General features: G+C 36.3%; 7 protein-coding genes and 4 pseudogenes across 24 annotated transcripts; 8 read left to right on the plus strand and 3 right to left on the minus strand.

The window, feature by feature from the left end:
- The first annotated feature begins 899 nt into the window (after positions 1-899).
- LOC147277199 (zein-binding protein (Protein of unknown function, DUF593)) lies at positions 900-2,506 on the plus strand. Its single transcript, XM_086254815.1, has 2 exons — positions 900-2,089; positions 2,129-2,506. Exons 1-2 carry the CDS (start codon positions 1,156-1,158, stop codon positions 2,137-2,139), a joined length of 945 nt encoding a protein of 314 aa, XP_086110941.1. The 5' UTR covers positions 900-1,155; the 3' UTR covers positions 2,140-2,506.
- An 8,253-nt stretch (positions 2,507-10,759) lies between these two features.
- On the plus strand, positions 10,760-24,570 carry LOC147277200 (methylmalonate-semialdehyde dehydrogenase [acylating], mitochondrial-like). 5 transcript variants are annotated; one of them, XM_086253577.1, is made up of 21 exons: positions 10,760-10,921; positions 12,547-12,588; positions 12,856-13,428; positions 15,415-15,503; positions 15,683-15,757; positions 15,836-15,997; positions 16,094-16,172; positions 16,263-16,417; positions 17,726-17,789; positions 18,871-18,950; positions 19,269-19,334; positions 20,408-20,458; positions 20,582-20,733; positions 21,464-21,554; positions 21,783-21,863; positions 23,296-23,373; positions 23,525-23,560; positions 23,653-23,696; positions 23,812-23,890; positions 24,100-24,190; positions 24,334-24,569. In XM_086253577.1, the coding sequence occupies exons 3-21, from the start codon at positions 12,879-12,881 to the stop codon at positions 24,432-24,434; spliced, it is 2,124 nt and encodes a 707-aa protein (XP_086109703.1). In that variant the 5' UTR covers positions 10,760-10,921; positions 12,547-12,588; positions 12,856-12,878; the 3' UTR covers positions 24,435-24,569. The 5 variants fall into 5 exon arrangements, with proteins under 5 accessions (XP_086109703.1, XP_086109704.1, XP_086109705.1 ...); XM_086253578.1 differs by having other exon boundaries at positions 15,686-15,757; XM_086253579.1 differs by lacking the exon at positions 15,836-15,997.
- A 16,960-nt stretch (positions 24,571-41,530) lies between these two features.
- Positions 41,531-48,501, plus strand: ALDH6B2 (aldehyde dehydrogenase 6B2). The gene is made up of 19 exons (XM_086254416.1): positions 41,531-41,682; positions 41,772-41,872; positions 42,297-42,368; positions 42,457-42,618; positions 42,710-42,788; positions 42,888-43,042; positions 43,438-43,501; positions 44,121-44,200; positions 45,049-45,114; positions 45,898-45,948; positions 46,062-46,213; positions 46,477-46,567; positions 46,752-46,832; positions 46,990-47,067; positions 47,351-47,386; positions 47,486-47,529; positions 47,621-47,699; positions 48,059-48,149; positions 48,308-48,501. Exons 1-19 carry the CDS (start codon positions 41,658-41,660, stop codon positions 48,418-48,420), a joined length of 1,620 nt encoding a protein of 539 aa, XP_086110542.1. The 5' UTR covers positions 41,531-41,657; the 3' UTR covers positions 48,421-48,501.
- Positions 48,502-49,080: 579 nt separating this feature from the next.
- On the minus strand, positions 49,081-53,188 carry LOC147277202 (uncharacterized; annotated as a pseudogene). Its single transcript, XR_015123762.1, has 7 exons — positions 52,996-53,188; positions 52,859-52,885; positions 52,357-52,479; positions 51,129-51,375; positions 50,795-50,863; positions 50,412-50,462; positions 49,081-50,133 (listed from the first exon to the last, which is right to left on the minus strand). The product of XR_015123762.1 is annotated as an uncharacterized LOC147277202 (transcript).
- Positions 53,189-53,998: 810 nt separating this feature from the next.
- Positions 53,999-58,939, minus strand: LOC147277203 (uncharacterized). Its single transcript, XM_086253087.1, has 8 exons — positions 58,789-58,939; positions 58,662-58,688; positions 58,219-58,341; positions 56,945-57,191; positions 56,599-56,667; positions 56,444-56,494; positions 55,901-56,053; positions 53,999-55,508 (listed from the first exon to the last, which is right to left on the minus strand). Exons 1-8 carry the CDS (start codon positions 58,842-58,844, stop codon positions 54,264-54,266), a joined length of 1,971 nt encoding a protein of 656 aa, XP_086109213.1. The 5' UTR covers positions 58,845-58,939; the 3' UTR covers positions 53,999-54,263.
- A 3,344-nt stretch (positions 58,940-62,283) lies between these two features.
- LOC147277204 (uncharacterized) lies at positions 62,284-67,442 on the minus strand. The gene is made up of 6 exons (XM_086253088.1): positions 67,317-67,442; positions 67,191-67,217; positions 66,774-66,896; positions 64,024-64,270; positions 63,699-63,767; positions 62,284-63,186 (listed from the first exon to the last, which is right to left on the minus strand). The coding sequence occupies exons 1-6, from the start codon at positions 67,370-67,372 to the stop codon at positions 62,308-62,310; spliced, it is 1,401 nt and encodes a 466-aa protein (XP_086109214.1). The 5' UTR covers positions 67,373-67,442; the 3' UTR covers positions 62,284-62,307.
- A 1,827-nt stretch (positions 67,443-69,269) lies between these two features.
- LOC147277205 (auxin-responsive protein SAUR19-like) lies at positions 69,270-69,632 on the plus strand. The gene has a single exon (XM_086255607.1). It carries the CDS (start codon positions 69,270-69,272, stop codon positions 69,630-69,632), a length of 363 nt encoding a protein of 120 aa, XP_086111733.1.
- A 5,582-nt stretch (positions 69,633-75,214) lies between these two features.
- Positions 75,215-76,713, plus strand: LOC147277206 (anthocyanidin 3-O-glucosyltransferase UFGT pseudogene; annotated as a pseudogene).
- Positions 76,714-79,324: 2,611 nt separating this feature from the next.
- Positions 79,325-83,645, plus strand: LOC147277207 (anthocyanidin 3-O-glucosyltransferase 7 pseudogene; annotated as a pseudogene). 10 transcript variants are annotated; one of them, XR_015124078.1, is made up of 5 exons: positions 79,325-79,689; positions 79,822-79,919; positions 80,336-80,396; positions 80,741-80,807; positions 81,967-83,645. The product of XR_015124078.1 is annotated as an anthocyanidin 3-O-glucosyltransferase 7 pseudogene, transcript variant X5 (transcript). The 10 variants fall into 10 exon arrangements; XR_015124082.1 differs by having other exon boundaries at positions 79,325-79,595; positions 80,741-80,818; XR_015124075.1 differs by having other exon boundaries at positions 79,325-79,595.
- Positions 83,646-86,829: 3,184 nt separating this feature from the next.
- On the plus strand, positions 86,830-94,792 carry LOC147277208 (anthocyanidin 3-O-glucosyltransferase 7 pseudogene; annotated as a pseudogene). Of its 2 annotated transcripts, none has more exons than XR_015124073.1 (2): positions 86,830-87,019; positions 93,096-94,792. The product of XR_015124073.1 is annotated as an anthocyanidin 3-O-glucosyltransferase 7 pseudogene, transcript variant X2 (transcript). The 2 variants fall into 2 exon arrangements; XR_015124072.1 differs by lacking the exon at positions 86,830-87,019 and adding an exon at positions 90,957-91,308.
- A 17,205-nt stretch (positions 94,793-111,997) lies between these two features.
- LOC147277209 (gamma-glutamyl peptidase 5-like) lies at positions 111,998-117,106 on the plus strand. Its single transcript, XM_086254605.1, has 4 exons — positions 111,998-112,538; positions 116,127-116,279; positions 116,365-116,532; positions 116,752-117,106. Exons 1-4 carry the CDS (start codon positions 112,230-112,232, stop codon positions 116,851-116,853), a joined length of 732 nt encoding a protein of 243 aa, XP_086110731.1. The 5' UTR covers positions 111,998-112,229; the 3' UTR covers positions 116,854-117,106.
- The last annotated feature ends 27,073 nt before the right edge of the window (positions 117,107-144,179 follow it).

Raw genomic sequence — 144,179 nt, forward strand, 5'->3', positions numbered from 1 at the left:
TTATTTTCATAAAAAAAAAAACACTGCATGTTATATTAGTTATATTTCGAAATTCGAATGTAGCATTGCCGCTGCATTACTCATCAATCATAGTAGTTTAATATAATTAGAATTCATTAATTTGTTACCACTTCATTTGAGTTATATCAAATAGCATTACTCTATAAATTACGAAAATATTTCATGATATATACAATTTTCCTAAAATTTAGGTAAGGTTTACAATTTTCCTTAGATATCATCTTAACAGTTTTAGACCATTCAGTCTTTATTCTAAACATGAAAAGGTAAATAACACAACTTCCCTTACAAATAGGATTTCTTTTGAACTTTTGGAAGTCCTAAACCGAATTCTTAAACAAACCACTTTATACATAAACCCTAAAACTTAATCTTAAACTCGAAACTCGAAACTGCAAACCCTAAAAAAGAAATAATAATCATAAACACAGTAATCCATGAGTTTTATACCACATCCCCCATTATACACACGCTAAAGAGTTAAGGCACCTTGATTTTAACAATAAATGCTTAATAATTTACAAGATCACAATGGAGCTAGAACTCTGCCCTGTTATTCACATCTCACTCAAAACGGCTGTGATTAATTGGTGTGTTTGACCATTCTGCAGGTTTTAGACAACCGTTGGGCAGATACTGGACCACACACAATACAACAGAAACGCCCCTGATTTTCTCCTTATTTACGAGACTGCCACAAGATCGTAACGCACCAACGGTCTCTTCTGTAATAGATGAAAACGTACCAGTATATATTAATATTATTGTGGCATGTGACATATAGAGACAGCCCCATATTGGTCTCATCTGTCACCCTCTCTATAAACTATATATAGCCCCTGCCTTTGATTACTCGCCTCCTAGTTTTCTGTTTAATTCTCAATTCCCAATTTTCTCAACTCTAGCTCTCTTTCTCAGTGCTAGTGTCACATACTCTGTAAGTCTCTTTCTTGCTTACTCTACTATGGAAGGTTAATTAATGGTTCTAAACTTTCAATGTTATCTTTGTATATGGAAAGTAAAGGCAAAAACCCAATTGGATTATTGGAAGGTCCTTGTTTTGCATATATTGGAGGTATGAGTGTATAAGGGTTAGATTGAATTGGAGAGTGTTGGGATCGGTGATAGACCCAGATGCAGATTTTGGGTCGTTCTGGCTTGTTGGGTGTTCATTGCTCTGTTCTTGAGTCGTTCGAGTGGGTTCTGCAGATTTTTCTGGGGTTTTTGGGCATGGATTTTGCGCCATGTATCAAGTCTTTGAGTTATAAAAGTGAGTTTGGATGCCGGTTCTTGGTATTTGGCTGGTTCTCACCATATTTTCTATTGGGGTTGCTTTTTGTGTTTGGTTTGGGGTTGAAGGTTTTGCAAGTACGTTTTTATTCCAAGTGTTTGATGGAATTTTTGTGCGATTTTAGAGGGAAAGCAAGTGAATTGAGAAATGGGTTTTGTTCAAAATGTGGTTTTGGTGAGGTATGTGCTCCAAAGGTGAAATCTTTGGAGAATATACAATCACCAAATGCAGATGGTTTAATGTTGAGCAAGAATGTGAAGGCAAATGTTGCAGAAGAAAAAAATGATGGTAATGATGATGGTGATGATGATGATAATAGTGATGATGATGGAAGTGTTTGTTACAATGAGGATGAAGAATTTGATGTTCTGGCATTGAGGAAATTGGTAAAGAAGGAGCGGCGATGGGCGAGCCAGGCTCGTGCAGAGCTCGAGAAGGAGAGGATGGCTGCTGCATCTGCAGCAGAGGAAGCAATGGCCATGATCTTGAGGCTTCAGAATGAGAAGAGTTCTATTGAAATCCAAGCCAATCAGTACCGTCGAATGGCCGAGCAGAAGAACCAATATGATGAAGCAGTGATTCAATCAATGCAGTGGCTTGTAATTAAACATGAATCTGAGAGGGATCTATTGGAAGAGCAACTGAGACTGTGCAGGAAAAAGTTGCAGCATCTCAATGGTATTGAAAGGGGTCAATCTGAAGAAGGTGATGCAAGTATGAACCTATTCAACTCCTCCATCGAAGATGGCCTAGGTGATGTGCTTGATGTGGATCCCTGGGTATTATAAGTTCTTTTTTTTTTTTTTTTGGCCATGAGGGTATTATAAGTTCTTGAACATATATATAAATTGAATAATGCATTCTCATAGCTTAGCTAACTTTTCTATTCATTTAGGTTGAGCAAAATACAGCCAGTCATTCATGGATTTGAGTTTGAGATAAGAAATTGCAGGGCAGCCTCATTTCATTTAGGTTGAGCAAAATACAGCCAGTCATTCATGGATTTGAGTTTGAGATAAGAAATTGCAGGGCAGCCTCATATTTGTTTCTTTGTTTTATTCCATGTGTTCAAGAACATATTGCATCTTTTATGAACATAATATAATGCAGCTTGTTCTTTATGAATAATGGTAGAGGGATCATATTTTCAACCCAATTAACTGACTGTATGACGTGGTTGTTGTTGAATTCATTAGCAGCTGACTATAATAATTAATGTAATAAGTGTACATGTTATCAGTCACGACATATGATCGATTAACGTTGTCAAATTAAAAATTAGTATTTCTCTATCTTTATTCATGTAACCCTAAGTGGCTAAAAAAAAAAAAAAATTTCATGTAACCCTAGAAATTTTTTTTGGTACAAACATATTTTAAATTTTTGAATTGAGATGGATTCACTTTTTCATATAAAGATATAGATTTGGGCCTAGTTAAAAAAAATTGAGAATTGTTAGATCTGTGTGTATATCATACGATCTCCGTACTATAAATGAACTCATCGTCCTTAATCCTGCAAATTGATGTAGGTGCTATATATGCAATGCACTCTTTCTTATGTAGATTTGTCTTGATTATTTGGGAGATTATGTATTCACATCCAGTTCTAATGATGAATCCTCTTAAGAATGCTGTGCATTAATCATTCTTAATTCTATGTTTTGGTTCTGTCTGCTGTTGTAATGGTCCTAATGGATAATGGGACCACATTTAAGGGTCTCAATTTAGGATCCCTAATTTTACTATACATGTATGAGTCTTTTGGTTTTGTGCTTTAATCAAGGAAATTAAGGAAGCTCTATCATGGTTATTGTTATTAATTCTGTGTGTTGTTGTTGAATGCCATATTCTCCAATATGAGGCACAATTTCCATTTGCAAATGCACATCGAATTCTGGTTGTGTTATGAAGTATTAAGTATATATCCACCTATAATTATGCATAAGTGAATAATCTGGACTCTGGAGTACTAATTAAAACACAATTTTAATTATTAGTGATTAATGGTAAAAAAAAAAAAAAGGATCTTTCTAATTTATTGGTTTTTACTTTTTATTCTCATGGAAATGAAATGCCTTTTAAGAACAAATGCCAAAGAAAAAGGAGAGTTGAAATAAGTTCTCCCTCCCCCACTCTATGGCCTGAGAATATCTCAATAGTCAATAATGGTTACCTTTTATTTGATTATTTATGGCAAGTTGTATTTAGATTCAGCCTTTCATTTTACAGGACTAGCATATATACCTGCATGCGCGGTCGTGCGTGCGTTTATTTGTTGAAGCTTATTTGATCATGTATGCATATATTGATAATATTTTTTACAATAGAAATGGTTAGTAACGTTTTTCTATCTAATTAACTTTTCACAATATAAATTGGTGTGCATATAGTACTAATTAAGTTCTTAATTATCATAGTTTGTTTTCAAATGCATATATATCGCCTATCTTGACACTATTACATTACACTATAAAATGCTTATATGTAATACAGGGAAAATAAAGTCAGACTATTGTATCACATTTACACTTTTAATATATATTGTTGAGAAAAATGAAAAAATGAAGACACATATGTATCTTGATAATTTTAACAATTTTGATAAAAGTTTTTGGGAATTTGAAAGTGATAAAATTTCAAATTTTAAAACTTTGTCTGTGATTTGATTTGAAAGAGACAATATTGGTATTCATTGTTGTTAACTATGAAAATAATAAAATAGAGACATATATCTTAATAAATTGGAGAGGTTGTGGTCAGGGAGAGAGTCGTCCACAGAGTGGGTGAGGCTGACGGGAAGAGATGAGGGAGGAAGGGAGAGGTAGAGGCAACAGAAAGAGACGAGGAAGGGGTGGGGAAGATTGATGTGGATGAAGGATTTGTTTTGTTTTTTTTTAATTCTAGACTAGAGATTTTGATTTTTTTTAGAGTGCTGTTATTTGTATACTTTTTTTTTTTCGCATACTATTTTCTCACTTTTTCTCATTTCACACCCCCACACTTCTCTCACAATTGAATTTTCTCATATATACACCCCTTCCAATTACTATAATCTCTCTATTTTATCTATTTCACAAAATTTCTCACCACAACTCATCACCCAACACATCTCATCAACTAAGACAAAAAAAAAAAAAAAACACACCCCCTTCACCTAACCCACCCAGCTCCCTCCCCCTCCCTCACCAGACTAACTCAGACAAAAAAAAAAAAACACACCCCCTCCCCCTTCTCACCGGACCACCTCCCTCTCTCCCTCTTTTACCCGACCCACCCAGCCCCTCCCCCCCTCACCTGACCACCTTCTTCCCTCCCTCCCTGCACCACCCTCCTCTCTCTCTCTCTCCTCCCCGCAGCACCACCTCCCCGTCACAGACCATTCGACACTGGTCTGCCGAAACGGTTAGTTTTGTTCGACAAACAGCCACCGAACAACCAGGATTCGACGGAGCTAGGGAGAGGGAGGTGTGGGTCAAGTGAAGGGTTGATGGGGTTTGTAAGAGTTGTCCTTTAATGTCTTTTCCTTTTGTGTCAATTAGGTAAATTCATAAATTAAATTTTAAGGGCGTGCAAATAGCATCACTCTTTTTTTATCTATTAACTGTTGTTCATGAGTTTTGAATTTATGATTTTTTCTCTTAATTAAAAAGGAAAGATTGAATGTCATCTATTAGACCAAAAAATTATTTATTTTAATTGTTTACATACATTTCTTTGCTTTTGTTTCTAATTTTTTTATTTCATTTTCATTTTTGTAATAGCTCCCAAGCTAGCTGGCATTTTTCCAAAAAATATTTTACTTTTCTTTTTCGCGTGGCTTAATTGTCATAAAAATGGGGGCCTAACACCACATAAGCACAAAAAAGGAAAAATTAATTAAAAGTTGTAATGGAAATATGACATTGTGAGACGGAGAAAACTTTATGTACGTACTAAATTGTCAAGTTTTAATTTTTATGTGCCAAGGTGAAATTGCCACTATAGTCCGGGCGGTAAACTGTAATTAGTCCTTTTTGTAAACTACTTTTTTTGTACACATTTCAATTGTACGGAAATGGAAATGAATTCAGCATCTCGTGTGTTACTGGAAATTATCAATATTAAATTGTTAACTCTAAACTTAGGATCCTAAAAGAAAATAATATTCTTGTGATCGAATAAGTTAATTGTGACAAGCACTTGAATTCATGCTTAGCAACAATTGAATTATAAAACTAGCCCACTCATGCTACATCCATCTTAAAATTGAAAAATTCTTAATCTAGCTAGCACAAATTTTCTAAAACTGACCACACCCATAACCATAATAACTAGGAGGGAAGACATGGCCGATCATGGTGTTGTCCATATTGTTCTTAAAATATTTCTGATCGATCAATGCTTTGAGAACGTGACGAGAAGATCATCTTTATTTTTCATCATCTCCTCCACGTTCTGTCTGCCTCTTGTTTTCTTGACCTCCATGGCTGAAGTGTTTCTCTCTTTTTTTCTTTATCTGAAATGGAAAAGGAAATGAGAGTTTTCTTGGTAAATTGGCTTGCAATGAATTAGGCCTGCTTGATGAGTTTATATATAGAGGAAAAACAAGCAAATAGGTATTTAATTAAATGCTATTGACCATATATATAAAACTATCTTCTTAATTTGTCCTTTGCATGCTTACATGTATTTTACACTCTTTATATATTCTGCAAGAATTTTTTGGGTTGGTACTTTAAATTTTCAGTTTGTCATATGTTGTCATAAATAATTATTATGTCATATGCATATCTCTTTTTACAATTTACCATGGTGATTGGTGAGGAATATTTAGAAATTGAGCATTCTTTCCTAAAATTGAAATGCTAATTAGTTACAAAGCTTAATTAATTTGCACATATTAAAATAGGACAAGAAATTAAAACCAAATCTCATCAGATATATAATAGTCTCCCAAATTTCTTTACATATAAGGAAGAGACATAGAATCATATATATGGTTAATTATTTATAGAGTCCGGCCATTAACTTTAAGGTACTCACAACCCAAAAAGTTAACCAAAAAAACCAAAAACACTCAATCTCACAAATTTAATTTTAAGGTAACATTAACCCACAAACAACCATAATTTTAATTTCCAAGTAACATCAACCCATCCAGAACCACAAATTTAATTTTCAAATAACATAAACTCACCTACAACCCAAAATAGCTTCAGCACTATGCAAACAAATTTAACCGTAAAAAGTTTTTCACCTGTAGTTTTAGTTTTCACAGCAGTTTCAGTTATGGAGAACATTTTTATAAAATCACAGTTTTAGTTGTCTGACACAGTTAACAAACTCAAAAAGTCGTAGTTTCAATTTGCATTTTCATTTTGAAATTTCAGTTCATAATTTCAATATTTTTCTAGATTTGAGTTCTAGATCTTTTGACAAAAAAAAAAGTTTCAGATCTACGAAGAAGAAGAACAAGAAGACGATGAAGAGAGACATAGTGGGGAGAAAGAGAGAGAAGAGGAAAGAGAAAGACAAAAAATAGGAAATAAAATGACAATGGACCATATTTCAAAATAAGCCAGCTGGCATCCGCTCCTCTAATGCAATTGATAGTTACTTTATTGTTAAATAAAATTAATTGGTGCACTAGAGATTAAATAAGATGCATAACATGCACCCTATAGTAATTAATTCTTATTTGTATCCCAATATCCTTAAACATGTTTTGCATATTAAGTTTTAGGTATCAAATTAAAACCATAGGAGAAAAAGGAAAGATGCCCATTACTTACCTCGTTCGGTATTTGGCATAGCATTTCCTTGCATATGTCTTGTAATGTATAACGACCGAGGATATAGCCCAAGACAGTTATGGGCTATATGATTGGTTAAGTGATTTGAAATTAATTCTTTGTTTTAAAAAAGAAAAAAATAACCAGATAATTTAGTCCTTATACCACACCCAATAAAACATTAACAATGGGCTTGATGCATTATATTTAGATGCACCCATTGGGTTAGAAGTTCACTAAGTAAATACCTTATGAATAATATGATCATTGTAGGGGCACAAACCATCATCCAAATGTTTTCATACGAGCCGATATGGCATAGAACATAACAAATTTTTTATTTATTATAAATTAATTTCAGAGTGAATCTAAATATAAAAAAATGAATTAGGTGCATCGATCTACTACTAAATTTTTCTATCCAAAATATGCCTAATATTAAACAAAACCATGTAAGAGAGTAACAAAATCATATTAATATACTATACACTATTATAAAATGATCACTGTAGTTTACTGACCTTTAAATTGCCATATCACTCTTTTGTAAAAGGCAGTGAACTGGCAATATTCATGATCTTCATCTGTCATCTTCATTTCAATCTTTTGGCGGTCCTTAGTTTGTTTTGGCATTCATGATTTTTTTGCTGTAAATTCATGAGGGGCCATTGTAAAAGACGAACTAAACAACAATGAAAATAAATAGAATAAAGGACTCTTCTTTGACACAAAGGGAAAATGAGAGTAGGTATGGTCCTTGTGTTGGCGAAGGAACCTTTAAATAAGAGGCAAAAGTTTGGTAATTAAATGCCGTAACGTCACTAATTGGATATATTTCCAAATTGGGCACTGTAGAAATATTACCCTTTATTTATAGAGGTAATTGCAAATAGTCCACTTATTATTCACTTTGTCTCGTTTTGGCCCTCAATTTTTGTTTTTTTGCCATTTTGATTCACAAACTAACTGACATTTACCCATATGGTCCATTTCGTCAAAATATCACAAACAGACATTAAATGTAACGGCAAAATGGTGATTTCATGTCCAAATTTGATCCCCCGGCCCTAACCCAGCATTGCAAACCACCTTCTCCTCCGGCCAAATGCTTCCATCCCCGCCAAATTCTGTATCACTTGGAAGAAAATGATACAGAATTTGGTGGGGATGAAAGCATTTGGCGGGAGGTAATACATGAAATCACTAACTGACATTTCATCAAACATCTCATATTCAACATTAAACTATTAAACACAAAGAACTAAAAGAATAAATTTTTTTTGCCATTACTAAAAGAAGTTATATGAATCGATCAGTTAAATCTTACAGTTTAAAGGATTCAAATCCCATAATTTATGAAATTTACCTAAACCACTTAAAAATGTTATACCATTATGTGGGTATGTACATATACCATAAACCCAAAATTTATACCCTAAACCCTAAAAATATACTTAACTCTAAAAGTATTTAATAGAGTTTAGGGTATAGTTTATAGTGTATAGGGTATTTAATAGAGGTTACTGTATAGGGTTATATATAATTGATTTTTTTTTGTTGGTGTTGATAACTATAGTATATGTTATATGTTATATATATAAATTATAGTATTATAAACTATATACTATCCTTGAGTTGATATTACTCACCATAACCTTATACCCATAAACTATAATTGGTATTCTACACCATAATTAACCTTATACCTTAAGGGCCTAAACCATAAAGTCCAAAACCTTATACCTTAAACAATAATAATTTTAGTATATAAACTTATAAACCATAAAAATTAACCCTATACTATAATAATTTTAGTATATAAACTATAAATTATAGTTTTGGACTTTTAGTAATATTTTTATAAAATATAAACTAGTAATATTTTTAGACTTTTTTGCAATGATAATATTTAAATAAAGACCTAAAATAATATGTTAAAGTCCAAAGGAATGATATATAAAATATATTTAATTTTATTAATTATTATATAAAGTCCAAAAGAATATATATAATTTTTTTTCATACTTAATAAAAAAAGAAAAAAATTAAATTAAATATGATCGGTATGGTACAGGATCAAGTGGGATTGAGAAGTGGAAACCACTCTTATCCCATTGAGCTTTGGTACGGTACGAGATATTGGCCGGTATCATTTTTCGGCACAAAATTGACACGAAATGGGATGGAATCAGATTGGTTTTCGGTTTCCAATTTTGGTGCCCAACCCTAGTGCTGGGTGTCGGCCTTCTGTGGTAGAATGATCACTGCATTTGTTTGATTTTGCTGAAGGCTTTGAAGCTTAAAAAAATGCAATTTGTATTCAAAATTCCAATTGATATATAATTATTAGCTAATTGTCTAAAACAACTTAAATTAAATAGCTAAATATTTGGGAAGATGTAATCAACTAATTAAAAAACTCTCCATCAATATCACCCCAAAGACAATTCAGGTATTGCAAAATGTCTTTATTAAAAATGATGACATGTCGACATAAATTGCTGAGGTGGCTTAAAGTCAAAGGACTTGAGTTGGAAAAAAAATACCATAAAGTTTTAATCCGAATTTGTAGCTAAATAAGTAGGATGTGAGCGTAATTTTGTGTGCGTGTTTTTTAAGAAGTTCAAATCAATAAATGCACACAAAACATTGTTTAGCTACATACATTTTTTGACAAAAAAAAAAAGCTACACACATTTAAGTTGAAACATTTAAACACTCAACACCGAAACTTCGAATGTTCGAAGACAAAACTTTAAACGCTCAACATCGAAACTTCAAAGTTCAAACGCTTGTCTATAACACGGTTGTCTGCTATTGTCCATCCATTAATAACAATCCACATTAAAAAAAAAAAAAAGTCATTCACGTGATTTTTCTTTACATATTACTTGTGGAATGTTAATATACAACTACAAAAAAGTAATACAAACAAGTTCAAGAAAGAAAACAATCTAAAACAAATAGGGTTAAATACAAAAATGGTCCACGAACTTTACAGTAAATTTCAATTTGGTCCACTAACTATAAAAAGTGTCAATTTGATCCACGAATTTTTCAAGTTGTACAAAAGCAGTACAAACATTAACTTCTATTGAAAAATTTAACGAAAACTGGTCATGTGCACAGCAAGTGACCACATTTTCAAAGGTATTTTAGTCCGTTCATCACATTTTCATGTGATCAATTCTGTTAATTTTTTGATGAAAATTAACATTTGTACTGGTTTGATACAACTTGAAAAATTCATGGACCAAATTGACACTTTTTATAGTTAGTGGATCAAATTGATATTCACTGTAAAGTTCGTGTACCATTTTTGTATTTAACCCAAACAAATAACAAACAAGTTCGTTACTGTTGTGTTGTGGTTGTCATTGACGGATGATGGTAATGTAATGAAGGTTCAAACGCTTGTTGAAAATGTGACCACTGTAAACTTATATTGCAGACATTTTAAATAGAAACACAATTAGTCAATTATGAGTGGACCTACTTAACAAAAAAAATCACATTATGTGGCTTAATATAACAATAGAAAGTTAAATATGTACTTATAAATCATTAACTTTTTTGTTTTTGTTATAGTCTCCTAATTTCTTTTTGTTGCTCACTTGCTGCTCTATATATATATTAACGTCCCATTTTTTATGTCTGATACAATTCATTGTCACCCCGCCAAACTAAAACCTTTTTCACCGAGACACACCAAACCCATCGCAAGGTCCGACCCATTCTACAAACGGGTTGAGTTCGATTATCACAGCGACTCTGAGTAAATGACGAAGAACCAAAAGCCCTAGCTTCGCCGGACGTCCGCCACTGTCTATTCGCCGGTGAGTTTTCTTTCCCTTCAGTTCTAACTTCTGTTTGTTTCCCGAGAAACACTGAGAAAAAGCTTAAGAAAATCCATACGTTGGATATCAGTTTAGTTGTTTAATAACGGACGGCTTATGTTGTTTGAAATTTAATTCTTTTTGGGCTCTAAATTTAATCCTTTCTGTGGGTTTTCAAGGTTTTTGATTTTTTTTTTTGTTCCTAAGTAAGCGAATGTAAGGTTTTGATGCATTTGGCTTAAATTGGGTGCACAAAGGGCATCATGTATGCGTTTCTTTTCATCTGCTTGGATTATTTGAGTCGTAGAGAGTATGATCGGGTATCTATGCGAGCAATAGGAAGCAAAACGTTGTTTAGTATCGAGCACACTAACTATACCAACTACATATCAAGTACAGCAATTACACAAAGCAGAAGAAACTAATAAACAGCTGCATTCCAGTTTAAAAGTAGTGCAGAAAAAGAGAGATCCCAAAAAACTGAGGAAGCTGAAGCTGAAGCCCATAATGATGCCCAAAAACGAACCCTCTCCCATGGATGGTCAGAAAGCAACACGGTTGTAAACGAAACCAATTCTAAATGATAAATCTATTGATCAGCATAATACTGGAATCAGGTTTTTGGCGCCTTACACTGTGTGTCGAGCAAGTACTCTCTAATATGTTTGGCTGTTGTAGAAACTGTTTTGTTGGTTCCATCTAGACCGGGGAAAAGAATATAGAAGTTGGAGTGGTTGGGAGTCTTCTTTTGTAAATCCTATTCAAAGCAACTGATGGGCGCTTCTTCTCTTTTTCCTTTTGGTCCCTCTGATGCAATTTGGAAGGCTAAAGTACCTCCAATGGTAAAGGTGTAAGCTTGGATTATACCTCATGGGCGGATGAATACTTGTGATATGGTTCAAAGGAGACGAGCTTCTTGGTGCCTTTCACCTCACTGGTGTGAATGATGCTGAAAGTGCAAATCACTTGACACTTGCTGCTTCACTGCTCAGTTGTATTAACCTTATGACAGAGATTGTTCAGAGAGACCAGTGTGAGTTAGGACATCCCAGCATGATGCGTGAGTTTATTGTGTGAGAGGCTTTTTGAAAAAGAGGTCATGGTGTTGTACAGTTTTGGGTGATGTGGAATGGGACCTTTGAGGGTGCAAGGGGTGAGGAGGTGGAGCAGTTATGGGTTTGGGTTCAATTTTGGGCTCCCCTTTGGGTGCTGATGTCTTTTTAGTTTATGGGCTATCCTTTTGCTATTGTTTTATGACTGGAGTGCTGCAGTACTAATCTACTGTTTCTTTACTGTTATATTTTAATGTTTTTGATGTTGTTTGTTTCAGATTATACTTTGTTTAGTCAGTGGATTCCTTGTCCCCTGTATTGTAACTTTCCTTTTTATTTTAATGGAAGTATGTTTCTTATAAAAAAAATATTATTTGACATTAAATTAAGTACACCTGAAAAAAATTCAGGTGTGTTGGAAGTATAGATCAACCAATTATAATTGGGTGAAGTGGATATTCTTAATATCTGTGAATTATGGACAACATGAGTTATAAGATGGTCAGAGAACAAGCTGATTGAGAAGTAGAACCTGAGTAATTTGACACTGTTTTTTTCTTTCTTTCTCAACAGGAAATGGGATTTTTGAGGAGAATATTCATGCTGTTGTATGAGGTGTGTGTCATTTTACTTTTTCTGCAGTTTTATTTCTTGCTTTACTTTTATGAAAATCTGAGCTGAGGGGGGCATGGATGACCATTATAGAGATCCAGCATCCAAAATTCTTAAAAAAAGAAAGAAAAAATAATGCCTCTTATGTTTTTCAAGGGATCCTATCAGGTTTTGTTACGGAATCCTGGACTGTGACAAGTTGTAACTTTAACATTGAATATGGGGACAATTAGATACATGAGTGATGATTGTATGGATGTTTGAATGCAGGGTTTGTCTGCCAAGTATTAAGGATGGACCTTGAGAGTTACACAGAGTTAAATGACCCGCCACAGATGCTTCCACCTCCACCTGGAACTTTTGTGGATCGTGATGAACTCATTCAACATGTTGGGGACTTTGCTGTATCACAGGGATATGTTGTAACTATCAAGCAGTCTAAGAGAGATCGAGTGGTTATCCTTGGCTGTGACAGAGGAGGTGTTTATCGTAACAGACAGAAACGTGCTGATGAGTCCTCTAGTGAACATAGCCGCAGGAGAAAAACAGGTTCTCGGCTGACAAATTGTCCTTTTGAAGCTGTAGGTAAAAAGGATGATGGCTTGTGGGTACTTACTATAAAAAATGGAACACACAACCATGAACCCTTGAAGGACATTTCAGAACATCCCTCTGCTCGTCGTTTCTCAGAGAGAGAAGTTTTGCTAATTAAAGAGATGACAGAATCTGGATTAAAACCTCGTCAAATTCTAAAGAGATTAAGACAAAGCAATCCAGATCTTTTATCGACTCCAAAGCATGTTTATAATGTTAAAGCAAAGCTTCGACAAGGAAACATGGCAGGTAGATGACCTTAATTTGAGCTTTTGTGTTATTAAGTATATAAAGAGTCTTTCATTGACTGTTAAATTTTAAATACTCTCGCTCTATCAAGAGATAAAAGAAAGGTAAAAGAAAAACCCTCTAATAATTGGTGAAACAGTTGACACAAGGTCCTTCATGCTTTACAATCAAGGCTAGCATATCTCCTTAGGTTGTAGTTTAATCAGTTTGTTGATGCCATATGGGTTGTATATGATCTGGTTGTTGTGTAGTTATTATTGTGTTGGTGTGTACAACTTATTTGGAGTATGCATTGAGATGGGATCCTGGTCAAATTTCATCTATAATCTTGATGCTATGTACAAGGCTTTTGGGGGAGGAAAAATGGAAAAGATTTATGGAGGTGTGGTGTAATGGCCTTGTTTTGGGTAGTGCAGGTTAGAGAAATAGAAGGATTATTTTCCTTAAAAAAATAAAAGAAATCGAAGGATTTTTGACAGTTATAGGGGGGAGGGGGGTGGAGGCTTTATGGGATAGAATCAGATTTTGGTCTCATGGGATTCGATCTATTTAGTAACTAGGAAATCTTTTTTATGTTTTATTATTTTATTATTTTTATTATTATTATTATTTCTTCAGTTAGAGGGCTGCTGTAGCATATAAGCAGGGGTACATGTTATTATAATATTTTCTTCACATTTTTTTCTGTTAGTTGTTAGCTTTGGTATTCAATGGACATCTTGTCCTCTGTTTTGTATATGCCTTGTCAATTTTTATAAAATCTTATTTCTTATAAAAAAAAATGTCAGTTTCAGCTATGCCAATGACTAGGATGCCCGATCTCCACGATCATCCTATATAGGTAGCCCCAGTCTCCCACTACATGGTCCCTTGCATGATTAGTGCAACCATTTATGTTGGATTTATAATTATGTATCTTCCATTAGGCCATCTGGTCAATTAGAAAGATCTGTTTAGAAATCTGGAGCTGCTGTAGGCTCAGCCAAGAAGTATTGGATCTGCTAGTGCTTTACATTGCGGAAGGATGCTAAGCTTGTTCATCTATTGTTTTCCATTAATTCCAGGCTGAATAGGAAATTGGATCTGGTGTAAGGGTAACGATTTGATTCTTGAAAGCAGCCACTTTATGCAAAAGTGCTAAAGGTTAGGACTGTACTTAGTTAGAATAAATCCCCTTGCCGCCACGAAAAATATTAACAACAATGGAGATAAAAATAATAAATAATACATAAAACAAGAAAAAAGAACCAAAAGAGCACCAAGATTTACGTGGTTCGGAAACGTACATGGAGAGTTTTCACCTTCACTATGATAGAAAATAAACTTATACAAGAAACCTTTACTCAAAATTTAATTCCAAATCCAATCCCCTGTATCCAATGGGATACCCATTTGTACACGCCCTCTCAAAATCCCTTGAAGATCACCCTACACCTTCTAGCTCTCTCTCTCAATTCCCTTTTCTTCTCACTTGAAGTCCCAAATGAGTTGATGAGAAATGATGTCTAAGCCTCCTCCTTCTATAGCCACAAGGGATGGCTCAAATTAGCCTCCGACATTAACAGCCATCAGCCGGCCACATTAATTGTAGCATAGGAATTTCAAACAGTAATGCATGAAAGTAACCACCACTATACAATGCATTAAGCAGGTGCCATATGGATCCAACGTACCATGTGCCAATGACCGCTCTCGCCATCCCCACACTCAACATGACTGGAGTGGTTGCTTTTAAGGGTTATGTTCTGTTTTTTGGCTATTCAATTACTTACCTTTTCTGTTAAAAAAAAATTACTAGTGCTTGGTTGAACTTGTTAATAACTTTTTTCAATGAGTAGGTTATGGCAATATTAAACCATTAGTTTCTATAACAGTTTTGAGAATCATTAAGAACACAAGCTTTTAGTTTCTTTCCTGCAAAAGATAGGCAAGAGAAAAGAAATAATTCAGTTTCCTTACAGTGGATGATGGTATCTTGTGTTGCAGTTAGAAACTTCAAGTCTTTGAGTACGCAGAAATCTTTTGTAAGAAACAATGCGGTTGTAGAACCATCTTGGAGGCAGTCCAACCCCCCGGTAAGCTAGATGTTATTAATGCAGTGCAACTCAACAGTCTTATCCAGACTACTTCTGTGGGAAGCACATTGTGATACACCTACATCAAGAAATATTGCCATTATCCTCTCTCTCTCTCTCCCTCTCTCCCTTCATTGGGTGTTATATGATTTCACACTGAAAATTTCTGTCATGTATAGGAGAGAGTTCCCAATCTCATTGGAGGTAGATTTGCTGATTCACAGTCAATTGTGTCCATCGATGTACTGAACCCAGTAAGTTTGAAAAGAATAACATTTTCTATTCATTTTGTCAATGTCAAGTTTTTGGTATCCATGTCTTTTATTTGGTAGGCAACACAGCAAGTTGTTTCTCAAGTTCCTTTAACAACAAATGAGGAGTTCAAAGCTGCAGTATTTTCAGCAAAACGTGCTTTTCCATTGTGGCGAAATACGCCTATTACTACTCGTCAACGCATTATGTTTAAGTTCCAAGAGCTTATACGGAGAGACATTGTAAATCTTTGTCGCTATTTACATAATTCAAGCTAAAGAATTCAGGTTAAAGAATTTTTCTTAATGGGAACTATAACAATTTTCTTTTTTTCTTAGGACAAGCTTGCTATGACCATTACAAGCGAACATGGAAAAGCATTGAAGGATGCATATGGTGATGTCTTACGTGGGCTAGGTCAGTGTTTTAAATTCCAAAAATCTATTAATTGCTCACTTGCTCATGGTTACCTCCAATAAGTCTTTGGTTTCCGGTTTCCCTTTGCAGAAGTGGTGGAACATGCTTGTGGACTGGCAACTCTGCAGATGGGGGAATTTGTTTCCAATGTATCTAATGGAGTTGATAGCTACAGCATTAGAGAGCCACTTGGAGTTTGTGCTGGGATTTGCCCTTTCGACTTTCCAGCCATGATCCCATTATGGGTAAGCTTGCTATACTTTATTTTTTTTGTTTATTTGTTGTTTAGTTTTGGGCTATGGTTTTTAGTAGAAACTTTCTTAATGAGGTGATTAGAGATGGCGTATGTTTTTCATCCATGAGCTTTTAAACTAGACAACAAGTTGTGGTTAGGATGGCAATTAGACAACAGTTGAGTAAAAGGACATGTCTGTCTTTTTCAGTAATTCTCTTATTCTACTCCATGTGTGCAGGCTTTAGTTGGATACTTGGATATTTGGTACTCGATACTCTTCTTTTAACTTAACATTATGCTTGAAAATCCCATTATGTTAAACCTCCCCCTTGATTCATCCCTCAATTGACAGTATTTCATGCCCTTGATTCAGCTCAATTGATGTTGTACAGTATGTCAATACTTTTTGTTTTGAGATAGTAATTCCTTTACTTTCCATGTATAGTGTAGGGCCCTATGCTACTTGCATTTAAACACATGAGTTGAGCAAATGCAAACACACAGAAATTCAGAACCTAACACATTATGCGTAACAATTACAAGCTTGTGAGACACAGAGACTAATGCACGACACATAGTTATTGAGCAATAAATACATGTGTGAAAATAACACAAATAGTTGCCACTATGTGACTGGATGGAGTCTTATTTAGTTACTGCCATTTTTAATTTGAATTGCATGCATGCAGAATTTAGGATCTTAAGCTTGTCCGTAGACTTTTTGTTGCAATGACATAAGAAATAGAAATGTTTAATTTAAGGCTTAATAGTCATTTTCCTCCTCAATTATGACCCAAGTGTCAAATTGCTCCCTAACTTAAAAATTTGGTTAATTAAGCCATCAAAATTTAAAAACTAGGTCAATGTGGACCAATATTCTAGGATTTCATCCAAATTTCTGTCCTAAAAATGTCACGTGCCCTTCGAGTGAGGGCAAAATGGACATTCATGCCCAAAGCCTTACATAGGTTTTGTGGGTTCATCATAATTCTACCAAATTTGGTTCCTTTTCATGCCCTGGATTTCTAGAAAGGGGACATGTTTTGGTAATGTCAAACTGCGTCTGCCCCATCTAAGGCTTTGGGCCTGAATTCTCTATCTTTCCCTCATGCGATTTTTGGACAGAAATTTAGATGAAATCCTTAAAAAACTGGCCCACATTGACCCATTTTTGAAAGTTTGATGGCTTAATTAGCCAGAATTTTAATTTGGGGGAAATTTGACACCTGGGTCATAGTTGAGGCGGCAAAATGGCTATTAAGCCTTAATTTAATTTTAAAAGGTGTTTTCTTTATGTTTATGCTATTTTTACATGCAGATGTTCCCTATTGCAGTCACATGTGGCAATACATTTATTCTAAAGCCATCAGAGAAGGATCCAGGTGATTTCCATATCTTCCTAGTAATGTGATATTTGAATTTTAGAGCTTTTATTCCTTGATCCTTCCTCTATATAAATATATTTTATATATGATATACATACATTATTTCTTTTTCTTTTTCTTGAACTCCAACACTTGTCCTTTTTTTTTTTGGCGGCTGTGTGGTGTGAAATGAGTGAAGAATCTTTCATAAAGGGAGGAAGAGCTGATTTCACTATGGGAAAGAGTTAATTTCTTGCTTCCCTTTGGGGCTCATTGTCTTAAGTATTTTAGCAATGTCCCCCTTGGTTTGATTTATCTGATTGGTCTGCTATTTTGAACTAAGTTGTTGTTTGGTTTAGGTGGCTTTGTTTGGTTTCTAGTTTCTGTGTTCCTGGTGGACTTCTTGTCCACCTTGTTTTGTAATTTCTTCTATTATTAATAAATTGTTGTTCCCTATAAAGTAAATGAACTGGCCAGTTCAACCGTGACTGGTCGATTGGTCCATGGTTGAACTGACCGGTTCAAAACCGCCAACAAACCGGTTCTCAGTTATGCTGCTCAGACTCAGACCGGTTAATCCCGTTGGATCAACTGGTTCAGTCTGGTTTTAACCACATCGGTGAAGACACTGGTTGGCTTCTTCTTCACATCACTACACACGTGTATGTTTATCCTTTGAAAAGAAGTGATATATGCTACGGAGTTTTCAGGGTTTCTGTGTTGCTTGCAGGGTTAGTAATTGAGGGGGCCTTTTATAGTCTCCCCTCCTCCCAACCTGTTTTTGTTTATCTTTTACCCCAATTTTCTTCATTTTGCTATGATGTTCAATTTTCATGAATTAAAGTACTGCAGCTAAAATAATTTGGATTATAGGTTTTCTTTAGAATCTAATGCCTTGTTTTTTTTTTTTTTTTATATATATATACATATATATTTTATAATAGAATACAGGACTTATTGGCAACCATTTATTGTTTCTTTATATATATATATATATATTATAATAGAATACAGGACTTATTGGCAACCATTTATTGTTTTACTACAGATGCATATGTTTATGCTTTAAAAAGAAGTGATATCTATGGTGTGTTTTCAGGAGCTTCTGTGATGCTTGCAGAGTTATCAATTGAGGCTGGTTTGCCTAATGGTGTGTTAAATATCGTTCATGGCACTAATGTAAGGTTTCCTTAAGAATCATTTATCAGCTTTTTGTTCAGTCCATTAATCCATTTGAAATTCCACCAATTCTCTGATTTGATAAAATTCATTGAAGTTTTTAGTAAGCCATGCAACATTTTCAATTGGATGTTTTCAAACGAATCCACTTCAGTTTTGTCTGTGCCATTTGTGTTATTCGCTTTTTTTTTCTAGTCTTTCTCCAGAAGTTTTAACTGAAATTGAAAAACTTTTTTTATGTTTCAATATTGCTTAGCAATTAATATACAATTTTTTCTCTGAAAACTTTTACATTATCTGAACTTTGATATGGAGCAGGATATTCTTAATGCTATTTGTGATGATGATGATATTAAAGCTATCTCATTTGTTGGACCAATTGCAGTAAGTTTTTCCTCAATTGAACTACTGTTACAAGTTGCAGTTTTTTAATCTTTATACGAAAATTCACAAGTGTTCAAGTTAGTAAACATCTATGATTATCTTTTTCCTTTTTTCTTTTTGGTAGAGCTTATAGCATACAGAAGTTACACATATTTTAAATTTCATATGTTTTATTAAAACTGGTATATAAAGTATAATCCTACGATTGAGTACTTGATTATTGAAGACCTGGGTCCAGAGCCTCAATGCTCTCAATTTGGGGTTACTTTTTACTACTAAATGACCATGTTAAAACCAGTGGCTGTCTGACCGGATTCCAAGTATGTTTGAAGACAGTCCAATTCCAAAAATAATTCGAAGGATTTATCCCAAGTCCAAACCTTAATATAGATGCAAATGGTAATGCAGACCCATCGATGGCCCAACTGGTTCAATGCGGTTTTATGCTATGAAATCAAAATTATAATACTCTTTGCTGAAGTAAGGTTATTGAAGATGGGTTATCTGCAGTGTGTAGCCTCTACATCAATAGGTTTGGTGCTGGGGAATTTATCAATAGTGAATTGAGGAAAGCTTTTTAGTGGATTTTGCATAACCTTTCAGATGTGAAGATAAAGAGGATTTGGAAAGTAGTTAAGAAGCTAAAACAAATGTCTAGCTTAAAAGGTAGAATGCTGTTAAAAGAAAAACATGTTTAACTATCTAGCTTATTATATTGTGAGATAATGTGCCAACATATTAGAAGTCATTCTCCTTAGATTATGTACCCTAACTAGACATCTATCAACATGCTCTATATGAAGAGTTGATAGTATTTGATTGTAATGTTTAATACTCTTTGTATTGTTGGTCTCAACTTTAATTACTCTTGTTCTCTTTGGTTCCTTTTAAAAAAAAATACTAATACGCATTGAGCAACATTTTTATTTTATTTTTGTAATCTCGGAATTCTTGTTTGTCTTATTTTGGGCTACAGGTTTTCTTGATTCATCTTTCATGGAATTGGTTACTTGCATTTTCACATAGGCTTTAGTTTTCATGTTTGTTAATTTTCTTTTCAAAATTGTGTGAAGGCTGGTGCTTACATATATTCACGAGCATCGGCTAAAGGGAAACGCATTCAGGTAATTTCCAAGCATCTTCTTTGGTAACAAACCTGCAGTTTGTACTATGAGCAATGTGGTTGCACTTTTACCAATGCAGTAGTTGAAGTCAATGTAAATTGGCTGGTTGACTATTGTATTCAGTCCAATGTTGGAGCCAAAAATCATGCAGTTGTTATGCCTGATGCAAGCATGGATGCTACTTTGAATGCTCTAGTTGCTGCTGGTTTTGGTGCTGCAGGACAAAAGTGCATGGCACTCAGTACAGTTGTTTTTGTTGGAGGCATAAGACCATGGTATTGCATTTTGTACCCCTTATACAATGTTTCTAGATTTCCTTAACCCTTGCATTTGTGAGTTACATCCATTGAAGGTTAAAAACTGTATACCTAGCCGTACTGATACTGTTAGTTACTTCACCTTTCTGTGTATATGCATTGAGATACAGATACAGGGGAACAAATCAACACTAGACCACTACGTTATCTTGGGTTTCCCTTCATATAGTGGTCAGATGCACCCCATAATTAGAACACACAAATATCTACTATGCTTCTATAGTCTCCCTGTAATGTAGATGCAAAAGCAACTTCAGGGTATTCACATGTTTTTGTGAATTGATAAAATCCACATGATTGAACTTTGCTGTAAAAGAACCTTGCCTTGATCAAGATTCTGGTAGCGTGTGGATGTTGCTTCTTCAATATTGTCATCGTTTTTGCGTTTTAGGAGATGTGGTTATTGAGAAGTGTATGATCAATTATATGAAGTAGGGGAATGTCATCACATTGTTGCCTTTAATATGTGATGATATTAATCTCTTTGACTGACATTTGTGAATTCATCCAAGTGTATGGAAAGCAATGCTTCAATTTAGAATACTATGGACATCCCTTTGGGCGTCGGTATCTTCTGAGTTTAGGAATTATTGTCAAATTTTTAAGGAAAAATGAAAATTATATCTGAGTGATAAATATCAAAACATTTTGTGTGAGAGAGTTTTGTTATTGTTATTACATTTTCCAGGGAAGATAAACTAGTGGAGCGTGCCAAAGCACTTAAGGTTAATGCTGGAACAGAACCAGATGTAGACCTTGGCCCAGTGATTAGCAAGCAGGTTGATACATGATTCATAACTTTCACAAGTTTAGCATTGAATTTGTAAGGTTATTAGATGCATACAAATAATGTTATAGTTCTCTGTTGTATTACATAAGTGGAAATTTTTTTGAGTCGTTACTTTGGAGCATGATTATAAGCTTTTTGAGAACTTCAGATGCTTCTTGTGTTTGCGTCTGGCACATTTATCAGTCCCTAACTATATTGTATTCTTTTTTATTTGCAGGGAAAGGAACAGATATGCAGGTTGATCCAAACAGGTGTTGAAAATGGTGCAAAACTGGTGCTTGACGGTAGAGATATTGTGGTAATTTTTCTTTTCTCCATCTTATAACACACCATGTTACTCGATGGAATCTTATTGTGCTCAATGTTTTGAAAGGTGAAAGCGTAATGTGAAGCAATTTACTATCAGTGAGATGAGGTGTAAGTCTCAAGGCGTTGAGACATAAGCCTTCTGGGAATTGAATTTCTAAAATTAAAGTCTTGAGAAAACTACTGACATTATTCAAGCATAATAATTAGTTCCAAATGTTAACACAAAGGAAAAGAAATAGCGACATTGGAGATGAAAAGAACCACTAAAACAACATGAATTACTTTTCAATTGCTTATTCTACACTAGGCCTTTTGGCTCATAACACATTTTCTTAGCCAAAGAAACATCAAAACAAAACAAGCCACCCAAACCTTCGAGAAAACAATACTCAAACCAAAAAGCTTTTAAAACTCCAACCCCCAAAGTCTTCTTAATCTGCTGAATGGAGGCACGGCAGGCCATCTCACAATATAACTAAAATTAGGGAGTGGCATACAGAACTTAACGCCTTTCCGAAGATAATTCTGATGCTGCCAATGAAAGGGATGATGGTACCTCAGCAGCAGTGGGGAATTGATGATGCTGCCGATGAAAGGGCTGACGAAGGACTACCACCAAAGGGCAATCGTAGAGGGCTCGGCAGATGTGAAAATCTATTTTTGGGGTAAATGAGTTTGGGAAATTGAGTACAATGGGTCTTTGGAATAACGATGCTTAAAAAAAATTCATAGGTGTATGACCTTAGTGGTAAAGGTGTACCACGTGCGCCATTTACCTAAAAGGCATTTGTCTCCGGGGTGAAGTGATCACCTCTTTGGCAGATTGCTAATCTAGCCACGTTATGGATTTTATAGTATACCAAGCTTGTGAATGGTTGTATATCATGCCACCTACATGGTAAATAGCAATGCTTTGCTTGTACACATAATATTTATATAATTAAAAAAATGAAATATTGAGGACACATATGTAGCATATCAAATCTAACAGATCTAATCTATCCTACATGGAAGGACATGGATATTTAAGTGACATACAAATTTAATTTTTTTAACAGAATTTAAACTAGAATCAGTATGCATTGAAGAGTATGACACGACCCAACCTTAAGGAGGTCCTTTATAAGAGTTGACTATAATATTCTTTCATACAGCTTGAATTCACATTATATTATTTCTTCGCTATGAGTGTAGCTGTTTAGTCAATGCTACATCACTATTTCTTTCCCCAGATTTTTAAAGTATCAGTTGTTAAAAGTATAACTATTTCATTTTATATTTTTGGCTATTTGCATTTACTTTTCTGTAACAGTTTTCTTTGCTGGTTGTGTATTATAGATAAGAATTTGGTTTTTCCCAAGTGCATTTTAGGGGTCTGGGCTGCTCTAAGATTGAATTGTTGATTTGTAAATGACAATTAGGTTCCAGGATTTGAGCATGGCAACTTCATTGGTCCCACCATCTTATCTGATATCACAACCGACATGGAATGCTATGAGGTTTTTTATTTTCTTTCATATTATGTGGTTTTAGAAAATGGAAGTCAGATACCTAATGGTTTTTCAGTTGAAGACTTTCACATTCACTTTACTCTCAATCTCCTATTCCAAAATTAATTATACTATCATACACCCCTCTTATATTTTGCAGGAGGAGATTTTTGGCCCAGTTCTTCTTTGTATGCAGGTTGCTAATCATACCTCTAGTTTCTTAATTGGAAAAGTGTTTGTCTAGCCATCTTAAAATGTATTAAAAGATGTAATTGTGTTGATGCCCAGGTTGACAGCATTGAAGAGGCCATAAGCATTGTCAACAAAAATAAGTATTGTTTTTACAAAGCTTCTTCTCTCTGGATTCCCTTATAGGACCAGTACCTTTTGAATCTTATATCTCTTTGTTGTCTTCTTTTCAAAAAATATCTTTTTTTTGTATTGTAGATATGGCAATGGGGCTTCTATATTTACCACATCTGGTGTGGCTGCAAGAAAATTCCAGACTGAGATTGAAGTTGGCCAGGTAAAATTCTGTTGTATTATGTCACCGAGCTAGCTTTGAAGGCTAAGAATATGATAGGAGTTAGGACAAATAATGAAAGTCAAATTCTCTTTAACTTGTACGGTCTTGGATATTGGTCGTGCATGTTTTGCTTTATTAATTATTGGTTGTATATTTTATTGAATTTGATTAATTTATTTATAGTTTGAGATGAACTGGGTTTGGTTCAGGTTGGCATAAATGTTCCTATCTCAGTTCCACTGCCCTGTTCCTTGTTTACTAGCTCCAGGCCATCCTTTGCTGGTGATCTTAATTTTGATGGTAAATTACTCGTCTTTGATAACTATCTAATTTCCAGTCAATAGAGGCAATTATGTTGAGTGGATTAGGGGACCTTTTTTCTTTTCTTTTCTTTTGTTATTATTATCTTTCTGAAATTCAAGCTAGAGATCTGTCAACTGCAGGCAAAGCTGGAATTCAATTTTACACCCAGATTAAGACTGTGACTCAACAATGGAAGGATTTACCTGACAGTGATGGAGCAGCCCTGGTAATGTCAACTTAATAGAGATCATGTTGAGCCAACAATTGCTGTAATTTCTCTTTCTTTCTTTTTTTCTTTTCCCATATGAATTCAGGAAATGTATGAACAGCTAATTAATGTCAAATCTCTTTGCACAACCCACTGCGTTCTCGTATTTGATTATAATGAACAATGGTATGAACCTTTCCGTAATATAAATCTCCCTCTCCCCTGAAATTTTGGCTGTTAATAGTAAGTTACCTTCAGTTACTCGTGTTGGTCAAAGACTGGGGTTAAGCCGCCCAACCTAGTTGTACGGTGTATTTTATTTTCTATTTTCTCGTCTATTGGTTTAGTGATATTTTTTCCATTTTGTTAGAAAGATGTGAAGTTCTTTATTGTCTATTTTCTCGACTATTGATTAAGTGATATTTTTCTCCATTTTGTTAAAAAGTTGTCAAGTTCGGATCTCCTTCTCTCAAGATGTTATTTCCACCCTCTTACCTTCCCCATCCACCCTATTCTCCTAGACCTTAAATTTTGAAAATTTTGAAATTGTTACAAAATTAGTGAAAACAAAGAGAGGCGATTGAGAGAATATACAGGAGAAAAGTATAGAAAAATCTGAATGTGTATTTCATTTTTTATTGAGGTTTCCTATTTATAGGCAAGTGGAGGTTTGGAGACCTCTTTGGTTACTTGTGTCCACCATGCATGCATCTTGACATGCACATTAACATTTGTTCCTCTTAAGATGACTAGTCCTAGGTGCGGCAAACTTTTAACCACCCATTTATTGTGATCATACATGATGAGAGCACATGATTGTGCCACGTCTTTCATGCAAAGATCCTAGAATTACATAATAAACCCAAGTTACCCAATACAAAATTGTGGATAACGACATAAATATCAAATTATCAATAGTTACAATACGAACATTCTTCTTACCTCTCATTGTTATGTTATCTACATAATGCCCTTTCATATACTAATTCAATCACCCATTCATTAAATACCCTTTCGGCTTTATTGCACAACCATTTCTTGAGGTTTCAAAAATTACAGCTAGACCCTTGAGGTTTTAAATCTTTTTAACATAACCCCTTGTGTTAAAATTTCGTCCAAAAATATCTCCAAATGATAAATTTAACCTTAGACTTTATTTACACTAATACCTCCAGAGGTATATCATATTTTCACATAACTCTCCAAGGTTATAATCTTTTTCCATGTTACTCCTTAATCACAAACATAAGTGGCATAATCTTGTAAATACTAAAATAACATTTATGAATTTAAAATAGGGAGGCGATTTTTGCACTCCTCTTTTCTCTATTTGCACTCCATTTCTTTTTTTAATGTATTTTGTATATTTTTTCAAATTTACCCTTTATGGCTATTAAATTTTTATTTTAATTATCTTATTATTTTTTCCTAAATTCTCTCATCATTATTAAAAAAATAAAAATAAGTAATTTTCTCTCCCTCTCGTTGTATCTTCTTCATAGTGCATCTCTTTGCCTTCTAAGCCATTTGTTTTTTCTTTTGTGAACTAGTCTTGTTCGTACTTTAAATCATCATTCTATACTTTAATTAGGAAAATATTTAGTCTGTCATATTTTTTTCGTTTTCTTCATGAGGGTCATGATTTATGTAAACCAGTCTTGTACGTGTTTTCAATTATCATTCTATATTTTCATTATGAAAATATTTAGTCTGTCATTTTTTTTTTCATTTTCTTCATGAAGGTCATGATTTATGTATCTTCTTTTTCTTCTTTTGATGGTGGGTTTTGTGTTATGAAATTAATTGGGGTTTTCAATTAGTCAACTCCCTCATTTTTGGGTCTTTTGACACTGCATAGCAACCACTACTAATTTGTAGCATGTTTCATTTAAAAAAAAAAATGAATGTCACATGATAGCTCAATAAGACAAGAGAGCTAGATGTACTATATATCAAGAAGAAGAACATAACTGTAGAGAATTACATAAGTTTTTCTTCCTTTTTAAAAAGAGAGTTATAGAAATAGATATATTATTATGACAATTTTAAAAAATTAAATGTGTAGGATTTAATGTTGCATATGTGACATTCTATAATTAAAAGCTAAAATGTATATGTGAAAAATAAATAATAAAAAATATATACAAACATTTTTTAAAAAATAAAAAAGAGTGCAAATGAAGAAAAGAGGAGTGTGAAAATCATCTCCCTTTAAAATAATGTTTCTCAATATTAATATTTCCTTTTTACATATTAAAATATATTGTTTTTGAAATTCAACTATTGCAATTTATTTGTCTTAATATATATATTTATGAATTATGAACATATGAATTATTTTTCTAAAATATCACAATCAAATAAATGAGTTTTTTTTTTCGAAAAGAATTCTTTATATATGAAATAAATGGATTATTTAGAAAATAATTGAATTACATAAAAAGAAACACTTATTTGGTTTAGCAATATTTTCATACAAGAAAAATAAGATTTAGCAATATTTGAAAATTTCAAAATCAGTACCTTTTTTCAACATGTAAGAAAGATATATTATATTAGCCAAATAGTATGGAGGTTATTTTGGTATTTTACTAATTTTTTCATGCTCGTTTGTGATTGAAGGGTTATGTGAAAATGTGTTTAAACTTCAGTGACTTTTTGTAATTGAGTTAAAACCTCAAGGAGTGTTTATATAAATTATAGAATCTTAGGGAGTTATGTGAAAACATGATAAATCTCATAGGTGTGCATGTAAATAACTATAAGGTTAAACTTATCATTTAGAAATGTTTTTATGATGATATCATCAATTTTTGGAAGAAATTTTAATGGAAGAGAATCAAGAGATTATGTGAAAATGATTTAAAACCTCAGGGGACCGATCTCATTATAATTTTTTAAATCTCAAGAGGTGTATGGGAAAATACGAAAAACCTCAGAGAGTGTTTATGAAATTAACTCCTATTCTTCCCATCCGTCAAAATTACCTTTCTACTCCCATCCGTCTCCCAATCTTCCATGAAGATCTAACCACTAAATTAGGTTATTATTTTGTAAATTATTTGTTAAATTCTTTTTTATGCGTTTAGATCATAACCACTACCACATCTCACATCTCCCAAGGTGGAGGAAAACAAATTCGATGAAGTATTTTATTTATTTTTTTTTTCAACTCACAAAAGTGTTTTTCATACCACGTAGGTGATCACAAGGTAGACAATTAATAGACATATAAATCCTGCATGATCGGAACACAATTGATATGACATATCAAGAGGCAATCTTCATGATTTCAGAACTCAAATGCGTCGCATGTCTCGTATTTTTGTGATCTTTCATTAAAACTTAACTTCTCTAGTCTTTTTTAATAATAAATATATATAATTTTCATTAAAATATATATATATATATATATAACTGAACTATTTCGAATCTAATATGATCGATATGATATCTATAATAATGAGATATTGGAGGAGACTATTAGGAGTAAGTGTGGGGAAGAAAATTAAAAGAGTGTTATAGACACGATTGCTTCAGATATGGTTACATTTTGGATGTGAGGTTAATATAATTTATTAGAATTATTTATTATTTGATGGTGATTTTCTTTTTATCTGATGGTTTATAAAGATATTTTATCTTAATATAGAAAGTTAATGACACTTTATAGGCATAACCTCTTTTTATCTTTACAGCGACTTTGGAAGGACCAGTCTTGATTTGGTTTCATTCAACATTACCTGAGATAATTACAACATTCATGGACTTGTCAACGACATTCATGAAGAATGTTTTTGCACATAGGGATGTGAAGAAGCAAATTAATCAAGAACTTGTTCCTCTTTAGATGAGTTGTAAAGAGATGAATTGTATAGATATACAGCTAGGTTGATAAGGCATACCAGACCAACAACTTATCTATCCATACTCTTAGGCCATGTTTGTTACATCGGACTGTTTATGGGAAAATCCACATCGATCCGAATAGCCAATCACAGCTCGACACGTGGCTGGTCAACACCCACCTCGGAGTTGACTTTCTATGGCCAAACTTTGACCTCCACATCATCACTGGTCAGCATTTCCTCTGCCAGCTCAGATCGAATTTCCACGCCGGACCCACCATGTTCGGTCCGAACCGAACCGATGATCTTTCAATGGATCGAGTGTCCATCTCACCACGGTCATTCCGGTTCGGCTCGGCTCGGCACAGGGCACGGTCTCTTTTCGAGTTCTGGCGTCGACCAGTTAGGGCTCGGAAGGATCCCAGTCTACTGGATCGGCTCGGTCTCTAATCCCATGCCCGATCCGATCACACATGGATTTTATGTCTACGCATAGGAACATGTATTCATATCGGCTCGGCTCGGCTCTCCGCCGCCATTCCCAGGCAGATCACGCCAGGATGAACCGCCACACTTAAATGCACCTGACACATTCTTCTGACAGATAGAATATCAGGCCTGCATTCATGAATGTTGGAGCAGTCTACCTGGACCTTCCAACCTTGCATTTAATGGAGCATTCAATGCAATATTAAATGCTGAGGAAGCAAGCAGATGAGCATGCAACTGGGTCTGGCCAGATGCGTGGATCTCTGGCAACCATTCATTAACAATGCAGGTAACTTACTCATCAGGTTTTCCTTTGCTTATATATATCAACCCATATGTGCAAAACGACTACTACACTTCAACCCACAAAACACTTACACAAAAATTCCCGTTCACCAAAGAGCTCACCCAACTTGCTGAGAATAATCCAGAACATTTGCCTTGTTCTTCCCATTCTCCCAAGTTCTTCCTTTGTTCTTCCTCATCCTCCATCAAACACCACCACTGATTTCATCATCGGAGTGTGTTTGGCTGGTACCACACCGGTCCATCTCCTTTGATCTTGTTTTTGTCTACAGGGAGATCTCATCCAGCATCCACTTCATCATCCAGCAAAGCACCTGATCAGCCAGATCAGCTTATCTAAGTTGTTGCATCTACCTTACGAGAATTTGCATCAACAGATTGGCGCCGTCTGTGGGAAGCGACTTCAGCCGTTGTGTTCATCACCGCAAGCGCTAAGCTCTTCCTTCACGCGAGTCATCATGACTACCATCTTTCGGGACACCAGCTCTTCCTCAGGAACATCTCAGAATGATGAACAACATCCGCCTGAGACGCCTGAGAAAACGAGGGGAGCACAACTCCCCAGGACATCAAAGTCCAAAGGTCCCTCGAAAATCCGAGCTGCTCATAAACTCCTCAAAGAGAGCCGGCGACATCTAGCCGCTGAGAATGCACTCCTGAAGCAGAATAATGAGCTGCTTGCAAAACAGGCCGAGCTGGCCGGCGAACTTGCACGCCATCGTGCTCAGCTCGAGAACAGCGGAGGATCGGGTTTCCGATCGCGCCGAACCCGAACCGAGCAGGAGGTCCTTTCACCATCTCCTTCTCGGCAAAGCACCCCTGCTGAGCCGAACGACCAGACCGATCGGCAGGACTCGGATCACGTCTTCCCGGGCTTCGAGGACATGCCCCCGGCTGAACAGGCCGAATGCCTGAACGCCCACCGTCTTCTTCAACGAAAACAGGCGGCTTTCGGGAGGCGTGTCCTCAGGAATTCGGACGGAGACCGTGCCGACCCGAATACAAACCGACGACCCCCGGCCCAATCAAGGTTGGGAACCAACAGTCCAGTCGGTTCGGCTGAAACCAGGGTCCCGATTGGGGATAGGCTCGGCCCCATCATCAGCCAGGATCCTTCCCCATCAGGAGCTCACTCAGGGAGGCGATCGGTGAGCGACCGACTGGGATCGACTATGATCATGTCGGATCGACGACCGGCCAGCGAGAGGATCACTCGCCAGCCGGTGAGTGAGAGACTCGGTAACCAGGCCGAGTGCTCGGGGGAAAATGCGGCCGAGCCGACCCCGCCCGACGTGGAAAATCTTGTCCGGACTCTGGTCCAGGACCAAATCCGGAGCGTCCACGATCGGCTCGGCCACGTCGAGGTCTCCAGGGGGTACACAGGTAGGGCCGACCACGGAGAGGAACTCCCCCTCCCGTACACCAGCAGAATTCTGGATGCTGAGGTCTCCCGCGACACCAAACCCCCCAAGATGGATCAATACGATGGGACCAAGGATCCCTACGACCATCTCGACAGCTTCAGATACGCCATGGAGGCTCGCCAGGCATCTGAAGCCACGAAGTGCAGAATCTTCCCTTCGACCTTGAAGGGCTCGGCTCGGGGATGGTTCTGAACTCTCCAACCGAACTCCATCGATTCATTCTCCGACCTCCGAAGAGCCTTCCTGGCGAGATATCGGGTTGTATCCGAACGACTCTACAACTTGAACGATATGTCGCTCATCAAACAGCAGGAAGGGGAAAGCCTCAAGGCCTATCTGATCCGCTTCAACATCGAATATACGAAGTGCGACGATTGCGACGACAGGTCAGCGAAGAATGCCCTCATGCAGGGCCTGCACGCCGGGGGACTCCGCTCCCACTTAATGAGGAATCCTCCCTCCACTTACGACGAGCTTTCTGCCGAAGCCACTAAGTGGGCACGGGCTGAGGAGTGGGACGCTCAGGTGGAGGCCCTGAATCCCAGGCCGACCTCGACCAAAAGGAAGGAGGGAGAGGTCGCGAGTCCCAAACCCCAGGTCCAACCCAAGAAGACCAGGACCGAGGAGCCACGCCAACTTCTGGGCAAAGGACCCAAGTTTGTCCAATACACGGAGTACACTCCCCTCAACGCCGGTCTGGAGACAATCTACTCCAAGGTCAAGGACCAACTCCCAGTCGCAAGGGAGATCAAGGGACCACCCCCAGACAAAATCAAGGAGGGCGTCTTCTGCAAATACCATTCCAATCACGGCCACGTCACGGGTGATTGCTACGCCCTCCGCGACGGGATTGAGACTCTTGCCCGGGCAGGTAAGATCAATCAATTCCTGGCCGGTGGGCCTAGGGTGCCCAAGGCCGCACCGAAGAAGCCCACCAACACCATCGAGGTCCAGGATGCTGCCATCGGATCAATCGGCGGGGGACCGACCTTCGTGGGAAGCTCTAACCGATCCCAGAAGGAATATGTCAGACAGGCGGCTCAAGCTCACGAGTCCCTGTCGATCCAGGCTTTGATCAACATGAAGCCCCCAAGGACACGCAAGGAAATCCAGAGTCTGACTGGAAGAGTTGCCGCCCTGAACCGGTTCATCTCAAAATCTACTGACCGGTGCCTCCCTTTCTTCAAAGCCTTAAGGGGAGCAGGGAAGAGCATAGAATGGACCCCCCAATGCGAGCAGGCCTTTCAAGATCTGAAAAGGCACATGGGGGAACCTCCCATCTTATCCAAACCAGAGGAAGGTGAAGAACTTTTTCTCTACCTCTCTGTCTCTGACTCGGCTCTCAGCTCAGTTCTAGTGAGAGAGGTCGGCGGTGTACAACACCCCGTCTTCTATACGAGCCGAGCCCTCGCCGATGCCGAGACCAGGTATCCAAAATTCGAGAAAATGGCTCTCGCCCTGGTTAGCTCGGCTCGGAAATTAAGGCCCTACTTCCAGGCTCATTCCATCGTTGTCTTGACGGACCAGCCGCTCAGACAAATCCTGGCAAAACCAGAGACTTCGGGTCGGCTCATCAAATGGTCAATCGAGCTCGGCGAGTTTGACATCATCTACCGTCCCAGGACGGCCATCAAGGGTCAAGCCATGTCGGACTTCATCTGTGAGTCGACCACTTCGACGGAGGATCCACCGCGCACCGACGCTATGCCAGCGGCGTCCGATCCGAACTCAAACGGCGATCACAGCCAGGTTGACCTCCTCACCTGGACCCTCTATGTGGACGGATCTTCCAACACCATGGGAAGTGGAGCCGGGCTCGTTCTGATCTCCCCAGAACAAGTTGTGATGGAGTATGCCCTTCGCTTCAGATTTCAAGCATCCAACAATGAAGCAGAATATGAGGCTCTCATCGCCGGACTCAGACTGGCAAAGGAGCTCGGCGCAACCAAACTGAACATCTTCAGCGACTCCCAACTCATCGTCAATCAGATATTGGGAGAGTATGAGACTCGAGAACCTAGCATGACTGCCTATCTCGAGAAGACTCGTCTGCTGCTTGGGAACTTCCACGAGTACAAAATATCCCAAATCCCGAGGGCAGAGAACTGCAGAGCCGACGCCTTGGCACGTTTGGCTTCGGCCACAGACACCGGATCCGCTAGACACGTTCCAGTTGAAATCCTGGACAGACCTAGCACCGCCGAAAACGAGGTCACCGTCATGCAGACCGAGGCCGAGCCGAACTGGATGACGCCGATCATCAACTACTTGGTCTCCGGGATCCTTCCCCCGGAGAGGGACAAGGCACGTCTCATCAAGACGAGGTCGGCTCGGTTCAGCATGATCGATGGTCAGCTCTACAAGAGGAGTTTCTCCCTGCCTTACTTACGGTGTGTCACTCCCCAAGAAGGTCAGGATGTGCTGAGAGAAATCCACGAGGGGATATGCGGAAACCACTCTGGAGGAAGAGCCCTCGCCTACAAGACGATCAGACAGGGTTACTTCTGGCCAACACTGAACAAGGACGCAGATCATCTGTCTCGCGCTTGTATCAAATGCCAGCAATTCGCCGCGGTTCCCCATCAACCTCCCCAGTTGCTGACCTCCATATCCAGCCCCTGGCCTTTCGCGCAGTGGGGACTCGATCTGATCGGCCCTATGCCGAAGGCAAAAGGGCAAGTCACCATGGCAGTGGTAGCAGTCGACTACTTCACCAAATGGGCCGAGGCCGAGCCCCTAGCCACAACCACAGCCGAACGGATGGAGACCTTCGTCTGGAAGAACATCATTTGCCGGTTCGGCATGCCGCACACCATCATTGCGGACAATGGCAAGCAGTTCGACTGCAAGAAATTCAGGAGTTTTTGTTCACGTCTGAACATCAACTTGCGCTTCACCGCGCCTTACCATCCGCAGTCGAACGGACAGGTCGAGGCCATCAACAAGATCATCAAGAAAACCCTCAAGACTAAACTAGATAATGGTAAGGGAAATTGGCCTGAACTCCTGCCAGAGGTGCTTTGGTCTTATCGAACTTCCTATCGCAACTCGACGAAGGAAACACCCTATGCATTGGCGTTCGGAACTGACGCCGTCGTCCCGGTCGAAATGGGGACTCCTTCATTCCGGACCGGCACATACAATCCCGAGACCAATGACACCGGACTTCGGCTCGGCCTGGACATGGTCGAGGAGAGGCGAACCGACGCCAATCTCTGCCGAGCCGCCTACCAACAGAGGGTAGCCAAGTACTACAATCAAAGGGTCAGACCCAGAAGCTTCAAATTGGGCAGTCTCGTCATGAAGAAGAATCCCCTTGCCATCAAGGAGAGTTCGTTCGATCCGAACTGGACCGGACCATACAGAATCACAGGCATAGTCAAGCCTGGCACTTACAACTTGGCCACTCTGGCTGGGAAGCCTCTCAAGCATAGCTGGAACGCTGAACACTTGAAGACTTATTGCCAGTAAAATATAGTTAGGATCGGGGACTGTCCGACTTAACACCCATTCCAATCAATGAAGAGATGAACATATTTTGACTCATTTCTTCTTATTTTTTTTTTTTCAAAGCAAACACTGGGGACTCTACTCCTATACACTTCCAACAAAGAGGAAAGATCTAAGTGTTTCCTTCGAAAAAAATAGTAAACCCATGTGCCGAGCCGAAGTGCCATTCTCGGCCCGACGCTCGGTGCATTACAGACTCATCAGGTCTATAAACTCATGTGTCGAGCTGGCGCGCCATTTCCGGCCCGATGCTCGACATATTACAGACTCATCAGGTCTATAAACTCATGTGTCGAGCTGGCGCGCCATTTCCGGCCCGATGCTCGACATATTACAGACTCATCAGGTCTATAAACTCATGTGTCGAGCTGGCGCGCCATTTCCGGCCCGATGCTCGACATATTACAGACTTATCAGGTCTATAAAAATCCCTGTCCGAGCCGAAGTGACTTCCTACAGTCCTAACGTTCAACAGGATATTTTTAAAAGAAAAATATACACTCCAACCAAAGCTTTCATCGTGCATGCCGAGCCGATCTGAAAGTAGGTTTGAATATTTTTCTCAAAAAAAAAAACCGCATTCCTAAATATCTCAATGGGTATGCCGAACCCATCCGGGATCACTAGGATTGTTAAATTTTTACTTATCTTGGTTATGCTTATCAAGCTGATCCGAAGACAAGTTCTAATTTATCATTACCGTTCATCCTCATTGCAATCGGCATGCCGAGCCGATCTCAAAATGCCTCCGTTTTTAGTATGTTTTTCATTTTTATCATTTTTCTTACTCATGTGTTATTAGTTATGTCTTTTGCTTAATTTCCGAGCTGAACTGACAACAACTTGTATCATAAAAAGAAAATACTGATAAATTAACAAACACAAAATCCAAATACATATTGTTCAAAAACCAAACCCGAGCCACACCTCGGCTCGGGGAGAAAAACAAAAACAAGATAACATAAAAAACAAATTAAAGCCATCATGCAGATCGCTCGGCAGGGCCCTCCAGGATCGGCTCGATGGACTCCTCGGGCGTCTCCTCACCGAGCTGCACCACCTCAACCCCGCCGATCTGCATCTCAGCATTGGGATCGGATTCAGGGACTGGGGGGATCGGGGTCGGCTCGCAGTCAGGCAGCGGAGGATCCTCCGGAGTCGGCTCGGCTTCGGTGGGGACTTGGCGATCGGGAGGAGGAAGCTCATCCTGCTGACTCCCCTGGGTATCCTCCTCACCATCGGACTCGCCGAGGAACGAGACATCCCAGTCCGGCCTCTTCGACCGGATCTCCTCCAGCAGCTCCTTGTACCCCTCGAACTGGGCATTGGCCAGTGCCTGCACGCTCGGCAATCCGGCCTGACGCCGAGACTCGACAGCCCTCCGCTCGGCAGCCTCGACGTCCCGCTGAAGGTCGTCAGCGAACTGGCCCAGCTCGGCCACCTTCTGCTCGGATGCAAGGAGCTCCTTTCCGAGCCGAGCAACGTCCACCTCTTTCTCGACCAACTTGGACCGCAGACCCGCCGACCGATCGCGCTCGGCCTTCACCATCCGCTCGGCCTCCGCCAGCTTCTCCTTAAGCTCCTGGACACGTTCCCGAAGCCTCCCCATTGTCGCCTCGGCCTCGGTGGCGGCGTGGGCAGCTTCGAACTGCCTCATGGCGAGCTACAAAAGAAACACATTTATCATTAGTCCGAACCGAGCGGATAGACGAAATCCGAGGTAAAAAAGACTTACCATCATAGCCTGGCGGGATGTGATCAGAGCCTGGTGGCTGAAGCTCGGCTCGCCATGACCGGTCCACAACCCCTCCTGCGCCTTCGCGGTCATCACGCGCTTAAGGCCCGAGACGAACGGCTCGACGCAGGGGTCGACCTCCACCGTCTTCTGGGGCACCGAGCCAGAGGCTTCGGCATCCCCACCACCGGGTTCAGCCCGGGTTCTCTTCTCGGGACGAGCACCGGTCACCGGGCCCTTCCTTTTCTCTCCCTGCCGAGCCGGTCTCGTCACGGAAGGCCCGGGTCGGGCTACGGCGGCGGCAGGCGCTGGCACCGGGATCGGCTCGGCGGGCACCCGGCCTTCAGCTTTCTTTTGGGCGCTCTTCTGCGCCTTCCTCCTGAGCCGAGCCTCCAGATCCGCCGAACTCATACCTCTCTCGGCTCTTGGATTCCACCTGGGTACAAACCAGGAGATTCCGCTCGACCTGATCTGGGTCTGTCCGAGCAAGAACCTGGTGGATAGGTATTCGGTCGGCGAGTCTCTGATCACGGCAATCTGATCCCTCAGCTCGCCTCTCAGCTTGTACTTGCCCCAGCTGACTGCAAAGATGAAACCAAAAGGAGTTAGCCACAAAATATACATACAAACATTACAAAGCATATACAAATTGCCCTCGGATCGGTCCCAGTCTTCCATTGCCCACCTGGGATTCTAAAAGCTCTCGGAACCCGGGCCGGGGTGGGTCTGCTCGGATCGGCAAATTCCCAATCCCCGGAGACAAAGAAGTATCTCCTCTTCCAAGTCTTTTGGGAGGAGGGATTCCCTGTGAATAGTGGCCCCGAGTACGCCTGCAGGTTGTAGAAGCCGAGCTCGGTATTCTTCGACCTCAGTGCGTATGAGCAGAACAGGATATCTTTATCCGGCTCGCATTTGTGCACCTTGTGCCACAAAATGTGCATGGACAGGATGATCCTGTACACGTTGGGATTCAACTGATGTGGCGCCGCGCCGATCATGGCCAACCAGTCCTGCAGGAATGGATGCAGGGGAAGCCGAACCCCGTTCTCAAACATTTCCGGGTACATGGTCACCCATCCCTTAGGAGGTCGGCTCGGCTTCTCCCCTTCCATCGGCAGTCTCATCCGCACGGCCTCGGGAACAGAGTACCGAGCCCTCAAATCCTCGAGATGAAACTCGGTCATCTCGTTTTGGATCTGATCGGCCTTCCAGGCCAACTCCTCGTAAAAGTCCGGGTCGATCGGACTCCCTGTCACTTGCCGAGCCGAGGTCGACGCATCGTGACCCCTGTCCCTTTCACTTGAGCCCGAGGTTAACCTGCTCGGGACGGTCACGATCGGCTCGACGTCAAGGGGCTCCTCGTCGTCGCCCTCGGCCGCCTCTTGTTCTTGGTCGGAACTCGGCGCTTCGAGGTTTTCCCGATCCTCTCGGGCTCGGCGCTCCTCGCCTGGGTTGCGATGCAATGCCGAGATGACCTCGTCCAACTCTTCGGACAACCCATCCCAACTTGCCTGGCCCGCGGGAGGACTTCGGCTCTGATCGGCATCACTGTCTCCATCAAACGCCTCCCCAGAGCCGAGCCGATCACTCGAATCGGATTCAGACATTGCTAAAACACCTTTTTTCCGTTTTTCTCTCACTTTTTGGATTGAAAAGTGTCTTTTTCAAGAACACCAAGAACAAAACCCGAAAAACACAAAAAACTCAAAAGTGGACAGAATCACTTACTGGTTTTGTCCGGCCAAATCCCTCCGCCCCAAACACCCTCGGAATCACCTCGCCTATCGCCGTACCCGGTCGATGTTGGGATCGGACTACCACTCGAGCGGCGGTGAGAGAGAAGATTTCACGGTGAGAGAGAGAGAGAGTTTTGCAGGAGAGAGAGAAGGTTTCTGAAAAATATGGGAGGGAAGAGAGAGAGAGGGACCTTTTATATCCCATGCAAATCCGATCTCAACCCTTCATTTCTGGCGCTTCACATGCCAGATCTTGACACCTGTCAAACATTCAAAAATACCCATCATGAGGTGACCCTTACGTTCCCCCATGCAGAAATCAAACGTCCCTTCACCTGCCCCTGAGATATTTTGGCCAATCACAAGTCGTCATGTGTTCGGATCTTCGAGAACATAGATTTGTAGAGTTCGGCTCGGATCAAACAAAGTGCTATCTTTGGGAAAATCCTTACATCTCAACTTCCCATCCACCACTGTCTGTTCGGATCGGAAGTTGGGGGACTCCTGTTTATGGGAAAATCCACATCGATCCGAATAGCCAATCACAGCTCGACACGTGGCTGGTCAACACCCACCTCGGAGTTGACTTTCTATGGCCAAACTTTGACCTCCACATCATCACTGGTCAGCATTTCCTCTGCCAGCTCAGATCGAATTTCCACGCCGGACCCACCATGTTCGGTCCGAACCGAACCGATGATCTTTCAATGGATCGAGTGTCCATCTCACCACGGTCATTCCGGTTCGGCTCGGCTCGGCACAGGGCACGGTCTCTTTTCGAGTTCTGGCGTCGACCAGTTAGGGCTCGGAAGGATCCCAGTCTACTGGATCGGCTCGGTCTCTAATCCCATGCCCGATCCGATCACACATGGATTTTATGTCTACGCATAGGAACATGTATTCATATCGGCTCGGCTCGGCTCTCCGCCGCCATTCCCAGGCAGATCACGCCAGGATGAACCGCCACACTTAAATGCACCTGACACATTCTTCTGACAGATAGAATATCAGGCCTGCATTCATGAATGTTGGAGCAGTCTACCTGGACCTTCCAACCTTGCATTTAATGGAGCATTCAATGCAATATTAAATGCTGAGGAAGCAAGCAGATGAGCATGCAACTGGGTCTGGCCAGATGCGTGGATCTCTGGCAACCATTCATTAACAATGCAGGTAACTTACTCATCAGGTTTTCCTTTGCTTATATATATCAACCCATATGTGCAAAACGACTACTACACTTCAACCCACAAAACACTTACACAAAAATTCCCGTTCACCAAAGAGCTCACCCAACTTGCTGAGAATAATCCAGAACATTTGCCTTGTTCTTCCCATTCTCCCAAGTTCTTCCTTTGTTCTTCCTCATCCTCCATCAAACACCACCACTGATTTCATCATCGGAGTGTGTTTGGCTGGTACCACACCGGTCCATCTCCTTTGATCTTGTTTTTGTCTACAGGGAGATCTCATCCAGCATCCACTTCATCATCCAGCAAAGCACCTGATCAGCCAGATCAGCTTATCTAAGTTGTTGCATCTACCTTACGAGAATTTGCATCAACACGGACCAAGGGGGGCAGTCTTAAATAAGACACTAATCTCGTGTTTGGTTGCACAGGGTTAAGTTTAAGTGAGACTATGAAATCCGATCCCACTAAAAACTCCTCCTCAGCCCTTCTAACTTAACACGGTGTGGATTTACCTCGCTAAGTAAGAACCTCCTTAGCCCTCGCTAGAAAGCACGGAGCCTCTTGTTCAACGCCTGCTGAGCTCCTTCCCCTAACCCAGCTAGTTTAGTGCCATCTGTTCTTCTTCCCCAAACCTAGTTGAGCTCCTTCCTAATTTATTTTCAGCTCTTTCAGCCGATCCCAAGGGAGGAAAGCAACATATCAATTGAGGTGGGTTTCTTTTTGGGTTGCTTCGTGTTGTTCGGATCAGTTGCCACGCTCTACTTCTGGTTCGCTTTCACGCTCTATGTTTGTGCCGACATGAGCATGTCCTCCTCTTCCTCTGTGCTTGGTTGTTAGGAGGACAATGAAGGTTCATGGTCTAGGTATGGGTTTTTTCTTCATTGGATTGATCTATCATTTTTTCTGGGTTTTTTTTTTTTTTTTTTCCCTTTGGGTTTTGATCTATCCTGTTTGGTTGTCAAATTACTAGCAGAATCCCTGCCAAAAACAGAAGATGCAAAATTTTTTACCATGACTTTACTCTTTTAAATCTCTGAAAGATCCTGTAATGAAGGGAAAAAGGGAAGCCCAGGAGTTAGAGCTGCACACATAACCACATAGACCACCTAAAATAAATAGATAAATGAAGTTTTTTATCATAAACAAAAGAATGATATGATTGCTCTTGCAGCACTCATCTCGCCAAGTATATACTGATGATGATGAAAATAGTGATTCTTAATAGGAAAAAAAAAAAATAGTATTTAATTTAGCAAAACAAATGTTAGATGAGATGGTGTACAAGGAAATGGAGAGATGCAATGGCATTTGATAACATTTTTCTTGATAAAAAATAAATTAATCAATTATTTTAGACATTAAAACTATGGAAAATTTGATGATTAAATATTAACCCTTCAAATTATATTAAAAAGTGAATTGTCATTAGATAAGATGTATTTATTTAATGAACAAATACATAAAGTTAATTATTTTAGGTCTTAAAACTGTATTTTAAAAAATAGATAATTAAATTTTTTTTCTTAATTTAAAAATTAAAATAATTATAGCTTAGTCCAGCCATGCGCCAAACACAAGACATTGCTATTTAACTTATCCAACTTCATAATCCGACACAACATTAAACATATGATAACATTTAATCCAGTTTACTCCAGTCCAACACAGTCTAGTATAATCTCTAAGAATAATCTAGCCCAATACAGTCCAGCGTAACAAACAAGTCTTATAAAGTTAGAATGCACCTTTTTAGTATTATAGGCTTCATTAAAAATGAAAATGTCAAAAATATCCTTTATCAATCAAAACATTTAAATAAAAATAGCTTAACAAAATGAGGCTACAGATGTAAAATTAAACCTTTCAAACAAAAAAAAAATCTCACCACCTTATTATGTGGAGAGAGTGGGGAATTATAAAACTGTTAAAGTTCCCACAATTTTTAAAAAATAACTAGCCAAAAAATAAATGATCAAAATAAATAACATCAAATAACTGGTAATTTCGATAATAAGAAAGCCTCATTGGCACGTAAGTTAGAAGCTAATAAATATTAAACTAATGACATGTTTAGATGAGGAAGTTTAGAAGTGTTGATCAATTGTAAAATGACTGAATTTTAAAAAATAAAATTTAATGTTATAGAACTTATAAAGTTTCTTGTTTGGTAGGCATTATGAAATTTGAAAAAAGATATTGGTGGTGGTGAAAGTGATGGAGGTAAGGTGGTGGTGGTAGTCACAACAATAATGGAAAGTGGAAATGTTGGTGATGACGATGGTGGTAGGTGGTGTTGGTGGTTATAGTAGTGACAATAGCGGCAAAGGCAGGGGTGTGGTGGTGGTGGTGGGGTCGGTTTTTGGGTGTGCCGGTAGTGATAGTGGTGTTGGCAACGATAATATTGTTGATAGTTGTAGCGCTATGTGGCGTTATATGTTAGAATTTAAAAATAACACATATTTAGGTGAAATTAAAAATTAAAATTTATGAGTTCAAAACAAAATTCTACATTTTTTCCTACACAAAATTTTAAAATGTAATTCATTCGTTTTTTTTGGCCAGGAAAATTTAATTCATTCTTAATGATATCAAACAAGGGATTTGAAAATCTTGAGTTTTTTTTTTGAGGAATGAAAATCTCGAGTTTAATCTCTCTGTCCAAACGCATTATAATATTCCCCAATAGATTAGCAGCAAAATAAAGAGGGAAGCTGAAACTGTTGTCGTAAGAATATTCGTACTTCATAGTCAGCATAGCAAATTAAAAATTTTTGCTGATCGACTGATCAACTGATCAACATCCTCTCCACGTCACTGTTCACTAGCAAAAGAAAACATCCTCACCAGGTGGGCCCAGAGCGGTCAACTATAATCTTGGCCGTCGGATAACAGTAGAAAGATCGACACGCTTAAGTTCTCAACCATCTGACGGTGGTGATTTCTCGCCACTCTCTTAAGAGCTCAAGTCAGTGACACTCCGCATCAAATTCAGTGAACCCAAAAAAAAAGATTAAGATGTTGAAGCTTTCAATTCCAAAAGGTACAGAAAGTAAAACAGAAACCAGTTTTGATAAAAGATTTTGAGTTTGATTATAAAGTACTGTATTGGGTGTTTGTTTGTGTTTGCAGTGAGAAATTTGAAGGCTTTTCGGCCTACTTCGATCTTTGCTTCTAGAAGCTCTCAGTTCACCACAGCTGCCAAGCAAGCTTCCAATCAGCGTAACCCTCCGGTAATCAATCCCAACTTGGCTTAGCTCCTGTTTGTTTTCTTGGAAAAAACAAAAACTTTTTCTCGGGAAATGATAAAATGAGATGTATTTTTGTGTGTATATATGTGAGTTCAGGGTTACTGAGTAGACTTGTTATTATGAATTTTTTGGCTGCTGGGTAAATGAAATGGAACCTTCTATGCGGGATTGTGGGGGGTTTTATTGTTCAGATGAATATATATTTCATCTTCAACTTCTGTCTTCTGATATAAATACCCAGTTCACAAAAAATGGAATAAAGTGAAGATTTTGGAATTGCTAAAGTAATTGGGATTCCAAATTAAATCCATCTGTGCAATCAAACACGACCTTTAGTGGTTGATGTCAAATCTAATGTATGCATTTTTCTCATTTAATTTCGTGTTAATTGGTTTTATTGTATCAGAGAGTTCCCAATCTAATTGGAGGTACTTTTATTGATTCACAATCATCTGCGTCCATCGACGTTATAAACCCTGTGAGTGCATAATATGCTTCAAGTTTTTTCTTTTTTTCGTGTTTCCTTCACAGATGGTTGTAATCTTGTATTTAAAAATTGGTCATAGGCAACACAAGAAGTTGTTTCACAAGTTCCTTTGACCACAAATGAAGAGTTTAAAGCTGCAGTGTCTGCAGCGAAGCAGGCTTTTCAATCATGGGGTAACACACCAGTTACGACCCGTCAACGTATCATGTTCAAGCTCCAAGAGCTTATTAGGAGAGACATTGTAAGTGTTGGATTTGAAATTGTGGTTTTTGTTATTTTGAAATAAAATACAGTTGATTTGAGTGATAAAAATCACTGCATTCTTATTTCAGGATAAGCTTGCCTTGAATATTACTACCGAACAGGGGAAGACGTTGAAGGATGCACATGGAGATGTGTTTCGTGGTCTAGGTTAGTGTCGGTACTTTGTTATCAATACATTTTCCACATGAGAATGCTAGAGTTTAGTGGGTGATGATGGAGCTGTGAATTTGTTGGTTTCTTATTCAGAGGTGGTGGAACATGCTTGTGGTACGGCAACTCTGCAAATGGGGGAGTATGTTTCTAATGTATCAAATGGAATTGACACATACAGCATCAAGGAGCCACTTGGTGTTTGTGCTGGAATTTGTCCCTTCAACTTTCCGGCAATGATTCCCTTATGGGTGAGCCTAGTATTTTTTCCCCTATTACATGATTGACTGACTACTATTTTTTCTTTTCTTTTTCCATATGAATGATTGATCCATACAGCATTGATGCATCAAAAGGTCCTTTTATTTTTTTATATACGTTTTCTGTTATTGTTCGTAATTTTATTCAACAGGCTATATACATTGCTCATCTAAATGCTTAGGCATGAAACTGTCATAATGCATCTGATTGAGCAATGCATACTTGTATATTGGAGTAAATACTGGAGTTTTATCTGTCTGTTTTACATTTGTTTCTCACAAGCACACAAACACTATTTGTTTTAACTGCACTTGATTGACTTCATTTCTCCAAAGAAAGAAAGAGAAAATAGGTTCTAATTGTTTATTTCACGATGGTATTGCAGATGTTCCCACTTGCAGTTACCTGTGGGAATACCTTTATCTTAAAGCCATCAGAAAAAGATCCAGGTGATTGTGATTTATTAAGAATTCGGTGTATCTAATCCTGGAGCATAACCTCCCTCAAATTTTTGTGATTTATAAAATCTCAGAAGTAAGAAAACCATTAAAAAAGAATCAATTTGCATCCTGATGTTTGTGTAATCATATATCAAAAATAGATATTTAATGGTAATATATTGTTTTATAGATCATTGCAGTTACTATTATTATTATTTTTTTTTGACATGATAGGTGTTGTGTCTATTCCAACTCGTTGAATATATTAATGAAACAAGAATTTTGGTCTTTAGGAAACTTTTAAGGATGATATTCATATTTTTAATTGATTGATTTTTTGCACCGCATTATAATTGACATAAAAGGGTACATCTACTTTTCTAGAATCTGTCAAATGCAAGGTTCTATTGAAATCATCAGTCATATATTGATAGATCTCCTTGGATGTCATCTTGATTGTCTAACTTGTTATTTTTCTTTTCTTCATTGCATATATGCTGTTAAAGCATGGCCATCATGCATTCTAAGTTTTTCCTTTGCATCTATATTAAGTCAGTACATGTGGCAAGGGTATTGAGTCTCCATGCTTTTACTGTAAAAGTGATTTGCTGTATTTTCTTTTCCACAGGTGCTTCTGTAATTCTGGCAGAGTTAGCAATGGAGGCTGGTTTGCCTAATGGTGTCTTAAATATTGTTCATGGAACCAATGTATGATTGTACTTCAACTAGTTTTGTTAATCCTACTGTACTTTATTATCTTAAGTTTTGCTTAAGTAGATCACTAGATGCTCTTTAGGACTCATGTAGGATCTTTGATTGATCTTCACTCTGGAGATGTTGAAAATCTGTATTGAATGCGTTTTTGATATATTTTCCATCTTATGGGTCTAATGGGTCTATGCCTGTTGAGATTGGTGAGAATAAAACTAGGGGGATCCACAAAAAGAAGCCATTTCTTTTTAGTTGCATTTTTTTGTTGTGAAAATCAATATTTTGGTACCAAACAATAAATGTGAAAATGGCAGCTTGAATTCCTACTCTGTGAAGAAAGCTTTGCCACTTCTTATATTAATTGTTGCTGACCTTATATACCTTAGAAATGTAAATGTAGTTCGGTTGCATGAAAATGTGTGAGAAAAAGAAGCTAAGGGTTTGATCGAGAGAGTGGGTGCAGAAGGGTTTTCTTGGGTTTGGGTTATGTGATTGTTTCTTGTATCATTTATATTTGTCATAGTGAAGAACAAATCTCTCTCGTGGATTTAGGCACGAATTTGCCAAACCACGTAAATCTCGCGTGTACAATTTTTCTTTCTCGTCTATTTTTTTTTTGTCTTTTCATTGTGATTTTTGTGGTGTGATTTTTTTCTTTTGATATTTGAATTTTCGGTTTGCACCTATAAATCATGACATTGCTATATACCATATACAATTGTGTTTACATTTGCAATGATTATTCCAAAGGTACAACCTTTTAAGATATTTTGGGTGCTTTGATATCATAAGTTTGGTACCTTGAATGGATTTGGTTTTCCTAAATGTATATCACTTTGTGGCAGGATATTGTTAATGCAATTTGTGATGATGATGACATCAGAGCTGTATCATTTGTGGGTTCTAATACTGTAAGTTTTCTCATTGTGATCACATCCTTATTCCATTTCTATGTGATGCTCTTATGTTTGATTTTATGATCTTAATTTGCAAGTTAATAAGTTAATAACCCTAATAGTCCTAGTAGTTCTAAACTTTCTGAGTCGTTTTGGTTTTTCAATTCATTTTAATTCCAAAAGAAAAGAAAGATATACCTGAACATCAATTGTTTGTCAGATTATGTAGCTACCTGTTGTGATTCTCATGTATGTACCCTCACAGGAAGTCTTCAAGTCAGTTGATAGCCTGCATATCATGCCACCAAGGATTACTTACAGACTTATATTTTTTGTGTGGAAGTGATTTTAGTTTTCCTATTTTAGACCCTGATATGTTTACTTTATGAATGAAAGCTGGTTAGAATTTTAAGTAAGATGTATTTTCAATGTAAATTGTCTCTTTGAAGATATGTTCAAGACATTTGTTGGTTTCTTGAATCTTTAATTTGTTCCAATAAGTGTGACTTAGACAATAACTTTTATCTGTGGGATTTAAATTTCTGCTTTTACCTTGGTTGTGACCTTTCGTTCAGATCTGTGAGTTTGCACATGACTGTCTTTAGCAATATTGCTGCCACTTTAGCCATTTAGAGAATCAATATGGTTCTTGTACGAAGGACTGCTCTTCTCATTTTCTCTTTATTTTTTTATTCAAAAATAAAACAAAGTCTACTACTTTTTGCAATTTTTCCTGTCATGCTGCTCAGTTTTCCCTAGCTGTACTCTTACACAATATTCCTATGTTTACATCAAAAGGCTGGCATGCACATATATTCAAGAGCAGCAGCTAAAGGGAAACGTGTTCAGGTAAGTCCGCTTCATATATAACTGTTTCTCTTGTGAGCTGGGTGGTGGCTTTCATACCCTGGCAACAGTTGAAGGTGAAATAAAATGGTTACCTGATTAACTATTTTCTTCAGTCCAATATGGGGGCAAAAAATCATGCAATTGTCATGCCTGATGCGAGTGCTGATGCTACGTTGAATGCTTTAGTTGCTGCTGGTTTTGGTGCTGCAGGACAAAGGTGCATGGCACTCAGCACAGTTGTTTTTGTTGGAGATTCGAAGTCATGGTAATTTTTTTTCTTCTTTTTCCCTATTATTTAATTTCATTAAGGTTTATGCCTCCTACATTAGTTTATTATGTACCTACCTTATTATGTTAAGCATAGAATTCTACTTTTTATTGGTATCTATTATCGTTTTTTTCCTCCTCAACATAGGTATCCCACTCATCTTGTTATTTCTATGTAATGTAGGTTTTTCTTTTTTCTTTTTTCTTTTGTTTTGAAATTTGAGTGACTGACACTAGATTTGAACTATTGAACTTTTCCAGGGAGAACAAACTTGTGGAGTGTGCCAAATCTCTGAAGGTAAGTGGTGGAAGGGAACCTGATGCTGACCTTGGTCCTGTAATTAGCAGACAGGTAAGTACATCAAATTTCCTTTTTTCTTTTTCCTCCTATTTCCTTATTTCTATGAATTATCCATCATTTACATAAATGACTAACAAATTAAAATTATAGTTGTTAAAGTGCCAGCACTTCAACAGTTCACATCAGCTCGACTCTTGAATTTTAATTAATGATTTTTTATTGGATTCATTCACAGGCAAAGGAACGGATATGCAGATTAGTCCAATCTGGTGTTGAAAGTGGTGCCAGGCTATTGCTTGATGGCAGAAATATAGTGGTACCATTTTGTATATTTGATGCTTCCCCTCTTATTCGTTGCATGCTCTATCAGATAGTTTTGACATTTTTATGATCAGTATCTGCTTATGTTCTATAGATGGTAAATATACGACTCAGGTTTTCAACTTATCTGCTCATTCATGGGTGACAAACAGGTCCCAGGATATGAGCATGGCAATTTCATTGGTCCTACCATCTTATCAAATGTTACAGCTGACATGGAGTGCTACAAGGTATCTGTATTTTGTCCCTTTTTTTTTTGGGTTTCTTTTTTTCCTTCAATTTTTCTGTCTTTTTCTTGAAATCAGATGGTGGTAGTTGGCTACCCGATAGGGGCTGCCTTCCTTTTGAAACATACCAAAATCTTGGGTACGCTTTTGGTAGGATACCAAGAGATTCGGCATCCAAGCTGACACCAACTTTGTTGATAAAAATGGACTGGATTTACTGAAGAGTGAAATAACTTGAATCTTGATGTTGGAACAAACTTATTTATATCTACATTCTTTTGTGCAGGAAGAAATTTTTGGTCCAGTTCTTCTTTGCTTGGAGGTTTGTTGATAACTCCATTCCTCTTTTCCTTCCAGTTATCTTGTTCATTGCCTGGTATGGAAATGCGTTAACACGCATTTCTTTTCTTCTTAATGCCAGGCTGACAGCTTGGAAGAGGCAATAAGTATTGTTAACAGAAACAAGTACTCATTTTTGCTTCTCTTATTTCCGTAATTTAGCATTTTTTGATAAGAAATATTAAATGTGGCTCATATGACTGCATTTCTGGAACAGATATGGAAATGGAGCTTCTATTTTTACTACATCTGGAGTAGCTGCAAGGAAATTTCAGAATGAGATTGAGGCTGGACAGGTAAACCTAGTGTTTTGAGCATCTGCAGTTGGGCTAGCAAGCAAAACCATAGGACTGGTAGAAATTAGGGGTTTTTTTTAATTTTTTAATTTTTTTTGGGGAGATACGATAGGATTTGAACTTAGTTTCTAAAACTTCCTTACCCTATTCCAATGTCACTTGAGCTAGAGCTCATGGGCTGATAGAAATTAGTTCAAACCAGCAACTATATAACAAATGTTTTGTTCTGCTGGGCAATTTTTACCTTTCCTCTTCTAGCTATATTCTGAAAAATTATGATGTCCAGATTAATTAGAGAAAACTTGGAAAATAAAGATCTGTTTTATATCAATCTCTAACTTGTTTTGAGTGTGAAACAGGTTGGAATCAATGTTCCAATTCCAGTTCCCCTGCCCTTTTTCTCTTTCACTGGCAACAAGGCATCTTTTGCAGGCGATTTGAATTTCTATGGTAAAACATTTCTTTCACCCGTTACTCGGACATTTTATGTTTTAATAATAGTAGTAATTTATTTTTCCTATTTCAAGGTAGTTATTCTACAAAATCTGGCTGTATAGAATACATTATTTGGATCTGGTAAATTTTAAAGAGTTTGGCATGAATTACAGGCAAGGCTGGTGTTAACTTCTACACCCAGATCAAGACAATAACTCAGCAATGGAAGGATTTACCGGGCAGCAGTGTAGTTAATCTCGCAATGCCAACTTCTCAAAAGGCATAGTTACCATGTTTACAAATATTGTCCTTTCTGGAACTCTTCTGAACATAACAATAAATCAATGTCAAGGTCTACTTCCTTTTACATGTGTGCTTTCTCCCACATTTGGAATTTTTTTTTTTTTTTTAGCATACTTGTTAATATTGCAACATGGAGTCCATACACCTCTATTCTGGAATCAAATTTATTGGATGTGCAAGAGTAGTCTTGCTTTGGCAAGACGAGAGAATGGTCCAACTGGTCAATTGTTCGAGTACTAAGTCAAAAGATGAAGTTTGAACTAAACTGATTAGTGTAAAGAATTTCACCAAAATCTTCCAAATTAAACACTCTTCCAAGGAAATTATTATCATCTATTCATCTCTAGCCTTTTGAGTAGACCCGATTCGATAGTAATGCTTTTGCCAGTTCAATCTGAAGGTGAGCTAATTTGGAAAAAAAAAAAAAAAAAAAAAAAAAAAAAAAAAAAAAAAAAAAAAAAAAAAAGGAGAAAAAGATTAGATCTCTTCTGGGTCAGTGTTAAGAAAACTTGAAATTGTTCTAACACAACCTTACTTACCTAATGACATTTTAAGAACTAAAATGGCAAACGTCATATAGTTCGTGGATCAAAATGGTGGAAAAAAAAAATGGTAGACCAAATTTAGACAAGTGAACAATAAATGGACAAAATTGGTAATCTCCTCTTATTATCTATATGAGAAATGTGAGCCACCAAAATTCTCTCTGGACAACTTACATTCCAGTTGACAAATGATCCCAGTGCTCAAAACTCACCAGTCACTACTGCAGCTTACTCTACAAACTGTGCACCATAAAGGGGATCATTCTTCCTTACAACTTTATTTGGTTCTGTTGTTGTTCTTGCAAGTTTCCCTTGTGCTTCCTTCCACTGAGATGAGATACCAAGTCAATCTCACTAAGGCAGCGTACATTACAAATAGTGCACAAATGAGGGAACTCCATCCTTGGAACTTCATATGGGTTCTGTTGTTGGCCTTGCACCTTTTCCATAGAGTTTATAACAATGTTCTCTTTAGACTTATCAGAGTTCTTTGTAATTGAAGGTGGAATACGATCTTTCTGGCCTTGCACCTTGTCATGTATAATAACTTTCACTTTTGATCCGCTGCTGAGTATACTCTTTCCTGGCTCCTCATTGGGTTGATCTGATTTCTTCGCCGTTGAAGCTGGGGCAGTTTTGGGCACAAATGGTGGGATCTTTGCTTTCAGTGCCTCATATGCTGCCTTGTGTTTTCTTCCCTCCAGGTGCATATTTAAATTTTTTTCACATGTAGTTGTCATCTGACAGAGAGCACAGGCCCACTCTTTCTGGACATTTTTGGAAGACTCAAGAACTTCTGTTCCTGTTGCAACCTCAACAACCTTTTCCTTAGTATCCACCGCTGATAATGTCTTGTTTTCAATCTGATTGAGCCTAGGCTCTGCCTGGTTCTTTATTTTTCGTGCCCAATATTCAGCATTGTTTTGATTACCCTGCAGGTGGGAATTAAGAGTTGTATCACTTTGGGTTGTTGCCTGACTGGTGGCACAAGTCCACTCCTTCTGGACTTTCATTGAAGGTGGAGTCTTCAGAGTTTCTCTATCTGCTGCAACCTCAATGGCTTTTTGTTTAATCTCCGTAGCAGCTATAATGCTCGTAGCAGCTGAAATGCTGTTTTCAATCTCAGTGAGAATAGGCTCTGCCCGACTAACCTGCAAATGCAATAAAGACAGGGTTCAAAAGAAAAGAAAAGTCGTGTTTTATCGCTTCCACTCTTTGCAGATGAAGCATACAGAATTCTGTTGCAACTATAGAAACGAACATGTACAAAATGGTATAAACAAAAGGTAAAAAACCTTCCACACGAAAATGGAAAACGGAACAGACTATGATCACAAAATCATAAGGAAATTAACATGAGGAGGCCTCCCAATTTCTATTAGATGCAAATCATTACTCGGTGTGTTGTTTCTTTGTCTCCCACTATTACCTGCACTGCTTTGATATCCTTCGGTGCAACATTAAGCTCTCTGGATTTTGACTGTATGAAGAGGACCAAGTGAAAGTTAGCTCATCAAATTAATAAATTAAGCTCTAAATGTATTGAAAACTTACATTCACAACATTTTCTTTTTGAATCAAGTATAATTAAAGCATTGAAGTTTTCATAAATTCAGAAGAACATATTACAGAAAGCCAGAAATTCAGGGGTTGTTGCAATGCTTAAAGTTCTAGGATTAAAATCCTTCCCAGACCCTTTGGGATTATTCTACACTGTCATCTAACATTCTAACTCAAAACAACTACTAACCCCCACAATGTACAAAAAGTACCATGAAATCTGGGTCATTTCAGGGTTCTTACTCACATTACCTCTTTATTCTCCTTAGATGAAACTGCTTTGAACTCTTTCATTTCGAGATTTGACTTTGTTCTCTCAGACTGAAGCAAAAAAGTGGAGCGAGGAATCAGATCAGAAATTATTATTTGTCCATCTCTGAAAACGGTTCCTTAAAATGTCTTATCAAACGAAAGAGAATATGTGTTTTCACAAATTTCAAAGAATTCATGGATACAACAAGTGCACACACACAGATATGCATAATCTAGAAAATATATTTACGTATAGTGATAAGTGGAATTCAAGTAAAATCATCATATAACAACTAACATAAAATGCTTTCTTCGCCAAATTTGACCTACTTACCTTGCAAGCAACAATTTTTTCTAAAGCTTCAGGTCCGTTCTCCTTTACATATCTCTCCACCTCAGCAATAAAGTTTTCTCTCATAAACAAAGACTTCTTCTGCTGGTTGAACCAGTTGATAACAATTTGGGGGTCCATGGAGAGGCATGGACAGATAAGGTGTTTATAGACATAAAAAGCACCATCAAAACGAGGTATCACCAACAAGATGACAATCATTAGCCTAATGCCTGGCCACAGCGGGAGCCTGACAGGTCCAGAATTGGAAAATAGGAAATATAAATAGATGACACAAATATTATTGTCTCCTCATGATCATAGCATATTGAAAAGTTGTAAAAAATTTCAGATAAGGACCTAACTGATATCTAACTCGGTAGATCTTTTCTTTATTTTTTCTCAAAAAAAAATAAAAATGAAAACAAGGGGGAAGAAAAGTACTAAGAAGAAAATAATTGGAAGTTTTCCTTATAGAAAATTATTTGCACCTGTACATGGATGTGATATGTGACATTTGGTGAAACAGATAGAGCCTGTTCAAATAATCCTATTCTTTACCCATGTGTTCATCTACATCTAAATAGAACATGGTTCTTCATATGTCTGTGGATCTACTACACATAAAAATAAGTGTGTTTTTTTTTTTGTCAATAAAAATGAGTGTGTTTATACCACCAAATGAGGCTGCATATTAGCACATATGTTATAACAATATGCATAATATATCACAACCATTAAAAAGTAACTTCAAAACTTCAAAAATAGTTATGAAACTCTCTGTTTCTTCTCAATAATACCGCAACAAACGATTATGCCATGGAAATTCACTTCTCACAATTCCATACCAGTCGAAATATGTCCAGCAAATGAAAACAGCCAGATAACGAAAATTTCTTCTGTTCTTTCGATTCTAGTAAAGGTTTGAAGATGACTTCCCTGCTGATTTCTTTTTTATTCTTCATACAATTTTTACATTTCTTTCCCTTGTACGTACTAAGAAATGAAAATCATGGACGACCAACTTAAATGAGAAAATTTTGGGGCAAATTCACAACTTTAGATCCATATTCCAGAAAAGATTTCATAATAATTCAGCAGAAATCAGTTGAGCTTTGTTTGAGTACCATATGCAAGGTTCCAAATTCTGTATTCTTTAATTTATTCGGCAACCAAAAGAGCAATATGCAATAAAGTAAAAGAAAAAGAAACAACAGAATTACCAATTTACCATTCAAGGAGCTTCATAAAAGTATGCTCAAAGAGCAAAATCAATGAGAAGATAATCCAATAAGTATTTAGCTTCTGAGTATCTGAAATGGAATTGGTCTCAATGGCCCTAATGGAAGAACATCTGTCAAAACAGAAAATGATCATCATCAGTTTATCAACATTAGTATTACAGTTGTAAGTCAATGGAAAAGTCCTTTTTTATTTACTAAAAAAAAGGCCCTTTTTGAAAATCATTAAATTAAAGATGACATTGATATTAACACCATCAATTCACCATCATCATAAAATACAATTTAAAAAATTACACCCATTTTCCTTGCATTTTAATTTGACACCAGATTCAAGATTATGCAAAAGATACTAAAGTGGATTCTACAAGGATGAAGAGGTTTTTTTTTTTTTTTTTTCTATTTTTATAAATAAAATAAAATAAAATTCTTAGAACTTTGATATAGTATCTCATCAACAAAATTAGATATGGGTGTGAGAAAGAGGCTTACAGAGGATACACCAAGGCAAAGAGAGGCCTGCAAGTAAATCACAAACAACATCAAAACTTATATCACATTCTGGTAAAATTTTCTCACCTTCACCAAAGGTTTTCATTCTCGAAAAAAAGAAAAAGAAAAAAGCATACCATGCAAGAACATCAAAGTAATATTTAACCGCAAATTTCAGAAGACCCACAATGCCCATCTTCAGCTTCAGCGTCTTCTTTATGGTTCCTCCTCTGTCTCTTTTGGGATGGGAATTTGAAAGACTTTGCAGAAGACCGAGTGAAAGAAACCAAAACTCGATTGTACAGTGGAGAGGTTGAAACTTTGAAAAGTAAGTCTCCGCTTGACCAAATAAAATAAAATAAGTCTCCGAGGGGTCGCCTTCACCAATTATCATCTCAACTTATTACCAATGGTTCAGCTTTGGAGTGGTAATTAAGTAAAATATGATACCAAAATGGTTGGATTTTGGTATTAAATTTTAAATAAGAGAAACACAAACTAGATTGGTTGGATTTTTACCCAAAAAGGTACTCTGGTCAGTGCCCTCAGACACTATTAAAAATTGGGAAGTGGATCCTCTGCTTGGATTCTTCCCTGGTCACTAACTCATGTTGCTGGTGAAGGAGAAAAGTAGCCAACATTGCAGCAATCCCTTTCAATGCACATAGAAAAAAAAAAAAAAAAAAACAATACAGAAATTTACACACATTTATGAATGATAGCACAGGTCTATGTGCTTTGTCCTGCTGTGAAACACAGGATTTTGGTCATGGCGATTGCAGTAAATGGTTGTTGAAACCTTGACTTCTTCCAATGCTGCTATGTACTCTGCTTCTGCAGAGGATAATGCAATCGTTTTTTGCTTCTTTGAAGACCAAGCAACCAATTTTGAACCAAGAAAAAAAGAGATACCCTTAAGTATTTTTTAGATCATCTTTCTTCTTTCACATATTGAAGCCCATACTTGCAGAAGTCAATTGAAACTTCGGAAAAATGATCAATTTGGGTGTTTTTTCAATAGTTTTCTTAGTTTCATTTTTTTAATTAGGTCTCTATAGTTAAGTTTGATTTATAATTCCTGGAAAAAAAATAAGTCTGACTTATAAATTTATAATTAAGGACAATTAAAGAATCTATCAATTAGTTAAGTTTCTTTGCTACATTCCACTCAAAATTTTCATTGAAACTTGTATATTGACTATGGACGGCGTCCTTTATGTTGCCTAAGGAGAAGAAAAAACAGAACATACATTAGAACATTTTTCATTTTTTCTTTTAGCAAAAAAAGTATCTTTAGAAGTAACGTGAGCCACCAAAATTCTCTCTCCACAGTCAACAACCTACATTCCAGCCTGATAAATTATCCATGTGCTTCCTTCCATTAAGATGAGATGCCATGTCAAACTCATTCCCAGCCTGATAAATTATCCATGTGCTTCCTTCCATTAGGATGAGATGCCATGTCAAACTCATTCCAGCCTGATAAATTATCCATGTGCTTCCTTCCATTAAGATGAGATGCCATGCCAAACTCACTACTGCAGCTTACATTACAAATTTTGCACCATAGAGGGTTATCCAAGTGCTTCCTTCCACTAAGATGAGATGCCATGTCAATCTCACTACTGCAGGTTACATTACAAATTTGACACCATAGAGGGTTATCCAAGTGCTTCCTTCCACTAAGATGAGATGCCATGTCAATCTCACTCTTGCAGCTTACCTTACAAATTTTGCACCATAGAGGGTTTAGGCCTAGGGGATCATTCTTCCGTATAACTTCTTGCACCTTCTCCTTATGCTTCCTTCCTTTGAGATGAGATGCCATGTTAATCTCACCAGTGAAGCGAAAATTACAAACATTGCACCTCCAATGGCTGTTCTTCGTCCTTGGAACTTCATTTGGGTTCTGTTGTTGACCTTGCACCTTTCCCATAACAATGTTCCTTTTTAGTCCATTGCTGGATACACCCTCTGCTGGCTCCACTTTAGATTTATCAGAATTTTTTGTAATTGAACCTGGAATACTGTTTTTCTGGCCTTGCACCTTCTCCTGTATAATAACTTTCACTTTTGATCCACTGCTCGATGTACTCTTTCCTGGTTCCTCATTGCGTTGATCAAATTTCTTCGCCGTTGAATCTGGGGCAATTTTGGGCACAAATACAGGGTTCTTTGCTTTCAGTGCCTCATATGCTGCCTTGTGTTTTCCCCCTTCCAGGTGCATATTCAAATTTGTTTCGCAATTAGTTGTTACCTGACAGAGAGCACAAGTCCACTCTTTCTGGACATTTTTGGAAGACTCAAGAACTTTACTACCTGTTGCAACCTCAACAGCCTTTTCTTTAGTCTCCACGGCCGCAAATTTACTGTTTTCAATCTGGTTGGGCTTAGGCTCTGCCTGGTTCTTTATTTCCAGTGCCTCATATGAAGCCTTGTGCTTTTTACCGTCCAGATGGGAATCAAAAGTTGTATCACTTTGGATTGTTATAGGATTGATGACACATTTCCACTCCTTCTGGACTTTCTTCGAAGGTGGAGTCTTCAGAATTTCTCTATCTGCTGCAACCTCAATGACTTTTTCTTTGATCTCCATAGTGCCAAATCTGAAGTTTTCAGTCTCAGTGAGATTGGGCTCTTCCTGACCAACCTGCAAATGCAATGAAGACGGTTTAAAAAAGAAGAATTGTTTTATCATTTCCGCTTTTTGCAGATGAAGCATACAGAATTCTGTTGCAAATATGGAAATGAGCATGTACAAAAGTAAAACTTCCAAAGTTGTGTAATATAAATGGAAAACAGAACGGAATATGATCGAAAATTAGACAAAGAAGGCCTCCCCGCCATCTTAAAATTGAACAGAAAAGTCAATGGATGCATTTGTGAAGATATTTTATACAATTTTTTTTTTATGAATTAAAACTAATGCATTTCAACTCTATATATATCAAATACTTTGGTAATCAACAATGTTTTAGAAGTTCTTTATTACAGACAAAACATTACTTGGTCGGCTGTTGTTTCTTTCTTTTTCACTATTACCTGCACTGCTTTGAGATCCGTCTGGACTTTCTTTGAAGGTGGAGTCTTCAGAATTTCTCTATCTGCTGCAACCTCAATGGCTTTTTCTTTGATCTCCATAGTGCCAAATCTGAAGTTTTCGGTCTCAGTGAGATTAGGCTCTGCCTGACCAACCTGCAAATGCAATGAAGACAGGTCCAGAAAGAAGAATTGTTTTATCAATTCCGCTTTTTGCAGATGAAGCATACAGAATTCTGTTGCAAATATGGAAATGAGCATGTACAAAAGTAAAACTTCCAAAGTTGTGTAATATAAATGGAAAATAGAACGGAATATGATCGAAAATTAGACAAAGAAGGCCTCCCCGCCATCGAAAAATTCAACAGAAAAGTCAATGGATGCATTTGTGAAGATATTTTATATAATTTTTTTTATATGAATTAAAACTAATGCATTTCAACTCTATATATATCAAATACTTTGGTAATCAACAATGTTTTAGAAGTTCTTTATTACAGACAACATTACTTGGTCGGCTGTTGTTTCTTTCTTTTTCACTATTACCTGCACTGCTTTGATATCCTTCTGTGCAACATTAGTCATTCTTGACTTTGACTGTATGAAGAGGACCAAGTGAAAGTTAGCTCATCAAATAATAAGCTCAGACCTAAATTGCATTGAAACACAACATTTTGTTTTTAAATCAACTTTGACTGTACCTCTTTATTCTCTGTAGATGAAACTGCTCTGAAATATTTCATATCGAGATTTGACTTTGTTGTCTCAGACTGAAGCAAAAAAGTGGAGTGAGGTATCAGACCAAAATTATTATTAGTCCATCTGAGAAGATGGTCCCATAAAATGTCTAAGAAACTGACAGTGAGTCTGTGTTTCACACAGTTTAAAGCATATTTGTATAGAATTCATGGATCCAAACATACAAGTGCACACACATATATGCATTTCTAGAAAATATATATACGTATGGCAATAACCAGAATTCAAGTAACATCATCATATATCATCTAACATAAAATATTTCTTCCCCAAATTTGACCTACTCACCTTGCAAGCAACAATGTTTTCCAAAGCTTCAGGTCCATTCTCCTTTACATATCTCTCCACCTCAGCAAGAAAGTTTTGTCTCATAAATAAGTAGTCCTTCTTCTTGTTGACCCAGTTGGCAACAATTTGGGGGTCCATGGAGAGGCATAGACAGATAAGGTGCTTATAGACATAAAACGCACCATCAAAACGAGGTATCACCAACCAGACAAAAACCATTAGCCGAATGTATGGCCACAGCAGGAGCCTGACAGGTCAAGAATTGGCAAATAGGAAACATAAATAGATGAAACAACTTAATATCCCCTCATGATCATAGCACATTGAAAAGTTGTAACAATTTTCAGATAAGGAACTAACTGATATCTAACTCAGTAGATTTTCTTCTTTGTTTAGCTTTTTTTTTTTTTTAAAAAAAAAAGACAAGTGAAGAAGAGTACTAAAAAGAAAAAGAAATGAAATTTTCCTTAGAAATATATTTGTACATGCACATGGTTGTGATATGTGATATTTGGTGAACAGAAGAGCCTGCTGAAGGGAAAAACTATATCCCTTTGAAATGTTTGAAATGCATTAGAAAAAAGTAATGGAAAGAAAAATTCAAAAAATCCCATTCTTTACCCATATGTTCATCTACAACTAAATAGAGCATGGTTCTTAATATCTATCTGTGGAACTATTACATAATAAGTGTGTTTTTACTGTTTACCACCAAATTAGGCTACAATTATTGTGAATGTATTACTAGAAAGCTACCACATATGTTATAAAAAATATGCATAATATATCACAACTATCTTGAAAATAACTTCAAAATTAGTTATGAAACTCTCTGTTTCTTCTAAAACATACCATAATGAATGAAATATGCCACGGAAATTCACTAACAATTCCATACCAGTTGCTATGTGTCCAGCAAGAACAGCCAGATTGTGAAAATTTCTTCTATCCATTTGATTCCATTAAAGTTGTAAAGGCTAGGAAATGTTTGAAAATGACTTTCCTTCTGATTTCTTCTTTAATTATATTACAACTTTTCCATTTCTTTCCCATGTATGTACTAAGAATTAAAAATTACGGACCACCAACTTAATTGAGAAAATTTTGGGAAAAATTCACAACTTTAGATCCACTTTAATGGATTTTCATAATATTTTGGCAGGAAGTTCAGTTGAGCTTCGCTTGCCCACAATATGCAGGGTTCCATTTTTTTTTTCTTTTATTTATTTGGCAACCAAAAAGAACAATGTGCAACAAGAAAACAAGAGAATTACCATTCAAGGAGCTTCATACAAGTATGTTCAAAGAGCAAAACCAATGAGTAGACAACCCAATAAGTATTTAATTTCTGAGTATCTGAAATGGAATTGGCCTCAATTGCCCTAATGGAAGAACATCTGTCAAAAGAGAAAATAATCATTGTATCAGGATTAATAAAAAGTCCTTTTTGAAAATCATTAAAGATACATTATTATTAACATCATCCTAATAAAAAGTAATATTAAATTTACACCCATTTTCCTTGAATTTTTATTTGACACCAAATTCAGAATTAGCAGAAGACCCAAGTCAAAAAAACTAAAGTGGGTTCTACAAGAATGCAAAAAAAAAAAAAAAAAAAACTTTCCTTTTCTGCCATTTAAAAAAGAAAATCATAGAGCTTTTACAGAGTATTTCATCAACAAAACTATAGAATGTGTGTGGGAGAGAGTCTTACAGAGGATACACCAAGGCAAAGAGAGGCCTGCAAGTAAATCACAAACAAAATGAAATCTTTTTATCATATTCTGAGAAAAATTTCTCAACTTTACCAAAGTTTTGATTCTCGTAAAAGAAAAGCATACCATGCAAGAACATGAAAGTGTTTAAGCGCGAATTGAAGAAGTCCCAGAAAGCCCATCTTCAGCTTCAGCGTTTTCTTTATGGTTTCTCCTCTGTTTCTTGAAGGATTGGTGTTTGAAAGCTTTGGAGAAGACCGAGTGAAAGAAACCAAAAGACTCGTTCGTACAGTGGGGGACCTCAAAAAGCTAGTCGAGCATTGGCCTTCAGCAATTATACGCTGGGTTCTTAGTGGGAAAATAACACTCCGTTTTCTACTTAATTACAAAATTGCCATTCATGTAATCAACACCAGTCGACCAGTCCCCAATCCCCATACTTTGGGGGTGGACATGGGCGTGTTAGATCCATGTTTGTCCAAAAAATTCTCTTGAGTTTCTCACGTTGTCCAAAATCATGACATTTTGGACAAAATAATATAGTTTACAATTAATAATTTCTTTTATTTATGTAGACAAATATGAAATATATATAATTTATAATAGGCAATATATTTTATAGAGCAAATTACACCGTACTTTTCAAATTTGACTTGAATCACTTGATTCACAAATTTGTCATATTTTCAAATTAATTGCAATTTAATATTTTAAAGGAAAAATTTAAGGAAAAAAACTTCAACTTATATGTTGGAGCCAAATTAGGACTTCTATTTCAGAAGTGCATCCGTTAGGTGAGTGCTAAGTGACAAAGCATGTACAAATCTAAATCTTTATAGTATTGTCAATTAATTTGCATGGTAGTGGTTGTTTTGAAATTTGGATGGTAGTGTCTATTTGGTCCATTGGTCAAGCACTCAGCTCATTAAAAATGGATGTCTTCAAATTCACTTATGCTTGTGGGCTGTTTTGTCTTTGAGGGTGCCGTTTTGGGCTTAAAAAAAGCCCTAACAATTATTTAAAAAATGTTTCAAAATCATGTGACAACACTAACATGACTGCCACATAAGCAAAAAAGGGCCCTCAAAAATACCATGTTAGAAAAAAGGGGCCCCAATCTTGCCCCTACCATCACTTAAAAGTGGGCCGCAATCTTGCCACAACATCACTTAACGGTTAAGCAGATGACATGATCACATTGTCATAAATATTAAACTTTAAGATATATTTTTGAAATTAAAAAAAAAAATAGCTCTTATGGGTCAAAGTGTTAAAAAAACTTGAAGTTGTTCTACCTTGACTTTACAATTTTACCTAATGTCAATTTGCTTGCATAAGTATTGAAAGAAAAATGATCAATTTGGGTGTTTTTTTTAATAGATTTGAATAGTTTCATTTTAAAATTAGGTCTCTATAGTTTAGGCTTTGTTTGGGATTGCGGTGGAAGACCTAAAAGCTACTGTAGATGACAATTCTCAATCACCTACAGCTAGGGGTGGGTTCGGTACGGTTACCGTACCGAATTCCGACCGATATGGGTCGGTAACCAATAACTTCGGCATCGGTCGGAGAGTGGTGGTATCGGTCGGCGAGCGGCGGTCCGACTACAACACCAAAATAAAAAAAATCACAGAGAAGGGGGAGAGATAAGACAGAGAGAGGGAGGGGGTGCGACAGAGAAGGAGAAGGGGCTGGGGTTGATGGTGATGAACTAATGATGAATTGATTGTGGTTGGGGCTGTGGTCGCAGAGAGAAAGAAAAAGAAGGGGAAAAGAAGAGAAAAGAAGAGACACGGGTGGGAGGAGAGAGAAGAAAAAGAAAACAAAGAAAGGTTGTGGTCGCACACAGAAAGAAAAAGAAGGGGAAAAGAAGAGAAGAGAAAAGAAAAGAAAAGAAAAGAAGAGACACGGGTGGGAGAGAGAGAAGAAGAAAAAGAAAAGAAAGAAGAAAGAAGAAAGGGGGGCACGTGGGTTAGGGGGAAAGGAAAATAAAAAATAATAAAAATAAAGTTTTATTTTGTATATGAATAAATAAGGTATTTTGGGGTTTTGTTTAGGGTTTGGATTTTGGGGTTTAGGGTATTTTGGGGTTTCAAATTTTAATTGGGGTTTGGAGTTTTATATTTTTATTACATATGCTTTTTATAATTTATAGTATATAGTCAATAACTTAATAGTTTACATGTTTTTTAATTTATATCATCTTCTAAACCTTTGGGTATATGGTATAGGTCATATACCTAATAGGGCCGTTAGGCTAAATGGCTAATACCATATACTAATAATAATATATTATATCATATTATACATTTATGATTGAGGTAATTACATAAATCATAAATTGTCCATAACTCCATAGTTCATATTGATATTAATATATTATATCATATTATACCATATTATACTATATTATATCATATTATACAATATACTAAATTACTAATATTATATCATATTGATATAAATTATAGAAAATTAGAAATGTATTATATAAAATTATAAATTATATAGAAAGGTAATACTAAATATTTTATATTTAGGGTATACCAATATAGTATAGAAATGTATAAAAATGAATTATTTTAATTATACTTTTTTAATATACGGTCGGTATCGGTATACCGTCGGTACCGGGTTTTGTAAACCAATACCGTTACCGAATTCATCGGTATTTTCGGTATTGGTATTTTTCGGTATAAAATCGATTCGGTATCGCGATATTTTTCGGTATTTCGGTATTTTTACCCAGCCCTACCTACAGCAGTTTTGATGTTTGGTAAAAAAATATAAAACTGCTTTTTCCCATAATTCTCAACTCTCCACAATAAAAACAAAAAACAGGTTTTTAGGTGCTTTTGAAAGCTGTAGTGAATCACAACAACAATGAATATTTTATTTTATCAATAATACCCTTATTGATTTCTATAATTTTTATTTGTTTATTTTAAATTAAAAAATAAGTCTATTATTAGTTATATTTTATATTGTGATAATTAATTATAATATTTTATTTGTACGATTAAAATTATAATATACTTAAAAAATAATAGGCATACTTATTTAATAACGTTGTTCTTAAAAAAATTAATGCTAATAAAAATTTGTAGCCACAAATTTAAAAAATAAGTAAAAAAACATTTTAGTTTTATCAAACAAATAAGTGAAAAGCACTTTCAGCATCATGTCCATTTTAGTAATTATACACAGTCACAAAACTTTTACATTAACATTTACCAAATACTTTGATACTGTTTTTTGCACTTACAGCACTTTTGAAAACATAGTTTATCAAACACTCAACTGCTTCACTTTACAGCTGACTTTACTTCATAGCTGTTTTACTTCACAGTTGTTTTTTCTCACAGCAATACCAAACTGGCCCTAAGTTTGTTTTATAATTAAGGACAATTAAAGAATCTATCAATTAGTTAAGTCCCTTTGCTACATTCCACTCAAAATTCTCATTTAAATTTGTATATTTTCGAACCCTTTATATTTCCTATGGATGGCGTCCTTTATGTTGCAAAGAGAAAAAAAAAAAAAAACAGAACATACAATAGAACATTTTTCATTTTTTCTTTTAGAAAAACAAGTATCTTTAGAAGTAATGTGAGCCACGAAAATTGTCTCCCCACAGTCAACAACCTACATTCCAGCCGATAAATTATCCAAGTGCTTCCTTCCAATAAGATGAGATGCCATGTTAAGCTTACTACTGCAGCTAACATTACAAATTTTGCACCATAGAGGGTTATCCAAGTGCTTCCTTCCATTAAGATGAGATGCCATGTCAATCTCACTACTGCAGCTTACATTACAAATTTTGCACCATAGAGGGTTATCCAAGTGCTTCCTTCCTTTAAGATGAGATGCCATGTCAAACTCACTATTGCAGCTTACCTTACAAACTTTGCACCATAGAGGGTTTAGGCCTAGGGGATCATTCTTCCTTATAACTTCTCGCACCTTTTCCTCATGCTTCCTTCCTTTGAGATGAGATGCCATGTCAATCTCACCAAGGCAGCGCACATTACAGATATTGCACCTCCGAGAGCTATTCTGCATCGTTGGAACTTCCTTTGGGTTCTGTTTTTGGCCTTGCACCTTTTCCTCAAAAGTTATAACAATGTTCCTTTTTAGTCCATTGGTGGATACACCCTCTGCTAGCTCCTCATTGCATTGATCAGATTTCTTCGCCGTTGAAGCTGGGGAAGTTTTGGGCACAAATGCTTGGTTCTTTGCTTTCAGTGCCTCGTATGCTGCCTTGTGTTGTCTCCCTTCCAGGTGCATATTTAAATTTTTTTCGCATGTAGTTGTCATCTGACAGAGAGCACAAGTCCACTCTTTCTGGACATTTTTGGAAGACTCAAGAACTTCTCTTCCTGTTGCAACCTCAACAGCCTTTTCCTTAGTCTCCAAAGGTGGAGTCTTCAGAATTTCTCTATCTGCTGCAACCTCAATGATCTCCATAGTGCCAAATCTGAAGTTTTTGGTCTCAGTGAGATTAGGCTCTGCCTGACTAACCTGCAAATGCAATGAAGACCCAAAAAGAAAAATTGTTTTAGCATTTCCACTTTTTGCAGATGAAGCATACAGAATTCTGTTGCAAATATGGAAATGAGCATGTACAAAAGTAAAACTTTCAAATTTGTATAATATAAATGGAAAACAGAACGGAATATGATCAAAAATATTAGACCAAAATTAATATGAGAAGGCCTCCCCGGCATCAAAGAATTAAACAGAAAAGTCAATTGATGCATTTGTGAAGATGTTTTATATAATTTTTTACATTTCAACTTTATAAATATCAAAATACTTTGGTAATCCCAATGTTTTAGAAGTTCTTTATTACAGACAAAACATTACTTGATTAGTTATTGCACTGCTTTGATATCCTTCTGTGCAACATTAGTCTTTCTTGACTTTGACTGTTTGAAGAGGACCAATGGAAGGTTAGCTCCTCAAATTAATAAACTAAGACCTAAATTGCATTGAAACACAACAGTTTGTTTTTAAATCAACCTTGACTGTACCTCTTTATTCTCTGTAGATGAAACTGCTCTGAACTCTTTCATATCAAGCTCCGAACTTGTTGTCTCAGACTGAAGCAACAATTGGAGCGAGGTATCAGATCAAACTTATTATTAGTCCATCTCAGAAGATTCCAAAAAAATGTATAAGCACTGAAAGCGAGTTTGTGTTTCACAGTTCAAAGCATATTTGTATAGAATTTGTAGATCCAAACATACAAGTGCACACGCATATATGCATATTCTAGAAAATATATTTACATATAGCAATAACCAGAATTCAAGTAGCATAACATAAAATATTTCTTTGCCAAATTGACGTACTCACCTTGCAAGCAACAATGTTTTCCAAAGCTTCAGGTCCATTCTCCTTTACATATCTGTCCACCTCAGCAAGAAAGTTTTCTCTCATAAATAAGGTGTCCTTCTGCTTGTTGAACCAGTTGGCAACAATTTGGGGGTCCATGGAGAGGCATGGACAAATAAGGTGCTTATAGACATAAAAAGCACCATCAAAATGAGGTATCACCAACCAGACGACAACCATTAGCCGAATGTATGGCCACAGAGGGAGCCTGACAGGTCAAGAATTGGCAAATAGGAAACATAAATAGATGAAACAACTTAAATAGCACCCTCATGATCATAGCACTTTGAAAAGTTGTAACAATTTTCAGATAAGGACCCAACTGATATCTAACTCGGTAGATTTTCTTCTATGTTTTATTTTTTGAACAAAAAAATAAAAAAGTGAAGAAGGGTACTAAAAAGAAAAGGAATTGGAATTTTCCTTGTGGAAATATATTTGTACATGCACATGGTTGTGATATGTGATATTTGGTGAAATGTTTGAAATGCATTAGGAAAAAGTAATGAAAGAAAAATTCAAATCATCTACACCTAAACATTCAGGATCGCACCCGGCCGACTGCGAGCTGATATGGGTAAACGGGTCACGCGGTAAAAATGGTCCATTCGTTCCAAAAAAGACCCGCGAGTAAGTGAAAGTTAAAACAAGCCCTAGCCGTTGGATGAGATCAGATCCAAGGGCTAAACCTGAGCGAGAAAACTTACAAAGACACCATAGCCGTTGTACATTCGTTTCATGTTTGAGCCCTAAACTTTCCAAATTCGAATACTCTGAGTCTCTCAATTGCTCTGCTCTCCAAGATACCAAGCGCACTGCTCGCTTGCTTAAGCCCTAATTAACCTTCATCTTCGACGATTCAAAGAAACCCTAACTCGATTCAATGGCGTCTGATTGCTGTGTGCCGGTGGGCTTCCGGTTCCACCCAACCGACGAAGAGTTGGTGGACTATTTTCTCCGCCAGAAGGTGACGGCGGCACCGCCGGACATTGTTCGTGAATTCGACCTATTCGGCGACGCAGAACCCTGGGAGATTTGGGAATTGTTCGAAGGACCCAAATTGAAAGACCAAGATCTCTACTTTTTCACCAACCTCAAGAAGAACAAGAAGAAGAAGGGTTCGAGGAGGGTCGATCGGAAAGTCGGGTTGGCCCGGTTGGGTACCTGGAGCGAGGGAGAACCCTCCAAACTAGTTTACAAGGAAGACAACGGAGAGCCCATCGGACAAAAGAGGAAATTGCGGTACGAGAACAAAGGGTCGGACCACCACGGCCGGTGGTTCTTGGACGAGTATAGTCTTCTTGATGATTCGGATTGTGTGATTTGTCGTCTCAGAATCAACGACAAGTCGTTCTCATCATCATCTGGAAACAAGAAGAGGAAGTACACGTCATCATCGTGCCAAGAACCAAGGGATGGTCAGAAGGGGAAGAAGGTCAGAAAAGTGGAAGAAGTTGAAGGGGCAGAGACAAGTAGTGTGGTGGTGAATGTTATGCCCAACAACAACAACCACAACAAGTTTGATGATGATGATGAAGAATGGAAGGGAATTGTGGATAATTGTGATTCTGGTGATCCTCTGCTGAACATGGACATTGAGCAAGAATTAAGGGCAATGCTGGACTGTGATGAGGAGGTGAACAACATGGACTACTACCTTAATGGAACTACTACAACACCACCTGCTGCACTGCCTGATCATCATCAATATCCTCATGAGATTGCTCAACTAGTCCAACCCTTACAAACTGATTCTGGGCTTGCTGTTGATGAACTGGTGATGATGAATATGACCAACAGCAACAACATATTTGATGATGAAGGTGGTCAATATTTAATGGGTTATAATGTTAATCATGATGGGCTCTTTGATATTGAACAAGAATTGATGGCAATGCTGACTCATGATGATGATGATCACAATCTTGCTGAAACCCAGTTCTTACAGCTACCCTTAATGCCAACTCTTGATCATTCTGGGAATCTTGGTGCTGATGCTGATGGAGGAGTAGCAGCAACATTGCAAGTGGAAGCTGCAGCTAATATTTTCAACGGTATAGGCAACCAGCAATTGTTAGACACTTCGTATTGGTCTGTCATTTTTCAATGACCTGCCATTACTAAACAGAACATGGTTCTTAATATCTGTCTGTGGAACTATTACATAATTAGTTTGTTTTCTGCATATTATTGTGAATGTATTGCTAGAAAGCTACCACATATGTTATAAAAATATGCATAATATATTTTAAAATAACTTCAAAATTAGTAATGAATCTCTCTATTTCTTCTCAATAATACCATAATGTATGAATATGCCATGTAAATTCAGTTACAATTCCATACCAGTTGCAACAGCTAGAACAGCCAGATTGTGAAAATTTGTTCTATCCTTTTGATTCTAGTAAAGGCTAGGACATGTTTGAAAATGACTTCCCTTCTAATTCATTTTTTGATTCTATTACAATTATTCCATTTCTTTCCCATTTATGTACCAAGAAATAAAATTCATGGACGAGGAACATATTTGAGGAAACTTTGGGGGAAATTCAGAACTTTCACATTCTAGAAAGGATTTCATAATAATTTTGCAGAAAGTTCAGTTGAGCTTCGCTTGCCCATGATATGCAAGGTTTCGGATTTTGCTTTGTTTATTTATTTGGCAACCAAAAAGAACAATGTGCAATGAAACAAGAAAACAAGAGAATTACCGTTCAAGGAGCTTCATAAAAGTATTTTCAAAGAGCAAAACCAATGAGAAGACAACCCAATAAGTATTTAATTTCTGAGTATCTGAAATGGAATTGGTCTCAATTGCCCTAATGGAAGAACATCTGTCAAAAGAGAAAACAATCATTGTATCAATGGAAAACTCCTTTTTGAAAATCATTAAAGATACATTATTATTTACATCATCATCACCATCATAATAAAAAGTAATGTTGAAAATTACACCCATTTTCCTTGAATTTTTATTTGACACCAGATTCAGAATTAGTAGAAGACCCAAGTCAAAGAAACTAAAGTGGGTTCTACAAGAATGAAAATCAAAATAAATAAAAAATCTTAGAGATTTTACAGAGTATTTCATCAACAAACTATAGAATGTGTGTGGGAGAGAGTCTTACAGAGGATACACCAAGGCAAAGAGAGGCCTGCAAGCAAATCACAAACAAAATGAAAACTTCATATCATATTCTGAGAAAAAGTTCTCAACTTTACCAAAGCTCTGATTCTCGTAAAGAAAAGCATACCATGCAAGAACGTCAAAGTGTTTAAGCGCGAATTGAAGAAGACCCAGAAAGCCCATCTTCAGCTTCAGCGTCTTCTTTATGGTTTCTCCTCTGTTTCTTGAAGGATTGGAGTTTGAAAGACTTGGACAAGACCGAGTGAAACTGTGAAAGAAACCAAAAGACTCGTTCGGATAGTGGGGGGAGCTTATAATTTATAACCTTAAAAAGCAAGTCGAGCAGTCGCCTTCAGCAATTATACGCTGGGTTCTTAGTGAGAAAATAACATTTCTACTTAATTACAAAATTGCCATTCATGTAATGAACCAACCCCAATCCACCTAGAGATTTTTCGGTATAATCGATATACTGTCGCGTGGTGTAATTAATATATGTGTCCTAATATGGGTGGATGTTATTAATATTATATCATACAAAGATAAACATGTCGTCCAACAATACATTTACACATTAGATTAATTACACCACGTGACGGTGTATCAGTTATACAGAAAAAATTCTCTAGTCGACCAGTCTCTAGTCCCCATACCTTTGGACCCTGAGGAATGTCAATGTTTGTCCAAAAAAATCTTTGAGTTTCTCAAGTTGTCCAAAATCATGACATTTTGGACAAAATAATATAATTTACAATTAAAAAGTTTTATTTATTTATGTAGCCAAACATGAAATATATATATAATTTATAATAGGCAATATATTTTAGGGAAACTTAGAGATGAATCCAATTTTTGCACCCTTCTTAAAGAAACATCAGGAGAGATTTAAAATATAGATAGATGTCCTTTTAATCCTAGTCATCAATTACTTAGCATCCACGTCATCTGCCACACAACTCAAAACGTCGATTACTCCCACAATTCCCTTTTTTTTTCTCCTGCATGATTTCCTACCATCTGAAAGTCTCTCCATTCAAAATTTCCTATCATGCGAGATAACTACTGTCCTTATACATATAAATTTTTTTGTATATTTTTATTCCATTCTTGATAGGGTTCAACATCTTAGGGTATCCGGTTATATATTTTAGGATATGAAATAATCATTTAAGTACAAAAAAACTCGAGAGTTAAAACCTAAAACCTAATAGCTAGAGAAACGGGAGCTCAAAACCACAAGAGTTAAAACTGAGTAACGGATGTTCGATTGGTAATATGAGTTGAACTAATATTTATTTGAGTGCAGTTGAACTAAGCTTTTTAAGGATGCAATAGTACCTTGAGTAATTAGCCCTTATTTATGGAATTGGATATCTAGAGCTAGAAATGGTTGCTACTGCATGTTGGACAAAAAAGTACCGATCAGCTCAGTGCTCAACGACTGGCCTATCTCCGAATATAACATGTGGGCCAGCGTATCAGACCATTTTTGCTTTTGAGATTTTTTTTTTAAAATCTCAATTTAAAAGGTACTTAATTATAAAAATCAAAATTAATTGGTAATTGCTTAATATTATATATAAGACATTTATTGACTCACATCACAAATATGTGGGTTTAACGCAGTATAAGGCTTAGAAAATGAGTTTCTATGAAAAAAATTGTTTACTTTTTTCATAATATAAATTTCTTCAACAAAATTACAAATTGCTTTCCAAAAAAAAAAAAAGAGAGAAAAGAAAGAAGTTACTAAACCCTAATTAAAACCTGAACTAAGAAAAAAAGTTTCCTAAGTAATGAAAGTTTCCACAGCTAGCTAGGTAGCTACTAGCTTAAGTATAAGCTTGAAACTTAATTAATTAAGCTGCACTCCAATTAATACCACTCCTGCTTGGACTTGGCATCCCTCACCTCTCCCTATAAATATATAGTAATAGTCCTGTATACTCTCTCAATTCTAATTAATTGCCTTAAAATTTCTTATTCCATCGATTTCTTAATTCCAAAGTTGTCTCTTAATTACTTGTTGATTAGAAATTAACCCGGCCCTAGTTCTTAATTACTACCACCATAATATACCATGAATCGTGAGAGTGTTATAGAACAAAAATTCTGGTCGTTGATCAAGAAGGTGGGCAAAACAAACTCCAAGATTAACCCATACAAGCGGTTAGATCGAGATATGAGCTCCAAGAAACATGGTGATGGAGTAGGAGTTCTTCCACCAAAAGGTTGCATATTTTTGTACGTGGGTACTACTGAACAGCAGAACAAATACCAAGTTCCTCTCAAGTATCTCTCGTCTCCAACTCTCCAGAAACTCATCGCCAAGTCCCAACCGGATGTGTTCGATGCAAAGATTGACGGCCCTATTGTGCTTTCTTGTTCAACTGCCGACTTCCATCGGTTAATGATCAAGATCGCCGGCGACTGTAATAATTAGATATATTGCGTCCTTCTCAATAATCTTGATCTGCATGTTTTCAAAGATTAGTTCTTGGTTCAGATATATATGGATTAAACGTACACTGCTGTAAATTCTGATACTTAATTTTCATGCATGGTTGTGGATAACGTTCAATAACTTAAATTGAAGTGTTTAAATTCTTTGTTCTTGTTCTTTAATTTGTTGATATATAGAAAACTCTTGCAATATTATTCTTTTTTTCTTTTTATTTGGTTGAAAACAACCCTTGTAATTTGAAGAAAAGTAGCGGAGTACCATTGTTCTTTAATTCTATGTGAAAACCATAGGAAACATTTAATTAGCAGGTCAATAACCCGTTTTACTTATAGATTCACAACGTTCTGCAAGAACCACAATGGGATTGAAAGAAGTTCAGTAAAAGATAACCACACAAATTGAAGGGAGGCACTATTAGTGACTAGGGGTGGCGCTGATAGTAGATGTAATGACCTAGTTTTTATTCAATAAAACTTATGTTTAATTAGTTTTTATTAATATATTTACAATTTTATTTACATTCATGTTTATTTATATATATATATAATGTTTATATTTACATTTTAATTTGTTATATTATATATATACTTAAAAAAAAAAAAAAGAAGGAAAAGCTTCTGCACTTACGTCCTGCAACTTCTAGTGTTAAGTGTGTGTGTAAACAGGTCAATAACCCGTTTTACTTATAGATTCACAACGTTCTGCAAGAACCACAATGAAATTGAAAGAAGTTCAGTAAAAGAGAACCACAAAAATTGAAGGGATGCACTATTAGTGACTAGGGGTGGCGCTGAGAGCATGACCTAGTTTTTATTAAGCTGTTACATCCAGCAACTTCTAGTGTTAAGTAAGGGTGTGTATTTGGTGTTATAAGGCTGGAATTTTAAACAAAAGTTAGAACAGCAAACCAAACCCATCAAGAACCCAGCCAACCTGAGAAAGAGAAGAAGAAAGAAAGAGAAACTGAGAGGGAGAAACAAAGAAGAGAAGAAAGAAAGAGAGAGAGAAAGAAAGGAAGAAGAATACAGATAGAGAGAGGGGAGAAAGAACAGAAAGAAAGAAGGAGAGAAGAGGAAGGTAAACGTTTATCATATACTCTATGTTTTTCTTAAACTTTGATTTTGGTGAGGTTAAGTGATCGGTTATGGATGTTTATAGGATCAAAAACAACCTAGAGTTTGGAGAGAAACAAGTAGAGAATTCGGGTGGGGTGTAGAGAGTAATTTTCAGTTTTTGGTTTATGAGTTTCAATTTATGTGGTTGTGTTTTTTTTTATTATAATTAAAGAATAAGTTATATTTGATCATTTCTTAGTTATAGAAACTGTTTTGGAGTGTTACAATCGAAGGAAATGGAAGTGAGTTGAAGTTTAGAAAATCTAAAAATTTTCTAAGAAAATTGGTAATTTCGGATACCCTATTTTGGGGTCAATTATCTCGAGTTTTATAATTCCGACTTGAGTGATCTTTATATGATTGTAAAGATGAGATGCATAGCCTTAAAACAAACCAAGTCAAAGTTGGTTTTGATTTTGAGACTGTGAGTGTGTAATGTATAGTACTACGACACATTTGTATATTAAGCTTGAATCAAGTTTGTAATATAATAATAGTACGAAGTTTATTTTTATTTATTTATTTTCTTTAGTTACATTCTAGTTATAGAATTTAATTCTATAATTAGAGTGTGATTCACACCTTAATCCGAGATTAATTCTTACTTCCAGATTGGGGTTAAACAGTAGACTAACCAGAAAACCGCCTCGACCTTGAATTATTGAGGGCCCCAAATGTTATAAATCTCATATATACTTATATATTATGTTAAGTCCAAGTAATGTACATGAAAGTTCAATGATCTCATTTTTATAGTTCGCCTCAAGCCTTAATAATTAGGACCAATCATTAAATTTACATACATATATAGGTCCCAAAATCTAATTCCTTTTCTTCTTTAATCTTGCCTATTAAGTCTAAATTTCACTTTTTATCCCTATAGTTTCGACTGTTCTGATCTTAGTCTTATTATTTATAGATCGTTATAATTCAAGGAAATGTTAACACTAATTAATTTGTTAAATCCGTCATTCAATCACTAGTAGTATGTAAAGTATATGACCAAAATCGTAATGGTTTATAAAGTACATGACTAAAAGCGCAATGAATTTAATGAACAAAAATGTTAACGTATTCTTGAATTGCAACAGTTTGCAAACTATATAGATCAAACAGTGAAATTTGAATTGGCCTAAATCGATTCCCAAAATTAGAGCAAATTGAAACTATAACGATCAAAGCGAAACTAGACCAAACTACATAGAAATTTGGCCTTAATTCGATTCCCAAAATTAGCCTTTTAAACCTTTTATCCTTCACCTTTTCTTCCCCTTGTTTTGCGGTGAGATTACTTGTGAAATGTCATTACTTTAGTGTATATATAGTACCTAGTCTCTGTATAATTACCTAATTTGCACTTTCGGATTCTTTTGGTTTCATCAATTGTGGGAGTGGAAATTGGGCTTTGTTTTCACTACTAAAATATGGCTCATAAATTGAATATCTGTTCATGTTATCTTGTATAAATGTATATATATTTTTTTTTCTATTTTTAATCAATTGTCGTTCTTGATACAAACTCTAAGACATTTTCCAACAAAAAAAGCTAAGTTTCATTTACTAAACTAAGAGGGGTGTACTCAAACAAGACTTTTAAAGACTTTTGTTAAATTAAAAAGTCAGGAGGTACTCAATCAAGACTTTTATATACTTTTAAAAAGTCTATGAAAGTCAGGGGGTACTCAATCAAGACTTTTTAAAAGTCTATAAAAGTCATACGGTACTCAAAATGTCAATGACTTTCACAGATTTCTCAAATCCATAGACTTTGAAAGACTTTTGGCATTAAAGTATACATACCAAATCTTCTTATTTCTCTTCCATTCCCCCTCAAGACTTTGAAAGACTTTTGAGAAAAGGCTTCCCCTTTTCTCTCTCCGCCTCCTTTAGCATTGCATGCGCGCATGTATGTCCCTTCCAACATTGATACACATATTCCTTATATTGTCCCATCACTATGCCATTACATATAAATAGACCTGTCATATATGGTTCTAACTCCAGACTTCAGTGCTCCAGAAGTTAGTTTTAAGAGTTTCAAGAATGACTTGAGTTAGATTTATCTGTTAGATACAATAATAAAGAGATTAGTTCAACATTATTTAAATTTTTGACTTATATGTTAAGTAGTAATACAACATTATTTCTTTCAAATTTTAAAACTTATATGCATTTCTCATTATGTATTATTTTATTTTTTAATTTAATTGTCTTCACACTTGGAAGCTCGTTTTCGTCAACGTTATCTGAATTTAACATTATCCATGTAACATTGAATAGTAAGTTTTGACAAATATTGAAGACCAGTTTTAGATCATTCAATATATTAGTAGGTTTCTTAACAATCTTGATTTCTTGGAGATTATTCTTTCATCAGCTTGTCATTTTTTGTTTGATTTCACTACTTTTTCATTGCCCTTCTGTTTGATTTTATTGCGTTTTCATTGCCCTTTGTGATATACGGATGCTATTATCTTACAATATTTCACATTGATATTTGTATCAAAAAGTCATTGAAAATCTATCAATGTCTATGAAAGTTTTTTAATAAAACTTCATGAAAGTCTATAAAAGTCTATAAAAGTCTATAAAACTCTTTGAAAGTCTATCATAATTCTGAAAGTCTATGAAAGTCTGTCACTTAAAAAAAGTCTTTAAAAATCTGGATTGAGTACACCCTCCTAAATGGTTATTAGCGTTATCTTAAACATATTTATGAGTTATTTGAGAAACATGCCCTTAATTCTACTTACATATATTTCAATGATATTTTGTACTTCATTTCGATCATAAACAGTGCGTTTTTAATTAATAATTATATATATGATGAATTTCCGGCCAAAAAAATGCATACTTATCGATCAAAAGTAAACAACTAAAATAAACAAGGCATCAGAAACCAGCTAAGGAACAACAAATTAATTAAACTCCAAAATGACAATAACATCCATCCAGAGTCAAGCAAGCACTAAACAGTACAATAGATCATATATATATATATATATCATAATCATAAAAAAATTAAGATAATAGTTGATATATATTGCATATTTAATAAATTCCAAACCAACAATAACATCCATCCATTCAAGAACAAGAAAATCAAATTCCAAAGGAACCAATTAAGATGTTCACACAATTCTTTCTCCTCAGCAACCACGACTTAATTTAACCCTCTTTAGAATCTTCTTGATCACTAAACTACTCGCCGGTAGCATGCAATTACTGTTTTCCGGCGATTCTCTCCCAACCCTATCCACCAAACACCTCTCGCAGCGAACCATGGCATGCTCGCATTGAATGAAAACGCACAAGGGCAAAATCTTGCGACCCTTGTTGGAACCCCAGCTCCCGATTCTGCGACCCCACATTATAATCTCCTCCACTATCTGATCGTGCAACAAAGTGGCGCCGTCTCTGCAGATTCCGAACAAGGAAAGCATACCAGAAAGAATACGGTACAGCTCGTCGTACTTGTTTACCATGCTCAGATCAAATTGGCATTTTGCTTCCTTCATCTCCTTATATTGGCGGGTGGGGGTAGCTTTGTCACCATCTAACGAAAGTTTGAGGTGTTTGTGCTTGGCAACGTAGACGAACTTGATGGAAAGTTGAACCGGTAGAGGTTTGCGGTGGAGGTGATCGATGGTGATGGTGATGGTGGTCTAATGGGTTTTCCTTAAGGGGTTGGACGTAAAAGCCGAAGCGATTAAGCTCGTGATGGGCTTCCATGGGAATTGGAAAGAGATGGAATAAGAATAGCTGTATAGGTAGCAGCTAGCAGTGGTATCTTAAAGCTGAAGAAGTAGGATTTTAGCTTGGGAGTGATGACCAATTATATATATATATATATATATATATATATATATGGTACGTGGTGTGAATTAAGTTCCTAATTGGTAGCGGAGTAACTCAGACCTAAGCTGCTTTTTAAAATAAATAATAAATTATTTATGAGCTTAAATAATGAAGAAGTTTCCTTAACATGAAAGTTTCCAAAAGCTAGCTGTGAGCTTAAAACTTAAGCTGCAAGAAATTATTAAACTTAAGCTCCAAGAACCCATATATACAAACGGTTCGTAATACCGCGGCCAAGATCTCCAAGAACCATCGAGTACTTCCACCAAAATGCTTTATAGCTTTTTATTTTTAGTTTTTAATACAGATAGATGAGCCACAATTGGTAACTTAAACTTTAAAGCCCCCTTGAAGATAATTAAGTGATATGTATATAGACTACATCATTCATAACTCTAACTAGTAGTAAATTCAAAGGAAGGCGTTTCAACATAACGTCTGTGTGTAAAACTTTAAATTCATTTCATGCAAGCAGTTTTCAACGCACCATCGATCTCTCTCTCTCATTCAGCTATGAAGCCGTAAAACCATTCAACAGAGACCAAGAAAGTGACGACCCAATAAGATCTCTACATTAATCTCTCTGAACCTGCCCTCGATCATCAGTCAAATTAATGATGATACCTGCAGTGATAAACAAAAGCTCAAAGAAACAACATGTCGCGGTCCTTGCATTCCCATTTGGCTGCCACGCGAAACCTGTGCTTAACTTGGTGTGCAGGTTGGCCAACGCTGCCCCAAACATATGCTTTTCTTTCTTAAACACCAAGAAATCCAACGATTCACTTTTCCGTGAATCAAAATCCCACATTTCGGATAACATAAAAGCCTACAATGTATCAGATGGTGTGCCCAAAAATCTTGTCTTTAAAGGAAATCCACTAGAGGCGGTAGAGTTATTCCTTAAGGCTGCGCCTGAAAGCTTCAAAATGGGTATAAAGAAGGCAGTAGCAGAGGCAGGAGAGAGGATCACTTGTTTGGTTACAGATGGCTTCTTGGTATTTGCTGCAGAGATGGCTCAGAATTTGGGCGTTCCTTGGATTCCTGTTTGGATACCCTTACCCTGCACCCTCTCTACTCATATTTACACAGACTTTATCCGGCAACATTATGCTAATGTTGGCGGTACATGTAGCAATGCTAGTGGTGATGATGGTGGTGATGGACTGTGGCTCGAAGACAGAACCCTGGAAGTGATTCCAGGGTTGTCTACAATGCGCATTGCAGATTTACCTAAAGAAGTACTAGTTCCAAGTGAATCACTATTCTCAAGAATGCTGAGTGAAATTGGCCAATTGCTGCCACAATCCACAGCCATTGTCATGAATTTCTATGCTGAACTAAATCCCACACTCCTCAATATTGATCTCAAGTCCAAGTTTCCCAATTTTCTCAATGTGGGTTTTCTCACCCTCTCATTACAACTACCACCAGTACCACAATTAGATTCGGATGCCACCGGCTGCCTTTCGTGGTTGGATGAGCAAGAGGGTTCATCTGTAGCATATGTTAGTTTTGGAACTGTGGGAGCTCCACCTCAGAAAGAGCTTATAGCTTTGGCAGAGGCATTGGAAGCAAGTGGTGTACCATTTCTTTGGTCTCTTACAGACAATATTAAGGACCCACTGCCAAATGGGTTCGTGGAAAGGACTAAAACGTATGGGAAAATAGTGCCATGGGCACCCCAGACTCAAGTTTTGGCACATACTTCAATTGGTTTGTTTGTGACACACTGTGGGTGCAATTCTGTGTACGAAAGCATTGCAAATGGGGTTCCAATGATCTGCAGGCCATTGTTTGGTGATCACAGAATGACCGGGCGGATGGTAGAGGAAGTTTGGGGAATTGGACTTAAAATTGAGGGTGGAGTATTCACAAAGAGTGGAGTGCTCAAGAGCTTGGAGCTCATTTTGGCAAGTGAACAAGGGAAGAAGATGAGAGAAAAGGCTCAAGCCCTCAAAGAGGTTGTAGCAGAGGTTGCTGGGCCTTCTGGGAGTGCTGTACAAGATTTTAAAACTTTGGTGGATGTAATTTCTTCGCCATCGATCTGTGAAAAATTAATGAGAGGTCAACAGATCAGGTCATAGAAATATTATTTAAAAAAAATTTATTAATTTTGTACTCTTTATTACTAAATTTGTTACATGAGTAAATATTAATCAAAGAGAAGAAAGATGTGCGATCACACCCAAAATAAGAAAGAAATGTTTGAAAAAATTAGTATGAGGGTAAGAGAGGAGGTGAAAAAAAAAAATGGAAAGACAACACATGAGAGGGGAGCACTTAGATGAAAATTGTTACAATTTACATACAGAAACAAAAATATATATGTAAAGTTTTTTTTTTTTTTGGTTTGAATATATATCTAAAAGTTTCAAAAAGAAAAAAAAATTCAAAGGGTTGAGAGGGGGGACCAGTGTCCCTTCTGGTCTTGCTTTGGCTTCGCCATTGGTAATAACATGTTAATATGTTACATAATACTATTGTCATACACAATTCCAATTAGGGAGGTAAATCGGCTTGATACAGCTGGAGTTTGTATCAAGTGCGGCTCGGGCTTGGTTCGTTTAAGCTCGGCTCGTAAAAAACAACAAGCCAAGTTGAGGTTCGTTTGTTTAAGAATCAAGTCAAGCTTGAGTTTTGGTATGTTCGGCTCGGAAAGCTCGTGAGCAGCTCGTATTTTCTAGTTTATATGCTTTATACCTCATTTTTCATAGCTTATATGAGGACTTACTATTTTTATTTCCTATTTGTTTTTGTATTGTTTGGTTATGAGACTTCTGCTATCTTAATTATTTGGTATAGTTGTATTTAAGGGAACCTATATTCATCTATAAGAAGCCTTTGGTGCCTATCTAATTTAATTAAAAAGCTATATTAACTTTAGTTCAATTAACATATTATAATGATTTCAAGAAGAAAATGTTCGATAAAAATTAATATATATTTTTTAAATAGTAGTTAATGAAATACCTTAAATAAAATTATGTAAATAAGCTCTATACAGTTCAAGTTTGCATTGAGTTCAATTTTTTTTGGGCTCGTTCGAACTTGGTTCGTATAAGAAACAAGTCAAGTCAAACTCAAACTCGAAAAATTTAAAATAAACCAAGCTTGAGCACAGTGGTATTCGGCTTGGCTCGGCTCATTTACACCCCTAATTCCAATTACCGACTTTGTTGCCGATGCAAGTGGTGCAACCGCACAGAGCCTACCAAAGTAATGTCCCCATATTTTGGACCCAATGTTATATAGGCTTTTATTGTTTGTGCGTAAAACTCTGAGATACACAGTTAATTTGTTAAGCATTTGCTTACAGGCCCGTGTCTTCAACTAGTATAATAAATAGCTCTGTTAAAAACTTTTCAAGGCCCTATAAGAAGGAATAGCTAGCATGACACAACTTATAACACTAATATATATATGATGTCAAACTAATTAAATCTACAGATCATAAATCCCACGGTTTTGATGTCATTAAATTGTCTAAAGGAGCAAATGGAAATATAACAAAAGTTTGAAGGTTTTGTGAGATGCTCAATCCATGTAGGTGGAAATTTGTTAACCAGATACCTACTGTGCGGCTACAATCGACCAAACGTCTATGAAAAGCATTCCACTCGATTTCCCTCCTTAATGGGAAAAATTATCGAGTGTGCACATCGATCAGCACGTACATTTGCATTTATGGGTTTGCTTTCATCTTCTAGGCTGGCAATTAATTAACGTGGCCCCTGAATTTAGACGGGAAGCTAATATAGCTCTTCTTAATTTGCAGCTATATAAACACGAAACTTTGTCTCTCAAAAAATGGAGGTTGTGGAATTTGAGGTAGAAGCACGTGAGTTATGGTTGGTGAGGGTGGGAATTAAAAGAAACACGTGAGATAAGGTAGGTGGCCCGGGTGGGTATATTGGGAAACACGTAGCAAGTAAATTTTAGTAAGGGCTATCTACACAATGTAAGCTACTGTTTTGAAGTGACAATTCAAGCTTTTTTTTTTTTTTTTTTTTTTTTAAATCTTGTTATAAACTTCTTAATTTGTACTTTCTTTAGTATTAAATTTGTTATATGAGTAAATATTAATTAAAGAGAAGAAGAATGTCTAATCACGGTATCACACTAAAATAAGAAAGGAATATTTTAGGGTCTGTTTGGTATTTTATTCAAAAGTTATTTTTTATTTTTAAAAACAAAAAAATAAGTTTTAGTCAAGAAAACGTGTTTGGTAGACCATTTTTAAAAACAATTTTTAGAAAAAAATTCAAAAACATGCTTCTTTTAAAAAATGATAAAATATCATTTTTCTCATTTTTTTTTTACACTTCTTTTTTTCTTAAATGTCATCATTTTTTAAATTTAAAATTTTTTTTCAAATTTCATACCAAACACGTTTTTAAATTTTAAAAATTGATTTTAAAAACTCATATTTAAAAAAAAAATCTTAATTTTTGAAATTTTTTTTTGAATAGGATACCAAACGGGTCCTTAGAGAATTAGTACGAGTAAATAATAAAAGAGTGGAAGAAAGACATTTGACTATTTGAGAGAGGAACACCTAGATGTAAATTTTGAAATTTACATACAAAAACAAAAAATATATATCCAAAGTTAAAAAAAAAAAAAAAAATCAAAGGTTTGAGAGGGAGGGGGTGGGACCCGTGTTCTTTTGTATCAAAATAAAACCATATCTTTTCGATCTCCTACTTCCCAACTTTCTTCTCTAAAAATCCAACCAAAACTTCTTCATCATCATCATCACAACCTCTCTCTATAAATAACCCTTCTCACACATAAAACGTTAAGCTTAACCAACAACGTACACCCTTATACAGCCTAATTCAGAATCATTGGGGACGTACTAGACCCTCGATCATGTTGTGATAAATATTGTTTTTTTACTCTTTTTCCAGGAAGAGCAAAACGGTTGGCCGGGGGCTGAGGTGGGCCGGCCATCTCGCAAAAATAGGTGAAAACTCGCTCTCACTTGTTAATGAGGTTTAAAGCTCAGTATGTATATGCATTTTGTGGCACATTAGCTTGCTTGTCCATTTAAAGCTCAGGTACGAATATGGATTTGATATGTCATGCATTTGTGGCTTTGGCTTTTATCATCCTAGATTCCTAGGCTAGCAATTAATTAATGTGGCCTCTGAATTAGTTGGGAGGCTAATTTAGCTGTTCTTAATTTGCAGCTATATAAACACGAGGCTTTGGGCTCATTTGTTCATCAACTCAGGTTGAGTTCCATCGAGAAGTACAAGGGAGTTGAGAACTTAAGAGAGAGTAATGGGTACGTAGGATGATTTTCTAATTTTTTGAGAGAGGGTATGTATACAAGGGGTATATCTTATCAGATACATGAGATATAGTTTGAGATTTAACTTTTGAACAGTGTTTTTTATATAAAGTTTTTTTTTTAATATATATATATATGGGTTAACTCAAGTGATGAGTGTGAATGAGATAATAGATTCAGATTAGAATATGTCTAAAATTCAATTTCTTTTAATATAAAAAAAACACACACACACATATTTATATATTAGTTTTATAAGGGAGCATTTGAAAGCTCCATATTGAGTGTTAATCATCATATTTTTTATTATTTTAATATTTTTCTTCTTTTAACCTATGTTTAGTACTTTCTTAATTATAGCATGTAAATGACAACCTTTTTGATGTAGTTCTGGTTGTAACTGACTACAGGTTGAGCATTTGAAATTTTGCATCCTTCGAACAGTTGACCAGAAAACTTAAAAGTGGACTGGTAAGTATTATATTTTAGCCCTTCTCCTTATTCATCGTTGTATTTTCTGATTTGACCTTATAAAGAAAACTCATACTTTTATGACTTTGACATTGTGAATGAATGAATTTAATGCGCATGGACGTATATGCATATTGGGTAGGTCATGCATTTGTGGTTTGAATTGGCTTAAGTAGTATATTCCTAGGCTGGTCAATTATTAATTAATGTGATCGGTAGTTGGCATGATTGATATTTTTTTTGGCCACGTTGGCATGATGATTTAGCTACATATATAAACACGAGGCTTTGGATGCAAGGGATCGAGTTTGAGATTAACTTTTTACGAGTGGTGTTTTTATAAGGTTATTTTCTATCATAGTGAAGTTCGAAAACAGTTTGTGGATGTCATGAAGAATGTTGCCGAACCAAGTAAGAACCACGTAATTCTCATTGTTTATGTGGTTGTCTCTTTCACTAATTTATTTGTTATTTTATTTTTTTCTATCTTTATTATTTACATTTATTGTGGTAAAGAGATGTATTTTTAGGAAAAAAATTTGATCTAGTGTTTTACCCAAAAAACAGATTTGGGCAATGTGATTTTAAAACTCCACATTTAGTCTATGTGTTTTATATTATTTGTAATATGAAAATAATTTTAACAAACTCAAATTTTCAATTTTAGTTTAAAAGTCAAATTGAAGGTTACATATATGATTTTTTGTCATTTTTGAATAAAATTTAAGAGTTTAAACAAGTCTTTAGTTTTAATTTGAGAAAAATTTTCATGTATTTACAAAATGTCCTAAAATTTCAAACAATATAAAACACAATTACCAAATGCGAAGTTTTGAAACCATATATACTAAATATGTTTTCGGGGTAAAACCCAGGGACCAAAATTGGTTCTTTTTTCCCTTCTTTCTAACATATAGCAACGTAGGTTTTGGTAGTAAGATGGATGAAATTTTTTTGTGTTGTAACAGTAGCATCACACTCTATGTTTATTTGATGTAACAAGAGCTTAATTTTTTTGAGCTGTATTTCTAGTTAAGAAACTTGCATTTTTTGTCATTGAGAGTAATTTACCTTTGTTTCTTTTAGTCTCTTTTTTTTTTTTTGGAAAATGGATAATCGAACTTGGGAGCATTCTGGGTAATTCTACAACTCTTTCAACTGGGGTATTCAATAAATGCTTTTAGTGCACATATTTTCTTATTTATCATAGTATTACTAATATGATCATATAATGAAAACTCATAAATTTATAACTCTGAGATTGTGAATAAATAAATTTGATGACGTAATTAAAAGATAAAATTAAGAGATTATCACCATAAAACAGCCGATGGTTAAAAAAAACATCTTTACAAATCATATTTGATAGTCCAATTTTTATTTTTATTTAATATTTATATGGTATTCTTTCCAATCTGCATATCATTTCAGTTATAGTCCTAATTTATATTTCCAGCTTGTTTGCCGACATATTTAATTAATATGTATATAAGCTACAGCAGAGACACATATTCATTACTTTCACGTTTCAACACACCACATTTGACGTTGTCCTCTTTCTTTGTTTCAGCTATGAAGCCATGAAACCATTCAACAGAGACAGAGAAGGGACCTAATAAGATCTCAAAATTCTCTCTTAACCTGACCTCGTTAATCAAATTAGTCATGATGGCAGTGAATAAAAGCTCAAAGACAGGACATGTTGTGGTCCTTGCATTTCCATTTGGCACCCATGGGATGCCTCTGCTTAACTTAGTGTGCAGGTTGGCCAACGCTGCCCCGAACATTTGCTTTTCTTTCTTAAGCACAGAGAAATCCAATGGCTCATTATTCCGCGAATCAAAGTCTCACATTCCGGACAATATAAAAGCCTACAATGTATCAGATGGTGTGCCCCCAAATCAGATCTTGACAGGAAATCCACTAGAGGCAGTAGAGCTATTCCTTAAGGATGCACCTGAAATCTTCAAAATGGGTATAGAGAAGGTGGTGGCAGAGACAGGTAGGAGGATCAGTTGTTTGGTTACAGATGCATTCTTGGTCTTTGCTGGAGTGATGGCTCAGAATTTGGGTGTTCCATGGATTCCTGTTTGGCTACCTTTACCCTGCACCCTATCTGCTCATATTTACACAGACCTTATCTGCCAACATTATCTAAATGTTGATGGTGCTGACGGACTTTGGCCCGAGGACCGAACCCTAGAACTGATTCCAGGGTTGTCTAAAATGTGCATTGCAGACTTACCTGAAGAAGTGAAATTTCCAAGTGAATCACTATTCTCAAGAATGTTATGTCAAATGGGCCAAGTGCTGCCACAATCCACAGCTGTTGTCATGAATTTTTATCAAGAACTAAATCCCACACTCCTCAACAATGATCTCAAGTCCAAGTTTCCCAATATGCTCAATGTGGGTTTCCTCACACTCTCATTACCACTACCGCCACTACCACCATCGGATTCAGATACCACCGGCTGCCTTTCGTGGTTGGATGAGAAAGAAGGTTCATCTGTGGCATATGTTAGTTTTGGAACTGTGGCCGCTCTACCTCAGAACGAGCTAATAGCTTTAGCTGAGGCATTGGAAACAAGTGGTGTACCATTTCTTTGGTCTCTTAGGGACAATTTCAAGGGCCTATTGCCAAATGGGTTTGTTGAGAGGACTAAAAAACATGGAAAAATAGTGCCATGGGCGCCCCAGACTCAAGTTTTGGCACATACTTCAATTGGTTTGTTTGTGACACACTGTGGGTGCAATTCTGTGTACGAAAGCAGTGCAAATGGGGTCCCAATGATTTGCCGGCCATTCTTTGGTGATCACAGAATGACTGCGCGGATGGTAGAGGAAGTATGGGGAATTGGAGTGAAAATTAAGGGTGGAGTATTCACAAAAAGTGAAGTGCTCAAGAGTTTGGAGCTCATTTTGGGAAAGGAACTAGGGAAGAAAATGAGAGAAAAGGCCAAAGCCCTCAAAGAGATTATAGCAGAGGCTGTTGGGCCTTTTGGGAGTGCTGTACAAGATTTTAAAGCTTTGGTCGATGTAATTTCTTCCTATTAAGACAGGGTTAGTCGGACTGACTTTGTTCTAGTGGAATGTTACTTAGCTGGTCCTTTTGGCCCTTTTACAGTCATTCTTTTGTTTTCATGGTTTTATTCTCGGGGCTTGCTTTGTGCAAGTATTGTCCTGTCCTGAATTTTGTCATATTGTTTCTATTTAATAAATAGAAGCGGCTATGGTATTGAAGGAGTTAATTTTTGATTTTGATAAAAATTAGAGAAAAACGAATGAAATTGTTTTCAAAATATATAAGTTTTGAGTGAAATTTTAACATATCACGTATATTTATTTAATATATTATTTATTATTTTAATAAAAAAATATTAAAAAAATTAAATTATATAATAAGTTTTATATAATATATGACGAAGGAACGGCACGAATGGCCCGATGAAATAACCTTCTTGTATGTACATTTCCTCCGTGTTATCTTGTTCAATTCCCTTCTTAATTTTTTCACTGAAGTGAGTCTGATATTTTTCTGGCTCATCCTCCATCAAAGTCACCTACAGCTCGCAGCCCCCCTCCTCCGTCATCTCCAATATCGCCCTCAAATCCACCATTCTCAACTGGTGCCGCAATTCCTCAGTAAAGATTTCAGAGACTTGTCGACATCAACCATAATATATTGGTCTTTGTCGACCATAATATATTGTCGACCGTCCCATATAGTCTACGTAAGCAGATGGGTTGTTCTTCTCAGGTGTGAAATTCCTTTTCTACCAGATGGGTTAGCAGACCCACCTCCATTGATGAGCAGACCTACCGCCATCAAATGAGGTGGGTATACGTAATACAATTGGTACACAGGAGTTGAGGCTCTTACATATTGAATTTGGTGGTTGGCAATCTTGATGATCGAGTATGTTTAATTCAGTCATATATTTTTTCCTGAATCCTCATTTGATTTCTTTTTCAGTAAAAGCTACTGTATGAAAGGAAAAAGAGTGCGTACTTGTACTGCAAAAGATACTGGGGCCATGTGAAGCTTTGATGAGCAGACCCACTCCAATGGCGGTGGGTACTCGTGCTTCCGTAAAATTTAGTGATTAGTGTTTTAACTAATAAATGGCATAATCATCAATGGCGGTGGGTCTGTTGAAATCCATAACACAAGAGCGGTGGGTCTATTCAATTTTTTTCTTTTTTTTTTTGTTGTGGTTTTTTGTGGGTGTGAAAATCACATTGTGGTGGTTTGGGGAGAGATGCAGGGGCATTTGAGATTTTTTTTTGTTCAAAAAGTGCTATTTTTGCAAAAATTATTGTTGAGTGCTTGAATCGGAAACGCATCATGAAAAAATACTAGTGAGTAGTGACGTCTATTTCCCAAAAGTTTTCGTGGCCTTACAAGAAGGAATAGTGTGACAACTATTATAACACTAATATATGATACCAAACTAATTAAAAATAATAAAAGTAGCCATGGAAGATAAAGAAAAATATTGGGTTTAATAAATTTTTCTCTAAGTTTTATTTTAGGCCCCTGAGAAAGATAATTTTACTCTTCATTTTGAATTAGAAATTTTCTTTATTTTTTTTTCAGATGTATTGGTATGCTAATTCAATGTTTTTCTTGTTATAAAATTTGTTTATTTTGTCAATGAACATTTGGTCAAATAGATGGTACTTAGTTCTTTTTTTTGTCAGGATGTTGTATTAAATTCGAAACTCGTGTACAATAGTTATTAATTAAAAAAATAGTAGTGCTAAACATCCTACATTTTTATACCACAATTTCATATCATCTTATGTGACAATTTATATGACATTCATACATTGGACACTATAAAATAAAAACAAAACTTATAATACTAATATATATTATGTGCATTCAAAGCCCTACAAGAGGGAATAGCTAGCGTGACACAACTTATAATACTGTGCGGCTACTGTGCGGCTACTAACCAGATACCTACTGTGCGGCTACAATCGACCAAACGTCTATGAAAAGCATTCCTCTCGATTTCCCTCCTTAATGGAAAAATTATCGAGTGTGCACATCAGCACGTACATTTGCATTTATGGGTTTGTTTTTATCTTCCAGGATGGCAATTAATTAACGTGGCCCCTGGTTATAGGCTTATAGCTCTTCTTTGCAGCTATATCAACACGAAACTTTGTCTCTCAAAAAATGGAGGTTGTGGAATTTGAGGTAGAAGCACGTGAGTTTTGGTTGGTGAGGGTGGGAATTGGTAGAAACACGTGAGATAAGGTAGGTGGCCCGGGTGGGTATAGTGGGAAACACATATATAGCAAGAAAATTACAAAGAATAAAGAGTGGAAGAAAGACATTTGACTATGTGAGAGAGGAACACCTAGATGTAAAAAAAAATTTACATACAGAAAAAAAATTATATATACAGCCTAATTCAGAATCATTGGGGACTAGACCCTCGGTCATGTTGTGATAAATATTGGTTGTTTACTCTTTTTCCAGGAAGAGCAAAACGGTTGGCCGGGGGCTGAGGTGGGCCATTTCGTAAAACTAGGAGAAAACTCGCTCTCACTTGTTAATGAGGTTTAAAGCTCAGTATGTATATGCATTTTGTGGCACATTCGCGTGCTTGTCCATTTAAAGCTCAGTTACGAATATGGATTTGATATGTCATGCATTTGTGGCTTTGGCTTTTATCATCCTAGATTCCTAGGCTAGCAATTAATTATGTGGCCCCAGAATTAGTTGGGAGGCTAATTTAGCTGTTCTTAATTTGCAGCTATATAAACACGGGGCTTTGGGCTCATTTGTTCATCAACTCAGGTTGAGTTCCATCGAGAAGTACAAGGGAGTTGAGAACTTGAGAGAGAGCAATAGGTACGATAGGATGATTTTCTAATTTTTGAGAGAGGGTATGTATACAAGGGTATATCTTATCAGATACATGGGATATAGTTTGAGATTTAACTTTTGAGCAGTGTTTTTTATATATATATTGGTTAACTCAAGTGATAAAGGTGAATGAAATAATAGATTCGGATTAGAATATGTTTAAAATTTGATTTCTTTTAATAAATAAAAAAATACACACACATATATTTATATGTTAGTTTTATATATAACGGAGCATTTGAACGTTCGATATTGAGTGTTAATCATCATATTTTTTATTATTTTAATATTTTTCTTCTTTTAACCTATGTGTAGTACTTTCTTAATTATAGCATGTAAATGACAACCTTTTTGATGTAGTTCTGGTTGTAACTGACTACAGGTCGAGCGTTTGAAATTTTGCATCCTTCCAACAGTTGACCAGAAAACTTAAAAGTGGACTGGTAAGTATTATATTTTTGCCCTTCTCCTTATTCATCATTGTACTTTCTGATTTGACCTTATAAAGAAAACTCATATTTGACATTGTGAATGAATGAATTTAATGCTCATGGACGTATACGTCCATCGAGTTGAGAACCTTGAGAGAGAACAATCGTAGAGTTATATCTTATTGGATGCAAGGGATCGAGTTTGAGATTAACTTTTTACGAGTGGTGTTTTTTATATAAGGTTATTTTCTATCATAGTGAAGTTCGAAAACAATTTGTGGATGTCATGAAGAATGTTGCCTTACCAAGTAATAACCACGTAATTCTCGTTGTTTATGTGGTTGTCTCTTTCACTTATTTATTTGTTATTTTATTTTTTTCTATCTTTATTATTTACATTTGTTGTGGTAAAGAGATGTTTAGGAAAAAATTTTGGTCTATGTGTTTTACCCAAAAAACAAATTTGGTCAATGTGATTTCAAAACTCCACATTTAGTCTATGTAGTTTATATTATTTGCAATATGAAAACAATTTTAACAAACTCAAATTTTCAATTTTAGTTCAAAAGTCAAATTGAAGGTTACAAGTCATTAGTTTTAATTTGAGAAAAATTTTCATGTATTTACAAAATGTCCTAAAATTTCAAACAATATAAAACACAATTATCAAATGCAGAATTTTGAAACCATATATACCAAATATGTTTTCGAGCTAAAACCCAGGGACCAAAATTGGTTCTTTTTTCCCTTATTTCTAACATATAGCAACGTAGGTTTTGGTAGTAAGATGGATGAAATTTTTGTGTGTTGTAACAGTAGCATCACACTCTATGTTTATTTGATGTAACAAGAGCTTAATTTTTTTTTAGCTATATTTCTAGTTAAGAAACTTGTATTTTTTGTCATTGAGAGTAATTTACCTTTGTTTCTTTCAGTCTCTTTTTTTTTTTTTTTTTTTTTGGGAAATGGATAATCGAACTTGGGAGCATTGTGGGTAATTCTACAGCTCTTTCAACTGGGGTATTCAATAAATGCTTTTAGTGCACATATTTTCTTATTTATCATAGTATTACTAATATGATAGTATAATGAAAACTCATAAATTTATAACTCTGAGATTGTGAATAAATGAATTTGATGACGTAATTAAAAGATAAAATTAAGAGATTATCACCATAAAACAGCAGATGGTTAAAAAAAAACATCTTTACAAATCATATTTGATAGTCCAATTTTTATTTAATATTTATATGGTATTCTTTCCAATCTGCATATCATTTCAGTTATAGTCCTAATTTATATTTCCAGCTTATTTGCCGACATATTTAATTAATATGTATATAAGCTACAGCAGAGTAGGCCTCACCTAAAAGCCCCCGAAGCCTACCCGAAGCCCGCCTGGCCCATTAGGCCCGAAGCCCGATTTGGCCAGAAATTTGGGCCGGCCCGGCCCGGCCCGAAAGTCTTTTGGGTTGGGCTTGGGCTACCCCCTTGAAGCCCATCGGCCGCCCGAAGCCCGGCCGGTTTAGGCCCCCTCAAAGCCAGACCCAAAGCCCAATTTGGGAATCATAACATATTTAATAGGTTTTTCGTTTGTTTACCCTAATAAATTATTAATATGATTATTAAGTTATTATATATACTATAATGTTAGTAAATAGTAATAGTGTAAACTATGTAATACCATAAATAATAAAGTAATAAACTTTTAAAATTATATACAACATTACAAGTATAATAAAACATAAATATATATGTGTATATACAACTTTTATAATACAACTATAATTAAAGTTATTAAACCACGATCGTCAATTCATTAATTCAATGATCTGAACCGTTCATTTTCTATTTTCAAAGTCAAAGATCATCCTTACAAAAAATCGGCTAAATCGGAATTCATCTATCTATTCGATTATCATTAGAAAAACCACGATCGTTTATTAATTCGACCATCGTTACATCACTTTACATCTCCGATTAAGCTAATTTTTTGCAAGAATTCTCTTTGAGTGGGGAACTAAAACTTGAACGGTTCGGATCGTTGAAAACACGATCGATATGTGAGCTTCTACATATAAATACACTTAAAGAGTATAATTCTAATAACTTTCCCGTTGAAACATTCTTGTTTCCATAATTATGAAGACCACAACGTGATTTCAACAATCTGACCCGTTCATTTTCTATGTTCATAGTCAAAGATCATCCATACAAAAATTCGGCTAAATCGAAATTTATCTACCCATTCGATCATCATTAGGAAAACCACGATCGTTCATCAAAGTATTGCTCTTGTTTTCATGGCTGTATTTGTTCTCGGGCTTGCTTCTTGTATAGCCGTGTATTGTTTCTATTTAATAAATTTGATATGTTATGGTTGTCTTAGTAGGGCACGTCTTAATGACATGGACTGTCATGTGACAAATTTATTTTTTACCCCTCATTATTTATTTGTCATGTCAATTTACTAAAAATATTAGTTTGCCCATTAAAAATCTTCATATTTAGTAATAAAAAAAGTTAATCATAACAAGCAGAATGCTAACCACCTTTTTCACCTAACTCTTCCTTTCTAATTTCTCATTGTTTTTTTGTCGCGAGTACAAATTTTTTTTTTTTTTATCATATATAGATCGGAAAATGAGAGACGAATTATGAGATAGTTTCTACTTTCTAGAGTGAAGTTCAGTCACGGCTTGGTGTCTAAACCAAAAATTGACTCTCGATGCCTTGCCTCTCTCCCACTGTTGTCTTATTTCATATGATATGATGGAAGAAATCCATGCGATGTTGTCACTATGAGGTGTAAACCAATATTAACAATCAAAATATGTTAACATTAAACTATTAAAAGTATCAATATATATACACCCATTCATATACTACCCAATTAAGGAAAAAGTCATGTTCCAATACCCAACTCGAGATCCAATCCAAAAATAAGAAATTTTTTCTCACCCTCAATTTTTGACTTATAGAGAACGTGTTATGAAAATAAGAAACAACAAGAGAAGTAATATGAGAGAGAGCACAAAAGAAGTAGGGAGAATATGAGAGAGTCAATTTTTCATCGGCATAAGGTCCGCCTATATTTATAGGTTGAGGGTTACTTAGAGAACACTCCTAAGTTTTCTTGATTTACACAAAAATAAAAATTCTAATAATTAAAATATTACATAAAGATCCCAAATACATAATTGTGGACAACCAAAGGCGGAGCTGGCTAAGGCCCTCAAAGGTCAGCTGACCCTTCTGACTCCCCCCTCTCCTCTTAGTTTTTAGGTTTTGTTTTTAACCCTCCCTCTATTTCAACATTATTTCAACTAATAAGAACCACATGCAACATAATAAATTGCGTATTTAATTAATTATGATTTTGTCACTTTGTTTGAAATGTCTGAATATTAATTTATGGAGGTTTGGACATTTCTTTTTTTGGTTATATTGGAGGGAATCGAACCATGAATCTAACCTAATTCTAACTCTTACCCCACTCACCTCACCACTTGGACATTTCTTAGTTGTGAGATTTGAGAGGTATGGTAAAACTTGAAAGTGTTAAATTTTGAGAAAAATATGCAGGTACCTACACTCTTATAACATTTCCTCACATGTTAGTCATGTGACCATGTATTTTGAGAGAAAGGGTGTATACACCTGTAATATGCAAGTTTTTCTCAATTTTAAAATGATTTAATGTCAAAAAAAAAAAAGATTTAATGTCATGGGTTATTTATTAAATTGCTTAGAAGCCGCAAATCTTTTTTATAAAAAAGATTTTAAAATAATATATTGTGGCTAAAAAACAAATTTTGATGTTCATATTAGGAATGACTTGGTTTATATTTCATAATGATTGTGATTTTGAAAGGATAATAAACATCTAAGGATGACCCTCCTAAATGAAAATTCTAGCTCTGCCACTGTGGACAGCCATATTTATACCAATATATACAATATATATTTAATTCATAATTTTCATAGATGAGACCCTTTAGTTTAAGGGCATTGAGGGCATTGAAACCCTACAGTAAGAATTTTTTTTTGTTTAAAAAAATACAAATGAATTAAATAGATAATTGTGCCGAATCGTGGTTGTGGAATTTGTGCTAGACATTAACACATCGGTGGGGTGGGGTGGGAACAATGGTGTCGGACCAAAAGAAAGTGCTCCATGTTGTGCATTTAAGTGGCTGGACCATTAAATTAAAGCTCATGGACTTATTATATGCATATTGGGTACGTAGGTCATGCATTTGTGGCTTGAATTGGCTTAAGTAGTATATTCCTAGGCTGGTCAATTATTAATTAATGTGGCCGGTAGTTGGCATGATGATTTAGCTATGCTCTGAAGCTACATAAACACCAGGCTTTGGGCTCATTTGTTCATCAACTCAAGTTATGGAGTTCCATGCATCGAGTTGAGAACCTTGAGAGAGAACAATAGTAGAGTGATCTGCAAATTTTAGAGGGTATGTATACCAGACTTTGAGATTAACTTTTTACGAGTGGTGTTTTTTATATGAGGTTATTTTCTATCATAGTGAAGTTCGAAAACAGTTTGTGGATGTCGTGAAGAATGTTGCCGAACCAAGTAAGAACCACGTAATTGTTACTGTTTATGTGGTTGTCTTGTCTCCTTAACTTATTTATTTGTTATTTTATTTTTTTTCTATCTTTATTATTTACATTTGTTGTGCTAAAGAGATGTATTATTTTTAGGGAAAAAACCACTTTTGGACACTGTGTTTTACCCCAAAAATAGTTGGTCCCTGTGGTTTCAAAACTCCACACTTAGTCCATGTGTTTTATATTATTTACAATATGAAGACAATTTTAACAATTCAAATTTTCAATTTTAGTTTGAAAGTCAAATTGAAGGTTATACCTATATGATTTTTTGTCATTTTTGAGTAAAACTTGAGAGTTTAAACAAGTTATTAGTTTTAATTTGAGAAAAATTTTCATGTATTTACATGTCTTAAAATTTCAAACAATATAAAACACAAGTAACAAATACAGAGTTTTGAAACCATAAAGACCAAATATATTTTCGGGGTAAAATTAACCCAAGCACCAAAATTGGTTTTTTTTCCCTTATTTCTAACATATAGCAACATGGGTTTTTTTTTTTTTTTTTGGTTACAATGGAGGCCAAAGAAAGAGGCCTAGAGAGGGGAGGGGGGATCGAAACCCGGTGAGGTGGGGGGCAGCACAACTGCTTTGCCAACTGGCCTACCCCAAGTCCTCTAGCAACATGGGTTTTGGTAGTATAAGATGGATGAAATTTTTTGGCTTAATTACAAATGCATCCACCAATTATAGAGGGTATTTCAGATTGGTCCATGAACAAAAAAATGTTTCAAATTAGTACACTAACTAATAGAAAGTTACAAAATAGTACATACGTTACAAATTCCGTCAAGAAAGATAGTTAAATGCCACTTTGGACAACGATGACGTGAATTTTTTTAATGATGTGGACACTAAATTTGCTCTACATGGATTTATAATGTCATATTGATAAAAAAACTTAAAAAATAAAATTACAAAAACTTTTAATCCCTTAAAAATAAAATAAAATATAACATCATTAATCTATGTGGTGTAAATTTAGTGTTCACACTATTCAAAAAATCTATGTTAACACTGTCTACACTAGTATTTAACGTCTTTATTGACGGAATTTGTAACGTATATGCTATTTTGTAACTTTCTATTAGTTCGTGTACTAATTTGAAATATGTTTTTGTTCATTGACTAATCTGAAATACCCCCCATAGTTGGTGGATACATTTTGTAATTGAGCCAAATTTTTTTTGTTTTGTAACAGTAGCATCACGCTCTATGTTTATTTGATGTAACAATAGCTTAATTTTTTTTAGCTATATTTCTAGTTAAGAAACTTGCATTTTTTGTCATTGAGAGTAATTTATCTTTGTTTTTTTGTTTTTTGTCTTTTTTTTTTTTTATTTGGGGGGAGAGATAATCGAACTTGAGAGCATTGTGGGTAATTCTACAACCCTTTTAACTGGACTACCCAACAACTGTTTTTAATGTCTTTTCTTATTTATCATAGTATTACTAATATGATAAAACTATAACTCTGAGATTGTGAATAAATGAATTTGATGACGTTATTAAAAACATCTTTACAATTAAATCATATTTGATATATAGTCCAATTTTTATTTTTATTTAATATTTATATGGTATTCTTTCCAATATGCATATCATTTCATTTATAGTCCTAATTTATATTTCCAGCTTGTTTGCCGACATATTTAATTAATATGTATATAGGCTAGAGCAGAGACACATATTAATTACTTTCACGTTTCAACACACCATATTTGACGTTGTTCTCTTTCTTTGTTTCAGCTATGAAGCCATGAAACCATTCAACAGAGACAGAGAAGAGACCCAATAAGAACTCAATATTCTCTCTTAACCTATCCTCATTAATCAAATTAGTCATGATGGCAGTGAATAAAAGCTCAAAGCCAGGACATGTTATGGTCCTTGCATTTCCATTTGGCACCCATGCCATGCCTCTGCTTAACTTGGTGTGCAGGTTAGCCAACGCTGCCCCAAACATGTGCTTTTCTTTCTTAAGCACAGAGAAATCCAATGGCTCATTATTCCGCGAATCAAAGTCTCACATTCCGGACAATATAAAAGCCTACAATGTATCAGATGGTGTGCCCCCAAATCAGGTCTTGACAGGAAATCCACTAGAGGCAGTAGAGCTATTCCTCAAGGCTGCACCTGAAATCTTCAAAATGGGTATAGAGAAGGTGGTGGCAGAGACAGGTAAGAAGATCAGTTGTTTGGTTACAGATGCATTCTTGGTCTTTGCTGGAGTGATGGCTCAGAATTTGGGTGTTCCATGGATTCCTGTTTGGGTACCATTACCCTGTACCCTATCTGCACATATTTACACAGACCTTATCTGCCAACATTATGCAAATGTTTGCGGTCGAAGTGGTGTTGATGGTGCTGACGGACTTTGGCCCGAGGACCGAACCCTGGAACTGATTCCAGGGTTGTCTAAAATGTGCATTGCAGACTTACCTGAAGAAGTGAAATTTCCAAGTGAGTCACTATTCTCGAGAATGTTATGTCAAATTGGCCAAGTGCTGCCACAATCCACAGCTGTTGTCATGAATGTTTATCAAGAACTAAATCCTACACTCCTCAACAATGATCTCAAATCCAAGTTTCCCAATTTGCTCAATGTGGGTTTTCTCACACTCTCATTACCACTACCGCCACTACCACCATCGGATTCAGATACCACCGGCTGCCTTTCGTGGTTGGATGAGAAAGAAGGTTCATCTGTGGCATATGTTAGTTTTGGAACTGTGGCCGCTCTACCTCAGAACGAGCTAATAGCTTTGGCTGAGGCATTGGAAACAAGTGGTGTACCATTTCTTTGGTCTCTTAGGGACAATTTCAAGGACCTATTGCCAAATGGGTTTGTTGAGAGGACTAAAAAACATGGAAAAATAGTGCCATGGGCACCCCAGACTCAAGTTTTGGCACATACTTCAATTGGTTTGTTTGTGACACACTGTGGGTGCAATTCTGTGTACGAAAGCAGTGCAAATGGGGTCCCAATGATTTGCAGGCCATTCTTTGGTGATCACAAAATGACTGCGCGGATGGTAGAGGAAGTATGGGGAATTGGAGTGAAAATTAAGGGTGGAGTATTCACAAAAAGTGAAGTGCTCAAGAGTTTGGAGCTCATTTTGGGAAAAGAACAAGGGAAGAAGATGAGAGAGAAGGCCAAAGCCCTCAAAGAGATTATAGCAGAGGCTGCTGGGCCTTTTGGGAGTGCTGTACAAGACTTTCAAGCTTTGGTGGATTTAATTTCTTCCTATTAAGACAGGGTTAGTCGGACTAACTTTGGTCTTGTAGAATGTTACTTAGTTGGTCTTCTTGGCCCTTTTACAGTCTTGCTTTGGTTTATTCTCGGGGCTTGCTCTGTGTGAGTATTTGTGCTGCCTTGAATTTTGTCGTATTGTTTCCATTTAATAAATACGAGCTGCTATGGTGTCTTTGTAAGGCACATGTCATCCTCATGGCGCAAAATTATTTTGTACATCTCATTATTTATTTATTACACCAGTTTACTACAAATGATTTTGCCAATTAGAAATCTCCATATTCAAAATAAGAATAATATCAAATTTAAATAGTCAAAACTAGGTTCGACCAATTCTTGAACTTTATACTATTGTCACTTGTTATGGGCTTCATTTAGTTAAAATATAGTATATGATAGAATTTTATTGAAAACCCCCAACTAGGAGTCAGTTATGATTTGCAGGCCTTTCTTTGGAGACAACAAAATGACTGGGCGAATGGTAGAGGAGGTTTGGGGAGTTGGAGCTGGAGTTGAGGGTGGAGTATTCACAAAGAGTGGAGTGCTCAAGAGCTTGGACCTCATTTTGGCAAGTGAACAAGGGAAGAAGATGAGAGAGAAGGCTCAAGCCCTTAAAGAGATTTTAGCAGAGGTTGCTGGGCCTTCTGGAAGTGCTGTACAAGATTTTAAAACTTTGGTAGAATTAATTTCTTCCTATTAAGACAAGTTTAGTCGGACTGACTTTGGTCTTGTGGGATGTCACTTAGCTGCCCTCTTGGGTCTTTTGCAGTATTGCTCTTGTTTTCATGGTTGTATTTGCCGTCGGGCTTGCTTCTTGTGTTGCCTTGTATTGTTTCTATTTAATAAATTAGATTATGGTGCCTTGGTTGGGCACGTCTTAATGACATGGATTGTCATGTGACAAATTTATTTTTTACACCTCATTATTTATGAGAGCTGCTATTTACACACCCTTTTTTTTCTTTTTGCACACACTTTTCTCTTACACACCTTTTACCATTTTCTAAAATTTAAAATTTCTCTTTTACACACCCCTCCCATTACCAAAATACCCCAACCTCATTAATCTCACCAAAATTTCTCACCACACACCCACCTAATTCAAACACTACACACCCTACCCCAAATGTGAATTTTTAAATAAAAAAAAAAACAAAGAACAAAAAAAAAATGTTGAAACCAGCCACCCATCCGCAAGCCTCTGCCCTATATCCCAGCCCCTCCCCCTCCCTCTCCCTCCTCCCTCCCCCCTCCCTTCCCCTCCCTCACCGACCACCTCCCTCCCACTCTCCTTCCCTCACCCGACGACCTCCCTCTCTCTCTCCTCCCCGCAGCACCACCTGCATATATATATATTTTTTAATTTTCAGGGGTGCAGAGGGAGGTGGTGCGGTGCAGGGGTGAGGTGGTGCGGCAGGGGGAGGGTTGCAGGGGGGAGGTGGTGCGGCAGGGGGAGTGTTGCAGGGGTGAGGTGGTGCGGCAGGGGGAGGGGTGCAGGGGGGAGGTGGTGCGGCAGGGGGAGTGTTGCAGGGGTGAGGTGGTGCGGCAGGGGGAGGGGTGCAGGGGGGAGGTGGTGCGGCAGGGGGAGGGGTGCAGGGGGGAGGTGGTGCGGCAGGGGGAGGTGGTGCGGCAGGGGGAGGGGAGGGGGATGGCAAAAGGGGAGGGGTGCAGAGGGAGGTGGTGCGGCAAGGGGAGGGGCTCAGAGTTGTAGAGAGAGAGAGTGAAGGGCTGGGTTGGTTTCGGGGAGAGAGAAAGAGGAGAGAGAGGATGGGGGTGGGGTGGTCGGCGGGTAAGAGGGAAGGAGAGAGAGAGAGAGAGAGAGAGAGAGAGAGAGAGAGAGAGAAGAGAGAGAGAGAGAGAGAGAGAGAGAGGGGAAGGCCGGAACGGGGCTGGGGTGGTCGGCAGTGGTTCTCACCGGGGGGGGGGGGGGTGGGGTGCTGTGACAGGGAAGAGGGAATGATAAAGGGATGGGGTTTTGGGTAATTTTATTTTGGGTGTTTTTGGTTATTTCACAAATTAAATTTTTGAGAGTGTGCAAAAAGAAATTTAAGGGTGTGCAAATAGCAGCTCTCTTATTTATTTGTCATGTTAATTTACTAAAAATTTTAGTTTGCCAATTAAAAATCTTCATATTTATTAATATAAAAAGTTAATTATAACGAGCGGAATGCTAACTACCTTTTTCACTTAACTTTTCCTTTCTAATTTCTCATTGTTCTTTTTTCAGCGAGTGCAAAATTATTTTTATCATATATAAATTAAATAGGAGTCTGACTTTTATGAAAGACTAATTTTGAGAGCATAGTTTGTAGAGTGAAGTTCAGTCACGGCTTGGTGTCTAAACCAAAAATTGACTCTCGATGCGCGCCTTTCATATGATATGATATATGGAAAAAATCCATGCGACGTTGTCACTATGAGGTGTTAACCAATATATATTAACAATCAAAACATGTTAACATTTAACTATTGAAAGCATCAATATATATATACGCATATACGACCCAATTAAGGATTAAGTCATGTTCCAATACCCAACTCCAGATCCATTCCTAAAATAAGAAATTTTTTTCTTCACCCTCAATTTCTGACTTATAAAGAATATCTTGCTGATAACATGTTATGAAAATAAGAAAGAACAATAGAAGTAATATGAGAGAGCACAAGTGAAGTAGGAAGAATTAGACAGAGTCAATTTTTTTTATAAGCATAAGGCCCGCTTATATTTAATTATTTATAGGCAGAGGGTTATTTCGAGAACACTCCTAAATTTTCTTGATTTATACAAAAAAAAATTCTAATAATTAAAAGGCTTTTTTACAAATCACCGATTCGGAATATAGCCCGATTTGTAAGTCACCACCTAAATAAAAGACTATAACAAAGTGTCACCTAAATTAAAAAAAAATTTGCAATCTCACTCCTCTGTCCAATTTCGTCAACATTTCCGTCTAAACATAATCAAGGTGGAAACATAACATTTCAACTCATGGGGTACTAAAATTTTTGCAAGAGCTTCAAGCCCCCATAATAATTGACATTGTTTGATTTTTAATCTCAATAATAATTGCAAATGAAGAGTGTACTGCACCATAAGAATATTAATTGGTCAATAACATTTCCAATGTTTATTGGATGCAATCATGTAAAGAGTGACAGAAGATGACAGGGTACTGGAGTCATTGGACAAGCAATTGTCCATTGGCCATGACACAATTCTATAATTAAAATAGAAAATTAGGATTAAATCTTAAATCTTAATAATTTTTTGGTATAACATAAAAATTATATAATATTTCAATTGAACTACTAAATTTAAATGTAGTTTTTTAGATTAGATCACAAATATGTTGACCCATTTGATTTGAGCCTTTTTCATTTGACATTTTTGTCCTTTGGCCCACATATGATGTGTGTTAATTAAAATTTATAAGGCTTTGACAAAATTGCCCTTCAGGCTTTTATATTATATTGAAAATTTGCTAATGTAGTCTCAACTTCACATTTAGTTGTGACTGTACGGCACTCACAACTTCAAATTTAGTTGTGATTGAACGACAGTCACATCTAAGTTATGAAACAGTTACAGTTAAGTTGTGACTTAATTGAAATTTTTTTAGAGAAATTATACTACAATATAGTATAAATAGAGGTCAAAATAATTCTTTTACTCAAAATAATACATAGTATAGTAGTGTGAGTTGTCTCTTTCAGACAGTCACAATTAAGTTGTGACTGGATTGATTTTTTTTTTTAAATACAATATAGTATAAATTAATGTAATATTTGTGATGTAATATTCTTTTTATTTTTTTATTATAGTGGCATGTAATGTAATATTTGTAAATTCTAATACCTTTTACTTTATTATTTTGTTTGACTTTTCAACTAGTAACTAATCTAAAATGCTATTTAATTTTGATACCTAAACTACAAAGTTATTGAAATTTAGTAGTTAAAATCAATAGACCTTAATTAAAATGGTAGTTGTATGATAAGTAGTATTTATACGGTCACTTTAATTGGAATGAAGATAAACAATTGAAATATAGTCCAATAACCATCCAAAAATATCTTTCAGAAGCAACTGTAAATTAAAGGAAAATACTCACTTCACTATTTGAGCAAAGCATAGTAATAGCAAATAATAGCAAATATTTGTAAGAGGAAAATAATAGCACGTATGTCATGACATCTTCCTATGTTGGTCTATTATTGGTCTATGACAAATTAATAATAGCAAATATTTGCAGGAGGAAAATCGAAGAGAGGTGGGCCCAACAAGATAGGCGGCAATGTTCCTTGTTCAGCCAAAAAAGGAAACATAAATAAAGCGTACAATTGTAAAATCTCAATGCTAGTAAAAGAAAGGAAAAAAAGTAAAATAACAAAATAAATATTTAAAGCAAGTCAGGTAATGGATTAGCCCATTGACTAAAATATAATTTATGAAATTATATGATTGACTAAAATGTAGAGGTGGGCGTCGGGCGGGTGGGTTGGGTGGGAGCCCAAACCATCTCCGACTAAATGCTTGAATCTCAATCGGGGACGGGTCAAAGACGGTCGGAAAATGGGTTGGCCGAGAAGGAGAAGAGAGAAGGTGGCTTTCCTGAGAAATGGTGGCTAGTGGAGGTGGTTCTTGTGCTGCAATGGTGGACGGTGACGGAAATGGAGATGGTTGCAGACTTGCAGTGCCTGAGAAGATGGTGACTATTGACTTACTTGAGAAGATGGTGGCTGGAAGCTTGGCGGGTGGGTCGGCTTCAACGGTATGTGGAAGGAGGTGAGCGGACGGGTCGGCTTGCAGCTTGGCGGGTCGATGGAGGTGAGCGGGCCGAGTTCGAACGGGTTGATGCCCAATCCTACTAAAATGGGATAGAAAATTTGGTTGACCTTTTTGTAATTTAGAAATATTTTATTGACTTATTTGTAATTATCTATATATTTTATTGATAACACGATTTAGGAAAATAAAAAAAAATCAAACTCTCGTATAGAATCTAGGATCAATGGCTATCTCTAAAAGTTTAGGTAAGTTCAATAAAGAAATTGTTTTAGAGAGGACCCATATCATATCTGTTAAAAATGAAAGAAAAAATAGAGTGGAAAATTAGGAATTATATTAAAAGTTAAAAGAATAAAGGGCATATTTAGAAATATAAATAAAATTAAATTTAAAAATATTAAAAAAATAAGAAGTAGCGCAATTAGAGAAAATGGGTTTGTGCTCATTAGCTGTGTGTCGCACGTGACTTCAACCAGATGATAGAAAATCACGTGATCACTTCCAGTTACTTTCTCTCTGACAGTTCTCCCTTATACCCTGCGGACTCGATGACACAGATTCTGACTTCATTCCAGAAAGTTCAGAAAATCAAAATGAGAGTACGTAATTTTTGGCTTATATCATGCTATTTCTATCTACTAATGATTTTGTAGTTTTCTTATTTACCCTCATTAACAAATTGGATAAGTTTCTATCTAATTTAAGTGTTATCTGATACCATCTGACTTTAAATTACTAAACAGCCTTTTATTTCTCATTTGGGAATATTGTTACGAAACCTCAAAACCCACATGCCTAAATCAGTTGATGAAGATTATCCAATGGGTGTGATAAATCATTCTGAAACCTAAACCATAGAATTTTTTTATTATTATTCAACAATTCGTGTCTATTAAATATTTGAGATTGAGAATCATAAAAATCATAGAAATTTGAGATGAAAAATGAGATATTTTTTATTCAAATTAATGGTGTGGAAGAAATAAAAGTTCTCCACGTCAGTAAATTGAACATAAGGTACTTCTAAAAAGTTCTCCATGAGCTAAAAACGATTAATTGTCAACCCACATATAGATTTTCACCCATTAGAAAAAAGAAAAGAAAAAATGATTTACTATCCTAGGTTGAATTTTGCTTTCTGGATGAGAGCAACATGAAAAACCTTCCCACTACACTTACTTTTAAGGGCTATTGTTAGAGATTCAAAATTTGTGTCCTAAATTTGAATTTCAAATAATACAGTATTACACATGTAAGTAATAGTAAGCTAATACATGAATAAAAATAATATTACTACATCATTTTAGATTTAAATTTAAGACACAAATTTAAAGTTTCTAGCAATGCTCTACTTTTAATTAAGTTTCAGACTTAATTAAACATTAAGGTCAACTATCTATTGGACTAATAATATTTATTTTCATTTTATTGGAAGATATATATTTAATTTGAATTCCACTCCCCAGATTAAAAAAAAAAAAAAAAAAAAAGGAGAGAAGAAAAAACGTTAAGTCAAAAACTTTTGAGTTTGGTTAATTTATATAATTGATTGATTGATATAGTGAATCATATATAATAAGAAACTCTATGATTAATTATCAAATAATTGACACAATGATAGGTGAATTGGAATCATTGATCCGTCATCAAGATGACATACTAAGAATGAATGAACCTTATTAGTGGATTCATCAACCACGTACTCTAGCACAAATATTTGAATAGCTATCATGGAGAGTACCTGGTTATCTTATTTGTTATCAAAACTTTTGCATGTTGGTATTATTGCATAAACCCAACAGGCAAACTGTAAAAGGGCATAACGACAATGGGATTTCACAATCAAACTCTTTCTTTTTGGTATCTTTTTTTTTTCAGGTGCTTTTATGAGGGTTGCGCGCAACTCATATTGGCCAACAAAGAAAGAAAAAAGAGGTCCGATTGGGACTAGAATTGATGTGGTTGGCTCTTGCAAAGTGGATGAGGTCAGAGGCCATATAGCTCATGTTGTGTGCTTACCTCCTATCTAAAATATTGATATATGTTTATAAAGCTAACCATGAATTAATTTATTATATTTAATTATTTATGATGTTATAATGATAAAAGAAAAAAATAATTGGACTAACTATTTTCTACTTTTACCCTTATCTTTTATTAATCTACTTTTTTCTACTTTTTTATCATCCATTAATTTTTTTTTTTTTTTTCAAACCAAAACTAAAGAGAGAGGGGGTGGGTGAGGGGGAGGGACGCAAGGCAGAGAGTGGCATGGGCAGTCGGTTTTGGGCAGTGTTGTCGGAGGTGGAGGTGGGGGTAGGGGGCGATCTGCGAAAGCAATGGTTGTTTTTTATTTTATTTTTTTGGTTGTGTTGATTTTTTGTTCTTTGGAGAGTTGCAAAAGAAGAAGAAAAATTGAAGGAAGAAGAAAGGATTTTTTGTTCTTTTAATTGATGGGAGAGTTTAGACAAAAAAAAAAAATTTGATGGGTGAACGTTGCAGGGAAAGGATTTGTTGGATTTTTTTTTTTTTTGGGTGTTTTTTACTTTTTGGGGTTGCTGGGATTTCATTTATTTTTCTTCTTTGGTTTGAGGTTATTGGAATCTAAGTAGGTAATTTGGAAGCTCAGTGATGAGTTTTTTTATTTTGATTTTGGTTGGAGTTGCAGAAGGAGAATGGAAAATAAAAGAGTAAGAAGAAAAAGAAGAAAAGGGGCGGGGTGGCGTTGGTGATGGTGGAGTACTGGAGTTGCAGAAGAAGAAAATCAAATGACGGTAATATCCCTTTGACTGTTAAATAAAACTAAAAGATGTTAAAAGTAAGGGGTGTGTGTAATTAAACCAAATCTCAGGGGGTTTGAAATTATCTCATAATTAAATATAATGAGTTAACTCATGATTAGTTTTATAAATATATGACAATATTTTAGATGAGAGGTGAGCATATACCTGAGTTAAAAAGAGTGAGCAAAACTGCTCTCAATCTAATTATACCAATTCAACAAAACAAATTTAATGTACTTATTATCTTCAACTACACTACCACAATATTCAATTTTATGGTTCCAACAGTCGGGCGAATAAAGCGTGTGCAAGTTGAGTAATTAAAGAAACATTACTCCACCTTTTCTGGGAATTGCAAGGTCTTTGGGATATGCAAAAATAGTTTCAATAGCGAATATTTGACCAATTTTGATAGTTTAGTAATAAAAGAAAAGAATTTCTCTATCACAATATATATATTTTATGTGTCTATCTCTTTTATTATATAAATAAATTATTTTATATAATTGTAAAACGGTCACGCAATATATATAACTAATCTACATATTATAAAATGAATGTATGTTTTTAATAATATACCATATAAATATATATATAAACTCGTCGTCCATTCATATTATAATATGTGAATTGGTTACATCACATAGTTATAATTATAATTATACATAATAATTTTTATATTACATGCTAGGTCACGTGATGAGAGAGATAAATATATACAATATATATATATATATTAATCCTTAACACATAATGAGAGAACTAAACATACAAAATGAACACATGCATTTCGTGGAAGTTTTAAATTTGAAAGTATATATGTGTAAAAAGTTAAAAGAACGGTTCTACTTTTTTTTTTTTTTTCTTGTGTTCAATGTTATCTCAGTCCAGTCAGGATGCCCAAGAGCAATACAGAAAAAATAAAACAAAAACAAAAATAAGGCCAAAACATAAAAGCCAAACCCCAAATCTATACATAATTGGGCCGGCCTGGTCCGTGGACCGGCCCATTGTATCTTATGTGTTGAATTGTTGACGAGGCTATGTCCATGTCACTATTTTTGCCTTGCTGGAGGCCACATCACGGGGATGGAAAATTCTGGTACAAACATATAGCTGGTAGCCTGGTACTGTGTTCTGTGTTTAAAACCAACAGTATACAGATTAAAACTGTGGGATCTTAACCTTCTTTCGACTGGCCTAAAAACCCTTTGACGCACCAAATGACTGTTTAAAAGTTATAATATTGTAGGTCAATTGTACCACATGATTTTTTTTTTTTTTTTGTTGGGTTACCTGGTGCTTTGACCTTGCTGTATGGCCTTAATTATATGAAAATGCACCCCCATTTTTTGCTTATTAAAAACATCATAATAAAATGGTTTGAATGTTGCGAGACTTCTATTCCAATCCTTTAATTTTATATTCTACATACTAAAGCTTTTTGGCTTTTAGAATTTTAACTAAACTCTAATAATATTTTATTCATTCCACATTACATAATATTGGTTTATTAGTTTTTAATTTTTTTCATGTGCACATACCAGGCGCCGAGTGCTCGGCGGTCATTACTGAGTGTTCGACATAGTATTTTTGCTTTTTTCTCAAGCCCTTGGTATTAGTTGTCGGCTTTATGTTAGGTTTTAACTCTGTAATTTTTGGGTTTCACACAAAAACTCAGAGTTAAAACCTAACATGCAACTTTCACAAAACTCATTTTACATACTAGGAGGGTATGAAGTGAATATGTACCCTATACCCTAAAAAAAAAATAATAACATATTTATTTGATGTGGGAGTAAAAAGGCTTCATCTATAAAAAAACAAACTCATAAAGTTTTAGTCCAAAAAAATAATGTAATAAGTACTAAACAACTCCTTTATCGCCAACTAAATAACAAAAAAAAAAAAAAGAGGTGTTTGACATGGTTTGTCCAAGATTGAAAGTTATGTTAACTAGTGGAATTCTATCATAAGATGTAAACATAATTAAAGTTTTCGATAAGGGAAGGCCAATATCCTAACTGCAAAGTGATTCATGCCTTCTTTTCTGCGATTGGTGGCGTCCCTTTTCCCTAATAAAGAAAGAGATCCTAACGCGACAATAGTTTGAAGCTCATTTTGGCCCTTCCCACATGGGAATCTTAGATATAGAAGGTCAAAGAAAAATGCTAACATGAGGGATTAATAAGATCATACAGTATGTTAATAAATAAGCATTTATTAATTCTTCATCCATAATAAGAAGAGATTATGAACGTTAAGTTAAGTCGAGTTCAATTTTGCTCACAACCTTAAATTCATTGTTCTATAACAACAGTTTTATTGGTCATATATGATAACTCTAGTTAACTATGGTATTTAGACAAGTTAGAATTAGAGAAATAAAAATCTCTAAAGAGAGAGAGGGGGAGGAGGAAAAGAAGGGGCCACCGGTGGTGGGGCCAGCGGCGGGGTGGGTGAGTAGGAGGGAGGGGATGATGGGATGGGATGGGATGGGATGGGATGGGATGGGATGGGATGGGTTTGATTTAGGTTTTTTTTAATAGTATTCCATTGTTTTTTAATTATATTTTTAAAGTTTAATATTTTATTATTATTATTTGGTCTACGTAAGCACCAATTAGTGGGACCCAAATTGCCACGTCAGTATTTTAGGCTGAAACTTAACTAATGTGATGGAATGGGACCAAAGTGAGACTCGCGGAAAAATTTAAGAACCCTAGAATTTGAAAAACGAATTGAAGAACCAAAGTGAGAATCGTTAAAAAAATTAAGGATTAATAATAATGACACACCTAGCACTCCCTAAGAGAGCTGAGCGCTCAGCCCTGTCAAAATGAGCACTAATTTTAAAAAGTGAGCCGGTTTAACATCTTAAAAAAAGTTGGTTGACCATTTAAAAAAGAGATAATTAGACTTAGATCCTTTAGAAAAATAATTTTTAGATGGAGACCGGGGGTGTTTTAAAATTTATAAGAAAATCCTTTTAATTCATAATAAAGTCTTTCCCCGATTTGAAGGGTATTTCCCTCTATTTGAAGGGTATTTCCCCTCCTAGGGTGTAGAGTGGGCTTTGTAGAGACTGCATGTTAGGTTTTAACTCCAAGATTTTGAGCGGAAGAAGAAAAATAAAAGGACTTAATTTAAAACTCTAAATCATTACCGGTCTTAGTCTAAAAAAGACTCATAAAATGGATTAAACTCTAAGTCTCCCTTTAAAAAACTAAACGCATTTGGTGAATTATTTTATCAAGACAAAATTCAAAGTGGATATATTTATCATTTAGTCCACATATCACCATCTTTTTCTATATTGTTTGATCTTGATATAATTTAATGTCTACAATATATTATAGTTAGAATTACCTATGATTCTACTTGAAAGAACATATATATATATATGTAAGGACAATATTTGGGTCACTCCCGGGAGGTATTCCAAGGTCACCCAATCCCCATAAATTTTGATTTTGGCAATGTCGGTGCATGATCGGAATTGTTCACTTTTTAAATAACCAATTAAAGATCATCTCTATAAAAAATCAAATCAATCGAAAATCGTTTGGTTATATAACTGTTGTCAATTAAGTAGAAAAAATTGATGGTTTTCAATTAAAAAATGATTTTTTGACCAAACCATTGATTTTTTCTATTTATAAAAATAAAAAAAATCTAAAAATAAAAGCAAAGATGTGACACGTGGCGCACATCCAGCACGCCATGTCAGCAATAACGGCAAAGTCAGCATTTTTAACGAAATTGTTGACGGAACAAGGTAAAATAGGACATAAATATAAGTTATAGGTAGGAAACTGGGACAAAAAAAATTTCAGACGAAAATATGATAATGAGTTACAATTTTGGGTGATAAATCAATAATTAAGCCTTAGCCTAATGATCAAAGATTCAGAGATTTACTCTCACCTTTTGAGTCACATACTCATAATCACAAGTGCCCATGTCTGAGAGGCCAACCCCAAGTTTTCTCCGAGAAACTCTTCGATCTGTCCCCACCTATCAAATTGTTACATAGCTATGTTATGTGGAATATCATCTCAAAGTCCTTGGCATACAGGGAACGGCAAGCTTGATTATATTTTTCACTACAAAGTTAGAAAAATCAAATCGATGCCCAAGTTCTATTGGTGGTGATTGTGGGACGTCGATCTGGAGCACCAAAATCTAGTTGATTAAAGTCTAGTTGGATCAAAGTAGATTTGTGCACCAAATCTAGTTGCCGATCTAGAGTATTTTGGCTTGCACCCATCATTAATTCTTTTTCTATTACCTTTTCTTCTTTTCTATTGCTTATGAAATATGAATTATTTTCTCAATGTTGCACTTACCAAATATGAGAACAAAAATATTTTACACTATCATTCCCAATCCTCAAATCCATGAATCAATCCGGCCTTGATGCCACATATTAAGGGCCAATTTGGTATTGTTGTGAGGAAAAACAGCTGTGAAGTAGAACAGTTGTAAAGTAAAGTTAGCTGTAAAGTAAAACAGTTAAGTGTTTGGTAAACTATGTTTTCAAAAGTGCTGTGAGTACAAAAAACAATATCAAAGTGTTTGGTAAATGTTAATGTAAAAGTGATGTGACTGTGTATAATTACTAAAATGTACATGATGCTGAAAGTGTCTTTCACTTATTTATTTGATAAAAATAAAATATTTTTTTACTTGTTTTTGAAATTTTTGGCTACAAATTTTTATTAGCATTAATTTTTCTAAGAACAACATTATTAAATAAGTACGCCTATTATTTTTTTAGGTATATTATAATTTTAATCGTACAAATAAAATATCATAATTAATTATCACAATATAAAATATAATTAACAACAAACATATTTTTTAATTTAAAATAAACAAATAAAAATTATAAAAATCAATGAGGGTATTATAGGTAAAATAAAATATTCATTATTGTAAGTGATTGAGGGCCAGTTTGGTATTGCTGTGCGGAAAAACAACTGTGAAGTAAAGTCAGCTGTAAAGTAAAACAGTTAAGTGTTTGGTAAACTATATTTTCAAAAGTGCTATGAGTACAAAAAACAGTATCAAAGTGTTTGGTAAATATTAATGTCAAAGTATTGTGATTGTGTATAATTACTAAAATGGACATGATGCTGAAAGTGTCTTTCACTTATTTATTTGGTAAAAATAAAATGTTTTTTTACTCGTTTTTGAAATTTTTTACTACAAATTTTTATTAGCATTAATTTTTCTAAGGACAACATTATTAAATAAGTATGCCTATTATTTTTTAGGTATATTATAATTTTAATCGAACAAATAAAATATCATAATTAATTATCACAATATAAAATATAACTAACAATGAACATATTTTTGAATTTAAAATAAATAGAAATCAATGAGGGTATTATGGGTAAAATAAAATATTCATTATTGCTGTGATTCACTGCAGTTTTCAAAAGCATCTAGAAACCTGCTTTTTGTTTTTGTTGTGGGGAGTTGAGAATTATGGGGAAAAATAGTTTTTAATTTTTTTACCAAACATCAAAATTGTTGTAGGTGATTGAGAATTGTCATCTACAGTAGCTTTTAGGTCCTCCACCGCAATCCCAAACGGAGCCTGAGAATTGTCATCCACAGCAACTTTTAGGTCTTCTACCGTTATCCCAAACGAGCCTAAAGAAGCTGATTAACTTTACCTAGATATACATGAATTACCTACAAAATACGTCTCCCAACCAAAGATAGGTAGTAAGGCATTCACTCGTTGTAAAATTCAACCCCCATTGATACTTGATAGGTAGATACATATCTCATGTTTTGATTACCTCCACTAAGGAGGGATGCATATCCCTTAGATCCCGTTTAAAAAAACAAAAATAAAAACAAACAAATTTTTTTCAATGTATCACAAGTAGATACCTTTTAATCGTTTCTCTCATCATGTTATTTAGTAAGTGATGAAAGAGACATAGATAACACGTGTGTATATCTCTGTTACATTTAAGTTTTACTCCCTTAATAAATACATTGATATTACAAAATGACCTAGCTCACATAACTATTGTTTTGGAAATTAAACTAGTTTAAAATACTGATTTAAATCTTTTGATATGGTGTATGAAAACAATTACAAAAATTTTGAACAAAATATGTAAAGAAGTTGAAATATATGAAAATAAGAGAAAACATAATAAAATTAAGGGAAATGATTTTGGACGTTAGTTTTGTGCCTTAATTTGGTGCCTTAATCTGATACGGAAAATTTATGTCATACACCTCATTATTTATTACTACATCACATGATTTGGGTGCCACATCACTTAATTAAACTACGTACCGTCTTACCCTTCAAAGTTTGTCCCAGATCCAATGTCCTAATTCATGTTAGCTATTTTATCCTTTTTCCCTTTTTAGTTTCTGATAATCGGCAAGTCGTCCTTCTAACACTTTGTTAGTGACAAATTGACAATTACACTCTAAACAGAATAGAATGATTGATTATTGATCAAAATCTAAACAATGAACCACAACAACATTTTACTCCACAGCCATCGAAGCTGCTCATCAGTCTGCTGATGACATCTGGCTTTGTGGCACCGAAACCTATGTAATCCTGCTTACTCTAGCAGCTGTTAGCCTGTTACATTCGTAATACCCTTTAAAGAACCACAACAATTTTAAGATATGATCAAGCACTAATTAATATATAGGGATGGGATCCATCACATGGAAGTCTTGGTTGATTAATGAGTTAAGGGTTTCTTGCAGATAAGATAAAAAAGGTGTATAGTAGCTTTCAAGATAAAAAGCATTCAATCAAATTGCACAATACTGATAATTAAAATAATGAGTTGATTAGAATAATCGAAAATAGTAGATTAAATTGAACAAATTCCTTCAAATAAGAGATGATGTACATCATGATTTATACGATTTGGGTCAATCGATCACATATATATATATTATATATATACAGTTACGCGATCTCATGAGATCTATATGATTTCTAGAGTTAAAACGATTTGGGGCTGAAATTAGTTTTTTCATTCATAATTTTATATCTTATAAGATTTATAATAAATTAAGGATAAAATAGTATTTGAAAATTTTGATAAATTTTTTTTTTTGGGCCAAATTGAAAATTTTGATGTTAAAAGTAAATAATGAGATAAATACTTATAATTGACATGGCAATGCCATGCTATTGAGGCACCATTAAGGCACCCTAACACTATCCTAAAATTAATTAGGTAAAACGGTACTAAAAATGTCTTTTTCTTTTTTCTTCCTCTTCTACTGCCTTGCTATGTCTTAAATCATTCTATTTCGGTTATGAGAATTCTTTAGATTTCCAGGGTTTTGCCTATCTGTTACAATTTAGAATCTCATTTATCTATACAGTTATAACCTTATGATTATATGTACAGTACTACTAAGGTCACCAAATTTATTTACCAAATGATATGGTCATATTTTTATGATTAAAATCTTGGCCTACTCCTTTACTCATTTATTTTAGTAAATAAGACACTAACACATTATTTAATGAAAAAATTTAGTTAATAAATTTGGTGACTTTAGAAAGATTTTTATACACGAGAAATGCTAGTTGTCTTCGATTAATTTCGCAGTGCAACATGTTGATCAAAACTGTTTATTTTTTAGGTCATCCTTAAAAGTTCATATATGCAAAAAAAATAGGAAATTATTTAGTCATTTTACCGTTATCCAACAAATAAACGGTAAACTAACAGTGACCAAAACCGTCTATTTATTTGATAACAGTTAGATAATTAAATGATTTTCGATTTGATTAATTTATTTCAAAGATGATCTTTAAGGAGTGATATATAAAATGAATAGTTTGATTATAAAACTATACTACATAATGGACACAAGAGAATAGAGAAGTTAGCTAGCATTCCTAGTGTATACGCATATCACAATATATATTTTATCCCTTATAACGTCAACAAATAATTTATTCACACGCACAATGACATGTTTAGAGCAAAGATCAATTGAAACGTTATTGTATGTTCCGGTTACATACAATCATATATCGTGGCAACATTCATTTTGCAGCTAGACTTGACTTGAGGATGACTGGATGAGTATGACATATCATGCTCTTATTATTATTTATTTTTTTGCCACTATCACGCTGTTATTTAATTAGTAACTACAAACATGGAAATTAAAATGAAGATATGGATTTCACTCGGGGCTGGAGCTGACATTTTAAGGATCTAAGGCGAACATCAAAGTGGGATCCTCAATTCCCATGTATATTTACTTTTTTTTTTCTCCAATAAATACTCATATATATAGAAACGTTATAATAACTCATAATCAATAAAATAAATACTCTCTTAGTGCATATGATAAAGATAGAGAATTTTTAATATGTAATCGATGCATCGCTACCTAGTGTAACCAATCTAATATATAAGAATATTGTTGAACGATATGTTTATCTCTTCTAAGATACAATATTAATAATATTCATCTATATAATGACACATTGAATTAATTACACCACGTGATAATGTATCGGCCATATCAAAAAATCTTTGGATAAGCTATAAGAAATTTGTAAGGTAATCGTGGTATTAATGTGCATGCATGCACCGGTAAATTTAGAGAAACATTGATGATCTATTTCCTTATACACCACAAAGGGATAAAAGATTATTCTTTATAGTTTTTCACCGATAAGGCAAAAACCATTGACCTGTACACAAATTTCACTACAGCTAGCATTCTTCAATAAAGAAGTCCCATCAAAAGGCATTAAAAAGGTGCAATTCATTCTCCAATAATGTGCATGCATGTATATGGTCGATCAAGATAGAGGTCACTAAAGGAAAAGAAAAATAATTAAATTGATTCTATTTTTTTAAAAATTGTTTAAATATTTCATTCCACGCAACATGGCTTATTGGGTGAAAACTAATAATTTGTAAACAACCCAATCACATACACAAAATATGCTAAGAAAATCAAATAAAAGATTTTCTTCAACTTTTTCATGGTAGTGGAAAAAGGCTAACTTTGCGTAAGAACTGAGAAGAATTAAGAGAAGATTCATGTGCGGTTCAATGGAGGCCAACAAGCAAGTCAGATTCATTTTTCACTGTAGCCAAACATTGATAAAAATATAAGAGTATAACTGTATAAGATATAAAATAATAATAAATCTATACTATTGGAAAGCTGATTCAATCGGTGTCAAGGCTGTACGTACTAAAATTTGAATTACCTAAAATATCATTTTCTCTAACAAAAATACTTAACACAAAATAACTACATTTGATAGACTGGTAAAATAAAATAAAGAGGTGAAAAACTGCGAAAGAAACTGTAAATTAGCTGCTTATTCTTTTTAATTTTTGGTTTGAGGCTGTATATTTCGTGCAAAAAACTATAAAATGAAGGAAAAAATTTATTTATAACAAGGATAAAGGCTGACTTGACATTCAATAATATATGTTTTATTTTGAAATTTGAGAAAATTTTATATAATAAAATATAAGAACATATGTGTCATCATATTATTGAATTAAAATACCAAATCAGCTATATATTTATTACATGAAAATTTATCTGAACGGTAAATAAGCTTATTAACATTTTGTCAAGGTGCTAAAATAATAATAAAATGGAACATCGACAGTTCCTCACATTTGACAAGGGGCAAATTTGGTAAACCACCCAAGGGTGTCAGAATTGTAATATAGGTGGCCAAGCATGACTCTTTCTAGAATCCAGCAGTTATATAACCAGCTCAATGACCATCTGGCATTTCTACCCTTCACCAGACAGAGACACAAGTCCAAGAGTTTCAACCGAGCAACAAACACCCAATTGGGGATTTCACTTCCCCATTGCTCTCTCTCTCTCTCTCTCTCTAGAAATCCTCATTTTCTAGAGCGAGAGAGGCATTGCAGGGACAAAGAGAGAGTGTGTTTGTGTGTTTCCTTCCCTCCTCTCTGTCTCTATCTTCCAAATCCCAAAACCCCAACCCACATTAACAACAACGAGTGTGTGTGAGATTTTGGGAAATGGGTGGGAAGAAATTTGCTGTTCTGTTGTGTGCAGAAGACTCGGACTACGTGAAGAAGATGTACGGGGGGTATTTTGGGGTTTTTCTGAAAATGCTGGCGGAGGAGGGCGAAGTCTGGGACTTGTACCGCGTGGCGAGCGGTGAGTTTCCGGACGACGAAGATGTCGAAAGCTACGACGGCTTCGTCATCTCCGGCAGCAGCAGGGATGCCCACGGCAATGATGCTTGGATCTGCAGGCTCCTCACCCTCTTGAACAAATTGGATTCCATGAACAAAAAAGTTCTCGGCATTTGCTTCGGCCATCAGGTTTTCATCTCTTTAATTTCTCGCGCAAGATTGTTATTGTTCATGTCCAAGTTCTTATATTTTATTTTGTTTTTTTGGCATTGGCTTTCTGTTGTTGGTTAGTTTTTTCATACATGGTGATTGGAATCTGGGAATGGGGTTTAAAGACGAGGGTATTTTTGGTCATTTAGTGTAGTTACCTTATTGGGATTTCAGAATCTTTTGGGATTTTTTTTTATCTAGGAAAAAACCATTTTTGGAAAATGCAAGGTGGGAGAAAAGGCTGTTTGCCTGTTTGGGGTTCTGGGAATGGGACCTTGTTTTTGACCGATATAACCCTGGCCTTGCTGTATTAGTTAACGGGGGTTTATAGGGCATAATTGTCTTATTCTACTGCGATTAGTTTTTGTTTAAAGAATTAATATCCTGTGATTAAATTAAATTAACCAATCGCTACGCGTTGAAGAGAATGAAACGAAGTTTAAGGCCGTCATGTAGTTTTTGTGACACCGACCCGCGCGTGGGGTCTACGCGTGGGCCTATTAAAACTTTACACGTGGGCAGTTAGAGGCTGAGAAGTGCTCCGAAGAAGTTGGTGTGTGGTCCATCAGACGGAAAGTCACGTATCAGTGCTCCAATCACCGTACAATTGCCAAAGGATTGGTTTCTATGATGATGTTTATGATAAGATTATCCTCTATGACCTTGAATGTTCTAGTTGGTCCCACGCGCCACCCTATAGCGTGAGACATGCTGACTTTTTTTTATTATAGACATAACATGATGTAAGCACTAAAACTATTAAAAGCATTTCTCATATAATCAAATTCAACTTTTATTGACATTTGCGTATTTAACACCATTTTCCATAAACTTAGAAAGAGCTTTATTTTTTTGACTAAACACTTGGAGTAAATAGGGTTACTATAAAGGGTGAATGGGGGGACTCACAATAAATGGTCATATCATATGTGCTAGTCATCAAATGATGTGTTAAATGTGTGAAATGTGAAGGATTAAGTTCTTCTATAGATTTAAGTGGCCAACAAAAAGTTCTTCTATAGATTTAAGTGGCCAAAAAAAAGTTCTTCTATAGACCAAGGCTGACTCACATCAAGTGGGACCTACCCTTAATTTGGAGTAAGGGACGGCTGTCCTCTTCATTCTTGAGTGACCCAAGTTGGCCCCTTGATTAAACCGCATGTTCCATATGGTGACAATATGTTGGTAGTCACTAAGTGCTTGGCCTTTATATTACAGGGAGACCTGGTAGGCTAGTAGCTAGCTGGTGCCCACTAATAATAACATTTACACAAGGCACTATATGTTGCACCTAAAGTCATTAAGATGTGATATTATTAGATAAGAAGAGCCACTCACACTAAGTGTATATATAAGAGTCTCATAATTGTGAGGTATATAGTCATATGGGGAGGATTAGATGCATGCATTATTGGATGAAGCAGAAGCAATTGTCAATATGAAAACACTGAAATTGTACGTGTGACTTTGCCAATACAGAATTACATATCACTCAAGTGTGATATAAATCTATGGAGAAGGGTCGCCAATCCTAAGACTTGTTTGGGATCGAATGAATGCTTTTGTGTAAAGCCCTTTTGTTAGAAGCAACCATTTTATTACAAACCCAAATATTATTAAAGTTTTTTTTTTTTTGCACATTTACCTAGCACTTCTTGAAAATGAACCCATAAGTTAGAAGCTCTTAGGAGTTTGCTTCTTTAGTCACAAAAAGTAATTTTGGTGTATTTTAGCCAAATGTTATTAAAAAAACATGTTGGTTATTAAAGCACTTTTACACTATAAAAGAACTCCCAAACACATCCTTATATATAGCAATTCCTACAAACTATCACCTGCTGTCTTTTTACTCTTCAAATTTTATTTTTGGTCCCTTAATTTGTCCTCTAAACTCTAAATCATGTGTCACTTTGTTTCAATTCGATAACTTTTTCATCTCCTATGCTGACGTAAGTGGCTTATAAATAGCCAACTTTGGAGGGTCGTTTTTCTTAGTACAGGTCTTAACATGAAAATTTAGATGATATATTATATACTTATAATGTTGTTAACGTGTTTAAATATGTCTTGCTATGAAATTATAAGCAGGTGGGTGGCTTTTCTTGGAATATGATTGGGTTAGGATAAAGTTCCACATAAGATAGACGCATGTTAGCATGATAATATTATTACACTAAATTAAATTAACGCTGAAACCCCGAAGTCACGGAAAAATAATTAAAATTTAATTGACATACGCCAGACTTAATTAATTATAATATCTATGAAAGTTTAGAGTTTACATGCTCTCTAATGTGGACAAAAGGTGTACGTATTTTAGGCTCGTGTTGTGTGCGTTTCACAGAGCAATTGTCGGTAGGCAAGTGCAAGTTGCTCTCTATCTAACTCTGTCGAGAAACTGGGTGTCCCTTCACAAATTTGTGTCATTAATTTAATTTAATTTAATTTAATTTGGTTTAATTTAATTTGTAATTTAATTTGATTCCATTGGCTTTTGGTGCGAATGGTGCGTTTTGGGTACTCCAACGGTCCAACCTCTCAATCTCAAGCAAGACAACGCCAACACAACACCACTTTGGTGGTTGTTTGTTGCAAGAGGTCTATCTTAATTGTACCCCATTATTATGAGTGTAGGATAAAGTTGTGTAACACCCACGTGCACACGTTAGAATATCATATACATTGAATGAAATGATTTGCATGAAAGTTTGCCTTTATTGGTTGGTGTAATAATGATTCAGAATCTTACTATTAATCTTTTTAATTTGTTTTTCTCCAATTCTCTTGCAGTGGAATCCATTTTAGAGTCTACGTAGGACCCGGCCACTTCATGTGAAAAATTAGAAATTGAAATATATTTTTTTTTCCCAAGTCTCTCACAATGGAATCTGTGTAAGAGAATTGGAGAAAAACAAATTATAAAGATTAATAGTAAGATTCTGAATCATTATTACACCAACCAATAAAGGCAAACTTTTCTTACCATGTACGCATCATGTGAGAGAAAAAGAATGTTTTTATTTTTATTTTTGGCCAATGAGAGAAAAAGAATGTTAATTGGAAAGAAAAGGTTTGATTCTATAGAATCTATATTAAGATTCTTTATTGATTTTTGTAGCGCTGATTTTGTACTTGTATTCCAGACAATGTCTTGTTGGGTTAAAAGTTTAAAAGTTTAAAATTATGTAGTTTTAATCAACATTGAAAAGATTATTATAAAATCCAGGCTCAATATTTTATGACATTGACTTGTGGTAAGTTATATGTCAATTATTTAATTAATTGATTAGTTATGTTCAGGTTATTTCATGATTGCACTCCAACCTCCTATCCACCCTTTTTAAATTGCCTTTGCTTGATTTGTGACCTCTCCTTATCTTGAATGTCTATGTTTTTGGGTCCTGCTTGCCCCTTTAGCTCTCAATGAGCTGTACAATTCCTATATATATAAATACAATATGATGCCCATAACGTGATAATTTTGTTTTGTTTTTTTTTTATTGAGATAATATGATAAATTGAAGTATGATTTATTTAACTCATGATTTGCTTATGATTTGACATTAGATATTAAGCCGTGCACTGGGAGGAAAATCTGGGAGGGCCAACACAGGGTGGGACATTGGAATCCGAACCGTCCACTTGTCATCATCATCCAAGGTCTTCTCATCTCTCAAAATCCCAGCTCTTCTCTCCATCTATGAAATCCATCGAGATGAGGTGTGTATGTCCATGAATGTATAAAATCACAGCCTAAAAATTGAATTCCATGTGTGGCTTAATTAACTTGTGCCTAAATTATTAGGTGTGGGAACTTCCACCAAAGGCTGAGTTGATTGCATGGTCGGATAAGACTGGGGTTGAGATGTTTAAGTATGGAGATCACATCATGGGCATCCAAGGCCACCCTGAGTACACCAAAGACATTCTTCTTAACCTTATTGATCGTCTTGTTAAACTTGATTATATCTTGGTACGTAACATTATTTTGAAGCGTCTATAAGGATCACATTTTCTTACCATATTGATTGATCGGCCAAATGATGTAATAGTTGATGTACTATTTAACAGTTAGTCATAATAATTGACCTAATAGATGCACAATCACATCATGTGGTCAGGTGTGATAAGAAGATGTGCATCATATCAGTGACATAATTTTTTTTTTTTTTTTTTCCCAATTTTGTTGTAGGACTCTGAGACTGAGGAGTTGAAGGCCAAGATGGAGGCACGTGAGCCAGACAGGGAAGCATGGAAGAGGCTGTGCATTAGCTTTCTCAAAGGTGGATTGTGATGATAAATTCCCAAGTCAGGGGTAAAAATAAAATAAATAAATAAATGTAAATATGCAGGGTTTTGAAGAGAGGTTAAGAAAGGGCTAGTTTTCAGTGTGATAGGAAAGAGCAATGCAATTTAGCTATCTGTGTTTAGCTTGGCAGCTTAAGATGTGATCAAATGTAATTCCAAGAGAATTTTCAGGGCCAGCTATGCTCATAAAATTAAAGCTTTGTCCAATCTTATCATATAACTGACACACTGTGTTGCAACTTACAAGCTAGTGAACCTTTTGGAGAATAATAAAATTTCCCAATTCAAAATGAAAGCATCGCATGCATACAAAAATAATAAAAAATAAATAACTACTTCAAATTAATTTTGGATTGTTACTTCATTATATCAATCAACTTGATTGCCCAAAGTTTTAGAGCTTATCCAAAATAGATTATGGGATGTTGCAAAAACTTCAGCAAACAATTCCTTTGAATATTCTCGATCTGCATCATATTTGGGGATTAATTCCTTTGGGGCCTGGCTCCTAATGGACTATATTCCATCAAAACAACCACTAGATTGCAACATGAGAATCCTTTGTTTACACCTAATCTTATTTCTAATTAAGAAAATATGGGCTGCCTTGTACCGTTAGTTGTTCATCAAAACTTTAATACTAGAGTTTGCTTAACAACCTTTCAGAACATATATATCATTGTTACACTAATTCACATAGGCACATAGGATTGAAGAACCCGTTCTAGATAAAAAAAGTTGGTAAAATGATCCTAAGGAGGAGACTCGTTGTTGACTGGAATCTACGAAAAAAAAGTACAAGCATGAATTGATAACAAAGCATATGTATACTGAACCATGTCCTAGCTTGCACCATTTGATACCTTATGGGGCATTCTCAATTTGACCTTCCATGGCCTTCACCACCCTCCAACATATTGTATTTAAAACTTTGACTTGTACGTATTAATGTATATGGAAGAATGAGTTAGACCGCTTACTGCTTACATCTCATGCATGTTTGACTAATCAAATAGATATATGATCAGGATTCAGGTGATATCGTTATAATGGTTACCAATAATTAATAAAAGAAATACATGGTGCACTAGTGTCTTTTATAATTAATTGTGTTAAGGGCCAGGAGTTGTTATAGGAAAATGGACAAGTAAATCATTTTACTAACAACTCTGACTAAGATTTTGAAGTTATAGTTTATTTCCCTTTTTTTAAAATTTTATTTATATACATATATAGTTTACTTTCTATTAATTTGTAAGAACGCTTGGATATTCCAGTATATATAGCTCGATCAAAACGTACGGTTCCCAAGCAACAGTGAAGACACTAAGTAGGCTTAAACAAACCTCTCATTGAGTCATAGGACAAGAATCTGAATTGGAAGTCCACTAAACAAAGCCAAGACACATATGGCCGGCACAAGCCACACGACAAAGAAACCAGAAGTGAAGACCTCTCACAACCTCAAAAGATTCAAGGCCTTAACATGCTTTAATTAAGTTAACAAGGGTTAAAGTGACTTTAGGCAAACATTAAGAGTCAGAAGCCACTCTTTGCAGGAGCAACGTTAATTCTGCCCACAAACTAGGCTCTATGCATGATTAGGACGTTTTACCTCTCATAATTTGTTGCATTGTTAAACCAATTTTAATCTTTATTATTTATTTTATTTTTTTTTTTTAAATTTTAATGAAGCCAGCAATGAATTCCGGCCAATTTAGCACAAGTACAGATAGGTTAATAAAATTTCAAGAATTCAAAAAGGCTAATCAAATGCAAATTAAGGGAAGATTTTGAGGTGAAATGCTTATGTGTGTTGATCGATGCTCAAATTTGGTTCAACAAAAAAATGAAATTGTACAACCACAATCCCACGTAACACAGTATTTTGCGTGGTTCACCCAATTCAGATTACGTCCACGGAGATATTGTTGTATTTTTATCATATACATACAAAAAGTTACATTTTACTGTTTTTAATTACATGAGAAATATATATAATGTAAAAGATGGGGATAACAAATAGTAATTACTTTCTACGATGAAGGAGGTGAAGGAAATTAGAGTATATATCCAACTCAAAACCAACAACGGGCTAGTGCTATCAGAGCGAGCAATACACATGTTAGGTCTAACTGCCTTACATGCCACATGTACGTACTCCCATTTCTTCTAATATGAATAAAATAGTTGAATCCTCTAATATATACAAAAGGAATGCTAGTTACCTTCTCTAATCTACCTTCCCCTCTGACTTTCTCTTTTATAAGTCTCATTTGGTAGTGTAGTCTCATGATCAGATTTGTTTTTTTTTTTTTTAGATCACCTAGAAGGTGGCCCTCAGAAAAAAAAAATTAATCAAATTGAAAATCGATTAGTGATGTAACTGTTATCAAATAAACAAAGACGACAAGTCTAACTATTACCAAAATCGTTTGTTAATAGTTAAATAACTAAACAATTTCTAATTTGATTGATATTTTGCAGAGATGATCTATGAAGGGTGATATAAGAAATGAACGGTTCCGTCATTAGACTACATTACATTATAAGAATAATACACTACAAGAAAAACATATTTGGGCGACCAAACTTTGGGCGACGAACATATATTCGTCGCCCAAAGCAATTTAAGGCGACGAACAAGAAAATTTGTCGCTCAAAGGAGGTTTGGGCGACGAATCACATGTTCCTCGCCCAAAGTTACTTTGGGCGACGAACACATTTCGTCGCCTAAACATTAACAACAAACAATTAATTGAGAAATACATTGGGCGAGGAATATACATGTTCGTCGCCCAAAGTGCCTTTGGGCGAGGAAAACAAAAATTTGTCGCCCAAACTTACTTTGGGTGACAAAATATTTCGTCGCCCAAACTTATTTTGGGCGAGGAATATACATATTCCTCGCCCAAAGATACTTTGGGTGACGAAATTATATTCGTCGCCCAAACATAGTTTGGGTGACGAACATGTTCGTCGCCCAAAGGGTCATCCTGTTTTGTAATAATGGTTTAGGCGACGAATTGTGAGGTTCCTCGCCCAAAGTAAGAATACTTTTTTGTTTACAATTTTATATATGTAATAACATACTATACGATTGTATTTCCAAAGATCATAACCATTCATTTTTTAATTCCCCACTTAAGGATCATCCATGCAAAAAATTAGCTCAATCGGAGATGTAGAAGTTAGGTAACGGTGGTTGAACTTATGAACGATTGTAAATTTTGTAATACGAATCGAAGTATGAGATGAATTCCGATTTAGCCGATTTTTTGCAGGGATGATCTTCCAGTATAAACGAATAGAATGAACGGTTCCGATCGTTGAAATCACATTGTAGTCTTCACAAATTGTTGAATCACCAAAATTTCTACCCAAAAGTTAATATAATTATACTCTTCAAGTGTATTTGTATGTAGAAGATCACTTTTGTATTATGTTTTTAACGATCCGAACCGATCATTCCTTAGTGGCTCACTTAAGGATCATCCATGCAAAAAATTAGCTCAATCGGAGATGTAAAAGTTAGGTAACGGTGGTTGAACTTATGAACGATTGTAAATTTTGTAATACGAATCGAAGTATGAGATGAATTCCGATTTAGCCGATTTTTTGCAGGGATGATCTTCCAGTATAAACGAATAGAATGAACGGTTCCGATCGTTGAAATCACATTGTAGTCTTCACAAATTGTTGAATCACCAAAATTTCTACCCAAAAGTTAATATAATTATACTCTTCAAGTGTATTTGTATGTAGAAGATCACTTTTGTATTGTGTTTTTAATGATCCGAACCGATCATTCCTTAGTGGCTCACTTAAGGATCATCCATGCAAAAAATTAGCTCAATCGGAGATGTAAAAGTTAGGTAACGGTGGTTGAACTTATGAACGATTGTAAATTTTGTAATACGAATCGAAGTATGAGATGAATTCCGATTTAGCCGATATTTTGCAGGGATGATCTTCCAGTATAAATGAATAGAATGAACGGTTCCGATCGTTGAAATCACATTGTAGTCTTCACAAATTGTTGAATCACCAAAATTTCTACCCAAAAGTTAATATAATTATACTCTTCAAGTGTATTTGTATGTAGAAGATCACTTTTGTATTGTGTTTTTAACGATCCGAACCGATCATTCCTTAGTGCCTCACTCAAAGATCATCCATGCAAAAAATTAACTCAATTGGAGATGTAGAAGTTAGGTTTAGCATTTAGGATGTATGAACGATCTTGATTCTTATAATAATAATCGAACGGGTAGATGAACTCCGATTGAGCCGATTTTTTCCAGGGTTGATCTTTGAGTATGAACATATATGAAGAATGGCTCTGATTGTGATAATCACGTTGTGGTCTTCACAATTATTGAAGCTACAAGGTTTTAACGAAAGAGTTGATATAATTTTATTCTTCAAATGCAAAAACCACTGATTTATATGTAGAACCTTATATGTCGATTGTGTTTTTAACGATCTGAACCGTTCATTTATTAGTTTGTCACTCAAAGATCATTCCTCTAAAATATTAGGTCAATTGGAGATCTAGAAGTTTGGTATTGGAGCTCGAACGTATGAACGATCATGGTTCATAAAAAAATTCAACTTTGGGCGACGAAATGTGTTAATTCGTCGCCCAAAGTGACTTTAGGCGACGAATTTATGTTCGTCGCTTTAATATACATGGGGCAACGAACATGTAAATTCGTCGCCTAAAGTCACTTTGGGCGACGAATTTATGTTCGTCGCCCAAAATATACATGGGGCGACGAATTCATGTGCATCGCCCAAAGTCTGAAATTATGGCGGGATAAAACGATGCCCTAAAGTCAACAACTTTGGGCGACGAACATAAATTCGTCGCCCAAATTCACTTTGGGCGACGAACGTGTTAATTCGTCGCCCAAAGTGACGTTAGGCGACGAATTTATGTTCGTCGCTTTAATATACATGGGGCGACGAACATGAATTCGTCGCCCAAAGTTACTTCGGGCGACGAACGTGTTAATTCGTCGCCTAAAGTCACTTTGGGCGACGAATTCATGTTCGTCGCCCAAAGTCTTTAAACTTATACCCATTTCTGGGTTCAGTTCAGTCACTCTCGCTCACTCACTCGATTCCTCACCCTCGCAGCGCCGCAGTCCGCCTCCTCCTTCCCTCAGCTCTCACTCCCTCCTCCTCCTCCCTCCTCCTCCTCCCTCCTCCTCCTCCCTCCGCCTCCTCCGAAACCCAAACCCCCCCCCCATCGGCAACCCCGAAAACCCACCCCCCCCATCGGTAACCCCGAAAACCCACCCCCCTCCCTTGAAAATCCACGCACCCTCGCCGAAACCCACCCCCGAAAATACCCACCCCCGCCGAAACCCACCCCCCCGAATACCCACCCCCGCCGAAACCCACCCCCCACCCGAATACCCACCCCCGCCGAAACCCACCCCCCACCCGAAACTCACCCTCCCCCGATAACCCACCCCCACCGAAGCCCATCCCCCCCCCTAGCCGAAACCACTCACCCAAAACACCCCCCCCCTCGAAGCCGAAACCAGCTCAAGGTATTTGTTTTTTTTTTTTTTTGAATTTATGGTATTTTCTGTTTTTTTTTTTGTATTTTCTGTTTTTTATGGTATTTTCTGTTTTTATGGTATTTTCTGTTTTTTATGTTTTATAATATTGTGGATTTTGTACTTGTTGTGGATTTTGCATAAATTGATTGTGAAATTTCTGATTTTAGTGGTAATTAGTTAATGTTGTGGGTTTTTTTAATTTAGTGGTTTGGTTGTGAAATCTGAATTTAGATTGATGTTGGGCTCATATTTGACAATGATTTATTTTTTTGGTGAAGGAAGGATATTATTGCATTTGTTGTGAAGGATAATTTCATTTTTAGTGAGGTATGTGTTTAATCTATCTTTTAGTTAAGTTTTTGTATGATTTAGTATTTAATGTTTCATATATAATTGTATTAAATTTTTGAGTGAATTAGTTTGTATGTTAAAATTAATTATAAAATTGATTAATTAATTTGTATGTTTTTATATGCTAAAATTTAATAGTTTGTTTGTATGTTTATATGTATATTGTTAGATTAATTATAATTTAGTTTGTATGTTACATTTAGTTTAGTTGTAATTGCAAAATTTCCGATGACGTAGTCCAGCACTCCTCGAGTACTGGGTGAGGTCATGTGGCACGAAGCGCTTGTGCGAAGTTATCAATCGATAACTTTGTACATTTAACTAGTCGTGCGAAGTTATCAGTGCGAAGTTATCAGTGGATAACTTTGTACACTAAATTTAAATTCACCTTAGACCCGTTCGAGAGTCTATTGGACGCGCGCTGGGCGTGACTGCGCTCCAATATGATTCTTGAATTGTCCAAATTACCCATGAACAGTTTGGGAGTGCACAATTATGTGTTGTGGTTAGCGGTTCATGTGATGTGGATTAGTTAGTTTGTTAGTTTTTAAATATAAAATTTAGTTTAATTACAAAATGTAGATTAATTAGTTTGAGAAATATATATAATTTAGTTATAAGGTGAAAGGCGATGGAGTCAGCTCCTAATGATGTAGTTCAGCCATCCTCGAGTACTGGGAGCCCCTCTATGCCACGGAGGGCCCGTCGATCTCACCGCTCTAGTCAGGTCACCGCTTCCGCTTCCGCTTCATCTACTGCCACGTCATCCACTGCGACGAGGGGACCATGTAGTGGGTTGAAGTCCTCTCGGATCGTGCGCAGTACTGGGGCGCGGATTCCAGTCATGTGTGTGCAAAACGGCCGACGACCGTTAGATCCTAACGTTGACAGTTTGTTCTCGCATGATGTGGGGGCTATTATTCGTGCCGAGTGCGCCATGGTTGCAACCACTTGGAAAAAATTGCCGGCAGAGATTCAACACAAAGTGATCAGCTCCATCTCAGTGAGTATATAGCTCAATAATTAATTCAAAATGATAAATTTGATCATTCATAACAATCTAATATTTTTTTCAGGTTAACTTTGACATTCAGATGGATGATCCCCTCACTGTCACGTACATGACAGATTTACTCATCAAGTCCTACAGGCAGTGGAAGCACGAACTACACGTGCATTTCAAGGGATTTTCGTCGGCAGTTGAGGCATTGGCGAACCCCCCTATGGAGTTGGTAGAGCGGTCTGACCAGTGGCGTTTTTTGTGCGATCATTTTATGAGTCCGTCGTTTTTGGTACGTTTTATCATCTTAAGACTTTAAAAAATCGATTATTGTTTTGTTATTCTATTATTGTATACATACACTAACATATTTATAATTTGCTTAATATTTAACAGAAGAAGTCGGTCGCCAACGCCAGAAACCGGAAAGGGAAGCCGTTTAACCATCATAGTGGTCCGACGCCCATCTCATATCGAGTGGAGTCGCGACGTCGGGTACGTCATTATTTAATTTAATACATATATATTCTTTAATATTGGTTGGGTCTTTGACAAAATTATTTTCTTTTTCAGCGTGGGTCGCAATTCCCGGAGATAGATACTTTCGGAGATATCTATGTTCATCCCGGTTGTGATGCGGCCAAGGAAAAACATGTTAGTTTTTTATATTTTAATTTTTTTCACAATTTTTTATATTTATTTTTCTAATTGGTTACTTGTATATATAACATTTTGAAGGATGAGATGGTGGCCAACTCGAGAATATATTTGGAGAGCTTGGCCGAGCAGCACCCTCCGGGTACTCCGTTGGAGTCGATTCCAGTACCCGATCCTGATGTCGGACTTCGTATTATGATAGACTCACTGGGTGTTAGGCCCGGTAAGGAAATACGCGGCATGGGATATGGGCGGATTCGTGATGTTCGATACTCGTCTTCGTCTTCATCTTCGTCTCAGCCATCTGCAGTCGTCGCAGGGTTGTCCGCTCAAGTGAAGAAGTTGCAGGAGGACTTACGAGCTGAGAGAGCGGAGAATGAGGCGTTGTATGCTGCATTGACCATGGCGATACCTGGGTTTGTCCCGCCACCATCTTCTCATCAACCTCCGTCAGATATGAATGATGATGATGCTACTAGTTTAGAATAGATTGACTATATATATTAGGGTTAATTACTATTTTGTATGGATATTTTGATATTTTGATATATAAATTTATGAATTTTGTTTTATATAGTTTTTGAATAAAGAATTTTTTTTTTAAATATTAAATTTAAATATATAATTTAAATAAAAAATAATAATTTAAAAAAAAAAAAAATGTTTGGGCGACGGAATTTGTCCGTCGCCCAAACATGCTTTGGGCGACGAATAAATCTATTCCTCGCCCAAACATGCTTTGGGCGACGAATAAGGGTGTTCGTCGCCCAAACCTTCTTTGGGCGACGAAATTTGTTCGTCGCCCAAAGCACGTTCCAGCGAGGAAATTAGTTATTCCTCTCCCAAATCTTGTTTAGGCGACGGATAATTTCGTCGCTCAAACATGCTTTGGGCGACGAATAAGGATGTTCGTCGCCCAAACCCTCTTTGGGCGACGAAATTTGTCCGTCGCCTAAACATTCTTTGGGCGACGAATTTTATGTGTTGGGAGACAAAAAAATTTCGTCGCCCCCAGGTGTCTTTGGGCGACGCAATTTATGGATTCGTCGCCCAAACTCTTGGGCGACACATCTTGGGCGTCCAATTGCTCGACGAACCAATTTCGTCGCCCAAACGTTTGGGCGACGAAACTCTACTTTGGGCGACGAATTCCGTTCCTCTCCCAAACCCTTTTTCCTTGTAGTGATAAGAAACTGAATATGAAACTGAGAAGATAGATTGAGGAAGGTAGCTAACGTTTCCCATTTATACAATATGACACTGAATGTTACCTTTGAACCTTTCGTGTGTGAAGAAGTTTGCAATTTTTTTTTTTTTGATAGATAAGAAATTGTATTAATATAAAAGTGAAAGAAAGATAAAGGCCACAAGAAAACAAGGACAACCAACGTAGTTGTATTTTCAGGAAAAAAACCCTAGCCGCTAAAGAGAAAAAATTTCAAACTTTTGTCTGTTGCGACCTAGTTGTCTTAGTAATTTAGATGATTTAGTTGTTTTAGTTTTGTCAAATCCCTCTCTTGATTAAGGGTTTGTCTAGGGTTTTTCTTTGGTTGTAATTGAAAGGAATAAAGGAATTTATGTTGGTTAATTGTTGTTTTGAAAGTTAGTGTGGATGGTGCTTTTGTGCCTGCGACAGGGGCTAGAGGTGTTGTTGTTATTCTTTGGACAATCACTGGGAAGTTGTGGTGGTGATTGCCCATCCTCTTTTTGGCATATATCTACATCCCATCAAGTTGAGATTTTGGCAATCATTTGCGGGCCGGATTTAGTTGTTTGAATGCAAGTTTTGTGGTTTTTGAGTCGAATGCTCAAGCTATCATAAATCGATATAGAATCTCAGAGGAGGATCTTGCTTCAAATGGGTATCCTATGGATGAGGCAAAGGGGTTATGGTGTCTATTCGATAGTTCTAGATGTTGATATATTTCTCGAAACTGTATGTGCATGCGCTTGCTAGTTTTGCTCTGAATTGTAGTGATTTTCATTTATGGAGGATGCGATTCCTTCTTGGTTGGAACCTCTTCTCCATGATTCTATGTAATACCCTATTTACTTCAATGAATTATGCTTTTGCGATACCAACAAAAAAAAAAACACAAGGACAACCCATAAGAAGCACACATGAGAAATTAACCGCTAACATAAGGGGACAAAACACAGACCGGGCCCAAAGAAAAACAGAAGCAAAAGCGAAAGCAATAACACAGCCCGCACCATAGCATGTCCAAAAGGTAACCATGCCAGACAACCTAACAAACCATAACTATACCCACAAAGAAGACAACGAAAAAACCATTGCATGAAGGAGCATGGATATTAGATTGATAGATTCATCAGATAAACAATAAAAACATAAGAAGCAATTACAATTTATCGGCATCAGGGCTGGAAAAAAATGGAAAAAAAGTTGGAGGTGAGTAGAAGGTTCTGTAACATTGGGGCATTTGGTATTCTATTTAAAAAAAAATGTTTTTAGAATATTTCTTCCTTAATTATTTCATTCATAAATATCAAAACAAATAATAAAAAACTGTTTTCTGGTGTGCATATGTCGATTTATTAGCAACAAATCTGAAAGGGTTCTTCAATATGTTAGCAAGAGCCTGCACGTAGCCCAAACAAATGGGTGCTACTCTGAAATGCTTTACGCTACCAACTACCAAAGAAGGCCCAAGTAGCAAGAAGGTTTCAGCTAAACTAAAACCTGAGTACATAGTGTACCAACCGGGCTAATCCAGTTATTATGGGCTTAATAGTTTGATGGAATCCATCACACAAGCTCATACAATGTGGGGCCTGTAGTAGTTATGACTTTTGGAAATTTGACTACTCCTGTAAAAATATTTTTAAATACCGATCTAAGAAATGAGAATAATAAACAAATAATTTAACATAGAGAGACAGGTACACCTTGCAATTGAATTCATCTCACTTTTCGGTGCTTTCTTTCGTTCTTGTATGGGGTATTAATTGCTTCAGTAATTATTTTGCATCTGTATTTTGTTCACGAAAAAAGAAACAAAAAAAACTGTCTTGTTTCTTGAGTTGCTTTCTTTGTTTCCCTCTTTCTTCTGTATTCACCCAAAAAAAAAAAAAAAACCAACAAAGTGCTTGTCTTCGTTGGTCGTTCCTTTCTTTGTTTCTTTGTCTTAGCTATTGCTTCGTTATTTCATTTGTGATCTTTAGTCGCCAATAAAAAGAAGAAAAAAAAGTAGAAATTGTTCAGAGGAGGCTTAGGTTTAGGGTTTCAATATATTTTCTGATTAATTGAATAAGACCACAAAGTGTGGTTTATATACATGGACCTATAACTAAAATACAGGAATTAATAAACCACCTAATTAATTCTAATAATTACACGATAACCCCACGTGTTGACTCACACCAACACTCCCCCTCAAGTTGGTGCATATATATCGCACATGCCCAACTTGTCTAGTGAGTCCAAAAATACCCGATTTGCCACAGCCTTGGTCAAAACATCTGCAAGCTGATCTTCGGACTTCACAAATGGAAAGTTAATAATCTTCGCTTCAAGTTTCTCTTTGATGAAGTGTCGATCAATCTCAATGTGTTTTGTTCTATCATGCTGAACAGGATTATGTGCTATATCAATAGCAGATTTGTTATCACAAAACAAGTCCATAGGTTTGGTAGGTGGACATCCTAAATCAGTCAATAAATGTCTCAACCACAAAAGTTCGACTACTCCAAGTGCCATACCTCTGTATTCAGCCTCTGCACTCGACCTAGATACAACTGATTGCTTCTTACTTCTCCAAGTCACCAAATTTCCTCCTACAAAGGTAAAATAGCCTGAAGTAGACCTTCTATCATCTGCTGAACCTCCCCAGTCTGCATCAGAAAACCCTTCAACATTTACATGACCATGATTAGCAAACAACAATCCTTTACCAGGTGCAGATTTTAAATACTGTAAAATTCGCTCCACAGCATCCATATGAGGTTTGCACGGGGCATGCATAAACTGGCTTACTACACTAACCGCATAAGCAATGTCAGGTCTAGTGTGAGACAAATATATCAATCTTCCAACAAGTCTCTGATATCGCCCCTTATCTGCAGGCAAAGCCCCCAAACACTCAAAAAGTCTATGATTTTGCTCCATAGGAGTGACAGCTGGCTTACACCCAAGCATACCAGTTTCAGACAACAAGTCTAAAACATATTTCCTTTGAGATAGGAATATGCCATGTTTAGATCGAGCCACTTCTATCCCAAGAAAGAACTTCAAGTCCCCCAGCTGTTTCATTTCAAACTCTTGAGACAAGTACCTCTGTAAATTAGAGATTTCCTCATAATCATCTCCAGTCAGAACCATATCATCAACGTAAATAATAAGAGCAGTAATCTTCTTCCCCCTTTTCTTTAGGAACAAAGTATGATCAAAATTACTCTGCCGATAACCATAGTTCTTCATCGCACGGGTGAATCTCCCAAACCAGGCTCTCGGAGATTGTTTAAGACCATATAAAGACTTTTTCAGTCTGCACACCAATCTTGTATTATCAAACTCTGGTATACCTGGAGGAGGATCCATGTATACTTCTTCAGTCAGATCACCATGGAGAAAAGCATTCTTTACATCAAACTGAAGAAGTGGCCAATCTTTGTTAGCAGCCAAAGACAACAGAACCCGTACTGTGTTTAACTTGGCCACTGGAGCAAACGTCTCCAAGTAGTCTATGCCATAGGACTGTGTATACCCCTTTGCTACCAACCTTGCCTTATACCTTTCAACTGACCCATCAGCTTTGTGTTTGACTGCAAACACCCATCTGCATCCTACTGTCTTCTTCCCCTTAGGTAGAGAAACTAACTCCCAGGTTGAATTCTTCTGTAATGCCGCCATTTCTTCAGCCATAGCTTTGGTCCATCTAGAATCTGCAAGAGCATCCTGCAATCTACTAGGAATAGAAACAGAAGATAATTGCAGAACATACGATTCATATGACTTCGAAAGCCTAACAGTCGACACATGATTATTAATTGAGTACCTAACTTTGGCATTTGGATCTGGCTCATATTTAGCTGGTGGTTGTCCTCGGTTAGACCGAGGAGGAAGTGTAAATTTAGAAGCATTAGAATCAAGATCTAAACCAGAATATGAATCAAGAGTATTGTTGGTTACCTCAATGGACGAAGAAGATTGATTCAATGGAGTAGGAGAGATGGCAGTACTATCATGGAGTGGTGATTCCTCAGGCTCAGAATTCGTGGATTCTTGTCCTACCATATCCTCAGTATCATCTCCAGTAATTTCCGCATCCTCAGTATCATCCGCAGTAATTTCCGTAGTCTCAGTCTCATCCGCAGACTCAGGCACTGGGTGATCAGTAGTCTGTTCTGACCCTTCCTCACTATTACTCCCAGAACCAAACTGATCAAAAAACAACATATCATCTCGATCTCGATTCTGCACTTCACTAGAAACCTCCCCCTGAAGAGTAGAATCCAGTGGACGTGGAGAATAAAAAAGTTGATGTTCATGAAAAGTGACATCCATAGAAACATAGAAGCGCTGAGTAGAGGGATGATAGCATCGATACCCCTTCTGGGATGGACCATAACCAACAAATACACACTCTAAGGCCCGAGATGCAAGCTTGGATCGCTGATGAGAATGTAAATGCACAAAAACAACACACCCAAAAACTCGTGGTTCCAAATGAAGGATACCTGGTAGAGAGACAAAATCCGAGAGAACATCCAAAGGTCGCCGAAAGTCCAGGACACTAGATGGGGTCCGATTAATCAGATAAACGGCAGAACTCAAGGCATCACCCCAGAACAGAGATGGCACGTGACCCCCCAGAAGAAGGGACCGAGTGACTTCCAATAAATGTCGATTTTTGCGTTCAGCAACCCCATTCTGTTGTGGAGAATGAGCGCAAGAAGTCTGATGAAGGATCCCCGCAGAAGCAAAATACTGAGTCAACTCTGTATTAACAAACTCACCGCCATTATCAGAGCGCACAACTTTAATAGGACAGGAAAACTGGGTGAGGACCATATGATGAAAAAGGCGAAAAACAGCACACACATCACTTTTATGTTTCAGAAGATAAACCCAAGTCATCCTAGTACAATCATCAATAAATGTCACAAACCATTTCATTCCTTTATGTGTACCACACGGGGCCGGACCCCAAACATCCGAGTGGACCAAAGCAAAAGGAACATCCATACGTGTAGCACTAGAAGGAAACACTGAACGATGGCTTTTGGCCAACACACAAACTTCACAATGAAAATTGGAAATGTTCAATCCACGAAATAAAGAGGGAAATAAATGCCGAAGATACCTAAAGGACGGATGACCAAGTCGGCGATGCCACAACCAAATCTTCTTCTGATTTTCAGAGGAACCATTAACAAGACTCACAATGCCACGACCATCTGAACCGGAAACCCCACTATCCAGATAGTACAATCCATCACTCTTTCTACCACTGCCAATTTTCTCCTTGGTATGAATATCCTGGAAAACACAATGGGTAGGAAAGAATGTGGCCACACAATTATGAGTTTTGGTTAGTTGACTAACAGAAATAAGGTTACAATTTAAGAAAGGAACAAACAACACATTATGTAAAGACAAACCAGACGAGAAGGATACCGTGCCGCCCCCTAGAACAGGAGATGACACACCATTGGCATTAACAATAAATGGTTTAGGACAGACAGATGAAAGATGACTAAACACATAACGATCAGAAGTCATATGATCCGTAGCACCTGTATCAATTATCCATGCACCATTACCAGTACAAGCAGAAGTACTCAAAGCAGAGTTAGAGATACCTGACTTGACGACAAAGCTGGAGGAACAAACAGAGTTCACCCGGGAATGCAACATATTTTTCCTCTTTTTTTTTTTTTTTTTGGTTCACAGAGCTACAAATATATATATATATATATGTATATATATATATATAATTGTCAATCGAACACAGGACCGGTGGGTCTTTGGAATACACCAAAGCCAAAAAACTTGGTACAGGCACGATTTGGGCAAGCAAAGCCACCAGTGAGCCACTGCCCAAGCAATTGGAGGCGCGCCCAGGCAGGCGGGTCAAAGCGCACGGTCAGCCAGAGACGCGCGCAGGCAGGCGGAGGCGTGCGGGGCAGCGTGCGCAGTCAGTCGGAGATGCACACAAGCAGGCGGAGGCGCGGAGGTGCAGAGAGAGAGCGTCACTGTGCTGGTCGGCGCACAGGAGATCGGACGGCGTCTCTGCGACTGTTCGGCACACAAGGAAACAAACGCCGTTGTCACTGCCACTGGTCGGCGCACAGAGGAACGAATGGCGTCGGCGTTGGCGTCGGTGTCGCTGCGACTGGTCTGCGCACAGAAGAACCAATGACGTCGGCGTCGCTGCGACTGAACGACTTGGAGCAACAGAGACGCGTCGGCGTCGGGAAGGAGCAGAAGAGATGGCAGCGAGCGACGGTGACGACAGGGTTGTGCGACGAGCGACGGTGGCAAAGGGGGTGTGCAGCCGAGCGACGGGGACAATGGGCAGCGAGCAACGGTGGCGAGTTCGCAGCGGAAAGGAACACAACAGTTAGGTGGAGTAATAGAATTTTTCTGGAAAAATTCTTAAAAAACCAGTAGGATAGAGACCATGCTCTGATACCATGTTCAGAGGAGGCTTAGGTTTAGGGTTTCAATATATTTTCTGATTAATTGAATAAGACCACAAAGTGTGGTTTATATACATGGACCTATAACTAAAATACAGGAATTAATAAACCACCTAATTAATTCTAATAATTACACGATAACCCCACGTGTTGACTCACACCAACAGAAATATGGAAAATAGTATTCAAGGCGCTGTTGAAAAATTGGCAGAATACACAGTGGAACCAATTTGGCGTCAATTTAAATATATGATACACTACGAGAGCAACATTGAGAATGTCACCAATGAGTTTAAGAGGCTGGGTACAAAAGAAAACGCATAGAACTAGATGTGCAACACTACTGCAAACTATCACACACTGTCACGTCGCACACAACTACAGGAGCTCGATCGGAGACGTATGCAGGCGCACGCCGCTGCTGGGGAGGGGAGGGTGGTGGGGGTGGGTTGGACACGGGTTGGGGAGTGGAAGGTGGTTGGGGGTGTACGTGTTGCAGAAGAAGAAAGAAAGAAGAAGAAAAAAGAAGGAAGAGATAGCTAGGAAGAAGAAAAAAAGAAGATAAATGAATGAAAAGTTTACTATGCCCTCCAATTTGACGGAAAATTTGTAAAAATCAATGGAATTGACCAAGTAGGTAAATATAAAAAAATATTTAAATATAAATAGTACAAAAAAATTTATGGACCAACTTGAAAAAAATGTGAAAGTAAGTGAATAACGGTGCATTTTTCTCTTTTGAAATTTGTTATTTTAGAATGAAATATTAATGCATGACTTTTCATAAATAGTTAGACTCAATATGTCATTATGATAATAAATAAGAAAAATTTTTAGGACAATCCTATTTACTATTTACCTAAAGTGTTCATATCTCTTATCACATAATAAGTCATCTAATAAGAGTGAAAAGAGAGATAAACAAATACATAAGATTGACATTTTCTCCATAAAAATGTGATAATAACTTAGTACGAGTGTCCCACCTACATTTTTTCATCTTTCATTTCATGGCGTGACTAACTCAATTGACATGGTTGAATTCAAATAAAAGTTCCTGTTTTTGTTTTTTCTTTTTATTTTGCTATTGTATTGTGGTTGACTAAGATCAGCAAGTAGAATTGAAAGTATTGAACTATGACTTCAACAGTTTGATAACTATGGGGCATTCTCATTTTGACCTTCATGGGGTTGATAAGTCAACAATTATTCATATATTTAAAACTTGAGGGAATTACCAATTTAGTCCACTTATTTGTTCCAAAGTCTCACTTTGGTCCACCCTTTTTTTTTTTGGCCAACTTAGTCCACGAAATATTTAACGTTTGCCAACATGGTCCATTCCGTCAAAATGTCAATAACAGCCGTCAAATTTAGGGGCAAAATGGTGAATTCATATGCTTAATAAGTCAAATATGGTCAAATGGGGTCAATTGGCGTATGTGGGTTGTGGACTCTTCGAGAACCGATAGCAGGCCAACGGTATTGTGGGTTTTTTTTGGATTTGTTCGCGAGATCTGGTTGGAACCTTGGTGAATTCGTGTTGCATTTGAGATCGTTGGGATTTCTGGAGATGGTTATTGAATTTCGGACATCTGGGGAGCATCCCACGTACGGTAAGTGCGCAAATTGGTCTTGTTATGCTTTGGATGTTTGGTAGCTGTTGTTTATTGTTCTTTGTTTGTTTGGTAGCTAGGAAAAAGTGTGGGTGTGGTCCCTGTGTGTTCGATTTGGCAGCTTGTAAAATGCATATGTCTGCCACTTTTAGGGTTTTCCTTTTTCTGTTGTCCTTTTTCTGTTCGATGTGGTCCCAAATAACCTTTTCTCTGTTTTGTTCTCTTTAGTCTGCTGGATGGATGGGAATCTTGAATTTTATACTGTGTTGGGTTTGTTTTTTTAAGTGTTATTGCTTAGTACAGTGGTCGGTGAACATTGAAGGCTGGTACTGGTGTAGGTGGTTTGTCCTAAATGTCCTTTGTTTTTTTCTTTTTGTGGTGTGACTGTATATAGTTTAATAGGATGGTTTGTGATGGTCAATTTTTCTAGTTAATGGGGCTACCAATTGTGTCAATTTGCTAATGCTGATAGGGTATTAGGATGCCAAATGGGTTGGTTAATTAGCATGTGCATCGAGTTTGGTAAGTGGGTAGCTAGTGTATGTATGTAATCCATGTTATATTTGTGTTACTATTAGAACATGTTACACTTAGGTATGGTTTGTGAGGAATATGAATTTTTTAATTGTGTGTAGGGGATCCTGATGGGATTACTCTACAAATTCAGTATGGGGGTACATTTACAAAAGGGGTTTACAAGGGGGGCACTGTGTGCTGGGTTGATGATCTCTCAAGAGACCTTTTATCTCTATTGGACCTCATGAAAATGGGCAAGCAACTTGGGTATGATGTGAACATGGAAAAAGTTGAGCCCAAAAAACTTAGTATATACTATAGGGTTCCTGGAACTAGTGGGCCAAATGGTTTAGTGTATATTAGGTCTGATGCACAGGTTCTCTCATTGGTTAGTGTTGTTCCTCCCAACCAACTTGGACTGTTATATTATGAGGGCCCTATTTGTACCCAAGTTGAGAGTCAGGCTTCACACGTATGGCCATCTTTGGAGGGACCAGAGTATCAGTTGACTATAGATGATGTCGATGATCAAGCTTTACTTAACAATGTGGTTTCTGGTAGTGGTGGTGATGAGGTAAACAGTCAATCAAGGAAGAGGGATCCAAATGATTACACAGACTACAATGAGTATGGTTTCACAGCTGGTGAAGATGGTGAAGATGGTGAAGATGGTGAAGATGATGAAGATGGTGAAGATGGTGAAGATGGTGAAGATGATGAAGTTGGTGAAGATGGTGGAATTGGTGAAGCTGGTGAAGCTGCAGAAGTTGGTGAAGCTGCAGAAGTTGGTGAAGCTGCTGAAGATGACTCATTTGTAGACAGTGATTATGAATACAGTGATAATGAGGATGATAGGGCATATGAGACTAATGTAGATCCTGAGGTTGACCCTGTGGCTGCTACCAATGATGCTGGGGAGATTTCAGATGATGGTGACAAATCAGATGAGCTAGAAAGCTTAAGTGAGGATTCTTCTGATGGTGAAGCTGAATGCTCTCGAAGGAAGAAAAAAAAGAAAGTGCCAAAGTTCAAGCAATTCAATAGGGCCACTGATATGAACAATCCTGTTTTGGAGTTAGGTAAGCAGTTTGCCACTAAAGATGAATGCATGGAGTTCATAAAAGAATGTGGAATTAGAGAAGGCAGGCAATTAAAGTTTGTGAAGAATGACAAGGTTAGATTGAATGCAATTTGTATTGGGACCACAAAATGTCCTTTCCTAGTACGGGCCAACCCTCTATCTTCAAGTTCATCCACATGGGCCATAAAGAAACTAAGGCTGCAACATATGTGCAACAGGAAGGGGAATGTGAAGCAAGCCACTTCAACCTGGCTTGCAGACAGGTTTGCTGCTAAGTTGAGGAACAATCCTGGTTGGTCTCTGGCTGGTTTCCAGAGTGAGGTGAGACAACAATTCAACATAAATGTAACAAAGACTCAAGTTTACAAGGCCAAGAGGAAGGCTGATGTCCTAAATGAAGGCCACTATGATACTCAATATGCTAGGCTAAGAGATTATGCAAATGAGTTGCTGAGAACAAACAGAGGTAGCACTGTCAAGATTAGTACAAACAGAGAAGGTGACAAAGTGCTTTTCCATAGAATGTATATTTGTTTGGATGCATGTAGAGAAGGCTTTTTACAAGGGTGTAGGCCTGTCATTGGGGTTGATGGATGTCACACCAAAGGGCCTTACCCAGGACAGATTCTCACTGCAGTGGGGGTTGATCCAAACAATGGATTGTTTCCAGTTGCATATGCTATAGTGGAGATTGAAAACAAGAACTCATGGGAGTGGTTTTTGGAGCTTCTGATGAAAGACATCAACACTGAGAATGGTCATGGTTATGTAATGATCAGCGACAAACAGAAGGGATTAGTGCCTGCCATAGAGAGGTTAATGCCAAGTGCAGAACATAGGATGTGTGTGAGGCACTTGCATAATAATTTCAAACTCAAATACCCTGGCCTCCAATTGAAGAACCTGTTATGGGCAGCAGCAAGGTCTACTTGTATTCCATGGTGGAAACAAGAGATGGACAAAATGAGGATTGTTGATAATGCAGCCTGGGGGTGGTTGAGTGAGAAGCCTGCAAAAAATTGGTCAAGGTCACACTTTGGGACACATTCCAAATGTGATATACTATTGAACAATCTATGTGAGAGTTTCAACTCTGCCATCCTTGATGCTTGGGACAAGCCTATCCTAACCATGCTAGAGAGGATTAGAATGTGGTTGATGCTGAGAATGGCCAATAGAAGGGCTGCCTGCAGGAGCTGGCATCATTCAGTTGGGCCTAGGATCTTGAAGATAGTGGAGAAGAGAAAGCTAGAAACAGGTGTGCTGATAGTAAGAATGGCAGGGCCAGCCATATATGAGGTGGAGCATATTGGGGGCTATCAGTTCAGTGTTGATATCAGTCAATGGACTTGCAGCTGCAGGAGGTGGGAGTTGAGTGGGATACCTTGTGTACATGCTATTGCATGTGTATTGATGAGAGAGGAAGATGTGCTTGATTATGTTCATGGTTGTTACAAGAAAGATGCTTACCTCAAGGCATATGACCCCATGATTTTTCCAATGGCTTCAATGGATATGTGGGAAACAGGTGATGATGATAAAATTCTACCACCAAAATGCCTTAAGCAGCCTGGTAGGCCCAAGAAAAAAAGGACAGATGGCCCAGGTGAAGTTCCAGCTGCAAACCCTATCCCAAACCCCAATCCATTAGAAGTGGCCCCACCTCAAGTATTGAGAAGACATTGGGTAACTATCAGATGCAGCAAGTGTGGAGCTGAGGGCCACAATGTGAAAACTTGTAAAAGGGTCGTAGGCAATCAGGTATTTATGCTTCTCTTTATACATGCTGAATTTTCATACACTTATTTCATTTGTATTTGAGTCATAATTCTGGTTTGGCAGAATGTGCAAGGTGAAAGGAGTATGACATCCCCTCAAGTTCAAACTCAACAAGATGCACCAACCTCAGTTACTCGAAGTGCAAACATGGTACAATGCAAATCCTTTATGTGATGTTCTTGTTATGTTATTGTGTTGGGACTCAACCAGTATCATTAATTCAATGTGATGGACAGGTAATAAGGAAGGTGACCAGAGGTAGAGCTAGAGGTATGGTAATAGGGGGAGGGAGTGGGAGAGGTGTAGTAACCACTGAGCCTTCAAATTCAACTGCAGCAAGGAGAGGCAGAGGCAGAGGCAGAGGCAGAGGCAGAGCTAAGGCAAGCAATGTGACCAGAGGAAGAGGAAGAAGTGGGAGTTGATGCTAAGGCAGAGCTAAGGCAACCGTTGGAGTAGAAATAGGGTTACTAGATTTTTTTGCTTCTTGTTGTGTTTTGATTGACCAAGGTATTTAAGCTCTGTGTTTGTAAAAATGTGGTTCTTTTGAACATTTCTGGACAATTTTTGGGCTGGCAGGTTTAATGCAAATTGGAATGCAGTTTGGTTGCCAAATTATGGCTGGCAGGTTTTATGCAAATTGAAATGCAGTTTGGTTGCCAAATTATGCAAATTGGAATACAGGTTTTATGCAAATTGGAATACAGGTTTTATGCAAATTGGAATGCATTTTATTTGCAAATTGGAATGCATTTTATTTGTCTGTCTTGTAACCAGTTTGGTTGCCAAATTGTGATGCATTTTGGCGTACACTTTGACTAAAGGGTTTGGAATGCATAAATGAGGCAAAGCCTAAAATGCTACTTCAACTTCTAGCATTACAAAGTAAAACAAAGCCAGTTTCTACCATTACAAAGCATGCCATTTCTACACAGGTTGACCGAAATGCCATTCGTACAAAGCAAGTCCTTTACACCAACAAACACCCAAAAGCCATGGCAAAGGTCCAAAACAGAGCATACCCGAAAACCAAAAAACTTAAGCTAACAAGTACATAAACTTCCAAACACAGATCACCCAAAAGTCATTCCCACTACACCCACGTTCCTCCCATTTAAATTACATCATCATCATCATGGTCAGTATAAAGAAAACCCAACTCAGCCCCAAACAGAGCAGCAACGCCTTCTCTTTTGTCCTCTGTTTTTTGATGGTCTCTTCCAATCCTCCAATCCTTCTAAGCAATCCGGGAATAACCTGCCTAGAACGTGCACACATAGGAGGGTCCAACCAATTCCAGAGATCACATCCTCCATTTCGCTGCAAAATGATGGATTTTAAATCCACAAAACCAATGACCCGAAAATGACAAGAAAAAAAAAATACACAAATAAACACCCATGCATCTATCTTACCTTCCCGAGTTGGCATGCCTCGAATCTTCTTCCTGGGTTAAGATCAGTCCAGCTAGTGGTTGTTCGGGCAAGCCTCCCACAGTCACAGAATCTTTCACCAATCCATCTTTGCGTTGAAGATGTGGACGAAGACATGTTTCTGTTTGGGGTCAAGAATGGGGTACCTGATGTGGACGAAGATGTGGACGAAGATGTGGGCAGCAGCAAGGATATATTAGGTACCTGATCTCATACATATAACCCACAAAAACTAATATTTAATTATTGGAGGGAAATGTTCTGCCTATTATTGGAGGGAAATGTTCTGGTATAGGCAGGGAGGGAAGAAAATGGCGGGGGGAAGGGTCTTTGTGCATTTCGATCTAGACCTAATTTAGATATGAATTCACCATTTTATCCTTTAATTTGATAGTAGTTATTGACATTTTAATGGAATAGAATTAGGATATGAATTCACCATTTTGTCCTTAAGTTTAACGGTTGTTATTGACATTTTGACGGAATGGATCATGTTGGCAAACGTTAAATATTTCGTGGATTAAGTTGGCCAAAAAAAAAAAAGGGTGGACCAAAGTGAGACTTTAGAACAAATAAGTGGACTAAATTGGTAATTCCCTCTTAAAACTTTTTGACTCGTAATGATTGGAAGAATTATGTTTAGAGTGCTTTATCTTGAAAAATCAAATTGGGTCATATATATATTATTCTTAATCTTTTACTAATAAAAGAAACACGCGAATAGAGTTTCACTCATATTCGTATTTATCTCGCATTCAACGTTTCCTTGTATATTTGTTTCTTTTATTTATTTGTGCAAAACTTTGACCAAGATTCTGAAGTATTCAAATAATAATTTTTATATTTCTCTGTATATATGTTTAATCTGTTCTTACAAGAACACTAGGATATTTTAGTATTGTAGCTTACAACAGTTCGAAAGAGCAACGATCGAAAAGACATCAGATAGCTTAAACAAACCTCTCATAGTCCGTGGTCAAAAATATTGATTGGCAGTGAAGTCCACAAAACATTCATCACAAAAAAAGAAGCCGACAAAACAAAACGCGCCGGAGACTTATGGGCCAGCACAAGAAAATGCCATATATATGATCGATAAAGCAATGCAAAACAAAATTAGGAGATGACCTTTCACAATATATCCAAGAAGATTATTTTTTTTGGTCAACTAACTCAAGAAGATTCAAGCTTTGTTATTATTGGAAAACAGTGGAATATAATTGCAGATAACAGAATATGAAAAACAGTGGAATTGCGGCTGAAAAGCCTGAAAGAAAACAATGCGCACAACACAAATGAAATGTATTTTTCCATAATGAACAAAGTGCTTCAAAATATTACAAGCCATGCCTCAACTGAATGTCACCTCAACTACAACTACTCTAACTGCAGTAACTCTAACAACCGAATAGCCTGAATAGGACCTAGATCCTATTAATGTCGGTTGTCTTTAATTCCAAGTAGTACGTACACTAGGAGAGTTATAATGTATTTTTGAGTTTTATTATTGAGTCCATTAATTATAAGGGCGGGTCATATAAATCTGCAAAAAGATAATACAAAACAATTTTCAGGATTTAGGTATAATTTTTAAATGGCAAAAATGTCTTTTACATTTAATTAGCTGATGTGGTAAATTAAAAATGAAGCGTGAAAATAAGTTTAGCCACATCAATTAAGCTCTATGTCAATATTAGGGCCCATAATCTTTTCATTCTGATGAAATTAATATGATGCAGATACAGTTATTCTATTATTTAATGCCCCAATCACATCACCGGGTTATGGATTTGTTCATTTTCAAAACCCCGATGTGATCATATGTGCAATCGTCTCAAATGTTAATTAGAAACTCATTCTAATTATCACTACGTAGTGCTTTGATTGGAGATTTCCAAATCACATTAGAGAGTAGGACATCTCACTTTTATCTAATCAAATGACAACAGATCTCATGTTAATGACTCACTTACCTCTGAGTTGCAGATAGAGTGAGAGAGAGACTGAGTGAGATAGAGAGGGTGGAAGACAGAGAGAAATAGGGGGGAAGAGTAAAAGAGGGGGAAAGAGGAAAGGTTGAGGATGTGCCAAGGGCTGCCGGGGATGGGTGATGGAGGGGGGTGGATGGGTTTTCTTGTGTTTTTTTTTTAATTTTTTATAAATTTTGACTTGAGGGCACAAATGGAAGATTTTTGGGGAAAAAATTGGATGTAGTGCCTGAGCATTTAGTAGGGTATAATAGAATTTCCCTTCATACAAATAGATTTGCCCATTACAAGCATTCACCCACATAAAAGAATGATTTCTAAACGTCATTATTTAAAGCAAAAATTAGAGTTTAATACTTATTATTCTTCTTTGGACTGAAACTTGATTGGTTTATTTTTTCTAATTAAATGAAGTCATTTAACCATTGCCACGTCAAACAATATATAAGTCATCCCCCGATTTGAAGGGTATTTATCCTTTTAGAGTGTAGAGTGGGCTTTGTAGAGGCTGCATGTTCCCAAAATCCTGGAGTTAAAACATAACATAAAACCGTTAAAGAAGAAAAATAATTAAAAGAACTTGATTAAAAACCCTAAATCATTACCGGTCTTAATATAAGAAAGACTCATAAAATGGACCGAACTCTAAGTCTCCTTAAAAAATATACCATTATTTATTTATTTATTTATTGAGGGTATAGAGTATAGGTTCACCTCATACCCTTATATAGGGTGTAAAATGCCTAAAATTTCAAAGTTAAAACTTAATATAAAGCTAACAAACCAGTACTGAGTGCTTGAGAAAGAAGTCAAGATGCACTGATGTCGAACACTGGATAATGGCCGTCGAGTGCTCGGTGCTTGGTATGCGTGAAAAAAAATGTAGAAACTAATAGACCAATATTATGTAATGTGGAAGGATCTGAATGGAAGTCTAATGGACCAATATTAGAGTTTAGTTAGAATTTCAAAAGTCATAAAGCTTTAGTCTATAGAATGTAAAATTAAAGGATCTGAATAAAAATTTGTTTTATTTAAATGATTAGTTTTAAACCGGGCACACTGAATTCATCGAATATGTCATACGTACGTAGGTTTGCGATTGTGGAAAATATATAACAGGTGCCCGCTTGAGCTAAAATTCATGGATTACTTTCAAATTGTTATGTTTTTTGTAGTACTAAATTACTAATTAAGTTTGTATATATAAAATCCTAAATAACTTTTGAACACATGTAATATAATGTTATAGTTATATATATGCATGCGGTTTGAACGTGTTGGAAGATATCGATCTTATTTTAGAAAGAGATAGTAGTATACAACAGCACAAACAGGAATTACAATTACATGATTATTCAGAAGAAACTTGCAGGTTTTGGCTAACACGGCCAGAACTACCTACGTACAGAAACCCTTAGTTTCCATTTTCAAACCCGTACACCAGAACACAGAGCCAGCAACAAAGCTGTTTATTCCATTTTCAGCAGATCCAAACATGAACATGCACAAGTAGTCATGACCGATTAACGTTTCTTACAAAAGTAGCAGAAGCATGCAAATCCTGTAGGGATCTTAACGCCCCAAACTTTTTTATAAGTAGCGTGGCAAGCACCGTGCTTTGCGGTCTCCCGATTCTTGCATTGTTTGTCACAGTTCTTGGTTTTGATGCAAACGCCTGTCCATGTTATGCTTCGCTTCGAAACCAGCTTCGTATTCACTGGGCATATTGCAGCTTTCCCTTCTGCCTTTGGTATTGCTGTACGTACCACAAATTGAACACAACAAATATCGATCCTATTAGATTAATGCCTACCTACACCAAATTAAATGTAATGTTTCTTTCTTTCTTATGTTTCCTTTTTCTTTTCTTTTTTTTCACGTTGACTTTGCCACTCATAATCACCAAGTTTGTATGATCACATGACTCAGCCTACTAACTAATTAATTTCTTTCAATACGTTTAATATAAAATTATAATTGTGAACATACTATTCATATATATCACAATATATGTAACTGTGACATGCTGCACATACATGTTTGTAAACATAGGGTAATTCTTGTATCCACACTTGGGTTATCCACATTTGGTTCCAACAGATTAATTCTATACCAAAATTTACATGAAATAATAAGATATCACTTATCCAAATTAAAGCTTTTTGTATAAAATTTGCATAAAATTAAGATTTTGATATAAAATCACGTCAAAATCAAGTGTGAATGACCTAGATGTAGATATAAGAATCATTCTAATACTCTATAACCATATGTATATAGTATACGTACGTGAAGATATTTTCTTTTAAAATTATGAATTCAGACTATATATTGATCGATCTATAGTTTAATTTTTGTGTGGATATATCATCTAGATTCACAATTTGGCAACATAATCATACTATCTGGCATTAAAATATTACGGCATATATATATAGCAAGTATCTAATAAGACAATACTACCATATATGCATATGTATATATATATATGTGGTTTATGTGAGCCATATTAATATATGGACATCTTCATCCTAGCTATATCATATAGCTCTATAGCACTAGACATTGATGAATTTTGGGTTGATATATAAAATTAAGTTGGATTCTAGCTCACCCAACGAAGCAACAAGAAGGAAAGCAATTAGGAGAGCAATTGTGGTATGGAAGCCAGAAACAGACTTTGCCATCTTTCACTTGAGTGATTTAGCTCTTGATGAGGAGATATGCAACTAATTAAGGGCTGGCCCCCAATTTATAGGCATGCAGAAACATCCAATCAGATAATTAATTAGGTGTTATTCTCCTCTTCATCAATCTGTGACATGTGGAAGTTTTGAAGTATTAAAAGTAGAGTTGCAATGCTTATGACACGTGGCTTCATTTTCTTTGTTTGTTTTATTGTTTCTGGTAAGCTTTGCATATAATGTACCTTTTTATATAATGGAACGTGCTATTGGCTCCGACTATTTCTTTCAATTATTCTTACCCTACTTACATGACACCAAATATATCAATTCAAAGAACAAACTTTGTTAAATAAATTGATGCCACAAAAGTTAGAAAACAAAAATTGACCCATTAAACATATTCCTATAAGTTCAAGACATAAGAGTTTAGTCAAATTTTTGAAAACTCAAAAGTTCTACATTTCAAAGAATTTTTTAATAGGTCTCAAATTTGAATTCCTTTTCCCACATAAAAAAGAAAAAGAAAAAGAAAAGATGTTACAATATTTAATACGAATGTTAGATCCAAAATATTAAATACGAATGTTAGATCCAAAAATATTTAATATGAATATAACTGTAAAATGGAAAATAAATTTGTAGGATACTCTGTTAACTCTCTTAGTATTAATTTTGTGTTTATATATATCTAAAACTTTGTCTGTATTGGGTTTAAAAATTTAAAGTTTTCGAATTTAAGTTTAGCATTTAGAATTTACATAAATAGAATTAAATAAAATTCTAAAATAACGTGATTTTGACATAAGTACAATATCAATAAAAAAAATGGGTAGAAGATTCGGACTCAGTTACTAACACTTCTCATTCATTGTGTCCAACAAAAGAAAATTAATCTCCAGTTGTTTGCGAGTCTAGCTAGAACCTTTTCTCTTTTGCCCAAAAAAAGCTAGACCTTTTCTCTACTTG

Source organism: Dryas octopetala, chromosome 8, assembly GCF_963921425.1.
Source record: "Dryas octopetala chromosome 8, drDryOcto1.1, whole genome shotgun sequence".
NCBI lineage: Eukaryota > Viridiplantae > Streptophyta > Magnoliopsida > Rosales > Rosaceae > Dryas > Dryas octopetala.

Excerpts from the sequence above, each read along its gene's own strand:
- LOC147277200 (XM_086253577.1), top strand. The coding sequence starts at position 12,879 with ATGGACCTTGAGAGTTACACAGAGTTAAATGACCCGCCACAGATGCTT. Across the intron at positions 15,504-15,682 it reads GGAGGCAGTCCAACCCCCCG|GAGAGAGTTCCCAATCTCAT; the intron begins GTAAGCTAGATG and ends TGTCATGTATAG. Across the intron at positions 18,951-19,268 it reads ATATCGTTCATGGCACTAAT|GATATTCTTAATGCTATTTG; the intron begins GTAAGGTTTCCT and ends GATATGGAGCAG.
- LOC147277205 (XM_086255607.1), top strand. The coding sequence starts at position 69,270 with ATGAATCGTGAGAGTGTTATAGAACAAAAATTCTGGTCGTTGATCAAG.
- ALDH6B2 (XM_086254416.1), top strand. The coding sequence starts at position 41,658 with ATGTTGAAGCTTTCAATTCCAAAAG. Across the intron at positions 46,568-46,751 it reads GTCCTGTAATTAGCAGACAG|GCAAAGGAACGGATATGCAG; the intron begins GTAAGTACATCA and ends ATTCATTCACAG. Across the intron at positions 48,150-48,307 it reads AGGCGATTTGAATTTCTATG|GCAAGGCTGGTGTTAACTTC; the intron begins GTAAAACATTTC and ends CATGAATTACAG.
- LOC147277209 (XM_086254605.1), top strand. The coding sequence starts at position 112,230 with ATGGGTGGGAAGAAATTTGCTGTTCTGTTGTGTGCAGAAGACTCGGAC. Across the intron at positions 112,539-116,126 it reads GCATTTGCTTCGGCCATCAG|ATATTAAGCCGTGCACTGGG; the intron begins GTTTTCATCTCT and ends ATTTGACATTAG. Across the intron at positions 116,533-116,751 it reads TTAAACTTGATTATATCTTG|GACTCTGAGACTGAGGAGTT; the intron begins GTACGTAACATT and ends ATTTTGTTGTAG.
- LOC147277203 (XM_086253087.1), bottom strand. The coding sequence starts at position 58,844 with ATGGGCTTTCTGGGACTTCTTCAATTCGCGCTTAAACACTTTCATGTT. Across the intron at positions 56,495-56,598 it reads CATCTACAGAGAATAAAGAG|TCAAAGTCAAGAATGACTAA; the intron begins GTACAGTCAAAG and ends CTCTTCATACAG. Across the intron at positions 55,509-55,900 it reads CGGATCTCAAAGCAGTGCAG|GTTGGTCAGGAAGAGCCCAA; the intron begins GTAATAGTGAAA and ends TTGCATTTGCAG.
- LOC147277199 (XM_086254815.1), top strand. The coding sequence starts at position 1,156 with ATGCAGATTTTGGGTCGTTCTGGCTTGTTGGGTGTTCATTGCTCTGTT.
- LOC147277204 (XM_086253088.1), bottom strand. The coding sequence starts at position 67,372 with ATGGGCTTTCTGGGTCTTCTTCAATTCGCGCTTAAACACTTTGACGTT. Across the intron at positions 67,218-67,316 it reads CACTTTGACGTTCTTGCATG|GCCTCTCTTTGCCTTGGTGT; the intron begins GTATGCTTTTCT and ends ATTTGCTTGCAG. Across the intron at positions 63,187-63,698 it reads CATCTACAGAGAATAAAGAG|GTTAGTCAGGCAGAGCCTAA; the intron begins GTACAGTCAAGG and ends TTGCATTTGCAG.